We start from the raw sequence: 114,273 nt of genomic DNA, 5'->3' as shown, positions 1-114,273 counted from the left end.
TCTCCCTTTGGGGAGATTTCACCTGGGTTGCGGTTTGCCCCTTCGCATCGAAAAGGCTGGGGGAATAATCCCTCCAACATGGCAAATGTCCCAGGGTCATCCTCAAGGAGCCCTTACGTGTCCTTGCTGTGCTCCCAAAGCCGGCTCCATGGCAGAGTGGCTCCTTGGGAGCCATGTTACCAGAGAATCAGCCTGCCCGTGGAATCAGACTTGGCTAGACTTGTACAGTCCTGGAGCTGCCTTACTCCCGGCTGCTGGTGGGAAGATGAGGAACTTCCATGCAGGCTCACCCACTTCACCACACCTACCCATCCAGTGTCCTCCGGCTCCTACCACGGCGTGGACCCCAGACTTGTGCAGTGAGTCCTGCAGGGTCTGGATGGAGGGAAGGGAAAGTGCCACAGAGGTAGCTGATATCCCGTCTCCTACAGGGCAGAGGGATATTTGTACATGGAGCGTCTCCTTTGCACATGGATCAGAGGGGTTTGATCCAACTCACTGTTAGGGGATATGTTATAGAATGATAGAATATCAGGGTTGGAAGGGACCTCAGGAGGTCATCTAGGCCAACCCCCTGCTCAAAGCAGGACCAATCCCCAATTTTTGCCCCAGATCCCTAAATGGCCCCCTCAAGGATTGAAGTCACAACCCTGGGTTATAGTATAACAATAATAATACACAGCCTGTAATGGAATGTACTTTATAAGGACCCCCCCAGGCTAGCGCTACCCTGTTACAGGATGGAACAATGCCTGTGAAACCAAAGACTATTTCCGGGGGAGGAAATAGTCTTAGGGAGTTTGGGGTGTGGAAAAACCATTGCTGCTAATTCTATTTAGGTCTCAAGGCCCGAGTCCCCAAGCCAGTTTCATGAGCCGGAACCCACCTCAGCCCCAGTGAAGAAGAGTCAAGCAGTTCTGAGGAATGGGGCAGTGGGGAGTAAATCTATTTCATTAAGGAGATTGCGGTGGTGGGGAACGGAGGACATGCCTCACTGCTGTGACTAGGGTAGGACTTGGCGACTCCCACATTTGTTAATCCTGTTTGGTTGGAGAAAGGCCATGTCTATACCTACAGGCATGACAGGGGCACAGCTACCAGCGCCATAGCTAGGCCACTGGAGCCCTGTAGTGTAAATGCAGACTGCAGTGACAGAAAGTGGTTTCCTGTTGATGTAGGTAATCCACCTCCTCGAGCAACGGTCGCTAGGTTGACAGAACCATTCTTCCATCGACCTAGTTGTGTTTGGATCGGCGGTTAGGTTGACATAGCTACAGCACTCAGGAGTGTGGATTTTTCATTCCTTTGAGCACTATAGCTGTGTTTTATGTGTAGATCAGGCTAAATTTTACTGCAGAACTGGATTATATGTGGCCAGATTAAGAAATCCCTTTTGAGTGCATCTGAAATGTTCTTTCTGGCCTGTTTTTGAAAACAAACAAACTGCCTTCCCCGCCAGTCACATATACCCATCCAAGCAAATTAAAATAGAAAAACCTCTGGGAAACCAGAAAACCACTCTACAAAACAAATAAACCCTTTCAGGCTTCCTTGACCCATCACAGAGAGACGTAAAAGGACACAAGCTCAAATTTGTTTTCCTTTGCAAGTCACCCTTTAAGAAACTGTCTACAGAACAGTGAGCAGTTTTCAAACTTGCATATTTGTTCCGGCCGCATTTGACTCAAACTTTGTTGTGCCAGCCCCAGGTGTTCAACAATCATAAGTCAAAATATCACGAGAGTGGCTTAAAAATCATGGGATTTCAAAAGATAATATATTTGAGGTTCTTTTAATTTCTCTTCTGGTTTCTAACCTTTCTACTCCGGTCATGATTTTAGGCTTTTTTCACAACCACAGGGGCTAGGAACTTTTTTTTTTTTTTTTTTTTTAAAGGGAGCTAAGGGCTGGTCTAAAATACAAAGTTAGGTTGGCTCAACTGCATGGTTCAGGGCTGTGAAATATTTAATGTCCTGTGCAATGTAATTAAAGCCAACCTAAGACTTGGTGTAGACACTGCTAGGTTGACGGAAGAATTCTTCTATCAACCTAACTACCACCTTTTGGAGAGGTGGATTCGCTACCTCAGTGGAAGAACCCCTTCTGTAGCTGTAGTGTGTGTCTACACTGCAGCACAGCTGCAGCGTGGACGTTCTGCTGCGGTAGTGTTTCCAGTGTAGACACACCCTGAGATGTTCATGGAATCACTTGCTTCCAGGAGCTGGGGCTTTGAAGAAAGTCACCAAATATCATGAGACCTGGTAATAAAACTGCAAGCGTTGGCAACCACGCAAACTAGACAAAAGGCACTAGTGCTCCTTGGCCAAGATTTTCTGCAAAGTCTTTATGAATATGGTTAACATTATGCACTGTGAGGAGTCCTGCAGTGGGTTTTAACAATATATAACTTTAACAATATAACATATATTTAATATATTAATATATAACTTTAACAATATATAAAGTTAACCATACGCATAAGCATGTCCATAACTCTTTGAAGGATTGGGGCTTGAAAGGCCTAAACTTATTCTCGCTCTTTTTTCTTTAAATCTTAGCCTTTAGGGACAATGAGGGAGATTTGCACAGCTACAGATGGCATTTAGGCAATGAGAGTTGGGTGCCTAACTCCCGTTTGTGCCTGTGAAAGATTCTAGGCCGAATGTTCGAAAGCACCCAAGTCTGTTTGCAAAAGTCACAGATGCGTGTAGGAGCCTAAATCTCATAGAAAGTCAATAACAATCCTCATCCGAGTTCTTAGCCAGCCCTTCTTACCAGAAGAGATTCAAGTGCTTTGCAAAGGAGGTCAGTATCAGTGTCCCCATTTCACAGGTGGAGAAACTGACACACAGAGTGGGGATGTGATTTGAAAAGTCACCCAACAGGGTAGTGATAGAGTTAGGAATAGAACCCAGGTCTCCTGAGCCCTGGTCTACACTAGGACTTTAGGTCGAATTTAGCAGCGTTAAATCGATTTAAACCTGCACCCGTCCACACAATGAAGCCCTTTATTTCGACTTAAAGGGCTCTTAAAATCGATTTCCTTACTCCACCCCTGACAAGTGGATTAGCGCTTAAATCGATGTTGCCGGCTCGAATTTGGGGTACTGTGGACACAATTCGATGGTATTGGCCTCCGGGAGCTATCCCAGAGTGCTCCATTCTGACCGCTCTGGACAGCACTCTCAACTCAGATGCACTGGCCAGGTAGACAGGAAAAGAACCGCGAACTTTTGAATCTCATTTCCTGTTTGGCCAGCGTGGCAAGCTGCAGGTGACCATGCAGAGCTCATCAGCACAGGTGACCATGATGGAGTCCCAGAATCGCAAAAGAGCTCCAGCATGGACCGAACGGGAGGTACGGGATCTGATCGCTGTTTGGGGAGAGGAATCCGTGCTATCAGAACTCCGTTCCAGTTTTCGAAATGCCAAAACCTTTCTGAAAATCTCCCAGGGCATGAAGGACAGAGGCCATAACAGGGACCCGAAGCACTGCCGCGTGAAACTGAAGGAGCTGAGGCAAGCCTACCAGAAAACCAGAGAGGCGAACAGCCGCTCTGGGTCAGAGCCCCAAACATGCCGCTTCTATGATGAGCTGCATGCCATTTTAGGGGGTTCAGCCACCACTACCCCAGCCGTGTTGTTTGACTCCTTCAATGGAGATGGAGGCAATACGGAAGTAGGTTTTGGGGACGAAGAAGATGATGATGATGAGGAGGTTGTAGATAGCTCACAGCAAGCAAGCGGAGAAACCGGTTTTCCCGACAGCCAGGAACTGTTTCTCACCCTAGACCTGGAGCCAGTACCCCCCGAACCCACCCAAGGCTGCCTCCTGGACCCAGCAGGCGGAGAAGGGACCTCTGGTGAGTGTACCTTTTAAAATGCTATACATGGTTTAAAAGCTAGCATGTGAAAGGATTACTTTGCCCTGGCATTTGCGGTTCTCCTAGATGTAGTCCTAAAGCCTTTGCAAAAGGTTTCTGGGGAGGGCAGCCTTATTTCGTCCTTCATGGTAGGACACTTTACCACTCCAGGCCAGTAACATGTACTCGGGAATCACTGTAGAACAAAGCATTGCAGTGTATGTTTGCTGGCATTAACCAAAATCCGTTCTTTATCTCTCTGTGTTATCCTCAGGAGAGTGAGATATAATTTCATGGTCACCTGGTTGAAATAGAGTGCTTTTCTTCAGGGGACACTCAGAGGAGCCCATTCCTGCTGGGCTGTTTGCCTGTGGCTAAACAGAAATGTTCCCCGCTGTTAGCCACAGGGAGGGGAGAAGGTTGAGGGGGTAGTCACGCGGTGGGAGGAGGCAAAATGCGACCTTGTAACGAAAGCACATGTGCTATGTATGTAATGTTAACAGCAAGGTTTACCCTGAAAGACTGTAGCGACTGTTTTATAAAATGTGTCTTTTTAAATACCGCTGTCCCTTTTTTTTTCTCCACCAGCTGCATGTGTTTCAATGATCACAGGATCTTCTCCTTCCCAGAGGCTAGTGAAGCTTAGAAAGAAAAAAAAACGCACTCGCGATGAAATGTTCTCCGAGCTCATGCTGTCCTCCCACACTGACAGAGCACAGACGAATGCGTGGAGGCAAATAATGTCAGAGTGCAGGAAAGCACAAAATGACCGGGAGGAGAGGTGGAGGGCTGAAGAGAGTAAGTGGCGGGCTGAAGACAGGGCTGAAGCTCAAAGGTGGCGGCAGCGTGATGAGAGGAGGCAGGATTCAATGCTGAGGCTGCTGCAGGACCAAACCAGTATGCTCCAGTGTATGGTTGAGCTGCAGCAAAGGCAGCTGGAGCACAGACTGCCACTGCTGCCCCTCTGTAACCAACCGCCCTCCTCCCCAAGTTCCATAGTCTCCACACCCAGACGCCCAAGAACGCGGTGGGGGGGCCTCCGGCCAACCAGCCACTCCACCACAGAGGATTGCCCAAAAAAAAGAAGGCTGTCATTCAATAAATTTTAAAGTTGTAAACTTTTAAAGTGCTGTGCTTAAAGTGCTGTGTGGCATTTTCCTTCCCTCCTCCACCACCCCTCCTGGGATACCTTGGTAGTCATCTCCCTATTTGTGTGATGAATGAATAACGAATGCATGACTGTGAAGCAGCAATGACTTTATTGCCTCTGCAAGCAATGATTAAAGGGAGGAGGGGAGGGTGGTTAGCTTACAGGGAAGTAGAGTGAACCAAGGGGCGGGGGGTTTCATCAAGGAGAAACAAACAGAACTTTCACACCGTAGCCTGGCCAGTCATGAAACTGGTTTTCAAAGCTTCTCTGATGCGTACCGCGCCCTCCTGTGCTCTTCTAACCGCCCTGGTGTCTGGCTGCGCGTAACCAGCAGCTAGGCGATTTGCCTCAACCTCCCACCCCGCCATAAACGTCTCCCCCTTACTCTCACAGATATTGTGGAGCACACAGCAAGCAGTAATAACAGTGGGAATATTGGTTTCGCTGAGGTCTAAGCGAGTCAGTAAACTGCGCCAGCGCGCCTTTAAACGTCCAAATGCACATTCTACCACCATTCTGCACTTGCTCAGCCTGTAGTTGAACAGCTCCTGACCACTGTCCAGGCTGCCTGTGTACGGCTTCATGAGCCATGGCATTAAGGGGTAGGCTGGGTCCCCAAGGATACATATAGGCATTTCAACATCCCCAACAGTTATTTTCTGGTCTGGGAATAAAGTCCCTTCCTGCAGCTTTTGAAACAGACCAGAGTTCCTGAAGATGCGAGCATCATGCACCTTTCCCGACCATCCCACGTTGATGTTGGTGAAACGTCCCTTGTGATCCACCAGAGCTTGCAGCACTATCGAAAAGTACCCCTTGCGGTTTATGTACTCGGCGGCTTGGTGCTCCGGTGCCAAGATAGGGATATGGGTTCCGTCTATAGCCCCACCACAGTTAGGGAATCCCATTGCAGCAAAGCCATCCACTATGACCTGCACATTTCCCAGGGTCACTACCCTTGATATCAGCAGATCTTTGATTGCGTGGGCTACTTGCATCACAGCAGCCCCCACAGTAGATTTGCCCACTCCAAATTGATTCCCAACTGACCGGTAGCTGTCTGGCGTTGCAAGCTTCCACAGGGCTATCGCCACTCGCTTCTCAACTGTGAGGGCTGCTCTCATCTTGGTATTCATGCGCTTCAGGGCAGGGGAAAGCAAGTCACAAAGTTCCATGAAAGTGCCCCTACGCATGCGAAAGTTTCGCAGCCACTGGGAATCGTCCCAGACCTGCAACACTATGCGGTCCCACCAGTCTGTGCTTGTTTCCCAAGCCCAGAATCGGCGTTCCACAGCATGAACCTGCCCCATTAGCACCATGATGCATGCATTGTCAGGGCCCATGCTTTCAGAGAAATCTGTGTCCATGTCCTGATCACTCACGGGACTGCGCTGACGTCGCCTCCTCGCCCGGTATCGCGTTGCCATGTTCTGGTGCTGCATATACTGCTGGATAATGCGTGTGGTGGTTAATGTGCTCCTAATTGCCAAAGTGAGCTGAGCGGCCTCCATGCTTGCCTTGGTATGGCGTCCGCACAGAAAAAAGGCGCGGAACGATTGTCTGCTGTTGGTCTGACGGAGGGAGGGGCGACTGACGACACGGCTTACAGGGTTGGCTTCAGGGAGCTAAAATCAACAAAGGGTGTGCCTGTACATCAAGGAGTATTTCAGGCAGGACTGCACGGAGGGTTCCAATAAGAAATGGTGCACCTAAGTTATCGTTGTTATTGGAACAAGGAGGTTAGCCTGGCCTCTGATTGATACATGGCTAGATTTACCTCGCTGCACCTTCTCTGTGAGTGACTGCAGTGTGATCTAGACAGGGGAGGAGGTAAATGAGTACAAAACAAATCTGGTCTATTTCTTGTTCTGACCCACTCCATCTATCTTTTACATCTTTGGCTGGCAGCAGACGGTGCAGAAGGACTGCATGCCATCCACATCTCATGGCTGCTCGGCAGAAGATGGTACAGTACGACTGCTAGCAGTCCGTATCGCCTGCCCGCTCACCATAAGACAGTTCAATAGGACTGACTGCAGGACTAAAGAGAATGACCTGCTCAAGTCACTCCAAATTTAGTCCCTGCGCCCATGTCTGCCCAGGCGCTCCTGATCGACCTCACAGAGGCGACCAGGAGCACCTCAGACATGACGATGACGGCTACCAGTCGTACTGTACCGTCTGCTGCCACAAGGCAAGGGGTTGCTGCTACTGTGTAGCAATGCCGTACCGCGTCTGCCAGCACCCAGGAGACATAGGGTGACGGTTACCTGAGCGGGCTCCATGCTTGCCATGGTATGGCGTCTGCACAGGTAACTCAGGAAAAAAGGCGCGAAATGATTGTCTGCCCTTGCTTTCACGGGGGGGGGGGGGGAGGGAACGGGGGGCTGACGATATGTACCCAGAACCACCCGCAACAATGTTTTAGCCCCATCAGGCATTGGGATCTCAACCCAGAATTCCAATGGGCAGCGGAGACTGCGGGAACTGTGGGATAGCTACCCACAGTGCAACGCTCCGGAAGTCGACGCTTGCCACGGTACTGTGGAAGCGCTCCGCCGAGTTAATGCACTTAATGCACTTAGAGCATTTTCTGTGGGGACACACACACTCGAATATATAAAACCGATTTCTAAAAAACCGACTTCTATAAATTCGACCTAATTTCGTAGTGTAGACATGAGTCTGACTTCCGTATGCCAGCCATGAGGCAACACAGTTCAGGCTTTGAAAGGCTACATTACATGCAGAGAGGCGTCAAGTGGGTTTTTAAATGTACTCAGGTGCCTAACTCCTGCTTGTCGGGAGCCCCATGTCATCAATAAAGAAATAATCCCCAGTTTTTATATACTTCTTTTCATCAGTAAATCTCAATTGTCTCTGTCCTCCCCCCCGCCAGTGCTTTACAATGGAGGTCAATATCCTTTAGTCCCATTTTACAGATGGGAACACTGACACACAGAGAGGAGAGACTTTCCCAAGGACATGCAGCAGGCTGTACATGGGTGCAAGGGTCTATTCAGGTGGGTCTACTTGCAGGATCTGGGCATTAATGCAGGATTCTGCATTAATGTAACATCTGGATTTCTATTGTTACCCCTTCTGTTTTCACTCGATCAGAACTTTCCAAAAAAGTTGTCTTTGGAGTTGAAACTTTGCTTAGGGTCAGCCCAGAGTTGATTTTTTTTTAAAAGGCAAATTTGAAGAAAATCTTTTCAGCTGGTTTTGAGTTATGGGAGAGTGGGGGGAAATATTTTTTTCATCTTGAAAAAAGAAAGGGAGTCTTCTTTCCCTTACACTGTTCTTTAAACCTGAGTGAGGCCAGGTCTACACTAGGAAATTAGGTTGGGATAATTACGTCACTCAGGGGTGTGAAAAATGCACACCCCTGAGTGACGCAGTTAAACCGATCTAACCCTTGGTGTAGACAGTGCTAGGTCAATGAGTGAATTCTCCCGTCAACCTACTTACCGCCTCTCGGGGAGGTGGAGCACCTACATTGACCGGGAAACCATCCCGTCGGTGTAGGTAGTGTCTTCACGAGAGCAGTACAGCTGTAGCATTTTAACTGTAGAAAAGCCCTAACTCCATCGACTTGAGTGGAGTTACTCCTGATTCAGAGAAGAATCAGGACCTAAAGTCCAGATTCGCAAAGGCATTTAGATGCCTAACTTGACATTGGAAGTTAGGCACCTAAATACATTTGAGGATCAGGGCCTAGGCCTTTTTTGCTCACCAGTTGAATATGACTTGAATGATGGACTATGCAGGGCCAGTTTATACAGAGCATATTAAAAGATGCACCTGGCCAATCATATTCTGTAACATGGATGGATTCCCTCCTGACCCTAGTTGTTAATCAGTTTATGTCCTGAAGCACGAGAATTGATCACCCTGGTCATTTTAACTCTATATGTTTATGGCAGCCAAGTCTCAGCTGGTGTCAGGGATCTGCTCCCTGCAGTTTATTACCCAACCTTGGCAAAAACTCTCTCCAGCAGCCCATTACCCTCGCTGAGCAGTGATCCCTTTCTTCACCAGCCAGTTCACTTTGATGAGGGGGTAAAGTCTAGTCTTTGTTCAAGTCAACAAGCTGTTGTCTTCATAGCCTGGTTGGGAAGATTTATCCTAACACCAGGCAGGCCAGTCCCCCATCCAAACTGCAGCAGGCGTCAGGGTGCTTTATTAAAGGTGTGAGCTCAATACAGACCCGACGTAAAAGGGTGCAGCTCAGCTGAAGTCCCTGCCTGTCCCTCTTCTCCAGCTAGTGCTCCAGCTCAGCTCCATTGATGGCAACACAACATGGGCCCTCTGGCTGCTACCACCATTGAAAGCACTTTGACAATTAGATCTGCTCTGTGGGGAGGGTGAAGAAGCCTGTAGTTACCAGGAAAGGGATCTTCTAGCACAGTGATGGGGCATATACACCCTGCTTAGCGGACGGCAGGGAGGAGGTTAACTCTTTCACTCGCTTTTTCTCCCTGAAGAAGAACCACAGCTGCAGGGAGCCACTCCCCCAGGAAAACCCCTCGGCGCTCAGGGATTGTTGGGGATCCAGGGGGGCAGGGCTAGCCCCAGTTGTGGTGAACGGTCATCCTTCTGGACACTACAAGACGCATGTGTTTGGAGGACTCTGGGCTCGCCCTGCACTAGGGGTACGTCAACACCACAAATTACAGTGCAACTAATGCAGGTAGGCACAGCCATGCCAGCTTGAATTTAGCCAGCGCAGCTACCATTAGCGATGAAGACGTGGTGGCATGGACCCTGGGACAGGCTAGCACAACCCACGTACATCCCCAGTGGGCTGGACAGAGGTAGCCAGAGCCCATACCGGAACCTTGCCGCCTTGTCGTCACTACTATTCTTACCTGCGTACGCTGAATTAAAGCTAGTGCCTCCCTGTGCCGCAATCCCACCTTAATGTGCAGTGTAGACATGCCCTAAGGTGTCAGTTCCTTGTTGGGCTGCTTCAGGAACCTGTCTGAGCATATGAGCTGTGCAAAGCCACTCCTTGGTTGATTTGGTTGAGAGACCTGGGCAAAGGGAAGCCCCTTCCCAAAATTTTCGGTGTAGGTAACTCCCTTAGCTATCTGTGAGCGTTGCCCTGGCTCTGTAAAGCCTGAGACATTTAGGGTGAAAGGGGTGCTCAAAAAACTCATATACTGATATAGATAGATATAGATATAAGATATATTAGGGCTGTCGATTAATTGCAGTTAACTCAAGCGGTTAACTCAAAAAAATTAATTCTGATTAATCACACTTTTAATCACATGGTTAAACAATAGAATACCAATTGAAATTTATTAAATATTTGTGGCTGTTTTTCTACGTTTTCAAATATATTAATTTCAATTACAACACAGAATACAAAGTGTACAGGGCTCACTTTATATTATTATTTTTGATTACAAATATTTGCACTTAAAAATGATGAACAAAAGAAATAGTATTTTTCAATTCACCTCCTACATGTACTGCAGTGCAATCTCTTTATTGAGAAAGTGCAACTTATAAAAGTAAATTTTTTGTTTGTTACATAACTGCACTCAAAACAAAACAATATAAAACTTCAGAGCCTACAAGTCCACTCAGTCCTATGTCTTGTTCAGCCAATCACTCAGACAAACAAGTTTGTTTACATTTACGGGAGATATTGCTGCCCACTTATTATTTACAATGTCACCTGAAAGTGAGAAGAGGCATTCGCATGGCACTGTTGTAGACGGTGTTGCCAAGTATTTACGTGACAGATATGCTAAACATTTGTATGCCCCTTCATGCTTCAGCCACCATTCCAGAGGACATGCTTCCATGCTGATGATGCTCGTTAAAAAAAATGCATTAATTACATTTGTGACTGAACTCCTTGGGGGAGAATTGCATGTCTCGTGCTCTGTTTTACCCATGTTCTGCCATATATTTTGTGTTATAGCAGTCTCGGATAATGACCTATCACACACTGCTCATTTTAAGAACAGTTTCACTGCAGATTTGACAAAACACAAAGAAGATAACAATGTGAGATTTCTGAAGATAGCTACAGCACTCAACCCAAGCTTTAAGAATCTGAAGTGCTTTCCAAAATCTGAGAGGGAGGAGATGTGGAACATGCTTTCAGAAGAGTTAAAAGAGCAACACTCTGATGCGGAAGCTACAGAACCTAAACCACACCAAAAAAAAAAAAAAAATCAACCTTCTGCTAGTGGCATCTGACTTAGATAATGAAAATGAATATGCATCAGTCTGCACCACTTTGGATCATTATCGAAACCCGTCACCAGCATGGACGCATGTCTTCTGGAATGGTGGTTGGAGCATGAAAGGACATATTAATCTTTAGTGCATCTGGCACATAAATATCTTGCGACTCTGGCTACAACAGTGTCATGCGAATGCCTGTTCTTGCAAGTAACATTGTAAACAAGAAGCAGGCAGCATTATCTCCTGCAAATGTAAACAAACTTGTTTGAGCGATTGGCTGAACAAGAAGTAGGACTGAGTGGCCTTGTAGGCTCCAAAGTTTTACATTGTTTTACTTTTGAGTGCAGTTCTTTATTTGTACATAATTCTACATTTGTAATTTCAACTTTCATGATAAAGAGATTGCACTACAGTACTTGTATTAGGGTTAATTGAAAAATACTATTTATTTTGTTTTTTACAGTGCAAATATTCGTAATCAAAAATAATAATATAAAGCGAGCACTGTACACTTTGCATTCCATGTTTTAATTTACATCAATATATTTGAATATGTAGAAAATATCCCAAACTATTTAAATAAATGGTATTCTATTATTGTTTAGCAGTGCGACAACCATTGCCTTATATTATGGAAACACAAAGGGTTTTAAACCTCTCATTAACTCTTCACCATTTACCTTCCCTGTTTGCATCAGACAGATTTTCAGAGGCGCTCAGCTACTATTTACACACCAAAAGAAGTGGCCAGATTTTTCAAACGCAGGTCGGGTCCTGCTGAGTACTTGAGAAGCTGGCTCGAGAGCCTTTCGTGGATGGGAAACTGATGACAGAGTGATCAGTGCCACTCTTCTCTAACCTTTTCATTTTCCACCTCTTATGCGTTAGCATCAGGCTGCAAAGTCTGGCTTGCAAACAGCCTGGAAATATTTCTGTTCCCTTTAGGGCTCATACCCTCTGCCACTTTTGTTCCAGCTGTACATTTGGGGTCTAAATCTAGTTGAGTCCATTTAATGCTAATAGCTTCTGGACTCAGGGCAGGTTTACACATAAAGCGCAGCATCAGCGCAGCTGCTAAGTGAAGACACCCCTACACGACAGGAGTGTTCTCCCGTTGGTGTAGTTAATCCCCCTCCCAGAGGTGGTAGCTAGGTTGGCGGGAGAAGCTCTCCCATTGACCTAGTCCTGTCTACACAGGGGGAGTTAGGTCAGTATAACTGTGAGCCGTGCTGTCTACACAGGGGGAGTTAGGTCAGTATAACTGTGAGCCGTGCAGACCTGGCCTCAGTAAATGACCATGGGAAATTCCAGAGTGAGCTCTCCTCAAATAAAGTCTGCAGCGTTGGTGACTCAGGAAGTGGCAAATCCTGGAACTCAGCACATCGCCTGAATAACTGGGGTCACCGTGGGGAGCACACAGAAGAATCCCCACCAACAGCCCAGGCTGTGGAGCCACTCCGCAGCGGCCCCTGCAGCTTGGGCCTGCAAAGCCAAGGTAGCTGATGTGCCACCTACAGGAATAGTCACTGATCCACCTGCCCTGCACCACTCCTCCCCTTCCACCTGCTGCACAAGGAGTCCACCGTGGAGCTGAGCTCTGTGGCACGCAGGGGTTATGTGCCTTATGTACTTCCAGGCAGCCTGGCTCCGGGCACGGTGGGAATGTGCTTCCAGGGAGAGGGGCCACGGGGACGGGATTTGCCTATAGAAGCCCAATTCTTCAGTCCTCATGCAACCAACACTGCCATTGACTTCAAAACTAGCGGCCTGAGTGTGCACCTAGGATCTTGGATGGGGGCGTACTCAGGCGGCTGGTGCTGCTCTCCCATCAAGGTAGGAATTCTTCGCTTGACCTTGGGCTGTCTACATGGGGGAAGAGGTCAGCTTAACTATGCCATTCAGGGGTGTAGATTTTTCATGCCTCTGAGCAACGTAACCAAAATTTTTAGCATAGCCTAGGCCTACATCTACCCAGGAATTACACCTCCTAGCTGCAGTGTAGACACACCAAGAGGAGAATAAGCTCCCAGACATGCAAAGGGAGTGCATGTAACCAGTGCTGGTGGGGAAGAAAGAAATTTCCAAGAGACTTTCGCACATTGACAACAGCGACAAATATTCACTGAAGACAATTTCCCTGACAGGCCGGTGTGTTAATCTGGCCAATGGTGCCCAACTTAAATTCTGGCAAAATCCAGGGTTTGTGCTAAAAATGCAAACAGTTACCGTAGCAACTGCAACAGCTGATAGCACCTCATGTCACAGGGAGAAAGTACACCCCCAGACAGACTCAGTGGGGCAAAGCAATCCCTGATGTAACGCCCCTGAAGCCACCAGAGTTACACTAGGAGTGAATTTGGCCCTTTCTCACCCATAGACGCTGCCAACCGCTGTCTGTGATCATTCTTAAGTAAGCTGGGGGAGGAGGTGTGAGGAATTCAACAGGAGACTGCTGACTGGCACGGTAGTTATGAAACAAAGTGACTTTGTTGTGCTCTAACTTTTATTATTGTAGTTTATTGAAGTTTGAAAAAAAAGAAATACAGTTCGTATCCCATAATGCTGTTTATCCTGATTGAAAAAAAATAAAAGAGAGGGAATATATCTATCCTCTAAAGAAGGAGAAAGAAAGAGTCGGGCCGCCTGGATTCTCACTGTGTGACCCTGGGCAAGTTACTTAATCGCTCTCTGCCTCAGTTTCCCCATCTGTGAAATTGGGACAAGGCGACTTCCCTAACACACAGGGGCTGGGGGAATCTTCATGAATCAACATGACTGATTTTCCTCTCGGACCAGGTCGACACGGCTGTAACTCCATTGCCTTCAGTGAAGTTACTCCTGACTTATCCCCATGTGAGATATGAATCTGAAGAGGTTTTTGAAGCACTCTGAGATCCTGTGAGGGAAGCTGTTCATGGGGCAGAGTAAAGTTTGAGATGGAGCAGGGTAGATAGCTGATATTTAGGCCATGTCTACATGTCGTATTGTAGACGACACTATCATCAGCCTAGCCATGTCTACACTTGGGGATAGGTTGTCTTAATTTTTCACATCCTTGAGTACCTAACTTTTAAGTACAGACCAGGCCTTAGGGGCCATAAGGATGTATTTTCTGAGTCATACTTTGTTTTTTACATGCATTTTAACAGAAAACAAAACATCCAGAGTAAGCTAATTGCAGAATGGTTAAATACTGAGCAAGGTGCAACTTCTGAAAGGTTCTGGATTAGGAGTGAATTTCTCACCTGGAGGGTGTGAATCCCCAGACCATCCCCTGATACAATTGGGCTTTGTGCAGTGTTGCTGTGGATCTTTTAAAGGGATGCGTCCTGAATGCAAAAAAGTTACCACACAGCCTGAAATCAAGCAGGTGGCTCAGCTCAGTGATGGACTATGCTGCCCCATAGTCACTCAGATACTCCACTCCCCCGTGCAATTTAGGATCCTGATTTGATCCAGCCAGCTTCACTGGTCTGGCCTCGCTCTACCCCTCTTTCAGCTCCTCCTTTCACCTAGCAACCACCTCCTCTCTGTGTCTTCATGCCATTTCACTGTTGTTGTGAGAGCCGTCCCCCCTGCAGCTCCTGCCTCTGTCAGCAGTGAATGCACTTTAAGGGGAGCCTGCCTTTTTAATGTTTCTGCAGTTCATATCAAGTCTGTGGAGGGAACAGAGCCAGGACCCCACCCTGCCAGGAAGCAGGATGAGCTTGCATCCTTCAGGGCCCAGTGCAAGATGCATTTGTTTACACAATCCTCTAATCTATGCTAGTAAGGAATAGATAGGCCAGCACTGGCTCGTCTGGAGAAAAAGCCAGATCACTTAAAGGAGCCGAGTAAAACCATGGCAATATGGAGATCATTAGATGCTACGTTTCATTTTATCGATGCTCAGGTACCACAGCGATGAGCCCAACTAGACAGATATGGGCCACCCATTCCTCCACCTGCAATGAGCTGACCATTCTGTCAAAGCGGGAGGAGTTCTGCAGTGTGGATTTCAAGGAGACATTTTAAAAGCCTCCCTCGCTGCTGGGCACAGGCAGAAATCTCCCCCCCCACGAAGATCTTCGCGAAGGTGACGCCTGCGAGAATCGAAGCGCACGACAGAGCAATATACACAGGCACCCAAGGGCCAGGTTTCAGTGAAGGCTCTAAAAATAATTCTCTTTAGCACCTGATTTATGCAGGGCTGCAGAACAGCCCTGCTCTCCCCTCTTGGCAGGCCAGCAAAACACAGGAGCCAGCTAAAGCAGCACCCCTGGGAGCTCTTGGCTTGCAGTGGAACCTCCCGTGCTGTAGGTGTAGCTGCTGCCTCTTTCTCTTGCAGAAAGTACATGCGCAGCACAGGCTCCCTGCAGAGGTTTTCATCTCCCTTCCCCACCCCCTCCTTCAATATTTAATGCAGGCCTCTGAGGCCCTCCCCCCTGCTCCCCCCCCCCTTGGTATTTTGATTATAAGCACAGAAATAATGGAGCTAATGCAGCAGTAAAGATATAAAAAACAAAACACAGAGGCCAAAAAAACCAAGGGAGGTTAATATCAGCCGGGAACCCAAAGTGCTGAATTATTCCAGCTTCTGTTGAATTGTAAGCATCTGGCAGCAGCTGCATTTTGAAAGCTCTGACAGCAGCACTGTAGGGGGCAATGGTTTCAAGGAGAATAAGGGTTCTAAGACTCAGTCCACAAAATAAAAGCAACCCCGAGCAATCGGCAGTGCTGTCTTTTCACGAACTCTTTAGGTGTACATTTAGGGTGATAAATTAAAGGCTTTTCCTTTGATTTACAGCGGAGGACTGGACCAAGCTGGGGCCCAATCTGGGAAACCTTCCCTCTCGCAGCTGTTTCCTTAGGCTTCAATGGGACACCTCACACAGGATTACTGGCTTGCCTAGGGAATTGCAAGATCAGGCCTGGGTTTCCAGCTGACCAAACGTTAACACAGTGAGCCAAAGGTTAGTGCTTCAAGAAACGGTGGCGCTTTTTTTAAAACACCCTTATTTGCATCTTGCTTTTAAGAACAAGACTAGAGAGCCTGCAATGAGCAAAGCACAGGTGCAAGCCTGTGCTTCTGCAGAGACCCTGTGTCTTAATCAGGGCTCCACATGGACTCTACCCATGCAGAGCTCATTGCAGGATCAGGGCCAAAGCAAGACATAATGTATACAGTCTATAGTCTGGAGCTGTTATGAATCATCTCAGGCTGCACTGCATTTTGCAAATTAATTCAGAGACCCTGATTCTCATCTGCTTTGTGCTGAGGTAACTCAAGTCAATGGTACCATTGTAAAATTGATGAAACTGAGCAGAGAATCCCAGTTTCCTTTAGGGAAAGGAAGGTATTACTACCTACACTTTTAATGAAAGGAAGTGAACTGCCCAAAGAATGCAAAAGCAGATATTTTAATCTGCTTATTCCTTATTATGTTGTTTTATTTAACACATACATTTTAGTTATGTACTTTGTAGGAATCAAGATACATAGACAGCTCTACAACTTTAATGTTTAATGCTTTAATGTGCCTTGTGTGGTCGCGGCTCAGTGCTCTAAAAAACCCACCTCCATGAGGGGCATAGCTCCCAGCGCTGGGAGCTCCCAGCAGTTTACACTGGCGCTTTACAGCACTGCAACTTGCTGCGCTCAAGGGGGTGTTTTTTCACACCTCTGAGCAAGAAACATACAGCGCTGTTAATTGCCAGTGTAGAAGCCGTAGTCATCACTTGTTTTCACCAAAGTTTTCTGGGAATTTCCTTAGAACCCAATTCTCCTTCCAGTTTAAACAAATGGCAAAATTTCCACTGATTTTAACAAGAGCTGTATCTGACCCTTGTTATAATTTATTATACAAGAGTCTGAACAAAAATTAACTGATGTAAACTACTACAGTCCTATCTAATCATCATGGTGAAGTGAGTCATAGAGAGATAACATCATCGGTAATTACTTTTGTTTTCATTATGTGTTTAGAGGATTATATTCATTTGCTTAATTCCATTTAATCATGGTGTGTCAAACAGAACCAACATCCAGGACTAGCTTGTTTTCTTGATAAATGTTTTAAGCAGAATGCACTTTCATTCACTGTGTAGTGGTTTTACTAACATATTTTACATGTATCCTATGAAATGTGGCCCCAGTCCTGGAAAGGGATTTGAGTGGACAGATCCTCATGCCTTGCTGGAATCCCACTGATTTCAATCGAACACCAGGCAGGGCCCTTTGAGGGATCATATATCTGTGACCCATAACTAGAGGGTCAACTGCAGAGGATCTGTGTTCCAGCCTTGCACCTTAGCCCTAGGTTGTGAGTGTGACTCAGATCACAACTCTGCATACCACCCTGCACTAAAAATGAAGTTGATTTCACCCACAGAGTAGGATACTTTAGGGACAAGTATTAAGGGACTCCCAGTTCCCCAAAGAGCTTGCAAATATGAAATGCGTTACTTATGTATATGCATCAAACCCACAATATCTAATACCATCCTTCCTAAATCTTCCCCACGTTTTATTTTTCGTTTACTTTAATTTTAAAAGTGGAGAGCTGGTTATTCCCTGTTGTATTGCTTTGAATCATCAGTGGAATTATATAACTTGTGTTAAAGATTAAACAGCCCAAGTCTCCGCCTATGTAGCGTTTGTAGTAGTTCCAGGGCTTTGCCCTGTGGGATACATGAGTGGACTGGCGACTGGGGCTCCCCCTATGTACAGCCACGTGGTTACAGCATGTCCCTTCTTACAGAGTTAAAGGCCCTTCGGACCATAGAGAGTCCTAAAGGGCATGGGGGAAATAGAGAGGCTCTGACGCATGCGCCTTGGGCAGCCCGCTATCCCCGCCTCTACGCCGGCTCCGGCCTATAAGAGGGCTGGTCGTTGACGTCAGCTTTCTCTTCCGCCCGCTCTGTCCCCGCCAGCGAGACAGGGCCGCAGCCGCCGCCATTACCGGTCCCCTCCTTTCCTCCACTCCCGGAGAATCCGCCGCCATCCGCAACCATGGTGAGCCATCCGCGCCCCGAGGGCGGCTGGGGGGGCGCGGGGGGCCCGGACCCAGGCGGGCCGCTGGTTATGGCCGCCCCCTGGCCGGTATCGATCGACGGGGCGGCCTGGGAAGTGGAGGTGGGGCGGCCTGGGAAGTGGGGGTGGGGCGGCTAGACCCCTAAATACTTCCTCCTCCTCCTCCCCCCCCCCCCAACACTCCTGGGAACTGTGGGGCCCGGAGCCGGGCGGGGGGAGGAGGGTGTCCTTCCCTTTCCTGGGTGTGGCTTGTGCCAACCAGGGCTGTGCTCCCTAATGGGAAGTGGGGCAGTGTGGGGGGGGGGGGGCTGGGATGTCTCTTCTCTAGGGGAGATCTGCCCCGGGCCTCTGTTGGAGTGGCCTATGGGGGGACCCCCCGTTCAAGGAGGCCCCTTCCCCAGGGGAGTTCTGGTTGCCTCTCGCCGTGGGGCAGTTGCTCGGTGGGGTCTGCTAGCCTCCCCCTTGGGGGGGGGGGGGGAAGATCAGAGACCTTCCCCCTCTGCAGCGTATGGCTGCGCCATTGGGGAGGGGGTAAGAGGCTCTGTGGCCTGCTAACTCTCCCCAGCCTCCGTGCTGTGCTGAGCGGTGGTGGTAGGCGTGAGCGGGTCCGAGTCTGCAGCGGTAGGCCCAGCGAGGCTGGTCGGCCTCCGCCCTAGAGAGACCGGCTCACCCGAGCCCGGCTCTCCTGTCAGAGGGGTTGGTTTGGTGGAGCCCTGAAGCTGCCGTGCGGCTAGGAGTGATGTGGCGGGGTGGGGGAAGGCAAGTGCCAGGATGATGTTTCTGGTCTCTCCTCTCTGGCCAAAGGGAGGTACTGCAGCCTGGTGGGAGGGGGGGGGCGGAATGTTTCCTGCAGAGAGGTAGTAGCGATTTTATGTAACTCTGCAGTCTGGAGTAAAATCCTAGCTTGGATGCTTGGGTGGCGAAAGAGTGAGCTGATGCGGAAGGTTCTCTCTGAGTGGTATAGGAACAGGAGTGACGGTGATCTTAAGACTGGGATACACGGGAACTTATTGACCCTAAGAGCCTATTAGGCTTCCAGGGATATTGTCTCCCCCGAGGCAATTAGTAAAAGCCACTGGTTGGGACATTCAGCTAGATGAGAGCACACTGGAAAACTCTGCTTTCTCTGAGTTGCCCTGTAATGTCTGCCGAGCGATCTATTTCAGCGTGGCACTGCTATGTTTGGATTCCTGGAAGAACTTGCTCCTGATCATATAACCTTCTCTTCAAGGTGAACTTCACAGTAGACCAGATTCGGGCCATTATGGACAAAAAGGCCAATATCCGAAACATGTCTGTGATTGCCCATGTAGACCATGGCAAATCCACCTTGACTGACTCCCTGGTGTGCAAAGCTGGTATCATTGCTTCTGCCCGTGCTGGTGAGACCCGTTTCACCGACACGAGAAAAGATGAGCAGGAAAGGTGCATCACTATCAAGTCAACGTAAGTTCCTTTCCTTCGAGCATCCTGGTGTTCAGCTGCTTCTCTTCCTTGAGACATGGTCTGATTACAGGACTGGGACCCAAGAACTCCTGGGTTCTAGTTCTGTTTCTGATACTAAGCTGGGGGGGAAGAAGAAGAAACTGCTTAATGAAGTGCTTTGGTTGCCACCAGAGGTTTACTTCCCTGCAACCTAGGGCATTGTTTAAATGTGGTAGGAGTACTGAATGTTGGCTTGTACATGGTGCATCAATTAGTACCTCTGTCTTGGTAGTCAAAACAGTAAATTAAAACTTCTAGGTTAAAACGTTCCCTGTTAACATAGTTAGATGGAGTACTAACTGGAATCCCTGGAGTGGTTGGTTGTTGCATTTCTTTAGCCAGCAACTTAATGGTCTCCAACTTTTATCTGGAGTATGCCGAAGAGCTGCCTGAGCTAAATGTGCTACAAATGCATTGACAAAAATAGAATGCCTTAAAGATGAGCATTCTCATGTAGCACTTCTCTTATGTATCTTTATTTTTCAGAGCTATCTCTCTGTTCTACGAGCTGTCTGAAAATGACTTGGCCTTTATCAAGCAGAGCAAGGATGGTTCTGGTTTCCTGATCAACTTGATTGACTCTCCTGGACACGTAGACTTCTCTTCTGAAGTCACAGCTGCTCTCCGTGTCACTGATGGTGCCCTGGTTGTCGTGGACTGTGTCTCTGGTGAGAACTGGTAGCCACATGTAGATGCATGTTGTATAGAAACAGCAGGCTAGTCCTGCAGTAGTAATCGCCACGGTTCTGCCCCCTCCAGGTGTGTGTGTGCAGACGGAAACTGTGCTGCGACAGGCCATTGCTGAGAGGATCAAGCCTGTCCTGATGATGAACAAGATGGACCGAGCTCTGCTGGAGCTTCAGTTGGAGCCCGAGGAGCTGTACCAGACCTTCCAGCGTATTGTGGAGAACGTCAACGTCATCATTTCCACCTATGGGGAAGGAGAGAGTGGCCCCATGGGAAACATCATGGTAAGGAGAAGAACCAAGGGAATGTGTTCCAAGTGAACAGCTGCCCAAAGCTTTCCCTCGGGTGTTTTGAAAGGCGTCCTTTTCCTTTGAAGCAAGGAGCAGTTGTCTTGTGTTCCTCTGGCGGTTACTTCCATTGTAAACGGGCATTGTTGACCCAGAAGAATGTTTACTATAATACAGTATGGGTCGTTGGCTTGAAATACAATTGACTTATGATAGTCATGCTTCGGTTTGGATGCACTGAATTACAGGTTTAATCGTACTGCTATCTGACCTACTTAGTGTCAAACCACCCCTCAAATTCCTGGTCAAATTGAAACCCTCACCAGCTACCCTCTTCCACTTGATCAGGTCTTGTATCTCACGCTTCTTCTACCTATGCTGGTATAGGTAGACTCTCCACTTTAGAGTAGAACGTTCTTCTAGGCACTCTGGTTCCTCAACTATGCCTTGGAGGGTGATACCATGGATCCATAAACAATTATAGGAATTGCGTCACCTTTGAATGGACTAGTATGCATTCATGTAGCAAATTTTTTATCAATTTGCTAGGAGCCCCTTCCAATCTGGGTCTCAAGTATTCTTCTCAGCAGTCAGTCATGAGGCCTTGCAACCAGTTAATAGCCAGTAGCTTTTGTTTGGCCAAGTCTACCTCTTGCACCCAAAGCACTTCACCTTCCCTTTGCTTAATGAAACCATACTCGGAAGTGTGTAGTGGAGCTGGGTTGCCTGCTATTCATCCACTGGGAAGGTACCCTAATCAAATCACTCAGCATAGGCATACGTCTAGTCATGCAACATCTCTGGATCACTAATCAGTGCAGGTAGCTGGTGAAGGCCTGAAGACATTCAGTTAACTAGTGTTTTTTGCTATCCGATTCTCAGTACTAAAGCTGAAATTGAGGTGGTGATTAGCAACTGTTGCAGCACTATGGAAGGCAGGATTTGCTTATCAGTGGAGCTGCTACAGTTGGGGGGGGGGGGGGGGGGGGGGGAGGGCGTCAATACAAACTTCACCTGAGCGCCACTCGTCTGACCTCTTTCAGATTGATCCTGTGCTAGGTACTGTTGGCTTTGGTTCTGGCTTGCACGGCTGGGCTTTCACTCTGAAACAGTTTGCTGAGATGTACGTTGCGAAGTTTGCCGCAAAGGGTGATGGGCAACTGAGTGCTGCTGAGCGTGCCAAGAAGGTAGAGGACATGATGAAGAAGCTGTGGGGAGACAGGTAAGTGACTGGAGCTCCTGGCTCTAGTGCTGCTGATTTGAGCCTGGTCTTGCCCTATCGAGTATTACCTGGGCTACACCTTGAAACTGCTCCCTGGAGCAGTGACCTCCATAACGAGAGTTGGCAGAGCACAGAGGTGGTCTCTAAACTCAGATCAGGCAGTGGTAGGGAGTACCTGTATAACACAGCTGTAGATCTCCAGAAAGGGGGAAGACTTGAACTCTCCTGGGCTGGGAGTGAGGAAGCAAAAGTATGGTAGCACCCAAAGGAAGGAATCCTAATTAGGGTAGATGGCTTAGTGACGACTGCTTTGCAAATCGTTCATGGGAGGGACTTTAATCTAGATACAAGCAGACAAATATTAGGGGATAGGAACAGGAATACACCATACAGGCAGATGTATCTCCATTTTGCTTTGGAAGCAAGTGACTGAAAGTGCATCAAATCTCAGGAAGTAGAGGTAAGCTCATCTCAAAACAGGTCTTTGACTTGATAAATCCTTCCCTCCATACTGAAAGGCCAGCAGAATAAGCAGTCTTAATTAAACAAGATGGAGAAACTGCACCACAGTGCCCTCTGATTTGATTTTTCTAGATATTTTGATCCTGCTTCTGGCAAGTTCAGCAAATCTGCTACCAACCCTGATGGAAAGAAACTGCCCAGGACTTTCTGCCAGCTGATCCTAGACCCCATCTTCAAGGTAACTACCATGGTACTCGGTCTCCTCTTAACTGGCAGTGGTCTGTGCATGATGATGGCAAAATTTCTTCACTTTGACCTGACTTTTGTTTGAAGAAATTTTAAATATCTGACAAGCACAGCTGACCTGTGCAGTAAGGGAAGTTGGGAGAGTTAGTGGTCTCTAGACAAGAAGCTGTTTATAAACCTTCATGTATCTGATCAGCTGACCTACTAATTGGCAGATACAAGGGTTGCTGTTAATAAGACAGTTCAACTGCCATTTACTGGCTCTCCCTGGAGAATGAGCATGAGCTGCTTTCTCTGTGAACTGGGTCGCTTGATGCTTTCTCCCCTAACTTGGAACTCTTGCTCTAGGTCTTTGATGCAATCATGAACTTCAAGAAAGAGGAGACTGCTAAACTGATTGAGAAACTAGATATCAAACTTGACAGTGAGGATAAAGACAAGGAGGGCAAACCCCTACTGAAGGTAAGAACTGACCGGGCATTGCCTTGGGAAGACCCTTGCAGTTAGCTTTGCCTGTATCAGAGTAGGTTGCTAAGCTACTCTTTCAACACTGGCCTGTTGAGAGATCACCTGTCTGCACAACTTGGATGATAAACTAACGAGTGGGGGCAGTAGTATGAGCACAGATGGGTTTGCCTGAGTCTCATGCCTCCAATCTGCTTTTTCAGGCTGTGATGAGGCGCTGGCTGCCTGCTGGAGAAGCTCTGCTGCAGATGATCACCATCCACCTGCCTTCCCCTGTCACAGCTCAGAAATACCGCTGTGAGCTGCTGTACGAGGGCCCCCCTGATGACGAAGCTGCCATGGGTATGAAGCACTTGTAGTGTGCAGGAGCATAACTGCATTAAGGCTGTAAAATGCCCAGAGCTGCTTGTTTGCTTTTCAACAAGTATACAGCTGGGCTGAAGTTCTTGTAATTACCGCACCTGCAGCCTTTCTAATGTGGATCAGACAAGCTTATTAGTGAGCAGCTTTCCTGTGGATAGCTGGGCTAGCCAAGTACCTGGATAGTAGCCAGAGTGTATACTAAAGGCTCAGTCTATATTAATTACAGTGATCTCTTGGCACATGGCTTTTCCTTGCCAGTTGGGCTAGCCAACTACCTGGATGGTAGCCAGCAGGCCAGTGTCAAACTGCTGCATTCTGTCTTAGAGTTGATTACTTTGCTCCAAAATGAAGAGCTCTGGTAGTGGAAGAAAGGACCACAGGTCAGCATTGATGGCGGCTTCTTTCCCAGGTATTAAGAACTGTGACCCCAAAGGGCCCCTGATGATGTACATCTCTAAGATGGTGCCAACCTCAGACAAAGGGCGTTTCTATGCTTTCGGACGTGTCTTTTCTGGTCTCGTCTCTACTGGCTTGAAAGTCAGAATCATGGGACCAAACTACACTCCTGGCAAGAAGGAAGATCTCTACCTGAAACCAATCCAAAGGTCAGTAAAGGCAGGGCTGATTTGGATTGATCCCATGTTGAGATTTAATGCCTCATATATTTTTTTACGATGCAGGTTCCATATTTACTTCTACAGTCCCAGCACTTGGAGTGACAGTTTTAGTAGCTTCCTGATGTTTGTTTGTCTTGCTTGTCTAGTCAGTCCAGAGACCATGCCTCTAGCTTTCCTATGCAAACTTGTCACTTCTAGGCTGCGATCCACTCTCCCTTTCCCACCACAGAAATCCTTTCTAAGGAACCATCCAGATTGACTCAAGTTTTTCTTAACCCAGGACCATTCTTATGATGGGCCGCTACGTTGAACCCATTGAGGATGTGCCTTGTGGTAATATCGTTGGGCTGGTCGGTGTTGACCAGTACCTGGTCAAGACCGGAACGATCACCACCTTTGAGCATGCTCACAACATGAGAGTGATGAAGTTCAGCGTTAGCCCTGTGGTGCGTGTGGCTGTTGAAGCAAAGAACCCAGCTGACCTGCCCAAGCTAGTAGAAGGACTGAAGCGTTTGGCCAAGTCTGACCCTATGGTGCAGGTAAGGGACCTGTGAGGCAACTCTTCAATAGCAGTTGCCTGGGGATCTAGGATATCTGTCAGAGTATTGTCCACAAATTGCACATGTAATGATGCAGCCCAGTACCATAGAGGAACCATGTGTTCTCGTCTCCCCGAGCTGCAATGACTGGGATATAGATCCCTGTCTCCCCGAGCTGCAATGACAGGGATAGAGATCCATTTATTTTTGGTCAAGGTCCAGACTCTAGAGCAGGGGTGGGCAAATTTTTGGGCCCAAGGGCCACATCTGGGAATAGAAATTGGATGGCAGGCCATGAATGCTGCCAAAATTGGGGTGGGTGGGGCTGGGGATGAGGAGTTTAGGGTGCAGGAGGATGCTCTGGGCTGGGACCGAGGGGTTCAGATGGTGGGAGGGGGATCAGTGTTGGGGCACAGGGGGAGGCTCATGCACAGGCTCTGAGCAGTGCTTACCTGAAGCAGCTCCTGGAAGCAGCAGCATCTTCCTTCTCTGGCTCCTACGCAGCCAGGCTGCCCTGTCCACAGGCACTGTCCTTGCAGCTCCCATTGGCTGGGAACCACAGCCAATGGGAGCTGCGGGGGCAGTGCTTAGGGCAGTGTGCACACCCCTGGCTGTCCCCATGTGTAGGAGGGGTGGGTCATGCCACTGCTTCCAGGAGCCACATGGATCAGCCCCCAACCTGGCCGCAGCACAAGAGCAGTGCAAGCCGCAAACCCCGCTCCCCAGTGGGAGCTTGAGAGCCAGATCTGGCCTGTGGGCTGTAGTCCCCCAGTGCCCCCCCGAGAGAATAAAAAAATAACAAATTTGCAGTACATTCAAAAGTACCCATCCGTTGGATTTGGCCCATGGTCTGCCTATTGACTGCCCCTGGGTTGGGATCAACTGCAAGCTGTATGTGTAAAGATCCAACATCTCAAGTGACCTTTCACAATATAGACCAGTACACACTGATGCTTTAATGGAGTCCTAGTAAGGAGTCTTTTCTCTCTCTCCTCCTCGTCCCTCCCCCCACCCCCCCATTGCATGACTGGTCTCTCTTTCAGTGCATCATTGAAGAGTCTGGAGAGCACATTATTGCTGGTGCAGGAGAGCTGCATTTGGAGATCTGCCTGAAGGATCTGGAAGAGGACCATGCATGTATTCCAATTAAGGTAAATCTGTCACATCTTCCCTCTTAAACTAAGCTCAGAAGAACTCAACTGAAGGCTGAGTGGGTGAAATGGCTGCAGATCTAGTCAGTCTGTGAACTCCTGGATTACTGGGAACAGATACAACTACTGAAGCTGTTTTCATAGTGGGAAAACACATAGTAGCTCTGTAGGTAGCAGATCATGAGGCTGCAGCAAGGTGTGGAATACTCCATCTCCAGCACATGGACTGACCATAGCTGAGAGTCGGGAGTTTCTAACCCAGCTGAGCCACTGACTTCTCCTAATTCTACTTTCATTAGGTGTATATACAAGTCGATAAAATGGGGATGGATGCCTAAAATGTTGTGTACGGAGTAAGTCTCCTACAAAGGGTAGCTGATGTCTAGTGCAGCAAACACTTCAGAGTAGTAACAGTTGTCTTGTGTTTCTGGCATATTAATGCTGATTGTATCCAGCACAGATTAGCAGGACATTCAGTCTTACACTTCAAAGGCCTCTTATGTGGTTTGTGGGTGTAAAATAGGCTTCATAGCTCAGGTCAGTGACAGTATTACTTTACCCTTTCCAAATCCTCTGGAAGTAACTGGTGACTGGTTGTCTGCAGAAATCTGACCCTGTCGTGTCTTATCGTGAGACAGTCAGTGAGGAATCCGACGTGCTGTGCCTTTCCAAGTCCCCCAACAAGCACAATAGGCTGTACATGAAGGCCCGACCTTTCCCAGATGGATTGGCTGAGGATATCGACAAAGGCGACGTCTCTTCCCGTCAGGAGCTGAAGCAGCGTGCACGCTACCTAGCTGAGAAGTACGAGTGGGATGTCACTGAGGCCCGTAAAATCTGGTGCTTTGGTCCAGATGGCACTGGCCCCAACATCCTGACAGATATCACCAAGGGAGTGCAGTACCTGAATGAAATCAAGGACAGTGTTGTGGCTGGCTTCCAGTGGGCTACTAAGGAGGTAGGTGACAACACATTCCTGTTCCTTCCTGCCTCCCCTTCTTTCTCTCCTCCCCCCCCCACCCCCATCCTAGGTGGAACACCAGTAGGGCAGTTGCCTGTGGGAGGACTGCAATATGGTGCACTAGCATTGACTGGCGTATCTTGATGCAGCTGCTAAAATTGCCTTTCATTTATCCCATAAAATAGAGGAGACTCTCTCCATTTAACAAGGGTTCTGATATGCCAGGCCACCAGTAACTCTTGGGAGTATCTTGCTTTGGCATCTGGATGTACAGAATGTTCCATAGGCAAATGTCTGCACAGTATGAGACACTGACTCTGAGCCAGGGGTGGTGGCATCTGTTTCTAGCTCATTGCTGTTAATACAGTTGTCACCTAGCATGCCCCTGCTAGAGAACAGTTTGCAAAGCTCTGCAGGACTTGGTTGGCACTGCCCTGTGTTTGGGACCTGTCGCCAACAAAAGGTGGCACCTAGTGAGGGGCCTGTGGAATCTCTCCGCTGGTGGCTGATATCTGGGTTTTGCCCTTTCAGGGAGCTCTGTGTGAGGAGAACATGCGTGGAGTCCGCTTTGATGTGCATGACGTGACCCTGCACGCTGATGCCATTCACCGTGGCGGTGGGCAGATCATCCCCACTGCCAGGAGGTGCCTGTATGCCTGTGTGCTCACTGCTCAGCCACGACTTATGGAGCCCATCTACCTTGTAGAGATCCAGGTACTTACACTCTGCTTAGCTTCGGATCTAACATTTGCAGTTCTTCAAGCTGCAAACAATTCTACAATTAAAGGACTGACTTTTTAAGCTTAAGATGGAAAGCAATGCCTGTAATACAAACTTTCTGTGTACCAGTGTCCAGAACAAGTAGTTGGCGGTATCTATGGTGTCCTGAACAGGAAGCGTGGCCATGTCTTTGAGGAGTCCCAGGTGGCAGGCACTCCCATGTTTGTTGTTAAGGCCTACCTGCCCGTCAACGAGTCTTTTGGTAAGTGACCTTCACATTGTTCTTGCTCCATCTGATTCCTTCTACAAGCCTAAGCTCTTCTGTTAGAGCTCCATGGAGCTTGCACTGACCTTTAGAATGTTTAGAGATAGGTCCTCCCAGCTGATTACTTCCTTCACAGGGTCATGGTGCATGGTCCTAGTAGTTACATTCTTCCCTTAACCTCTTCTTCTTTTGATCCTGAACTCTCTCTCCTCCCTCAAGTGATTGGAACACAACAGGGGTTTCTTGGGACTTAAGAGAAATTAGAGCGCATGGTATTTAAGTATTTTGGTTTTGCTCTTGGTGACTGTTCCTATCTCAGAACCTCATACTCAGATGTGTGCTTCTCTCAACTCTTATCCCAATGGACTTTTTCCTCCATAGGTTTTACAGCTGACTTGAGATCCAACACAGGTGGCCAGGCTTTTCCCCAGTGTGTGTTCGACCACTGGCAGATCCTGCCTGGGGACCCCTTTGACAACACTAGCCGTCCTTGCCAGGTTGTTGCTGAGACCCGCAAACGCAAAGGGCTGAAGGAAGGCATCCCGGCACTAGACAACTTCCTGGACAAATTGTAAAAGCTACCCCCAACACCAGTTTAAAATCACTTGTCGTTGGACTCTGAATAAACTAACTAGCATAACATCAAATGCAGCAGGCAACTGTAGACTGCAGTGACCATCTCTTTGCATTATACTTAATCAGTTTCATAGCAATTTTGAGACTTTCAGAAAAACCACATTGATATTCAGCCTTATAGGTTTCTGTGTTGCACATGACTCATTGGGGCCCTACTTGGTGCCATTGTAACTTAAAAACATTTCCACTTGATGCAACTCAAGTTGCCTGGTTCCATATTTATTTGACACATGGGGAAAGATGCTTTCCTCTCTGCAGGGATTGGGCAAAAGGGGCATGGTGGGGGTAAGAGGGCACCTGACTCTTCAAAGGGGGAAAACATAATACCCAACAGCTTGCAAACCAAGCAAAACAGTGTGGTAAGAAGAGGGTTTGCTTGAGTTAATGGCCTCTAGTGTGCGCTTTTTTTTTGTCTAGGGGAGGGGGATGTGTAAGGGGACGTCTAGTTGGGCAGAAACTCAAAGGCAGGAAGATCTTGTGCAGTGTGATTGTCATCATGAACATCAACAAATGTATTAGTGCCACTGGAATAATAAATTTGATATGGTGATGAGTATTCAGCTGGATTCTTGTTCAGTTTCACTTCATTCCAGGCATAGTCCAGCAGAAAGGAAACCTTCTAGCTCAGGGGCTGAATCTAGCTCCCCTTCATTAATGATTCAGAGCTGCTGGCCTGGAGTGTCTTAAGGCAAATAGCATCATCCTGTGCCTGGGGGAGAGATGTCCCCAATCATAACTGCTTGTACAGAATGGGCCATGGAAAAAGACTGGCACTGGTAGAGAAATCTGCATAATTATTGCATGACAGGTCTGCTTGGGCCTTATGGTTATCAGGCCTCTCCATCAGGAAAGTACTTGAAGACTGGACAAATCTGTAGTTACAGGACTAGAACAAATGTTAATCTTTTAACTTCAAGTACAAGAATGCACAGTTCAGCGGCTCACTTAGAAAAGCTAATCAAACCTGGGCCTGTAATTCATGGTTAGCAAGAACTCTGTACGGCAAAGGTGGCGTGGATCCAGTAATGTAGCACTGTGTGGTCCAACCTGAACGGTTTGTTTCTGCCATGGTTGTCAAGATGGCTGCTAGCCTTGTATAGCTATTTAATCCTGACGTACAAGGTTTAGGACTCTTCTGTACAAAAAGCTGCACCAGTTTAAAATTGAAATGGCTGCAGCTTTCCTTGTAGCCAAGTCCTTAGTTAAGTGTGCAGAACTGTCTGCTGTGTGTGTGGGGTGTAGTTGTAGCCACATTGGTCTCAGGATCTTAAAGACAGTGAATAACATGTCTTTTATTAGACCACCTTCTGATGATAAGCTTTTGAGCCACACCGAGCTCTTCTGGGAAACATACTCCCACTGGTGCAGCAAAATGCAAGGTGGAACAGATAGATTAGCCTAAAGCACCCAGAAGGGACCATTCAAGATGATGTGGCCTTTAAACATTCTGAAAAATCTTTTCTGAACCCACCACTTCTGGCCTTCAGATATCCCCCCCCCCCCCTTCAAACTTATCCAAAGCAAGCTCCCCACTGACCGGGACACAAAGTAGCACCAGACCCTGCCAGAAGTACAGATGCAAAATCTGCAGACATCTGCACTGCTACAATGTTCAACAAAGCTTTCAAGGTTTCACTGCATCCAATGAAGTGAGCTGTAGCTCACGAAAGCTTATGCTCAGATAAATTGGTTAGTCTCTAAGGTGCCACAAGTACTCCTTTTCTTTTTGCAAATACAGACTAACATGGCTGTTACTCTGAAACCTTTCAAGGTCAATGGATCCTACACATGCCTATCACAATAGGTGGTATACCTCATTCAGTGTGCCAAATACCTCAATAATGCTAGGTGGCTGAACCCAGACAATCACTATGCTCTTGAATGAACTCCCATAGGAAAACAAGACAAAAACACCTCATCACCTTATGGTTAAGGATATGATTCTGTGACAGAGTTGGTGACTTTTTGGGACCTCTGTGTCATCTTTTTGGGCAGGGCTGGAGCAGCAGTCAGCCACAGAGCAGGGGCCAAGCTCGGCGGTGCTAAAGAACTCACTGGCAGCCAGCCTTGAGTCCACTGGAGCAGTGGCTCCTGGTCTGCCAGAGCAGTGGCTGGGGTTAGCGCAGGAGTAGTCAGCCCCTTGTGCAGGAGCAGTGATGGGGATGGAGCATCTGCAAGCCCAGCAGTGCTCTGTCCATCCCCCCTGCTGGGTATTTTTAGTCAAAGTCAGGGACAGGTCATAGGCTTCCATGTTTATAGCCCATGACCTGTCACCGACTTTTACTAAAAATAGCCATGACTGAATCCTAACCTTACGTATGGGTGAACGCTTTTCCCTACAAAGCAATCTCTGACCTTTCAGTCCTCATCCATCTAGAAGCCTGCACAATCCTTTCAAAAGACAAGCCTGGGAGCTTAAATTCGTTCCTTTGCTAGACTAAAAATCATGCACTGACCAGACACTGGCTTTATTGCTTATTACAACAATCTGTGTAACCCACAACTCCCATTTTTTTGTCCTATGACTGCAGTGATGTTAACAGGCCACTCTGCCTTGAATGGAAGATCTTTTCCAGACCTGAAAAAGAGCTTTGAAAACTTGTCTCTCTTTTACTAACAGCTGGTCCAATATTACCTCACCTGCCTTGCCTATGTCATCCCTACTGATGCAGCTCCTACTGCTAGCTGTAGGTGGTGTACTGAACTCACATGGTGCTTACCAGCTTCTCCCTGGGCTTATCTTCACTGTGCTGTTAGCGTGAACTAAACTACAATGAGAGTTTTGTCTGTAGCATGATGGCCCTCCATGCTCACCTCTAGTGCAAACTAAGGATGCCTTAAGCTCCAGCTAACTGGCCCATCAGCGCGGCTTAAGTTCAACAGCTGCTGGTGGTCCACCTCGTTCCATGGTGTGGGTGCAGTAGCTTGAGTTACAACTTCTACCCATCCAATCGGTGTTTTGCAGTCTGCCCACCCCCCCCCTCCCCCACCACTCAAGTGATGCCACGGGTGGAGTGAAGCCAAGTCCCACATCCAAAGGCAAAGGAGCAGCTCTTACTCTTAAGTTTGATTGTTCATAGCATGTCTACATTGCAATAAAACAGAGCTGGCCTGTGTCCGCTGACTTGGGCTGGGGCGCGTAAGACTGCAGTGTAGATGTTTGGGCTCCCTGCTCTGCTCCTGAGAGCTGTTAGCCAGCTGCCTCTTAGCACAACTCTACAAGAAAGGAGGAGGGCAGTCACCTTCAAGAAAACGGCTTCAGTGCTGTTAAATAAAATGGGATTTGGCTCAGAAATGTCAGGAGGTATCAGGTTTTTTTGGCATTTGAGAAACACGGTCTGTTCAAACATTGCTCTGTCAGCCCAGCACAGAGAGGTGTTTGAAGAAAGAGCAGCCACAGCTCTGTCTGCTGCATTGTGCACAAAGCACCGTGCAAGGGTGAGTGGTCTTTTCTGCCCACCTTGGGAGCATAATATTAAATGTGGGGAATGAAGAGTCCAGGGGCCCTCATGTTGAGCCCAAAGACTCTCAATAAATTGACACACCTGCAGCAAAGGACACTTGCCAGCACAACACCATTGGAAAGGACTTGGAAATCTATGGATGAAAAGCACCAAAAAGGTAAAAGTGTTAAAATTACATGTATCTTTCAAGATGGTCCCTGCCCCAAACAGCTTCCAAGCCAGTGCAGCCACCTCTTCCATGGAGGATAGGACATAAAAGGTTACACCAAAATGTGGGAGGGGGAGATTGAAGGACCCATACAGTAAGTGCCATGGGTTCACCCAAGCAGTGCAGACAGGGCCTCTGTTCTTAAATTGTATAGTTATAAATAATGGTTTTAAAATCCACACCGCTGTGACTGACAACCGACATGTCGCTGGCTCCGCCGCCCTGGAACATTGTGGGTGTGGAAAGGCAGGGAGAGACTACTCCGATCTCCCGGCTCGGCAGCTGTTAGACACGGATACACAGCACGCATTGAACTGTGCCTAAAACGCCCAGTGGAGGCTGGGAGTCCAGCCCCACTGCAGCCTGGCGCATGGAGGAGCGTGTCTGTTTGCAAGGGTTAAAACAGACAGAAGCAAGTCCACCTCCTGCGTGTTTTCTGCAGCTGGGTCCCCTGCAGAAGGGGGGTGGAGGGGAGCCCACCTCCGCTCCCCTGGAGAAGAGGGGTGTGTGGTATAGGGGTGGGGTGGAGCCCACCTCCCCTCCCCTGGAGAAGGGGGGTGTGGTACCGGGGGGGAATCTCTCTAGGGCTGGGCCACGTCAGCACATGACGAGGGACAAGGAAGGAAGGGATGTGAGCAGCAGTAGAACTGGGGTGGGGTGAGCAGGGCAGAGGAAACTCTGGAGATGGGGCAGGAGCCGGGCCACAGGGGGCACTAGGAACCCTGGGGACAGGGCGTGGTAGAGTGGGGGGGCATAGGGGAGTCCTGCTGCCTGGCGGGGTGGGGCAGGGATAGGACGGGGGTCCATAGGGGAGCTCTCCGCCCGGGGGGAGGGGCCATGGGGGAGCCCCACCGCCTGTGGGATGGGGCAGGGATAGGACGGGGGTCCATAGGGGAGCTCTCCGCCCGGGGGGAGGGGCCATGGGGGAGCCCCACCGCCTGTGGGATGGGGCAGGGATAGGACGGGGGTCCATACATAGGGGAGCTCTCCGCCCGGAGGGAGGGGTGGGCGGGGCCAGGGGGCGCTCGCCGCCCGGAGGGGGCGGGGCCGGGGGAGCCCCGCCTCCCGGGAATCCCGGCGTGGCTCCGAGCTGCAGCCCCCGCCCCCGCCCCGGGCCAGGCTTTACCCGGTGATGCGCTGCCGGCTCGGCCAATGGCGCGCATGGGGCCGGGCTGGCTGCGGTGACGTAGGCGCCGCGGCTCAGCCAATGGTGGGCGCGGGGCGAGGGGAAGGAGCCCGGAGCGTCGGAATGCGGCGGCCGCGGGCCCAGGTGCGGGGTCCGGAGCGGGGCCGGGGCTCGGCCGGCTGCGGCCGCTGGGGAGTGGGGGCCCTGTGGGGTGCGGCGGGGCTCGGGGCGGCTCTGTGGGGACGGGGAGTGAGGCGGGGGGCTGTGTGGGGGCGGGCCGTAGGGAGTGGGGCAGGGCGGGGGCTGTGTGGGGGCGGGCCATGGGGGGCAGTGTGTGAGGGGGGCAGGGGGATGTGTGGGGGCGGGCCATGGGGGGCAGTGTGTGAAGGGGGCAGGGGGATGCGTGGGGGTGGGCCATGGGGGGCAGTGTGTGAAGGGGGCAGGGGGATGTGTGGGGGCGGGCCATGTGGGGGCGGGGGCAGTGTGTGAGTGGGGCAGGGGGATGCGTGGGGGCGGGCCATGTGGGGGCAGTGTGTGAGGGGGCAGGGCGGGGGCTGTGTGGGGGCGGGCCATGGGGGGCAGTGTGTGAGTGGGGCAGAGGGATGCGTGGGGGCGGGCCATGGGGGGCAGTGTGTGAAGGAGGCAGGGGGATGTGTGGGGGCGGGCCATGTGGGGGCAGTGTGTGGGGGGGCAGGGGGATGCGTGGGGGCGGGCCATGTGGGGGCAGTGTGTGAGGGGGGCAGGGGGATGTGTGGGGGATAGGGGGCAGGGCAGGGGGCTGTGTGGGGGCGGGCCATGGGGGGGCTATTTGTGGGTTGGGAGTGGGGCAGGGGATTGTGGGGGGGATAGGGGGCAAGGTGGAGGGCTGTGGGTGGGCTAGGGGGCTGTGTTGGGGTGGGCCATAGCGAGTGGGGCAGGGGGTTGTGTGGGGGCGGGCCATAGGGAGTGGGGGCTCTGTGTAGGTAGGGAGTGTGGCAGGGGGCTGTGTGGGAGTTAGGGGTCAAGGTAGGGGACTGTGTTGGGCTGAGGAGTAGAGCGGGGGTTAGGGGTGGAGGGGTTGTGTGGCGCTCCAGGCAGATGTAACTTGGGGACATTCATAGGTGCTGGAATTAGGGCTACTGCCGCACCTCCTGGCCTGAAGTGGTTGCCATCACATATAGGGTTTACAGTTTGGTTCGATGGCTCTCAGCACCCCCAGTATACACATTGTTCCTGCACCCATGGGGACAGTGATTCTTGTATTGTTGTTGGAGTGTGGTGAGAGGGTGAGGCTTGCGTGTGTGTGTGTGTGTGTGTGTGTGGGGGGGGGATTAAAGAGAAGGCTGAAGTTCCTTTGTGTAGATCTCTCTCTCCTCCAGTGCACCCCAGTGGGCAGAGTGGAGACATCGTAACAAGCTTAGCTTTGCTTCCTCCTCTTTCAGATTTTATAAAATCAATGTGCTGATTGAGCCACTCGTGGCCTCCATCCAGGGCCTGGCGACTTATTTATGGGTCTTCCCCAGTGCTGTCATGGGGCTGAGTAGGGGAGGGTGATCCTTCCTCTCCCTTAGCAGAGGGTGTTGGGGAAGGTGAACCAAAATGTGGGAAGGGGGGTGGCTGAGGGACAAAGAATGATGGTTTCGGGGTCATAGCAGTGGACTAGGACTCACGAGATGTGGGTTTAATTCCTGGCTGTGCCACAGACTCCCTCTGTGATTATGGGCCAGTCCTTGGGCAGGGACAGTCTCTTGCTATGTGTCTCTACAGCACCCAGCACCATGGGGCTCTGCTAGTAGCTTCTAGGGTCTACTTAATAATCTGCTAGACTGAAATATCTTCCCACGAGCTGTGTGGGGACACTGAATCATAACCCTGGAGAGCAGACTGCAGGGATCAGTCCTGCCTTGGCTGGGTGCGAATGAACGAGAAATAGACGCAACATAAGTGCAGGGCTCATTCATCTCTTGTATCCAGTTTAGAGCAGGTGCCGCTGTGTCATGCAGAGGTTCTGTTGCTCATTCCACAGCGCTGGGATGTCTTTGGCTGACTGGGGCATAACAATTCTCTCCCGTTTCCCTTGTCTCCTTCCAGAGTTGAACCGTGCTGTCTGCACGTGGAGCAGGGGAAACTTTGGCTCTCCGAAGTGTGGGCCAGGCTCCTTTTGGTCTGGCAGCCATGTCCACCTTCAGGCAGGAGAATGTGGAGGACCATTATGAGATGGGAGAAGAGCTGGGCAGGTGAGTGTGCTAACTAGGGGGCCTGCTCTGCTGTGGGTGGTGCCGTCTCCTAGCCATAAAGCCAAGAGCCTGACCATTTCTAGTCATTAAATAAACCCATAGCGTTTCTTTTGCTACCTTAGTCAAATTCCATTTCTGGTCATGACACCCTGTTTCCATGTTCCCGCTCTGTATGTTCAGTCAGGTGTGGGATTCTCTACGGCTTGCTGTTTCAAAGTGTTGGGCAGTTCTGCTGTTCAGCTGCTGTGTCTTTCTCCAGAGCCAGCTCTAGTTCAGTGGTAGGTTAAGAAATCTGTTTATATCCCTTATCCACCTCCCGGCGTGGGTCGCATGAGGGTTAATGAATATTTAAAACTTGAGCTGGTTGGGGATTTGTTTTTACACCGCTTTTTTTTTTTTGGCGGGATAAAGTTCATTCATTGAAACAAACTTTTTATGGGAATGGGCCAGTTTCGATTCTGCTTCAGTTGGGGAAAGTTTCTCACGTTCAGGGTGGAGTTTCAACAGAGCTCCAGCCAGCCCGTTGGGGGTGGGAGTGGGGGGGAGGACTCAATCTCTCCTGCTGGAGTCGTTCCATTTGTGTAAATAATTAAATATTCATTAGGCCAATGAGAGAGACCATACGGTGACAGGCCCTCCTAGAAGGGCCAAGCATTTTTATTCACAATTCACTCCTTTTTTTAGTGGTGCTATGGCTCTTTTTTTCCCCATAAGCTCACCTCATGTCCCTGTTTGGCTGGCTCTGCCCTGCCTCGAACAGATGACTGTGGGTTGCTTAGCATTCTTCGTTGGTGTCTCAGTCGCTCTGCATGTTTGGGGCACGTTTCTGGTATGAATCATCTTTGCCTTTCGGCAGAAGCTAGGCCGTCTTTAGAACACGGGAAGAGGAGGCTATTGTGTTGCGTACAAACTGGGCTTATTCATGCTGGATGCAAAACCTTTGTGGATCTTAGCTGGGTTCCATGCCTTAGCATAAAAATAAACTCTCCCCAAGCTTTTGGGGTTGATGATTGAGCTGCTGTTTGTTACAGCAGTGCCCAAAGCTCCCACTCGGTGGAGGCCTTTGCTCCAGGTGCTATATAAACCCATAGGAAGATGCGGCTCCTGTTCCAAAGGGCTTATGGCCTAGCACAGTGATATTCAGACAGACTCGTGAGCCGCCAGTGGCTCTTTAACATGTCTCCCGCGGCTCTTTGCAACACACGATATTAAAACACTGTGTGATTGAATTATTAACCAATCAGGGTGCCTTTACTATGTTGTTAACCAGTTGTAGTTGGTAAGATGATAATACTTGGTCAGTCATTTTGCTGTGAGAATAATCTATACAAATAGGAAACGAAACAATGAATTCACCCGCCTGTGGCTCTTTTGGGTAATGCTGATGGCTAATTTGACTCCTGAACCACTGAGGTCTGAGTGCCGCTGGAGTTTGACTCTGTAGGGGAACGCTTGCTTGTAAACATTACAATAAAAATGGAAAAATCCTTTGGTGGGAACATTTCTGATGATCTTAGGCTTCTTAGAAAACCTTTCCCCACCAAATTAATCTTCTGAATCAAACTGAAGTTGGTGGTGTCCCTTGAAGAAGTCTGCATTCCAAGTCTGAACTGTAGAAGCAGAGTTAAAGTGGTTCGGGTGTAGCAAGCCCAGAAAAATTCTGATCCGTGTGTGTGTGAATGGCGTTTAAGTTTGGCATTAGACTTCGGCATCTAAACCTAGCTGGTGATTGCCATGGTGTCTCTGGTTTAAATAACGTGCAACGTTAGATGTTCTTTGGACTGCCTTCGGCGTCCTCCGCTGCTAGCTAAGTGGTGTTGTGTTTGGGAATATCACTCGGGAGTTCCTTAGGGACAGTATTTTCCTTTTGAGGGCTGTAACCGCACAGGTGGCCCTGTTGGTGTTTAAATAAGAATGACGCTTGTTAGAACCCTGCACAGGCTCAAAGCGTTTTCCAAGCAATCCTCCCTCCGCTCCTGGAAGGTGGACAGGCAGGGAGTGTTACCCGGGCAGGGGTATTGGCGTGGGGCTTTGTGGGTTTGGCCCATGCTGCAGTGCATAGGTACATCCTTCTGTTTACCTTGAGATGGTAATTGGTCTTCTCCATTGCCGGGCATAAGAGCTGGCAACTCTTCAGGTGAGCTCTTCGAGAGGCTTTTAAGGTTACATTCCTGGGCCTGTTGACCTTTAGTTGAATTCTCTTTTCAAGTCTGTTGGACCAGCCTGCTGGTGCTGTAGTTCTGCTTTCTTGAGCAGCAGACAAAGGTTTGTTTCATGGGTTCCTCTAATCTCTGGGCTCCCCAGCCCCTTGGGAAGGAGTTTTGTGTCACCAACCTGTCCAGCTGAGCAAGGAGCAGCATGAATTCCTCTTGTTCCCTCTTGTTCAGGCAGCTAGAAGGTTGACCACTGTGGCAGTGAAGAGAGATGGGTGCTGGGGGGGGCGGGGAACAAGATTTTTAAAGGAGGCAAGTGGTTCCCCCTTCCTCTGTGCTTTGGGTTTGACTAATGTGTTTATAAAGGGGTGAGCATCTTAAAAAGGGTGTGCCTCGTGCTCCCTGGAGAAGGAATCCAGGGAATCACTAGGTCTTTACTGCTCTGGCTGTCTCTCTCCTTTGGTGTGTGAATATTTCATCACTTCTCTGTCCCAACAGGGAGAGTTAAGGGCAAGGTGACCTCCTTATTTCTGCATTTCCTAGAAGACGTTGGTTTGTTAGACATTTCATGCTTCGTAACCCCGCTTCTTCCTCCCCTGCGCAGCACTCTCTCCTCCAGCCAGACTGCTGGATTTTGCTGGTGGGAGTCCGGGAAGCCTTTAGCATTTGATCAGCTCTGACTGTTTCCTGTCCGAGTGCAGCCTTTTATGGAAAGTTCAGGCCCAGCAGCTGCCAACCAATGAAGCGAGCCTTGATGTCACTGTTTAAAAATGTAAATAACCCCATTGGAGGCGGAAATGCTGGCAGTGTAATGAGGAGGAGGACGATGCAGGGTAGGGTGACCAGATGTCCCTATTTTATCGGGACTGTCTCTCTTTTATAAGCGCCTATTACTCCCCACCGCCAGTCCCGATTTTTCACACTTGGTATCTGGTCACCCTAACGCAGGGGCAGTTAATTTTGATCCTCCCAGGAAGAAGAAGAAATGCACCTAAATCTGGGCATGTAACTTTCAGAGGTTTAGTGGGTAGATCAAGGGACTGGGTGGGGTCAGGATTCCCTGGGTTCTGTTTTTTGACTCTGTCGCTGACCCCCTGTGTGTCAGTAACATCCCCTCTCAGAGTCTCGCTTTTCCTGCTTGTAAAATGGGGGTGTCACTGATGTAGACCATGGCGGGGAGCATGTGTTATAAATTAGTATTCACAAAGCACTTGCAAATCTAAAGAGCGCTGTAAGCGCCGAGCATTACAGCCTGGGTCAGTTGCACAGGCACCCTTCTCCCCAAATGCTCCTCACGATGAAATTGACATCTCGGGGTGCTCTGGAATGGTGGTTGGAACTCTTGAGCTGCCAGTTTCGTAAATCTGAAGGCCGGAAGGGACCATTGTGATCATCAGACCACGGGAACTCTGCCTGATTCCAGCACTGAACCGCAAGTTACAGGGCTATGTTTCAGCAGGATATTGTACAAATGCCGAAGCAGCATAATCACATTGTTACCATGATACGCTTCCTGATACCTGGGTAGATTAATACGTTTCAAGGAAGGGTCAGAGATTTGTATGAATCAGAATAGCATCTGCAGTGACGTACTTAGGATAAAACCAGTATGGGCCATCAATCCTCACGCTCTAGGATGTTAACTGAATGCTAGCTGCAGCCAGGAGGGAAGTTCGTTCCTTCCTTCCTTCATCCTACCCAGCACAGCAGCACATAGTGGCGGTATCGGTTTATTCCAATCCTGCATCTGATGCATCACATATTGACAACCAGAGGGGATGAGCTGAGCTATTGATCTGTCCTGGCTCGGCAGCAATTCGGTCTGTTTGTACTCCACAGGCGGCTGAAGTGTGCTCTCCAAGAAAGGGGCTTTTATTCTGCCTTGGTGCTCAGCTTTGTCCATGATGCCACCATCCCTGAGCTGGCCAAGTGGTGCATGGAGAAGGCAGACGCTTAGACCTGGAGTCGAGTGGAAGGGCTTTACCTGCTGCCCATGGAAGCACTGTGGCCCCAGCGGGTTTGTCAGGAGTTGTACCCTTCTCAGTGAGGAAATGCACCAATGGGAGATCTCTTTAGAACACAGCAGACTGTAGCTGCCCCACTGCAGTCACCGATTCCTCGAGGCAGGTGCCAGGGAGGAGACGTCTTATTAACTGCTGCGTCCCCTCTCCCCATGCAGTGGCCAGTTCGCCATTGTGCGGAAGTGCCGGGAGAAGAAAAGCGGCCTGGAGTATGCAGCCAAGTTCATCAAGAAGCGGCGCCTGTCGTCCAGCCGGCGGGGCGTGAGCCGGGAGGAGATCGAGAGGGAGGTGGACATCCTGCGGGAGATCCAGCACCCCAACATCATCACGCTCCACGACATCTTCGAGAACAAGACAGACGTGGTGCTGATCCTGGAGCTGGTCTCGGGGGGCGAGCTCTTTGACTTCCTGGCTGAGAAGGAGTCTCTGACGGAGGAAGAGGCCACCCAGTTCCTCAAACAGATCCTGGATGGGGTCCACTACTTGCATTCCAAGCGCATAGCGCACTTCGACCTGAAGGTAAGTTTCGGCCTATGAAGCCCAGGGCCCTTGCCTGCTAGATGCAGAGGAGTCAGTGTGGACGGACTTGTTGGCTGTGAGGCCGGCTCCATCTTGTGCGTTGATATCATTAGATTTTTTTTCCTCAGCTAAATGAGAACAAAGCCGGTCGGCTCCAAGGGCTGCTGCGGGAAATCATTCATGGTCCAGTAGTTGGCGCTCTTTTTTCTTGGGTGTGGTGTGGTGCCGCGGGGGATGGGAAATGAGGTGTGCTTTTCGAGGTGAGGCATAGACCAAGCAATCAGGACTTGCTTTTGTCTACACTTCCCAAGCCCTCTGAACCCAAACACATGGGCTGAAGTCTGCTCTCGTTTGCACTGGTGCCAAATCGTTTACTCTGGTGGAGTACTCTGGGTGTTTGCTGGCGTGTCCGTGATCAGACTCTGGCCTGTTGCTTTGGAGTCAAACCGAAGCGTGTAAGCACAGGTGCAAAACACTGAACCCAGATCGGATACCCTGTGCTTCACCTGGGCAGGTGAAGCTGGGACAGGCAGTGAAGGGCTCTTGAGAGACAGTAAACAAACCACAGTAGCAAAATGCACGCAGTGCTTGTGTAAAGTCACTGAGCATTGAGTCCAGGGTCTTAGCTGCAGCTGAGGCTTATCTGTGGCATTCTGAGTGGAGGTTTGAAATAACCATGTAGAACTGGTTCCACACCAGCCACACTTGCTTCGTGTGCTGCTTAGTCTCTACTTCCTGCTGCGTGCATTTTTAACTCCCCTCGGCAGCTGCCGGAGAGCAAGCTGCCTTTCAGATCCCAGGCAGAGTCTGCTGGGCTGGCAGCTTGGAAAGCCGTATTCTGAGCGGAGACGGCTGAAGCCTGATCTATGCTAAAAAATTAATTTGACCTAAGCTAGGTTGGTGGTTTGTGTCCATGCAATGCCCCCTCTGTTGGCTGTCGCACCCTCACCAGGAGCACTTTCACTGATTTAACTGGGTAGGGGGAACTGACAGCTGGGGCCCCCAGCCCTGGCACCACCATAAGCTGCCTTACGTTGACCTAACTCTGTAGTATAGAGCTAGACCAAGCCTGAGGGGGGGAAAGGGGTTAGGGAATCACAGGATGTCTCTTTCCAGTATAGAGTTGCACTCAAAGGTACGGGGATCTTAGTGAGCGTTGCTGGAAGCCAATATGAAAAAGCCCTGCTGCTTTTGCTTCTCTCCAGCCTGAGAACATCATGCTGCTGGACAAGAACGTGCCAAACCCCCGCATCAAACTCATCGACTTCGGCATTGCTCACAAAATCGAAGCAGGGAACGAGTTCAAAAACATCTTTGGGACCCCGGAGTTCGTAGGTAAGAGGGGAAGTGGGACAGTGGTGGCTCGCGGGGTTCCGGAGGCTTGTTTGAATCTGGGAAAGATGCCCTGTGACTTCGCAGTGAAGGAGAGCCAGGGTGGCTGGTTGGGAGTTGTATTCCTGCATGCTGCCCATGTGTATCAGAGCCCACAACGGCCTCCCTTCGCTCTATCAGCTGTGTAGCCAGGACCGCCCTGAGTCTGAGGAAGCTGCCAGTGCAGCCCTGGACTGGGTGAAATTTGGGTACCCTTACTACAGCTCTTTTCGCCTGGGGACGTCAAAGTATCACCAAAGCTCTGGCTACGTCCAGTTGGGTGAGGGTTTGAGTCGTTGCACGAGATGGCTGAAGCTGCTTGCAATGGATTTTCCCTGCAGCATAACTTTGTCTGTCTCTCTCCTTCTAAAGCCCCTGAAATCGTGAACTACGAGCCCTTGGGGCTGGAGGCTGACATGTGGTGAGTATGCCATGACGCTCCATCATAACCACAGACCCGTTGTAGAACATCTGATGTGGGTGACTTCGGCCCAGTTCTTAGTGAGCAGGTGTTTGTACCCTCTCTGTGGTAGACACCAGCTGGCAGCTTCCTTACAGAGGCCAAGAATTAAATGCACCTGGAGACTGAACCGTCGTCTTGTTGCTGGAGGGAAGTCCCTCTAAGCCGTGCTTGAGGGGTGCTCAATGTGGGCAATGTGAGGGAAGCGGCTCATACCAGCTGATATGTTAGCTAGCGGGCCATGTGCTATCTTGGCCCATAGACTAGCTTGTAGTGCTAATATGTACGTGGCACATTCTTGTAGGTAAATGGGTTGCTTCAGTCTGTGGGGCTGTCAGCCTGGCACTGGCAATCAGTCTGGGAGGAGGGGATTCTGCATTTGTGGGGCTTGTTTCTGTCCCTTGGTTGTCTTGCGTATCCAGGCAGTGTTCTGGCTGGGGTCTGCTGACCCCGTTGCTGTCTGCTCAGTGTCCCCATCTAATTCCCTGCTTTTATATATTTTTGTCCCTCACTCCTGTTCCTGTGCTTCATCTATTGTCCCAGGTCGATACCTGGTTCTGTGGTACCTCTCTCTCTCTGAAGAGGACAGTCCCTTAATTCCTGGTGGGCCCCACCAATCCGTCTTTCAGACAGACTAGTCTCTTTGAATGCTGCTAAATCTAGCTCTGGGGTGGGGGTGGGTGGGTGTTGGGCTTGTGGGCCAGGGCTCGGGATAGGCCTGTAATCACTGAAGGCTGAGTGGGATTTGGGTGGCTTGCGCATCCTGGATGTTTCTAATGAAGTAACCCAATCCCGGATTCCCTGACCTGAGCTTTGATCTTTAACTTGGGACGCTAACAGGGAACCTTGTCCTAGACCTAGAAAACGTCTGTGCTAAGGGAAAGGTGAAATCTTGGGGAAAGCTGACTGCAGGATGGACCGATCTGTCACTAACCTGTGCCCTCTGTTGGAAAACCTAAAAGACTTGAGGCTGGAGTGAGGAAAGACCTGACTAAAAACTGATCTACAATGCAGTGATCTTATATCCTCTCTCTCTCTCCCCCCTAGGAGCATCGGGGTCATCACATACATTCTGTGAGTATAAAGACAATTCTTCTCTCTGGGTAAGAATATGCTCTTCTGTGCCTGAGGAGACTATGTTGTCAAGGGCTGGGATTCAGGACTCCTGGGTCCTACACCCAGCTCTGCCACTGAGTCACTGCCTGACCTGGGGTGAGACCATCAGTGTGTCGTCCCCCCCCCCACCCCCCAAATGCAACCAAGGTCAGAGGAACCAAAGTAATGTTAGTTCCTCCTGGGGGCTGCATGATTCCTGCAGAGCTGGAGTTTGGGAGCGAGCGGCAGGGCTTGGTGCTTTTGGCACAGAGCGGGGTCTGATCTCTCCCTGCAGTCTAAGTGGCGCCTCTCCGTTCCTGGGCGAAACGAAGCAGGAGACCCTGACGAACATCTCCGCTGTGAACTATGACTTCGACGAGGAGTATTTCAGCAACACCAGCGAGCTGGCCAAGGACTTCATCCGGCGCCTGCTTGTCAAGGATCCCAAGTACGAGACCAGTCGGTTGAAACTGGGGAGCGAGCGTGGGGATGGTCTGCTGTGTGCCCAGTACTGCCCCCTGCCAGCAGCCTCTAAAAGCCCCAGCCTCCCTCTTGCTGCCATTGTGCAGTGGATGAGCTTGGCTAACCTGCTGTTTGTTGTCACCCCAGAGCACACTCCGTGTAAGCGGAATGGCAGGCGACTGCCCCTGTCTTAGGCCATAAATCAGCTAGAAGTGCTGTTTTCTCATGTCCATAGCCTCCGACAGCTGCTTATTAGCTGCCATCAACAGGTCCAGGTTTGCACAATATCCTCAAAGCCAAAATACCTGCTGCTCCAGGTGTGCAGGTTTAATGGGAGCTGTTGGACTGGCTCTCGTCTCTCCAGGACGATAGTCTGTTACCAGACTGCTGTTGCAGCGCATCTGACAGCCAGGTCCCCTCTAAAAGGGATCCCTCACTTAGCAGAGAAGCTAGTTCGCCTTGGGCAGCGGTTGGGTCCACAGGGCAGGAAGGCAAATAATTACAGTACAGCCTGTGTTTGGGAAGCTGCTGCTGCTGATTTGACAGCTGGCACTTGGTGGGATTAAAGCAGAGACTGAGAATAACTGGCCCAGCTCTCTCTGCGTGTGGGTTTCATCTGAAAACTAGTGACCAGAGTGGGCCAAAAGCTCGGTCCAGCTGCTGTAGCCTCTAACAACCAGACCTAATGTCGTTGCAGGAAGCGGATGACAATTGCCCAGAGCTTGGAGCATCCCTGGATTAAGGTAAAAATCCATAAATTCTTGTGGCCTGGCTCCGTTTGCCAAAGGTACCGAACAGCTCAACTCCTATGGATGGGAACGGCGCGCACTCAGCCTCCTCTGGAGAATCTGGCCATTCATCGTGTTGTCTTTAAATTACACTTGGCCTCACCCTTTAAGCAAGAGGCTTTTGCTTCTCATTTGCTCCACCAGCCTGGAGAGATCTAGCAGCTGTGCTGACTTGGTCTAGAGGGAGCTGATTCCTGGCCAATCTTGAAGCAGGGGTGGGGGCAAAACAATGTGGAATTCTCTACAGGCAGGGAAGTGGGGGACCGGAGGCCATGTCTCCATCAATATTGGCTTGCACCATGGAGGTAGGGGAACGGCACTGTGTGTGGGCTGGCTGTGAACCATGCTGTGAAGGATATGGTGTGAATGCAACTGCAGGGCTTGCTGTTAGGCTGTTTAAATGCACAGCCTGGAGGTGAAAGGGGAGAGTCATTGATGCTGGATGGTACCCGAGAGCTGAGTTTTCCCTTCTCCTTGCAGGTGATCAAGAGGAGGAACGTCCGCAACGAAGACAACGGCAAGAAGCCGGAGAGGCGGCGTCTCAAGACCACTCGGCTCAAGGAGTACACCATCAAGTCCCATTCCAGCATGCCCCCCAACAACACCTACATCAACTTTGAGCGCTTCTCCAAGGTCCTGGAGGAGGTGGCTGCGGCTGAGGAGAGCCTCCGGGAGATGGAGAGGAACAAGAAGTCCTTCCGGGAGGACATCGAAGCCTTGCGCTCCATCTACGAGGAGAAGGAGTCCTGGTACAAGGAGGAGAATGAGAGCATCAGCCAGGACCTGCGCCAGATCCGGCAGGAGCTGCAGAAGACAGAGGCCCTGAAAAAGCAGACCCAGGAGGAGACCAAGAGCACCCTCCTGGTGGCCAATGGGCTTAAACGGCGCTACCGGAAGCTGGAGAACCGCTATGAAGCTCTGGCCAAGCAGGTGGCCTCAGAGATGAAGTTTGTGCAGGAGCTGGTGTGGTCAATGGAGCAGGAGAAGCTGCAGGTTGGAGAGGGGGACTGCAGCATCCGCTAGCCTTCATCCTCTGAGCTTGTGGGGCTGGGGAGGAGGACACGGTGGTGGGGAGAATACCTTTGCCACGGCCTGTATAGGGGAGACACCCAATCTGTGCCCACTTGAGCTTCATCTATTCACCAGGAGCCCGAGAGACTCTACCTTAATGGCATAAAACCAGCGTAGATTGCTGCAGCGTGTAGTATCTAAGTATGACAGCCTAGAAACTACAACTCCCATCATGCAATGCTTTTGATCCAAACTGTAGTCTGCTGAGCCCACTGCATGCTGGGATCTGTAGCCTTCCCCTAATTGCCTCACTATATTGAAGTAGAAGGCTGCACTATTTATGGGCTGGTCTCTGGCCAGCCCCCTGTTTTGAGGGTATATTGGCAATGGCAGCTCTTAATCACTTGCGAGTGGGTCCAGTCCTTGTCCAAGGACTTGGGCTGTTTCTTACTCTGAAATTAACGAAATCCCTTGCTGAGCTTTCTTAATGTTCCATCTCTCTTCCCCCCTCGTACTCTGACCACCAGCAGTGAAGCTGTGACTTGTCTTCTAACTCCCTGCAGCCATGGCTGTGATGATCCTGACCTGGGTACTGCAGTTGCTTGGACTTCTAGAGCATCCCGACAGCGGGAGCTGCTCTTGCAAGTTCATAAGACTCTTGCCTTTCTGGGGAGAGAGATCAGCAGGTGTTCCCAGATAAACTAGTTCCGTGGGGCACAGCTGAATGGCTCAGGGAGGGGCCTCTGATCTGTGCATTGTACAGACTCTTGATGTCTCCTGACGCGTTTGGAGAGGGAAGAGCCAAACCCTTTGGAAAAAGGGGCCTCTAACTGGCCAGTCCATAACCCGGCTGTCGAGTTCTCCTGACCTGAGCAACTCACCTTAGCCGACCTCCTCAGCCGGCTTGCACAGTGGCGGCCTGTCGGTACTCTTGCCAGTAGAATCTCTCTCGCTGATTTGCAGTCTCCTCAAGAGCTGTTGTTTCAGCAGCGTGACCTTCTTTCCTTCTCGGGAACTGCCTTTGTCCCTCAGTGACCCAAGTTGGGGGAGGGCTTTAATTTCTTTTTAAACTCTCCAAGCCACTCTGCTGTTGGAAATACATTTTCTTACCATTCTGGGCGGAGAACTGATCACCCTGCGATAATCCTAACCATTGAGACTAGAGCTGCCTCCCATCCAGCAGTTACTAGTTATCTGTTGGCCTGTGGGGCTTGGGCTTGCTTTAGGGCTTCTGGGCACCATTCCCAGCTGCACAGGATGCTCTGGAAGGTCTCTGTAATGCTAGGGCCTCCTCTCAATGATCCTTGCCCTTTCCCAGGGTTTAATTTGCACCTCCCTCAATCTTGGCTGCGGAAGAGACCGGCTGAGCTCTCCTGAGCCAGTGCTGGGTTGGAGAATTGAATCCTTTTGTCCTAATGAGGGCAGGGTTTGGCCTTCTCCTGCCATGCTTCTTCCCTGCTGGCCTACATATCAAAGACCCAGCTTTATCCAAGGCAGGAGAGCACCGGGAGTCTAGGATCCCGAACCCAGGCAGGCGTCTTCCCAAGATACACTGGGGACGCTGTGGCTCTGATGGCGGCAGGGGCTGCCATGAACATACCTGCCCACGTCAACTCCCCGTGCCTGGTGCCTGCATCTCCTTTTCTGCACCTCCTGGCCTGGATGTTTCTCTGGAGCCCTCTTGGCTGGGGCTGTTCCTGCTGCTTCTCGGAGCCTTTTTCATCTGTGAATTGCTCGTCGTCTCCCGCTCCCGAAGCAGCTGGATACCTCCCAGCTTCAGTCTCTGCCTGTCACGTGGCTTCTGTTTTCCCTCCCCTTGGACCTTGGTGCCGCTCGGCCCTGAGACCTTGTAGGGGTTTGTGCAGCCTTTTTTTATCAACCTCTTTCTTCTTTGTACAGTAGGAATACCAGCATCGTGGAAGCTAGAGATGGGAAAGATCAACTAGCAGGCACATGGAGTTGGCTAATGCAATGCAGGTCCTTCCTTGCTGTCCCCTTTGCTGTCTCTTCTGCCTCTTCCCTGATTCTCTTCCAGGCTGCCTGGCATTGTGCCCAGTACTCCAGACCGGATTTGCTGGCCACAGCAGGGTCATAAGGGTTTCTCCTGCTCCTTGTTCTGCATGTTCCTAACCGCTATTTGTCACTGGCCAGATCTTCAGTTTCTCTCCTGCCCTAGTGGCCTGATTCAGTGTTTGGCCCTCTAGGGCCTAATTCCCTTGGACTTTTCTCCCCAGTCCTCTCCTTATGTTAGTCACGTGCAGAAGCCACTTCTCAATGCTTGTCCCTCTTCTCCCCTACCCCCGCCCCGCCTTTGGGCGTTGACTGGCCTCTGTGCACTTCCCATTTCCCTGCATGTTGCCAGCATGTGCCAGATCAGAGCCCGCCATCTGTGGTACTTGATTTGTCACTTCCGTGTAGTTATTCCCCTACCGCCTTCCACCCAGGGACCTCGGAGTGCTTTGCAGACACCACCTGAACCTCCGTTGACCCTGTGGTCAGAATCCGCCTACGTTTTTAGAGGTGAACTGAATTGCACGGTCCAGTCACTGACCCGTGGGAACAGAACCCAGGAGTCCTGCCTTCCATCCCCACCTCGACCCACTAGCCAATCCTCTTGCTTGCGAGCTAAACCACATTTCTACCTCCACCACCCATATCCATTTACGGCTGCTCTATGGCCTGTTACCCAGTCAACTTTTGTATTTCGTCGTTGATAAAACATTCACTGCCTTAATGCTGCCCCCTTGCTACATTGTACTGACAGCTGCTTTGATAGTTCAAGGCAACTGTTCGAGTCTGTAGTGTACCTTGAATTTCAGTTTCCCTAACTTTGACCCTTATAGCCACATGCTGTCTTCAACCCCAGGTCCAATCAGTTTCCTTTCTTGGCTTCCCTCCCATCTGTCCTAGCCTGGGATTTGCTCTATACAACCATCCAGTGCAAGAAAGAGTCTGCATACAGATCGGCAGTGGTGGGGGAAGAAACAGTCTCTCAAGCTGGAAAACAATAATCAGGATGCAAACATGGCATGTGCTGCTCGTTTGGCCTCTTCTGGTCTGTGGACTCTAATGTCAGGAGTGGAAGAATGCGAAGAATGCCCTGGATTTTCCTGGCTTTTGTGCTAACTCTTCCTCATTGATCCCTCCAGGGAGGTAGCAGCGAGGAATTTGTTGCTTTACAGTTCAATGCTTCCACATTGAAAAGCCAAGCTGGCTAGTGACTGTGTGGCTTGAGAATCCCTTTTCAGCTGGTCTCTCTCAACCCCTTCTTTCTTCCGTGTGTCTCTGCTTAACGGAGGAGACAATCTGTGACCAAGGACTTTGAATCTCACAGGGGCCCAATCCTTGCAGTTGCCAGATACACTCCAGTCCTGTGGATTTCACTAGGAATAAAGGATTGCTTGTCACTTCCCAGGATCGGGCCCCATGTCTGCAGGGAGTATAACTGCTACTCTGCGCTCATGTCACTTGTTGCCAGGCTACGTAACCAGAGAGGGAGTAGGACCCCGGCAGTCGGGGTTCAAGGATGTATCCTGGGTGTGGTCAGATAGGACAGCAGCTACGCCTAGAAATCTCTCCAACGTTCTCTTTACCCAGCTAATGGATTTGGGCTCCATACTGTAAACTGAAAGAACAAGGAAATGCCTAGCGGAGAATATTGCTATGGTCTCTTCCTGTGCAAGAGGCGATGTTTGCCCTTCTCCCGTTCCGACTGTATTACCCTTTTCTCCTGTGCCATAGCTCCAAAGGTCATGGATTCGAAAGGCAGCCCCATGCCTGCGTAAGCTGCAGCATTGAGGGCTGTCATGTACCTCTTGAACTCTGAGCTGTCGGGCCCCCGGGGCCACTCGGAGATTAAACAGACCCGTGCGTTTGTGCCAATCCCAGTCGAAAGCACCAGTGCACATGCCGTAACCCAGCACCTAACTTCCGTAATGAAGTGGACGCCGTCCAGAGGGTGCTTTCAAGCGAACTTGTTCTAGGAGCATGGAAATGTCTGTGTAAAATGAGGGAGGGACCGGTACTGGGACCTGGACAGGTTGATCTCTAGGTCTGGTTGGATACACAGTGGATCAGAGAAACGAGATGCTCAACAAAGAGATGTTGGTTGCCAAGCCGGTACCAGATCTGCAGAAAACGTGTTTTCCTGGCTTCTTCCTTGGCTGTGATGTGTGATCTCCAAGTGTCCTTTCCGTACCAATCTGCTGGGCGTTCCAAGGGGCTGTAGAAGGGAACCTCGCAGCCACTCCTGTATGTTCCTGGTTTTTGAATACCTTTACCTCCAGGTGCCGGTGCGGGATTAAATAGATGAGGGGAGGCAGGTGTGAACTACCAGGTGAGATGTGAGGTTTGTCCACGGTCTGGTCTCGAGCTGCTTGGATTAGTTGGGAGCCTTCTGGTGTGCTCGAGTGTGTTGCACTTTGGCAATCCTTTGCTGTCCTTGAGCAAGGATCAGCTTCACTTCCCATCCAGGGAAAGTCCTTAGCCAGTCCCCGAAGCTGTAAGCAGATGTCAACACAACACAGGGCCTTGAGGAGGGAGACAAGCATGGGCTGGCTCTTGGGGAATCCCGCCGCTTGTCATGAACATGGCAGTGGGGGTGGATAGAAACTCCTTCTGTGTGAGAGCCACTAGCCCCTGGCACCCCTGGCCCACTCTCAGAGCAAATCTCCACTTGGCGTAGGGTCCCCAACGGAAAGGCTAAGAGAGGTCTCTGGGGACCAGCGGCTCTGCCTTTGCTCGGGGCCTGGGGTTGGTTGGTTTGTATCGGAGCCTAGGGTTGAAAGGCAGATGGTGCCTCTAGCTCCTTGCCTGAAGCATGTGTTGGAAGGCGGGCTGTAGTACAGCTCCGCAGCAACAACCAGCAGCCAATCAGCGTTCAGCTTTGCCTGAAAGGAGTCAGGGGTTGGCCAATCACTGACTCTCATTGTTATGAATGTAGACAGGGTCTGAGCCCTCTTTCGTGGTTCGCCCACCTGGCTGTCTGGGCTCATGGGCCGCGTGTTCTGTGCCATGTCCTAGTGCCGGTGTGGCAGGGAGATGAATTAACCTTGGTGTAGGTCCGTTTTTATTAGGAACGAGTGAACCCATGCACTCCTCTGCTCTGTGACGCGCACAGGCCAGTACCGATAGGTTATACGAGCCTGTCTTTATTTGAAAGGAATAAAGATTTCTGTAGCAACGGGCTGCGGCATTGGCTTTTGTTCTGACGTGGGTGGGAGGGGACAAGGTAGCCTCAGCAGGGTGAGCTTATATTGGTAAACTCGCTATGTGCCTCTCGCCTCCAAGGTGCTGGTTCGAATCCAGCCAGAGGAGAGGGTTAGCGAAGCTGCTTAACGGTAGATCACCATTAGGGTGCCCTGCATAGAGTCCACGTCATCATGTCCATGTGATTGCAAACCCTACCCTGCTTCCCCCTCGCCATGCCCCACAGGGGCCAGGCACTGTCCTGTGGCTAAACACTGGCCTTTCTTCTCCAGGGCTAGGAGGCCAGCTATCTTTTCCGTGCGCTAAATTCATACCACTTGAAATGCCTCAGCTGGATTCCCTGTGGCAGGAGCTCTCTGCCCTTCAATGCAATTCCCTGGGCAGGCTCTGTACTTTGCCGGTTGAGTTAAAGGCGTCAGTGTCCTCCTCCCTGCCCCTGATCTAACAGGAAAACAAACTTACCCCAGCTAGGCCAGTGTAATGCCCTAAGCACGTGTGCCCCTGTGCCTGCAGGGGCTGCCCATGTAGGATGGCGACCAACTCATTCCCATGCAGCTTCAGGGGCAGAAAACTCTGCCCTTGGTGCCGAAACTCCTGATCTCTCCCCCTGTGCAGCAGCTTCTGCAGCCATTGCTTTTGGCAGCCCCGAAGCAGGGAGCAGGCAGCCTGCAGGACCCCCAGCAGCGGAAAACTTTCCTCTGCCGCATGAGCGACGCTCAGGTGGGAGTGCTAAGAGGGGAAACACCCCTTCGTACCTACCTGTGCCTGGGATCGATTTCCCCCCCCCCCCACCATGCTGCCCCTAGATCATCACCATTTATACCCAGGGCCTGTATTAACCTGCTCTGCCTTTGCTTCCTCTGTTGCAAGGAGGCAGCCAGGGTGCTGCCGAAGTCCCACCTCCCAGAGCCGTTTGAAAAAGGGGGTGGGGGAGTTGCTTACTCCACACTCCTCTACCCTGGGCCTGCGGGTGGGTCCTGAGAGCAGCGGGGCCTGTCGAGGTGTTAGATGAGTATGAGATGGGGGCCGGGCCCTAGGCCAGGGGAGAGCTTGATGAGGCTGTTACCAAGCAGCTCCGAGGTCTGTCTTGTGACGAGCTGCTTAAATCCCCTAAGAGCTGGCCGTGTGGAGCAAGCTGGGGGCGTGCAGTGTGTAACAGAGGCCGGCTGCCACTAGAGGGCACTGGTCTCCCTTTCTTAAAGACAAGGCCCCAGGCTTTGCCTCCAGGCTGCTGCCCTGGTTTTCGGTCTTACCCTGGTACCTGCCTGCCCTGGTGCTGGGGTGAGACCTGTGGCTGCGTGGCTTGGCCTCACCTGCTGCAAGTGGGGAGGGCTGCGTCCTGGGCCCCTTCCCTAAGGGCTGCAGTAGCATAGGCCAGAGCGGGGGTGGGGGACGAGGAGGGTAATATCCTGCCTTGAAGTACATGGGAGGCAGGCGTGACTCATTCCAGTTGTCTCCTGCCCAGGGATGGAAAAACCTCTATCTTCCCTATCACAGCACCTCTTCCTGCTTCCCCTCGCTAACTGGCCAGGCCCTCCAGCTGAGTAACCCCGGTTGGGCGTCTGAATCTGACCAGTGTGTTCCTTCCCTGGTTGGGATGTGCAGATGGGCTGTTGCTGGTGCCCAGTGCCCCAGACTTAAACAAGCCACTCCTTTTGTTTGCCCCCTGCCGGGGTGTGGGTTGCAGGGGCTGATTTGCATTGCCTGTGCCTGAAGAATTTGGCCCCAGATCCGCAAAGGAGTTTGGTTTCGGGGACCTTGTTCGATCCAATTTTGGTAGAGATGGGCTTGATTCTGCTGTCTCGGACAGTGGTGTCAATCAGGAGTAACTCCATGGAAGGGACACAGGTTGCAAACCAGCATAAGCAGCTGGGGAATCAGGTTGGGTGAGTCTAATCCCAAATTAATCTGTGACTGTTTGAATTTTCTAGCTGGATGTTCTAACTTGATGCTTCATTCCGCAGGCCCCCATGCTGTTCAGTGGGGCCAAGATTTAGCTCATCACGAGGCTCAAAGGCTGTTTTATTCAGGGCTGAGTTTTCATTCTCCATATCTTCCCTTTCCTCCTGCAGGCCAGCAGCTCACTCTGGGCTGGAATCTAATAGCAGGTGTTTCGTTGCTACGGGGCAGCATCGGCAAGGGTCCTTTTGGCATAAGGCAGCTGAGAGGTTCAGCAAGTTCCAGTCTCTTGCCACTTTCCGAACTACCTGCCGGCCTGCCAGGTGCTGCCCTTTGGAAATAGCCAGAGAAAGATCAGCTGACAGACTTTTGACTTTGGCCCTTTCAGAATTCAGCCACTAGGTAGCAGCGGAGAAATCGGCAAGGATTTCAGCATTTCCCATAATTATCCACTGCAATTTTCCTTGTGTTACGATTTTTATTAATTTTTTTTGACTGGGAGATGCAATGCCCAGACCGGCTAGAACTAAACTGGTTGGAGGTACTCATAACTACCAAGGCATCTGCACCAACACCCTGATCTATCTATGATCCTTACACAGCCCTGCTACCCTAGTATCTGTATTTATCCCCATCTCCCTGCTGTGGGGTAGGACTGTGCCCCAGTTTCCCTCTCTACAGAGACACTAAGACTTTGTTGTGAAGCCCAAGACTATAACAGGGTTCAAAATGAACTAGATACGTTCATGGAGGATAGGTCCATCAATGGCTATTAGCCAGGATGGGCAGGGATGGTGGCCCTAGCCTTTGTTTCCAGGAGCTGGGAATGGGCAACAGGAAATGGATCACTTGATGATTCCCTGTTCTGTTCATTCCGTCTGGGGCACCTGGCATTGGCCACTGTCAGAAGACAGGACACTGGGCTAGATGGACCATGGGTCTTACCCATGATGGTTGTTCTTGTGTCTACACTGCAATCAAGGGGGGGTGATTACAGCAGGTAGATCAAAGCTAGTTTGAGGAGTGGCTGCTGGAGTATGGAACCAGGGTCCTGAACAGACAGGGCTAGCCCGTGTGGCTGCAGCCTCACGGCGGTTGTTACTCAAGCTAGCTGTGATCTAGCTAGAGCGGGTATGTTCACACGGGCTGTGCTCGCATCTAATTGTAGAATAGATGTACCCCAGAAGTCTTTGGCAGAGCAGGGAAATTAACCCAGGTCTCCCAAATTCAAAGTTAGCACACTAACCCCTTGCCCATCAATCGTGTGTGTGTGTTACTTGGAACCCAGTAGATTTCATGAGCAAACGCATCTGGATCCTGCTGTGGGTCGAGTGGATTTTATAAAGTGCCCCTCAAATTGCCCAGTTGTTTTCTTTTTGAGGGCTGCTCTCCTACTCTCATGAAATGTTTGCCCTTTGATGGATGCTAGTTTCATCTCTCCAGAGTTTAAAAGAAAACACAAAGCCCTGGTTCCATGGAGAAGGAAAACACAGAAACTTCCCTATTAGTTCTTGGTTTTAAAACCACAGGGCGGGATTTGCTCTCCGAGCCACAGGGGTCAAGTCCCTCGGGGTGCTGCACTGGTGCTGGGCTCTGCCCTGGTAGGTCCAAGTGCCTGAACGGGAACTTATTTTTCTTTTACAAAACCTAAATTTGGGATTTAAATGGGACCCAACCACTTAATTCTAATGACTCCCCCAATTAAAGCATTTGTGAAGATTGCAGAAGTTTGCAGCTGCCCCTCCAAAATGATTAGTTACGTTGCAGTAGCACTGGGAGGGCCCAGCTGAGATTGGCGCTGTATCGACCCCTCCCCCCCCAATGAGATTCCAATCGAAATACCCACAGGGTGGGAGTGGAAACAGGAACAGCGGGGGCAAGTGACCGGCCTATGGTCACAGACCAGCTTGGTGGCAGAGCCAGGAAGAGAATCCAGGGATGCTGATTCTTGGTACAGTGCCCGGTACACTGCTAGGCCACGCTGCCTAAAGATTTCAGGAGTGACATCTGCTGCACGTGCAAGGAGCTGTCCCATGCCAGCTCTGTTGTAGGATCCCGAGGCAGCTGGGTCAGGAGGGCTGAGTCATTCTGGCCCACGGCTGGTTGGGGAAGGTGCAATATCTCCCAGGTCCTGACTTTCCTAGCTGGGGAAGCTGTCCCTTCTTCAGGAGGAAGGAGCATCTGACTCCTCTCCATCTGCATAAATCAGCACTTTGGCCAGGCTGGGCAGACTGAGCCATTCCCTGTCTTTGCCTTGCCTGGAAATCTCATGGGACGTTGCCCTTTCCTCAAGTCACGCCCAACACATGCCACAAACCCACTCCCACACCAGCTGAACAAATCAAATGGCTGCCTTGTCTGCCTGCACCCCCTGACTGCCCCTGGAGCCTGCCTTCACTTTCTAGCCACATGCTGCTCTGCTCTATAGCTGGGGTAGGGGTAAAAGGCTCAACCCGAACATCAGCCAGCAGGCAGTGAGTACCTGGCTTTGATCTCCCCCTGGGGAGAGGGCAGGGCTGTGTCTACACGTAGCCTGGCAGAGCGGCACTACCCACACCGACGGGAGGGGTTCTCCCATCACTGGAGTTAATCCACCTCCTCAGGCTGTGGTAGCGAGGTGGCTGGGAGTGTAGCACTGTCTACACCAGGTCAGCTTAACTACGCCACTCAGGTGTATGGAGCTCGGTTGACTATGCTCTTTGGTGTAGACTCAGCCTAGGACCAGGGCTGGTCTGGAGGGACAACTCCGGGGGCTCCTGCCGGGTAGGCAGAGAGGAGCCAGCGGTCCCCAGGCGTTCGCTAGAGAGCTGAGTTGCAGCCATTTTCTGTGCCTCTCCCATTCTCTCCTGGCACTCTTGGGCTCAGGAATAAGAGGTGGGGAAAGACTTTTCAAACCGGCCCGGGTGGCCCATTGCGCCAGTGTTCGTGGCCCCTGCAGCAAGAGGTAAGAGAGAGAGGCAGGGCACTGGTGCAAAGTGAGCAGATGGTTAGTTCCTCCGTCCTGCGGTCACCAGTCCCCCTCGGCCTGTCTTCTGTGGCAGATCCAGACGGGTGACGTGGGTGCACCCCCGGCTGGGCCAAAGGCGCGGCCTCCATTGGTACTGCCCAGCCGCAAGCTCTCCAGCAGGCCGAGGCTGGTTTGCCTCCGTTTCCTTCTTCCTCTCTGCAAATCCAACTGATCTCCAGGAGGTCGCATAGACCAGCCATCTGCCCCACTGGGCATTTCCTGCCCTCGCGGGGGCAAATGCCTCTAGGCTGTGTCGCTGCCGAGGTAGGGCTGGATTTGCAGAGCGCGCTGTGCTGGCCTCGCGGGGCATAAACGAGAAAACTCCCCCCGATTACACCGGTGGAGTGTTTGGACGTCCTGCCCTCTTCTTCGTGCCAAAGCCCCCTGGTGTCCTCCAGACGTGCCCTGGTGCCCTGGAGCCTGCTGGAGCTGGCTTCCGCCGTTGCTAATTGCCAGCGGTTCAGGCGCCGGACGCTCTGCAGGGGCTTTCAGAGACTTCCTCCACAAAGGGTCAAACTGCCATTGACCTGCCTGGGAGCCGGAGCCGGCCTTTTACTTCCGCTCCGTAAAATCCGAGGTGTGCGTGTGTGTCCCCACCCTGCTGGCCCCGGACCCCATCCCATAAACGGTACTCGCCCCATCCTCCGCCGCGTTTCCTTGGAGATGCCCATGAAACGAGGGATGTACTCTTCCCTGGTGGCTTTGGAATGGGGCTGGACCAGTGGCATAGGGTCTTCCACAGGTTCCATCGGGCAGCTGCTTGGTACCCGCTGCTGCTCTGTCCCTCCTGTTAGGGGATGGAGGGGGCAGGCAACTGCGTGGCCATTGGTAAAAAGGCTAGTGTCTGAAAGGGATTTAAATGAGTGTGTGAGAGACAGACAGTGGAGGAGGTAACTAGTGGGAAAGGAGAACCTCTGGACTATTTATTACTAGACTCTTGCTGACTGGGCTTTCAGGATTGGGTGTCAGGACTCCTGGGCCCATTTCCACTCTGCCACAGGTGCATGAGCCAAAGCCCACTAAAGTCTGTTGACATCAGTGGGTTTTGCATCAAACCCAGGTTGCCCTTGGGCAAGTCACTTTTCCACCCCGGGCCTCGTTCCCCACGGCCCTGCTCCTGGTGTAGTTATTTCCACTAGCACAAAGCAAACGCTCCCCCTGCTGATGCTGGCCGTAGCATTTCACCCCTCCCCGCCCGCTCTGCACTGCTGTACATAATGATGCTAGGTGCCCAGCAAGGGAGAACTAGGCCAGCCGGTTCCCAGTCTGTGAAATGGGACCGCCATGCCCAGGGCTGTTGTGAGGTCTGTGAGTTAACAGAGCTAAGGATTGTTAACTCCCTGGTCGTCAGGATAGCGTGACAACTCTTGATCTTCATGAGCAAAGGGATCTTGTTACAGGGGATCCTGTCTGTAGGGAATCTCCTTCCTAATCATCATCATCTGAGGCTGACTTGAACCAACCCCCTGGTCTGAATAGACCCAAGCTTTCGGGGATGGAGGTAGGTCAGAATTTGGATCTAGGTCTGAATTTTCCACCTGGCCTCCATCTCTTTGCTGTGCCCCTAACTAAACTCCTGGGTCCAAATGCTCTCCAAGCCTTTGTGGGTCCAGGTACATTCTTCATAATAACTAGAACATATGGGGCTGGGCAGGGAGCCAGGCGATTCACACACCTAAGGGGGTGGCAAGGGAGGGTTGTCACCTCTCAGGCACATCTTACTTGTGCTCTGTCCTATTCTAGTTAGATTCTTACACTGGGGCCATCACCCGGGTATCCGAGCCCCCCGGATCCTGGGAACATATTGTGATGGGAGGGGCTGGGAAAGGAGCATGGCAGGGAAGCACGTAGCTCTTTCACTGGCTAGGTCGGGCAGAGCTGAGCTGAATAAGATCGGCCACCTCTGACGCTGTGCCAGCCTCTGAAAGCTTTAACCAAAGTTGGGTAGAAAGAAGAATGCAACTCCCTACTGCTATTAATAGCAGGTTCCTTCCCCTCCCCCCCCGCCTGCCCTCCCTCGCCCTCGCCCCACAGCGTGACCTGCTTCAGCTAGGGGATGAAAAGCACCTCCATCAGCAGAGTGCTGGGGCTTCAGAGTCTGAATCTCCGCAGGCCTGAGTGCCCCAACCCCCAAAGTTGCTGGGGGGCGGAGGGGAGGAAATAACCCCCTAAGACCATCCTCAGGCCAAGGGGTCTGATGCTGATGCTCTAGCTGCTTTGACCTGAACCCTGGGGATGTCCGAGGCAAAACGGCCCAGGCAGGGTCTGGGGTGAGCTCGTGTGTTATAGTCCTGGATCTCGTGTGTGTTTGTTTTGCCCCTCGTGATTTGATTGAACCCACGTTGCGGTGCCTATAGGACCCGCTTCCATCTGACCGCGCGTGACCGAGGTACAGCTGGGAGCCTTGACTCAGCAACGGCCTTGTAAGTGTCGATCGTGGGATTGAGTGAGAGCGATGCTGTCACGTCTCCTATGAAGAATTAGCTCGGATAGGAGGGTGGGTTTGTGTTTAAATGAGTGTGGACGGCCTGAAAGCAGCGAGTTCACGCTCTAGGGCAGCTGTGCAGTAAAGCCATTAATTACCCCCGTATAAAGGGACAAGCCGGGTGAGGTAACCTCTTTTACTGGACAACGTCTGTTGGTGAGAGAGCCACCACAGAGCTCCTCTTCAGGGCTGGGAAAAGGACTCCGAAGTTGTGTCTACACTGTGAGTAAAAACCGGACTTGGCTCGTGGGGCTGTGTATTTGTAGTGTAGATATTTGGGCTTGGGCTGAAGGACCTGCAAGGTGGGAGGGTCCCAGAGCTCGGGCTCCAGCCCCAGGCTGGAAGCCTACACAGCGATGAAACAGCCCCACAGTGCGAGCCCCAGTCAGCTGGCACTGGTCAGTCATAGGTTAAATTCATTCATCAGGGTAAATTTGTAGACCCTATTGTTACAAGGGGCTCTATGCTTGGTGCGAGGAGGGAGATGTTACCAGATCCCGTTCTGCTGGAGGTCTTTGGAGAACCACATTTTAACCACTATTTGGGGCATTTTGGGTGACATCTTGTTAAGGATTTAATGATCTCTTTTAGATTTCTAATAATTTTGTATGGCTAGAAGCTGGGACTGGACCCCAGGGGATGGATCGCTCAATGATTTCTTGTTCTGTTCATTCCCTCTGAAGCATCTGGCACTGCCCACTGGAAGACAGGATACTGGGTTAAATGGACCATTGGTCTGACCCAGTTTGTCTGTCCTAATGGTATAATGCTTCGTGGCTTGGCCTCCAGGTCCGGCCAGGTCACTATAGTTTCCCCTTCCAGCAGAGGGCATGCATGCATCAAAGTCTCTCGGGACCTACTGCAGGCCAGTAACCAATGTGGGAGGGTGTACCACCCCACAGAGAGAGAACTTTTAGACACCTGAGCCCCAAAGATTCCAGCACTCAAGAGCCCCTGGCCCCTCCCTTCGTTTGTTTATATAGAAACCAGTTATTTAGCAACAACTTATTCCCACTCTTTTCACTTTCCTGCCTTTTGCCCAGAATAGGGGAACAAGAAACTGTCACAACATGGAGGTCTCCTTGTTCTTATCCAGACCAAGATGGCCACATAATAAACCATGTCCTAAAATCCAACTGGGCGTGTGCCTTCCTCAAGAATTTGGCAGGGCTGTAATTAACTCTGCAGCTTGGAGAAGAGGGAAGAGAAGGATTCTTGCTGGGCTTTTACACAGCACTAATTATTGTAGCATCTGGTTGCGTAGTATTTTGTGTACTGCGTCTTCTAGAGAATCACCGGGCAATACAAACACACTCAGAATCTGAGCCACTGAGAACAGGAAGTCTGCCCATCCCAATGATATACGTCTATGGACGGTCGCAAACAACATGCGCAGGTTGAGTGGTTTGCACATGTCACCCATAGGCCTAGATCAGTGTTTCCCAACGTACTCCCATCACTTTAAGCACAGCACAACATTTGCAGTGGGGAGTCAAGGGGGCAGATCCTCCGCTTGGGTGAATCGTCATAGCCCCATTTCAGTGGAGTAGGAGCTATGACCTGCTGAGGATCTCCCCCAAAATTGGATCTAGGGTCATGTAGCTTTTCCCACGCTCACTGCACTTGTCCTCTGCCCTGCACCCCTGGGCTGGGAAGCTGCGCCAGAGATAAAAATACCAATGTAGTGCATTAGTTTCGTGTAATCTGGTGTTTGCATAGTCGTATTTCAAACATAACACATGTAAAGTTTTAATTAAAACGTCACTAATGACATTTCTCAATGTATCATTATTTGCTGGATCATCTGAAACTTCCTTTTTCTTCCCTGTGTGTAAATTGTCTATTTACTGACACTTTATTCCTACAAATATCTCCCACCAACCCTCCTCACACAGATAAGGAATATGTTACCTCTCCTTATGTTACTTGCGTATTAAGAATGTTTACAAATAGTTAAGGGGGTTCAAATATTTTGATAGTTAAAATTTTGGAACTGGTTTGAATTGTATGTGAAAGCAGATCATTTTATATAGAACGTGGTGCTTTTTCCAAGGAACTAAAAAGGAAAATAACCCAACAATGAATTTTGTAACAACAACGTGTTAGCTTGTTCTCCTCCTTTGGATCCCTTCTCAAAGCTCTCTTCTGTAGTCAGTGTTCTTTCATGAATCTCCACTCTCATGCTTCCCAGGGCCCCTGACTTCTCTTGCCTATAGTAGGACTAAAAGTCAAATACACAAAATGTCGCAAATACCCCAAGAAGCTAACGAGCACAGCCCAAAGTTCCGGTATGTGACGCACCGAAAAAAAACATATAACACTCCGTTGAAGGCTTTCCCTCTCTCCATTTGCATTGTCACTTCATTAATCTCCCCTAGTGTTGAAATTTTCTTTACTCATGGTATTAACGGTGTATAATTGTAAGCTCTTTGGGGCAGGGAATCTTGTCTTGTGCATGGGGTGTTAGGCTGAAAACATCTATCATGACATATATCTGATAATAATGTACATCATCAAACATGTTGCTTCATTCCTGGGCTACCTTAATTTTAAAATAAACAATATTGACATAAAACAGGTGGGGTGAAGGTGAATTTTCAGTGGTGGTGGTTGGGGTGGAACTTAGCTCTTTTCTTGTGGGAATTTGGGTAGAAAGGGTTTCAAAACTCCTCGAAGATTATGGGAAATGTTGAAGTGTCACTTTAAGGCTTGAGAATGAAATGATTTCTATAGTAGTTGGTATATGTTTTGGGGGGCAAAGCTTTGTTTTTATCATGCTTTATGAATTTTCGGATGGTCTGGCGTGATATTTTTCTTGCTTAAAGTTATAGATGTCTGTGGACTTGCTTCCCTTTTAATGAAACTAAACTGAGCAAGATTTGCCACACAGTGTAGTTTTGGGTTAAAATGGCAGATTTGGATTTGAGCTATAATAGGACGTGCCATTCTTCTACGTCTCATTAATGCCTCCACCAGAGAAGCCTGTTTTAAATGTCCAACTACATGCTCTCTCTAAACAGGCAGAAGGCAAAACCACAATAAGTGACTTTTGATTGAGAAGGAAAGGAGGGACTCAAACCTTTCATCTACCCCATGTGGGCCGGTTCATAGACCTTAGCGACAGACACAATCTTTTAGGTAGGATTGGCAGAACTTGATTTTTATTTTGTTGTAATTTTGATGGATAATATGTTTATTTTTAAGCATTTTTCCCTCCAATTTTTATCAATTTAAATGTTCATGGTTACATGAAATTGGGAGTAAGGGGGAGTCAACATCACATGTCCAAATATACTAAGTAAATGTCCTTAGCATTTTTCTTATCTTGCCTGTCTCTACATTTCAATCCTCATCAATGGAAATATTTTTCGCTGGTTTGTGTGTATACGGTGAAATGGACGTTTTCCAACATTTACCCATAAAAATCTAATCTGTCTAAGATTACTTTTAAGTCATCTAGTCTATCCCAGAGCCTGGCAGGATTGTTTCCTACAGTGCTTTGGCAAGTGCTGATTATGGCAGAGCTTAGTAGTATAAGGGGCTTACCATCAATCAAACGTTGGCCCCGTCCCTGACCTGTCAGATCCCACCCACCTGTCACCCTAAGACCCACCCCCCATGGGGTATTACTTCTAGGGTCAAGATGGACACATGACCGGAAGGAGCTTACTGACTTGGACTTAATTTCCTTTTGTGGCCTTCTCATTAAGATTTAGTCTTTTACTGTCCCTGAGGCCACATCTACGTTAGGGGCAGTACGACAGGGCGGAAGTTATGCTGCCATAGCATAGACGCTTCACACAGCACTGGACGGGGTTGTTCTGTTGATGCAGGTCATCCATCTTCCCAAATGATGGTAGCTAGGTTGATGGAAGAATCCTTCCATCAACCTCCAACCATGTCTACACCGCGGTGAAGCGCTGCGACGACTCACCGGCATGGTGCCTCCTGCTGGTCATCTTGGGAATTAGCTCTTCCAGCCCGGAGCGGCCTCTGCAGGCCAGTGTCTTGCTGTCCCCGTGTCCCTTCTGGACCCCGGTGTCCTTTTTCCCTTGGGGTTCCCCAGCAGAACCCCCTCACTCTGAGTCTCCCCTCCCAGGGGAACCCCCAACCCTCTAAACCCACCTTGCCTCAGTGGCTACTGCCAGTCATCATCTAGCCCCCGCTCGCTGGGGCAGGCTGCAGTCTGTAAGGGCCAATCATCACTGGCAAGGGGTTAGGATCTGCTGCCTTTGCCTATCCCCGGGCTGCCCCTCTGCAGCCCCGGTAGCTTTTGGGACTTTAACAAGGCCTGCAGCCTGGGGGTTTACCAGACTGGAGCGCCCCAGCTCCCTTTGCCCTTCTCCAGCACTTCTCCGTTTCAGGTACCTTGCTCCCAGGCAGCAGCCCTTCCCACTCCAGGGCTGGAGTGAGACTCCTTCAGTTTCTGGACCCCAGCCCTCTTATCAGGGCCAGCTGGGCCCTGACTGGGACGTGGCCCCCACTGTGGCTGCTTCCCCCCATCAGCCTAGCTGTTCCCAGCCACAGCCCTCTCCAGGGCTGCTTTTAACCCCGTCAGAGCCGGAGTGGGGAGACCACCCCGCTACACGTGGGTTAGCTCAGATTAACTACGGCACTCAAGGGTATGAATTTTTCACACCCCAGAGTGTCATAGCTATGTTGACCTATGTGTAGACCCTGCCGGTGCGTGTTATCTTTTTATGTAGGAAGGGAGTGATGGCCGGCAAATGTGCACCTAAGGAAAATATTAGCAAAGTCATCTGTTTCACAATCCCAGTATTGTGTTTCCCAGTATTTCCCAGGTTAAGTGAAATGAGCAACCTAATTCCCCCCTAAACCCCAGTACAATTCAATATCCCCACAGGGTTTCTGAGCTTTCCAGTGAATCTCCTCTTCTATGCGCCAGTTTTCAGACTACGTTTTTTGTCCCAGAGATGGTCATTTTTTTAGTTCTGGTGCAGAGAATACTGGCAGTGCTTAATAAATACTAAACAAGAATATAAACTCGCTAAAGCAGTCTGCTGCATAGAAGAAATCAGTGTCGTTTATGGAAAAATACAGCAAAGATTGCGCAAACCGTGTGTGTTTTTCCGAGAAAGGACATTTTGCCTTCTGATTGCAACACTTTGTTTCTTCAGTAGAGTAGCAGTTAATCCTGTTTCAGCTGCACTGTGTAGTCATAATGTGGGGGAGCTTTCGAACTTTATCTGTTGTGCTGGTCACATTCCTTGCTGTCAGGATGTGTGATTTGCATACTTACCCAGGATTCCTGGCCTCCTTTTTTGTCACCACTGACCCAAATTCTTCTGCTGGCAAAACAGTGAGGTTAGTAACAATCTGGTGAAGAGCCACTTGAAATGTTTTAGAAGTGATTCAGATCCTAGTAACATGTGACCCTGCCCCTGAGGCAGTGGTTTTGTCTCAGACAGCATGTTACACACATTACTTCAATCAGCATACCATGGTTACATCTCTGGAAATAGACAAAACAAGAAGTTTGTACACTATTACTTCCAACTCCAACTTGCCTTCAGCTTTAAAACACCACTCTCTAAGCGCAGTATTTCATCTGCTCGTACCAGCTCTCTGGAGAGAAATATAATTTAAAATCAGAGATGGGATCAGACAAATTATCAGAAGAATGTTAGTTGTTATATAGAGCGGTTACAGTGATAGACGCTCTGTAAATCAATATTAAAAAAAAAATGGATCCCATTCTGCTCAAATTCTGCTCTCCATTTCTGCTCCCGTGTAACCCAAATGTAGCCATAGTAGGTTGTACCCACATTAAATGCTATGGATTTCATGGTAAGTTTTTCACAACATACATCCAACAATGTTTGGTTTACGACGACATTAATTTACATTTTATGTTCATGCAAATATCTAATTTAAAAATGTTTTTAGCATTCAAATTAGGATCCTGACATCTTAGATATATATGCTGGTTTATAACAGACTCTCTTGTGACTGAATGGTGAAGCATTTATGTCAATTAGGCTGCAAATGAAATATACAAAGAACAGGTCTTCTCAAATTTTAGTTTTCGTGGCAGAGTATGGTTCTTCACAGAGTAGGTGACGCGAAGCTAATGGGACAGTGTTTCCATGAGCCGCTTCTGAAGCAAAGTGTTATTGATATAGTAAAGGAAAGTTACTATATTTTTAGTGAGAGCATTTTGAGAGATTCACCTTGCAGTCTCAGCATTAGAAATCTGGCACCTTGTGACTTGTTTTATAGGAGAAAATGGTCCTTAATCCAAAGAAACTGAGATTCTTCTCCGGGTTTTACATTTAAGGCCACATTGTCATCAAAACATGTAACAGTGAAATTAGATGCACTCAAAATGTAGGAGAGGCATTTTCCTTTAAGGGTCATTCTGATTTTAATTAAATATCCACAGATTTGTATGGCAGAATACAAAGCAAAAAATAATAATAATACATAGTTAACAATCGTCTAGGTCTTCTAGCATAAACCACCTAAATTCAAACACTTTAGAAAAATGACAGTTCACACATTTTTACACATAGGTATGGGCGGGAGGGCGCACTGCAAAGGAAGAAAACTGAGATTGATTATAACCCCCTCTTATGGTGGCTTCAAAATTCACTTTCACAGTAGCATGCTATATTTTTGATTGCCAGTTAGTATGGAAATACAAAAGAAAACGTGTGTCTGCATTTTTAAAGCAATCTTGCCTGTTTATTTCTCCTGCTGTCAAGCCCATATCAGTTTAAAGCAACCATTCTTGTATTAACTCTGTTCTTTTTCCCTAGCCGGGACGGTGAAATAGACGAGTGTTGCTTTTAAGAATGTTGAACACTTAGGAATATTGTTTTTCTCTACCAACATGTAGACACATCTGTAAGCAAAGAGTCTTTGGAAAAAGTAGATGGAAAAATTGCCATGAGGTATGCTCTAAACGGATGCTCAGATTTACACAGGACTGTAGAGAAGAAATTGAATTCGTTTTCTAACCTGATTAGATCCCAGACTCTGTCCATTTCGGGTCCTGTGTCTTGTGGACCAAAACAAAAACTATTGGATAGTCCTGAATTTGGAGACATTCAAACAATGCCAGGACACAGTAGGTTGATTGCATAACCCTGTTGATGACTGCTGCTTAACCCTGGAAAAAATATCTGCAGTTTAGAAGGACTGATCATGTCTACCTCATTCTACTGATTTTGTTGGGATGTCAGTAAAATACAGCAGAACAACAAGTAGATTGGAGAGAAATCACTGAAGCTGTTAAACGAACAAACAAAAAAGTTTCCTTCACTATGGCCCATATCCAAAGTTTACTGAAGTCAAAGGAAAGAGCCCCATTGACTTTAATAGACTTTGGAGCAGGCTCTTAGGGAGTATGCATGATACATTAAAAATTGAATTAGGATGTTTTAGACTCTGCCCTTTAACTATCTCGATATAAAGACCAGAATCTGATTATTTTAGTTTATGGTTTTCCATGACATGGATGGTAGAATTCAACCACTAGTAGCTGTGAGCGCAATACCTTCTTGTTGTTCTTGGAGCTGGTGCCACAGATGTAAGATACCCTTTCCCTCCGTCAAAAATGGTGCTCTGGATGGACTCAATATTGGAACTAATGCACACAAGTCCAGGAGTTGCCTCACCCAGGAAAATGTGTTTGATAACACCTGTTACTTGGTATCATACAGAGCATTCGTAAGTCAAAACAGCTACTCTTCAGAGGTTCTTTACAAGGCAGGAATAAGACCAGGTCTACACTAGACGTGTTTCTGGTATAGTAATCATGCAATTTTTACATTTTTAGACCCGCAAAAGCCCTAAAGTAGATGCAGTTAAACCGCCAGTTGCTGCTTCTGCTGGTCTAGCTGATTTTGTTTGGGGACCTGATTGAAAAACTGCAGGAACACGAGAGTTTTTTGCTAGTGTAACTATACCCGTGTAGCTATTCCATTAAACCCTTTCTAGTATAGACAAGGCACTAAAGTCCTCACTGTCAGGTCTCTTTCAGTCAATGGCAAGGAAATCTCTTGCCCTACCTCCAGCACTCTTTTCAGTTGGTATTCTATATAGCAGCATCACATCCAGGTGTAACCGTTTTGAATGGCAGATCCATTTTGCCTCGGTAAGTAATATTGTTATCAACATCGATAGATTTCTCCAGCAGAGAGTAATAGTGAAGATGCACGGAAATAAATACACCAAAGGCTTCTAAGGACATCGTTAACATCAAGAGTGGAGCTTGAGTAATGCCACCAGACTTCTGACATGGCATTACGTGATGCCACGTGACAATTTGTAACTTACAGCAGATACCTGCACATCTTAGTTCTGCTGTGAGGCCCAGGTATGTTAAATGCCTTCAACTACCGAAGAAGTAGAGCTGTCCAGTATGATGGCACTTCGTGAAGTGTTATTACTAAAGCATGTTTTGTTGTAGTTTTTAAACAACTGGTTGAGGACTCCAGGCCTATGCGGTTATACCAGATCCCTGCGCTCTCTGAAACTTTGTCTGCCATTCCGATTCTCTCTTTTGGCGGGCCAAATCCAACCCTCCTTGAAATTCACTGAGTCTTTCTATTGTCTTCATTGAGAGTCGAATCCAGCCCATTATGCTCTTTTTAAAACAAATGCAGCCATTTTGTGTGGAGTATTTTTACAGTCTAGGGATCTTATATTATATTGATGTATGAAAACATTTTAAAATCGCACAAGGCAGTCAATACCAGTCTTAGATATGTGGCTGCATATCTTGGTAAAGGGATACTGCCAACTTGAGTGGCACGTTTCCATCTCAGACTTTTGTAGCTACTAGGGTTACAAGTAATACCTAAAATCGGGACAGCTGAAAGAAGTGATTGACACTTTTTTGTCTCTTTTTTCAAATTTACTTTGTGCATTTGACAGCACTGTGTGTATCGTCTGTTTCACTTTTTCTCCTGTACAGTCAGTTTCTTTCATATTGAAAAGATCCTTATATAGACATCAGCTGGGAAGCAGGAAAATCTCTCGACACATTTTAAAACAAGATCTAGGATATCCTGTTTAAAGAGCGCTCTACCAGAAAGTGTATTTTTTAAAAAAAAATTAGCTCATTTTACGAAAGTCAAGTTGACGTTCTCCATTTCAATGAATTACCTTCCCTCTCTGTGCAAATGAAATAGATGATGTACATTTTAATATCCTGAAACCTCAACCCCAGTCTGGAGGACCTACCTCATAAGGTGCTAATACTTCAATCTCCAGGTCCATCCTTTCTGTGGTTTCTCTGCTAATGCTGCAAATGATGGTGTTTCAAAAAGGTCACCTATTGTGGTTACTATTCACGATCAACATTTTAGTTCTCAAGGTCCCAAGATTGAAGATAAATCTGTGGGTGTTTTTCCCCCAAGCAGAAGGTGTGCCAGAACAGTGTTAGTCCACTGACTGGGATGTTGTGAACATTTCTGCTGAAGTGTTGGAGTTACTACAGATGTGGTGGAGGTTTCTAGGGTTGGATTTCAAACATGTCTTTAATTTTCTACCCAACTGCCCATGGTATGACTTTACAACTCCCTTCCATCCTTCAATATCATACAGTTTATTGCATTCTTGACTTCCACTGAAATGCAGGAAAGTGTTCTCAGAATGAAAATAAAAGTCTAGGCCCTTGAATTTCTGATGGGAATGGGGAATTCACATGTTCTGTACTACAGCAAGACCTGTAACGATTTATTCTGAGTCTGTTCCAAAGTTCTTTGATGTCAGGGGGAGTTTTTCTCTGCACCCCAATGGGTTTTGGATCAGTCTGTTTGTGAGAGTGTACACTGCTTTGTGGACCAGCTTAACCCTCCCATATTCTGATGACTGCTTCTTGCCTTGAAACCAAGTGACTGCCGAGTTTTTGGAATTGTTAGAGCAAAATGTTCTTTTTTTTTGTCTTATTTAGTGTAAAACTCAAATTCCAAAAACCCTGAAGTGCTGCTTTCTTTTGCTTGTAGCACAGAAATCTGACCTCCATGCCAGCAATTGGCTAAGAGTGAAATTTCCAGGAAGCCAGGTGGCTTCATGAATGCTCGGCAAATGAATTGTTACTTCTTTTTAACATGCCTGCACGAGAAAGCATCAAGATCTTCTTCTTCTGTGGTTCATGATATCAGTGCAGTTCTCCTCTCCTTCCATGCATACGTCTGCTCAGTAAATAAATCCATGACTGAAGAGTCATGCATCCCACTGAAAACCTTCTGCCCACAATATAGGAGAAACATGCAGAACATGAGAAGATAAGAACATTGGCAAGTATATGGTTAGCTAGCATACTCTCTGCTCCTCTGCCATTGTTAATGATAGGAAAGTATAAAAAGCAACGCTCTGCATTTTACAGAAAGCTGATTCCTCTGTTCAGAAAATCTTGCTTTGCCAGTATTGCCCTCCTGTGGGGTTTTACAGCAGAGTGAAGTGGCATTAATTTCAAATGGTAATGAATAGCTGGACTGTTGGGGCTCTGTACATAAGATCCACCTGGGACACCAGTTATAAAATGTCTCGACCACTGAGATTCTCAGATAATTCTTCAGCTTCAGAACTCATCCATAAGGGGTTTTACCTTGTGCACGTGTGACATTGTTTGCATAGGCTGACCCTGGGCTAAGACAGGGGTTTACAAATTAGGTTGCCCGATTTATGCTTGTTCAAATTCTTCTCTCCTCTGCTCAGAAATCTTCATGAGCCCCCAAACCACGTGTTAAAGTCCCGATACCATGTCTGCATTGTTTTTGAGCTGAGCGCCTGCATGTCCATACAATTCCCCGTCTTCGTATTTGCAAGATTTTCCAACCTAGGTTTGTGCTGGTCACGCTGCAATCCGCCCTTTGCTCAGACAAGACTCTCACCACCCAGGAAGAGAATGTAGGAACATTTAGCAGCTTGTTTTTGCAATAGGAGGTATAAAGAGTGGATGACTGTCCAGTGTCATCATCTATGTAAAGAAGAGGTGTGAAAAACTTCCCAGTCCATAAGGTTCCTTCATAAGAATAGGTCTTTCTTTGTGCCATGATGTGAGAAGGTGCGTATAGAAGGATTCTGGCTAAGGTGGCATCCGAGGTAGAGGAGCCTTCTTTCAGAGTATAGTCTTTTATCTGCGGGAGCCTTATGAAGAGGGACAGGACAAATTAAACATCATCACACTCACTCATAGATAAGTTTCACCATGAGTTAGCTAGAGAGCTGGACCAGCAAGGATATCCCGAGGTGCGGGAGCCAGGGATGGGGGAAATGTGTCGGCCAAAGGCTTGGTGGATACGTAACATCTACTGGAAGAAACATACCCCGTATCTGTAAGGGAGGAAAACTTGCTCTTCCCAGTTCCTGCGTTAGCGAACATAGGCCCACGGCCATCGGAATCGCTACCTGGAGGAAACTGACGAACAATTGAAAGCAAAATTGCACAGTGCTGGCCAGCAGCAAGTTAGGGAAGGGGTTTATACATTAAAAAAAATAGACCTCTTCTTTGAGCTGGTGGCTGTAATGGACTACGGGGTGATGTTTACGTGCTAAGAGGAAATATTGTATATGTTTGCACTGCTTATCTCTCGCCACAAACCATCCTGTCCTAGAAAGTGCTATTATTGGATTATTCTTTCTTTAAATAAAATGTTTCCAGAAGCTTTAAAGGACTTTGCATCTCTGAGACGGGGGAGGCAGGTTCCTTGATCTTACAGGAGTTGGAATGAGAAGATGACAAGATCTTGTACCAGGAAGGGCATTTACAGTGGGTGACTGCCAGGTTGCATCATTCTCCGGTTCCATTCATTCCTCGTTATTTCTATTCATGACATGCTAGGAGGAGAGAGAAAGACAGGGACATTTTTAGAGGGAAAATTGTAATAAATCTTATGCCTTGAAAGCCAAATAGCTAAGCATCCCAAAGAATATGGATACATGTGAGTTTAATCCTCCATAAAATTCTGCAAGCCAAACACGTCAGGCCATCTCATCACGGTATTCCTTTTCCAAAACTCCTATTCACTTCAATGGGCATTTTGCCTGAATAAGGACTGAGGGTCCAAAACTGCAAAGTTTTATTTGCTCAAAGTTGTGCTTATTCATGCATGTAGTCCATTGATGTCAAAGGGTGGCATGGTCACATTTAACGTGGCCCTTAAGAATGCTAGGTATTTCCTATGCTGTGATCTATACGTTCCCTTATGCGCTGTAAATTACAGCTATTCCACTTTTTAAACATTATGCGTGTTGTCCAGTAGACTTTTAGGGGTTGATGTTTGTTTCCTTTGACCGGTTGTATTATCCTTGATGTTAATGAGCATTTCTAACTGGTTACCAGCAGGACAGTGGGGTGGGAGGAGGTATTGTTTCATGATCTCTGTGTGTATATAAAGTCTGCTGCAGTTTCCACGGTATACATCTGATGAAGTGAGCTGTAGCTCACGAAAGCTCATGCTCAAATAAATTGGTTAGTCTCTAAGGTGCTACAAGTACTCCTTTTCTTTTAACTGGTTACAGTAATTTTTGGGGGACAGTCCTTAAACATAATCAATGCAGGCCGCTACTCGGGGCCAAACACTGACTGGCCCAGCCTCGCTCTCTGGTAGCAGGGCAGGAGAGGATAAAAAGTTCCCTGGCTCACCACTCTTCGCATCTCATAATACATACTTTTCTGCAGCGAAAGCTCATTCAAAGCCCAGTGTTTCCACCCAGCAGCTCAAGGACTCGCTAATGCTAGCCCAACCCTTCCTAATGGGCCACACGTTTCTCTGCTGTTAAACTCCATCAACGAGATGCATGTGTCTCCAGCAGGTGTTTCTGTGCTTGAGGATGGTGGGAGCATTAAGGAACGCCAGCCAGGGCGCGTCTACACTAGGGGTTAGGTCAGCTTAACTTCATCGTGCAGGGGTGTGGATCTCTCAGACCCCTGGGCGACATAGCTGAGTCAACGTTTGAGCGTAGACCTGGCCCCACTCGGTGAACATCGGCTTAATTTTAAATTCCGAATTAGAAGTAGGTTTCATTCCAACCTGGTTTCCTGATCCTCCCTCGGCAGCGCAGGCCTGCTTGGGAGACAAACATCGCAGTGAATAAGCAAATCTGCACGACACGCCCGTCATCCTCAACTAACAGCCCTAGAGTCTCGTGTGGTTTTTTGGAGGGACGCAGGCAGCTCCAGTGGACTCTCCCAGGTTTGATCTTACCCTGGGGAGGGCATAGTAGCAAGACCCACCTTCCCCTTCAGGAGTAGAAAGGAGAGACTCTGGTAAATAGAGTCAGAGCCAAAGCAGTCACACAATCAGGTCTTGACACTGCAGGCTGACATTTGTCATTGCTTTGCATTCACATGTGATGATGCTGGAGGGTCATATTCTGCTCCGAGCTGCACCCAGGCATTCAAAGGAGTTGCCCAGCTTTCCCTGGCAGCAGAATTTGGCCCTTTCCTTTGCAGCGGTGCAACATAAAGACAAACATCGCTACAGAATGTCAGGAGACCACTCCGTGTGACGTTGTGGTTCTCTGGCTCCAGTCCCTGACCACAGGGTGTTTCCAGCTCTGTGAAGTCGAAGAGCACTGCCAGGAATCTATTCAGACAGATGAAAACCAATAATGGCGAAAGATCAAGCTGATCCATGTATTCTTTATACTGCCACAGTACAGAAAATATTTCAGTCTCTAGAACAGGAGTTGGGCTCATCAGAGTTGGGACCTGGGGGGAGGTGACACAGCAAGGCATGGTGCTAGGCTTCGAGAATTCGCTAACTTGGGCAATTCCAAAATGCCCGGGAATCACGCAGCTGTGTTTTGAGGTCATTCCCCAAAGGGCCATCTGATAGTTTCAGAGGGTGGCGTTTCAGAGAGCTACCCGTCAGCTGCACCACTCTGCAAATTCCTGTTTCCAGGAGATTGTTGCCACGTTTATGTCTATAAAGATTTTGACCTACACATGTGGGTGGGGTTTTTCCTGGTGTAAATGGGAGGGAGAGACTGGCAAAGGCAAAGTCCCAGGCTGACATAAGGAATTAAATCTTACCCAAAACGGGGGCTGAACGGCTGTGGGGCAATAAAGCTTTGTAAAGTTCTCTTCCCTTTATTCATTGCCTTTGGGCTAAGAGCAAGGTAGAATCAATTTCCTATCCCCGCTCAGGGCTTGCCAGGGCATGGACCCTGCTTCCTTTCGCTTAGCACTGCAGGTTCAATATCAGAATGATCTCTGGCTTTAAACAAAACCCTGGACCTCACGTTCATTTCTCTGCGGGGACAGGATGGATTCCAAAAGTCCCTCGTTTCCTTTCTCACTAAATCTTGGATTGCCAGGTGTCCGGGTTTCAACCGGACGGTCCAATCGAAAGGGAACCTGTGCAGTGTCTGGTCAGATGTACTGACCAGACACCAAAAGTCTGGTTACCATGGGGGAAGGAGGCATTGGGGTCATTAACCCATGCCAGCCCCTGCTCAGCCAGGACCGCCTCCTACCTGCATCTCGTGGGCAGGCAGGATCTGTGTCAGGGACTGCAGCTCCCGACCCAGCCCCAGAGCAGAGGGAGGCCAGCTGGTGAGGGGAGGGAGGTGGAGAGGATCAAGTGATGAGGAAGGGGGAGAGGGGAGAGCAGTGAGTGACAGGGGAGGGGTGGAGAGGAGTGAGTAGGGGCGGGGCCTCGGGGGAAGAGGTGGAGCAGGGGGTGGGGCCTCAGGGCAATAGGCGAGGCAGGGGGTGGGGCAAGGCAGAGGGTCCGGCGTTCCTGCTTTAGGGTCCGGTTTTCAGAAATTAAAGAAAGTTGGCAACCCTACATCTCTTGGTTCCCGAGAACAACACGCTCTGCCCCTGGCTTCACATCCTTGGATATGCGAGTCCCCGGGTGAGTCCTGGGATTATCTAGGGCAGAGCTCCCTGGCTGCAGTGACTCAGGAGAGATCTGCATTTTAACATGCTGTCTTTTCACTGTGGTCCCTGAACACACAGTTGAGCAATCACGAGCACTGGGGCATGGGGTTTGATGGCAGCAATTGACTTTGTGAGCTGCTACACAATAGGATTGTTGGTTATACTAAGACCAGACTGGTCTTTAATAGGGTTAGAACCTTCTTGACGCATGCACCCGCTAAGTGACATGGCCAAGTGTGTGCCCTTCCTTTTCTTTCTGAAGATCTTGCTGATTTGCTCGCTAGATTTTCCCCGGTAGCTTTTATCACGATATTTTCAACCACTTCTGGCAACATTACACCAGGTTTTCAATGGAACAGAACTGATAACGATGAACCAGGCAGGTGCTGAGGTGCAGCGTCATGGCATGCAGCTCACCGACAAGTGCAGGGTATTTACCTGTCTTTCTCTGCCATTTCTTGTTTCTCCTCTGCCCTGTAATGATAAAATGTATTTGAGTGAGTCATCTTTTCTCCCGTGACTAGCCCTTTGAGACTGCTGGCTGCTCTAATTTTACGTTTGTGGCTGTTTTTGGGCTTTAGAGGATCTTGCGGGTTTTTTTTTTGGGTTTGATCATCTCAAGCAATTTAAAGGAATACCGCACTAATTACTTCTAATAACTTGGGGCTAGAGTCTGGCAACCTTACTTCTGTGGAGTAGCCTCTTCCTCCATGGGTGAAACCGTGACCCGAATGGGAGTTTTGCTATTGATGTCAGTGGGACCAGGATTTCATCCCAAAAACCAGTGCAGAGAAATGCAGGCCTGGCAGAATCTGACCTTTAGGCTTGGGTTACACACAGGTTTTGCACTGATATAACTCTTTCGATTAGGGGGTGATTTTTTTTTAAACCAAAATAGTTACATTTGTAGAGTGGATGCAGTTATACTGGTTATAAAGGCGCTTTGTACCGGTCTAGCTTATTCCCCTTTCTGTACAGGAATAAGCTAGACTGGTATAAGCCCCTTTCATACCAGTCTAACTGTATCCACACTAGAGGGGGGTTGTACTGATTTGAACTTTAGCAGTACAGGGAAAGTGATACGATTTTGGGGGGCAGGCAAGCCCTGAGAGAGGTAAATAGGCTTTTATTTAAGTATGCAGTCACATGCATTTTCAAACATCGATCAGTTTTTCAATAGCTCCTTAACTGTGAAGGGTCCATGGAACTGCATGGCTTTAAAGGGCTGGAGGGCTGTGAGTGGCCCCTCCTAAAAGTGAGGGGGGGCCGACTGACACCAGAACCGTGGTCCTGCCCCCTGGGCCATCCCTTCTTCCTGAGGCCCCGCCCCTTCTCCCCAAGCAGCAGGGTGTGGCCAACAGGGAGAGAGCCATCCAATGTATCAAGATCATTTTGAATTCTAATCCTGTCCCCCAAAGTGCTTGCAACCCCTCCCTGTTTGGTATCATCCCAAATTTTAAAAATGGACTCTGTGCGATAATCCAAATCATTTATGAAGATATTGAATAGAGCTGGACCCAGTACAGATCCATGCGGGACCCCACTTGATATGCCCTTCCAGCTAGACTGTGAACCATTGATAACTTCTCTCTGAGTACAGGTTTCCAATCAGTTGTGCATCAACCTTCTAGTAGGTTTGTCTAGGTTATATTTCTCTCGTTTGTTTATGAGAGGGTCATGTATCAAAAGCCTGACTAAAGTTGGGATATATCACATCTCCTGCTTCCTCCATCCACAAATGTTCTGATTCAGAGAAACATTTCTGCAATAAATAAATATATCTGCTGAAAGCAAACACGAAAGGGGGCCAGAGACAACCGAAGCGTGTGCTTAACTTTAAGCACACCTGTAAGTCCATTCCTGTTCCACAAAGCACATGCTCAAGTGCCATCAAAATCAACGGGACTTCATCATGTGCTTCGCATTAAGCATGTGATCAAGAGCTGTCCCGAACAGGGATGGAGTTACTTGCTTTGCTGAACTGGGGACTAACACAGGCCCCACTTTGCAGACACTCATATAACTTTGTGTACATGAATAATACCACTGAACTCACTGGACAACTCACATGGATAAAGTTACTTGGGCGCACCAAGTGGATGTACTTGCGTGCCAAAGTTTTCTTGTGTGTAAGAGTTTGCAAGTCGGGGGCATAGTTCTGACTTGGGTTGTGCTTTTGATCCGGAATGGTCACCGTGGCTCGGGCCCATGGCAAGAGCTCCTCCTCCCAGGTTGTTAACATTTGATTTGTTCTGTCTGTGGTAGTGAGTCCCACGTAGGTTCCCCGGCATGACGAGGCATTTTGTTTTAATAAACCTCACTGGATGCATGCTAACTCAGCTAGCTTTGCTTCCTTCCCGTACCCCCCTCTGCTTTTAGTATAGGGTACTGTAATGATAATGTATGCTCTTATCATTAGTTGTGGCAATATATCCTAATTCAGTATTATTTTTTTATCGGATGGGATGGCTTAACACATGGAAATAAAACAAACTAGGCTATAATGGGTCCAATTCTCATTTATAGTAAGGCCCTTTTACACCTCTCTAGCCTTAAAGAGCGCATAAATTACCTTTCCTGCCACTTTACACCACCGTGGTGAGGTGAAACAGCCTTAAAGAGGCTTTAGGGCTTGTCTGGACAGGAAGTGGTTCCTGATTAACTCCACGTGTGGCATTCCAGAATAAGAGCATCCACACACAGAATTAGTCAGGGACAGTTAAGCAGGAACAACTCCTTGTGTAGACAAGCCCTTTCCCAGATGAGAATCGGGCTCAAGAGTTCTCCTGCAGGTTTATTCTGGGGGACTGTTTCTGTGCAGAGTTGGGGGACAGGTTCTTCCTATGGATGGAAGGTGGGGGTTGAATTTACCACAGAGGGCATCTTCACTAGTGAAAGTGGTACGTTGTTAACTCAAGTTAGCTAAACAAAGGTAAAATCCTAGTGGGGACTCGGCAGTTGGCAGGTTTCACACAAGTTATCAGGTTGAGTTAAAACCTATGGGAAAGTCTGGGGTTTAAGCAGCTACTCCCTTTGCATCTTGTGTCTGTTCTGAATGAATATCAGTAAAAGTCAAATACAGACCAAATGGGTTGCCTGGATTATGAGGAACACAGAATTTACTGGCTGTAACTCCCACAGGAGAAAGCTTTAGGACAATATGAGCCCCATTCCCCCCAAAAGGTGATTTTTACCTTTCTTTCCTGGCTTTGGTTCTCTCCTCCTCGTACCTGCAATGAACAAGATAGATTTCCTTAAATGTCACCGCCAGGAAAACACAGCATTCACTCTGAAGCCGAAAGAGCCTGGGGCAAGCAATGGCTCCAGAATACAAAGAGTTAATGTGTTCTCTCTCTTGCATTTTCTGCGGTAGGAATGGGGAAGCTTGAGGCACAGAGAGGGTAGGACTTGCCCAAAACCAAGCAATGAGTCTGTGGCAGAGCTGGGACTAGACGACAGCCAGGCCTCCTGAATGCCAAGCCGTGATCACAGGACCATCCTTCCTCTCTGAAGCACCGGAAAGAGGTGCACATGGTGAGGAGCTAATGGACTGTGGCCTCCAGAGTTGCCAAGTTTTCAAGTGAGAGGTCCCTGTGATACTTACTGTAGGAGGCAGTCAGGAATCTGGACGTGCTCCATGGGGATAGTCTGCTCCAGTTCTTCCAGACTGTGAACGTACTGGATCTTATTGATAAACTTCACACTGACAGAGGAAGAGAACATGCACCCTTTAAGAGCTTATTCTGACTTCCCCCTTCATAGAACGGTGACTATCTGGGACATACATCCAGATCCTATCGAAATCTGTGGGCGTTTTGCTGTTGATTTAAATTCAACTGGGATATGACCCAAAACGAAGGCTTCTCTTTAGCCAGAGGCTACAAACACTTCAGACACCTAGAGTGGGGTTCTCCTGCTCCCAACTTCATTCCACCCTTTTGACAGTAACTTTTGCTGAGAGAGGATGGCTTGGGGGTGAGCTGTGAGTGCCAATCCTATGAGTTTTTACACCAGTCTATGCAGTGACCTGTACCGGGAGAGGCTGGGGCTAAGGCATCTGGGACTTCTCAAAGAACCACTAACTTCTGTGGGGAGAGAATTTGGTCTAGAGTCCTCCTTGCTAGAGCACCCACCCAACCCAAGTCAGGAGCTGGCCAATTGTTCCTTTAGTTGTTATAAGAACTTGATAAAAATAAAAACAAACAAACAAAAAAACCCCTTCCAGCAGCATTGGGACACCTTTCCTCACTCCCAGTGAGTAAATTTCCTGCCACAAAAATCCAACCTCCCTTTCTGGCTGCCTCAGTAGGGTAACAGGAATACAGGGCTTGCCAGGCTCAATCAGAGAGAAGGTCCAGCAAGCTCAGTATCCTCTCTCTGACTGTGGCCAGTCCCAGGTGATTCAGAGGAAGGGGTGACGTAGGTGGGATAATCCCCCTCGTGTTGTGTAGCCCTCACCCTGCTCTCTAACATGTAGAGATTGACACGAGGTTTAATAGCTTTTCCAAAACACACTGGGATGCGGGAGAGTTCTTTGTTCACCTGATGAAGGGTCTGGATATAGCCAGTACTGTCCGGATGAACCACGAAGGGTGCACGATTATCAAAGCTTTCAGGTTTTTCCGTAGCCTGCGGAAAGGCCAGAGGTGAGAGGTTAGATGCAAAGGGCTTGCTTCCAAACTCCTGGAGGGCCCCGTGGGACTCCGTGGATTTCAGAGATTTACTCTGGTTGTCGGGGCAGAATTGGGCCCACAGGATCACATAAGTTAGAGAAGCAGAAGACCTGCTAGGGCATAGTCCAATAGCCTTTAGCTATTGTAGGAATGTTCCTACAGTATATTCTTCAGTACCTCACCCAGGCCTTGTTTTACACACTCTGATGATAACAGGGCTTCCACCATGTCCGTTGGAAGAGGAAAGAGAAAATCTGTTCTAGTCCTAAAGCAGCAAGAGGCTAGTCACACAAAGGGTCTTCGGCAGGCAGTGCTCAGTGTCCTCTAACGTTTAGGTGCCTTGAAAATCGCTGGGATTCACAGAGCCTGAGTTCGGGGCCTGGGCTCCCTATACAATGAATGGGGAGAGACAGGCGCCTCAGAATGGGAATCACAAAAGCCAGTGTCTAGGTGGCCCCTTGCCCAAGCTAGCTAGAGGGAGGTGCCCTGTCCTGCCCCTCTCATGGAGATAGGTGCCTCCTTCTGCCAGGGATTCTCAGCAACAAGCCAGTGGGATGGGGTGGGGTGGGGGGGCTCCCTTATAACCTTGAACCCCGTGGTTAGCATACTCAGCTGGGATGTGGGAGACCCTGGTTCAAGTGCCCCTTCACTGGAGGAGGAGAAGGGATCTGCCACCTCTCTGGTGAGCATAGGCGAAATTTAACTTCTATATTTGTGGGGGCGGCTCCAGTCAGGCCAACAGGGCCACGCGTGGAAGGGTGGGGGACTCACAAATTCCGTGCCTGCCCCGAAGGGCGCCATTTCAGATTTGGTGGTGGTGGTGGGGGACACAACTTTAACCGTGATTCCAGGGGCTACTTAGGCAGCTGAAAACTCTAGTGGTTTTGCAGATAATAACTTAGAAATCTCTGACAGGAGCCCAGTATCGAATTCCTATCTCAAGAAAGAAAATTAAATAAATATTAGACTCGCTCAGCTCTAATACTAACATGTTCTGACCTCTTGTGGCAAGTCACTTATGGGACACTGGTTAGTTTTAAAATGGTAATGTCTATTCTTTCTCAGATACTCTTACTAAAGTCAGAAGGGAACATCGTGGTTATCTAGTCTGACCTCCTGCACCTCGCAGGCCACAGAACTTCCTCCACCCACTCCTGTAATAGCCCCCTAGTCTCTGGCTGAGTTACTGAAGTCCTCAAATCGTGGTGTAAAGACTTCAAGGTACAGAGACTCCACCACACCACAGAAACACTAACCCAGGAACCAATCCCTGTCAGAAACCCCATTGCCAGCTCTGTCCCCATATCTACTCTAGCGACACCATCAGAGGACCCAGCCACATCAGCCACACCATCAGGCATAGGCGCCAACTTCTACTCGCCCTGGTGGGTGCTTGACCCTGCCTCTGCCTCCGGCCCCGCCCCGACTCCACCCCTTCCCCACCTCCAGCCCCCCACCATTCCTACCCCTTCCCCAAAGTCCCTGCCCCAGCCCCGCCTCTTCCCCGCCTCCTCCTCAGAGCGCGCCACGTTCCTGCTCCTTCCCCCTCCCTCCTGGAGCTGGTTTTGCCAAGCGCTGGGAGATCGGATGAGGAGCCGGGACATGGCGAACTCAGGCAGGGAGGCAGAGGAGGTGAGGTGGGGTGGGGAGGGGAGCTTGGCTGCCAGTGGGTGCAGAGCACCTACTAGGTTTCCCTGTGGGTGCTCCAGCCCCGGAGCACCCATGGAGTTGGCGTCTATGCCACCAGGGGCTCATTCACGTGCATATCTACCAATGTGATATCTGCCAGCATGTGCCAGCAATGCCCCTCTGCCATGTACATTGGCCAAACTGGACAGTCTCTATGTAAAAGAATAAATGGACACAAATCAGACATCAGGAATGATAACATACAAAAGCCAGTAGGAGAACACTCCAATCTCCCTGGACATTCAATGACAGATTTAAAAGTAGCCATCCTGCAACAAAAAAACCTTCAGAAACAGACTTCAAAGAGAAACTTCAGAGCTACAAGAAAAGGAGTACTTGTGGCACCTTAGAGACTAACCAATTTATTTGAGCATGAGCTTTCGTGAGCTTGCAGATGATACTAAACTGGGAGGAGTGGTAGATACGCTGGAGGGGAGGGATAGGATACAGAGGGACCTAGACAGATTAGAGGATTGGGCCAAAAGAAATCTGATGAGGTTCAATAAGGATAAGTGCAGGGTCCTGCACTTAGGACGGAAGAACCCAATGCACAGCTACAGACTAGGGACCGAATGGCTAGGCAGCAGTTCTGCGGAAAAGGACCTAGGGGTGACAGTGGACGAGAAGCTGGATATGAGTCAGCAGTGTGCCCTTGTTGCCAAGAAGGCCAATGGCATTTTGGGATGCATAAGTAGGGGCATAGCGAGCAGATCGAGGGACGTGATCATTCCCCTCTATTCGACATTGGTGAGGCCTCATCTGGAGTACTGTGTCCAGTTTTGGGCCCCACACTTCAAGAAGGATGTGGATAAATTGGAGAGAGTCCAGCGAAGGGCAACAAAAATGATTAGGGGTCTGGAACACATGAGTTATGAGGAGAGGCTGAGGGAGCTGGGATTGTTTAGCCTGCAGAAGAGAAGAATGAGGGGGGATTTGATAGCTGCTTTCAACTACCTGAAAGGGGGTTCCAAAGAGGATGGCTCTAGACTGTTCTCAATGGTATCAGATGACAGAACGAGGAGTAATGGTCTCAAGCTGCAGTGGGGGAGGTTTAGATTGGATATTAGGAAAAACTTTTTCACTAAGAGGGTGGTGAAACACTGGAATGCGTTACCTAGGGAGGTGGTAGAATCTCCTTCCTTAGAGGTTTTTAAGGTCAGGCTTGACAAAGCCCTGGCTGGGATGATTTAACTGGGAATTGGTCCTGCTTCGAGCAGGGGGTTGGACTAGATGACCTTCTGGGGTCCCTTCCAACCCTTATATTCTATGATTCTATGATTCTATACTCCTTTTCTTTTTGCGAATACAGACTAACACGGCTGTTCCTCTGAAACCTGTCATTATTCAGAGCTACAATTCATTTGCAAACTTAACACCATTAATTTGGGCTTGAACAGGGGCTGGGAGTGGCTGGCTCACAACAAAAGCAATTTTCCTTCTCTTGGTATGGACACCTCCTCATTAGTTATTGGGAGTGGACCACATCCACCCTGGCTGAATTGGCCCTGTCAACACTGGTTCTCCTCTTGTAACGTGACTCCCTTCTCTTCATGTACCAGTATATTTAGCCTGTGTCTGTAATTTTCATGCCATGCATCTGAAGAAGTGGGTTTTTTACCCGCAAAAGGTTATGCCCCAATAAATCTGTTAGTCTTTAAGGTGCCACCGAACTCCTTGTTGTTTTTGTGGATATAGACTAACACGGCTGCCCCTCGGATGCATTTCCTTTGTCTACAAAATCAGTTCTCCTCTCAAAGAAAGATATTAGTGACTTTGTTAAAAAGAAAAGGAGTACTTGTGGCACCTTAGAGACTAACCAATTTATTTGAGCATAAGCTTTCGTGAGCTACAGCTCACTTGCTGTAGCTCATGAAAGCTTATGCTCAAATAAATTGGTTAGTCTCTAAGGTGCCACAAGTACTCCTTTTCTTTTTGCGAATACAGAAACACGGCTGTTACTCTGAAACCTAGTAACTTTGTTATCATTGAATACAAGAATTGAAACTATTGTAGAAAATTCTACAATTACTTTCTATCCTTTAGGCTACTTGCAGTTCGCCAAGCTAGGAGCAGATCATTTAACTTTAGGAAACACCCTAACAGCCCTTTCTTATCTTAATTACCTGCTAATCACTCTGTTTATAAACACAATTCTGACGGGCTGCCTCAAGAGTGCAAACAGGGAGCAGCACCTCTAGGACAGTGGGGTGGGAGGAGGTATTGTTTCATATTCTCTGTGTGTATATAAAGTCTGCTGCAGTTTCCACGGTAAACATCTGATGAAGTGAGCTGTAGCTCACGAAAGCTCATGCTCAAATAAATTGGTTAGTCTCTAAGGTGCCACAAGTACTCCTTTTCTTTCTCCCATCTCTGAAGAACTCATTGCATCCCATACTCAGACTGCCTGCCCCTAAGGCTTGCAGTTTGAGGGGGGAAACACCCTTCCTTGCCCTCCCCTCCACCTGTGCAGGTGAGCACCCTAACCGCTGGCCTATGGGATACTCTGCTGTGGGGAATCCCTCCTATTGAAGTTGTTCTACTCTGACTAAATTAAAAAACGACATGGGTGCAGGGGGCCTGGATCTTCTACCCCCCAGGGGAGCGTGCTAACCACCAGGCTACAGAGTCATTCTCATGCCTGCTTGTTCTCTCTGGCTCAATGATTCTTCCATTATTTAGACACCAGGGACACCCGAAAATGGAGACACCCCAACTGATCAGCTGTCTGCAGCATCCCCAAACCTGAACTCAACAGAGCTATGCCGATCTACACCAGCCAGGGATCTGGCTTCTGCAATATAGATTAAAATAGTGTGACTAAGAAATTCTCTTTTTACTTACTTCTTCCAAGGAGACACCCATTATTAGTATCCCCTTTGTGCTAGGTGCTGTGCAAACACAGAACACAAAGAGAGTCCCCGCCCCAGAGTTTACAATCTAAGTATGAGACAACAGACACCAGGGGAAGAGAAATGGGGGAGTCTGAGGAAACAATACTTTTTATAGTACAGAGCGTTAGTAAAATACTCTTTAGTTCCTTTGCATCAAATTGACTTTGACCGAGGTGTGTCTCTCTGTTACTACAGGTATACATGCTTGTATTTAATACTCCTGTGAAATATAACCAATAGAAGGGACGAAATAGCATCAAAGTCTAATGTGAAAATGATCCTCATTTTCTTGTTTATGGACCCCCCGGTCTGTATATGCTGCACCTTTGTCTTGGGTTGTGAAGTGTGAACCCGGTAATCAGGAATGAACAACCCAGTGAGTGTAAGGAGGAAGCAGGCCCGACAGTTCCTCCCGCTGGTGCCCATTTAGTGCTGCAGGCTGGCTTTCCCAGTGCATCACTTTGCAAGAGTCCCTGCTGCCGCATGGGAGATGTGGAATGATACCAGGTGAGAAACAATTCTGCTGACTTTGTCCCCTTTTTGCTAGGAGGGATGGAGTCATGCCCCCAGGACCTGTAGTGTTCAAGTCCCACCCCCTATAGGTGGGGAAGGGACCTCAGGAGGTCATCTAGTCCAACCCCCTGCACAATGCAGGACCAATCCCCAATTTTTGCCCCAGATCCCTAAATGGCCCTCTCAAGGATTGAACTCACAACCCTGGGTTTAGCAGGCCAATGCTCAAACCACTGAGCTATCCCTCCCCCGTCCTCTGTATGCATCCAGTCCTAACATACCTTACGTGGGTGCATAGGAGCCAAAATCAGCTTTACAGCTGTGGGACTGAGTTACATTTACACTAAGGCTCCTTTGCATTGTTTTGGTGGTGCCTTAAGCTGGGTGTATAGTGCAGTGGATGATCAGGGAAATAACCTGCCCATAGAGGGCATTCCTCACCTTCTGTCTATCATCTGGTAGCATTTCTTCAGCCAGCCCAGGCCTGGCATCCTCCGACGTGGTGTAGCTCCATTCAGGTACACGATCATGTAGTCCTCGGCCACCAGCAGCTCCAAGCTACTGATCACGTACCTATCAGGTGGAAATCCAAAGCCGCCATGGAGTGGGATTGCAGGGATTGAAGCTTCAATACATACTGTGGGGTTTCTGTATTTATTTGTGTACACCCTCTCTCCCAGCCCCACCATGCTGATCATTCTCCAATCTATTCTGACTCTGTATTGTGACTCAGGTCACTGTATTTGGCCACAAGAAGGTTCAAAGGAACATTGCAACTGAAAATCTGACCTGTCTGTCTTTGTGGGTTGTGGGATTTGGAGAAGATGTTTCAAATCCACCGTGGGGCACCTTTGCAGGAGCCATGAAGGGGTGTGTTTAGGTGGGGCCTACAGATCAAGTACAGTGGTCCATACATTTATGTCCATAAGTTCCTTTGCACAGCAATAGCCTCAGATGGATAATTCCTACTCTGGGCAGGCATTTATTGCTGGCCAGCATATGGGCGCACATCAATGCTATATGTGAAGCTGCTTTGAGGTATCGGTGTTGGGTCAGAATTTGGATCATTGGGCAGGGAGGAGGACACTGTGGACAACAGGTCATCCAGCAGTATTCAGCAGATACACAGCAGCACCCTGTACAGCTGGCATGGATTCCACCTTGCCTAGTCTCCCAGATGAGGTGCTCCATGTAAAGTCCCAGTGAGTGGCACAGATACTGAGGTTACCTGGGGACCCGGGACACTTCTTGCCTCCCCTCCATCATGCAACTTGGCGTTGTCACTTACAAGAAGAGGTTCTCCATGATGTAATGGTAATCAGCTAGATTACTGTCTGGGAGATAGCAGGCAGCAAAGACAATGATAGCATTGAGACCTTCTCCGTAGTACCCTAATAGAGAAAGAGATGGACAGCATGGCCACTTGAGTGAGACAGAGGCAGGAGGTCAAAACGGAAAACAACTAAGTGCTTCTGCAGCCAGGCCTGTGCTTATGCTGTGTTGTGGGACACGGCCCCGTCCACAGAGAGGTGTCCTGACCCCGCGCAGAACTCCCACTGACTTCCATGCAAGAGGAACTATGCAGGATCACAGCCCGGGAGAGATGCAATGCGATGTTTGCTTTGTTGTATTACTTTATGAAGCTCCTATTGCTGGAGCAGCTCAGGGCTTACTTGAAAATCACTATGGCTTGCAGTGTGCCACAAAGTTGTGCCCATGAGGATTTTGGCAAATTCCCAAGGAAGTTGGATTCCAGAGGTAGAGGCTGTCGACTGAGAGAGCCCAACTTATGATCCAGTCCTGGAAACTTTTACCCAGGGGACGAACAACAACGGCTTCCCATTTGATCTTAACATGCTCTGTTAGGCCCCTTATTCAGAATGGTCAGCTCATTATTCAGTCGTTGGATATAAACCAGTCTTTGTATTCGGGGAAAATATAGTCTGCTGTCAAGGCACAGGAGTAGGAGCGCTATTCCTGGCTGTACCATTGACTCATTGCCAGCCACGAATTTTCAGAAGTGACCACTATGTCTGGTGCCTTAGTGCCTACATGTCCAACCTGAGACACCAGGGCCTGGTTTTCAGAGCTGCTTAGCTCCTGCAGCTCCAGTTGACTTCCGTGTTAGTTGGGGGTGTCCCGCACCTCTGAGGGGGACCAGACCCTATTGCTGCCATCAGCTCCTGTATGCTTTCTATTATGTAGCTAGGTTTTTTAGGGTGATATACAGAGCTGGGTAGAAAATGGTTTCCCCATCCCTGGAAGATTTTTGATATTTTATCCTGTCCTGAGACGAAAAGTCAAAATATTTAAATTTTTTGCAAATGAAAAATCTACAAGACATCCAGTTTAGGTCCATCAAAACATTCGGTTTCAACCTTTTAAAAATTTGTTTTACATTGAACTACGAATTAACTTAAATTTTGAAACAAAAAAGTCGTTTTGGACCAAACGAGGGGAACTTTTCACTTTGCAAAAGTCAAAACAGGATGGTTTGACAATTTCAAAACTTTTTTCCCCAAACATTTTTCCAAACAGGCCGTGCATTGAAACTGGCCCTGTCCTGCAAAGTGTCGTCAGAAAAAAGTTTAGTCGAAATAATCCCAACCGGCTTTAGTGATGTGAATGGTGCCATGCTGAGTGGGATAGCTGCCTCGTACGATATGGGGAACTGGCTCTCCTTACTGATGGGCAAGACAACCAGTTGCTCATGGGTGGTGGGTATCAAAGGCCGGGGGAGGCTGAGCCTCCCCAAACAGCCTTGCGTGGCCCTGCCCATGCTCCATCCCTGGCCACACCACATGCCCGCCCGGTACTCTGGGGCTGGGAGCACTGGGGGCCGCACTGCCTGCTTGGTGCTGGGGGGGCTCTGGGCTCTGGCGGGGGAAAGGAGGGAAGAGGGGCAGGGCCTTGGCCACAAGGGGAGACTCGGGCCGGAGCTAGCCTCCCTGAGCCTGTGGTTCACCCGCCGCCCATGCAGTTGCTACATCTCTTCCAGCCCCACCATCCCAAGAAGCAACTATAAGAAAGGCCGGCAGGCCAGTGCATTTCTGAGACACCATGGTCTTCCTAAACCTCACCTCCATGTGTCACCACCTTCATGTAGGGTTTGATCATCTGCAGATCAATGCGGTGTTCCTGCTCCCCAATGATAACTGTCCTCCATAGTCTCCCATTGGTAGCGCTGCTGTCTTCTACCACCCCATCCCCAAAGAGGTCTGCGCTGTTCCCGGGCATGTTCTTGGCTGTGGCCACAGGTGTATCATCTGGAAGAGGGAAAGCGAGAACTCTGGTGAGCTTCTCCTTGAGACTGGATAGAGGTCTAAGGTGCTTATCTAGGCGTCTACACTGAAAATGTACATTGGCATAGCTATGTCTCTCCGGGTGTGAAAAATCCCCCCTTCCCCATAGCAACACAGTTCAGATGACCTAACCCATGGTGCAGACAGTGCTAGGTCGACGGAAGACTGTAGTGAGTGTCTACACTGAAGCGTTACAGTGGTGCAGGTGTAGCTATGCTGCTGTAGCGTTTTAAGTGTAGACACACCCTGAGATCCAGATTCAGAATGCATGCATTAAGAATACAAACTGGAGTCTCAGTCTGCTCTCCATGCAGGGCAATAAGAGACCGCAACAACCACAGACTGAGAACCTGTCACCTCAGGGTGGGATGCAGAGATAAAATTTCTCTCACCATTAATGACTGTCCATTGAAGCAGCTAATCCTGGAACCCATAATGGGAGAGGCAATTCTTGCTTTAGTCCTAAGTGGTGAACAGGATCTGGTCCAAGAGGTGAATATAGCTGAACCACTCAGTAATAGAGTCGATTATGTAATGAAATTAAAAACCCTTGTAGGGGGGAAAAGACCAAAGAAACCCACCACAGAAGCTTTTAACTTCAAAACAGGGAACTACACAAAAATGAGAAGGCTAGTTTAATGGAAATTAAAAGGAACAGCCACAAGAATGAAATGCCTGCAAGCTGCATGGAAATTTTTAAAAAGCACCATAACAGAGGCTCAAACTATATGTCTGCCCCAAAATTAAAAAAAAACATAAAGCAGCAAAAGGACCAAAAAGTGACACCATGGCTAAACAACACAGTAGAAGAGGCAGTTAGAGAAAAAAAGAGATCTTTTTAAAAATTGGAAGTCAAATTCTACTGAGGAAAATAGAAAGAAACCTAATCTCTGGCAAGTCAAGTGCAAAAGTTAATAAGGCAGGCCAAAAAAGAATTTGAAGAACAACAGGCAAAAGATACAGAAACTAAAAGCAAAAAAAAATTTGTTAAGTACATCAGAAGCAGGAAGCCTGTCAAACAAGCAGTGGGACCGCTGGACAATCGAGGTGCTAAAGGAGCACTCAGGGAAGACAAGACCATTGCAGAGAAGCTAAATGAATTCTTTGCATCAGTCTTCACTACAGAGAATGCGAGGGAGATTCCCAAACCTGAGCTATTCTTTTTAGGTGACAAATCTGAGGAACTGTCCCAGATTGAGGTGTCATGAGAGGAGGTTTTGGAACAAATTGATTAATTAAACAGTAATAAGTGACCAGGACCAGATGAGATTCACCCAAGAGTTCTGAAGGAACTCAAATATGAAATACAGAGCTACGAACCGTGGTATGTAACCTATCGCTTAAATCAGCCTCTGTACCAGATGACTGGCTGATAGCTAATGTAAGCCAACTTTTAAAAAAGGCCCCAGAGGCGATCCTGGCAATTACAGGTGGGTAAGCCTAACTTCAGTAACAGACAAATTGGTTCCAACTATAGTAAAGAACAAAATTGTCAAACACTGTGATGGGGCACCTGCCCCACACTGGCCGGTAAGGGGTTAACTGAGCCCTAGGAAGGCTGTGCAGAAAGCAGCCAATAGGAGAGGGGCTGCAAGGAGCAGCCAATCAGGCCCATATAAGAAGAGTTGCAGGTCAGAGCAAATTCAGTTGCTCCCTGGAGCTCCAGGAGGGAGGACTGGCTGCCTTGCAGGAGGAGGAAAGCAAGCACCTCGGACAGAGCAGTGCAGGGCGGGATCAGGGGAGTGAGGGCGAGCTCCTAGCTGACTGATAAAACTGGCATGCTGAGGCCCTGAGACAAGAGAGGAGAAGGTGCTGGGGTTGTGGGGAAGCGGCCCAGGGAAGTAGACTGAGAGGTTGGAGGGGATGCAGCGCATGGCTGCTGCCTACAGGGTCCCTGGGCTGGGACCCGGAGTAGCGGGCAGGCCTGGGTCCCCCCTCACCTCCACTCACCACTGAGGAAACGCCTGGACGATTGGACTGTGGTACCTCCCCCACCAGGAGCGGGACGGTGGGGGGGGAGCACAGAGTATGGCACAGCTGGAGGGCTGTGTCCTGAAGAGGACGCCATGGTCCTTGGAACGAGATGGGTCCAGGAGCAGAAGTGACAGAGGCAAGACATCACCAGAAGAAAGCGCACCGCCTTGCCGAGCTAATCCTAGAGACAGCCAGCAGGGGGCGCTAGCGAGGTGAGTGAAGCCCATCACAGACACATAGATGAACATGATTTGTTGGGGGAAGAGGCAACATGGTTTTTGTAAAGGGAAATCGTGCCTCACCAATCTACTAGAATTCTTTGAGGGGGGTCAATGAACGCGTGGACCAGGCTGATCCAGTGGATACGGTGTATTTGGACTTCCAGAAAGCCTTTGACAAGGTCCCTCACCAACAGCTCTTAAGCAAAGTAAGCTGTCATGGGATAAGAGGGAAGGTCCTCTCATGGATCAGTAACTGGTTAAAAGATAGGAAACAAAGGGTAGGAATAAATGGTCAGTTTTCACAATAGAGAGAAGTAAACAGTGGGGTCCCAAAGGACCTGTATTGGGACCAATGTTGTTCATCTTATTAATAAATGATCTGGAAAAAGGGGCAAACAGTGAGGTGGCAAAGTTTTCAGACTATACAAAACTACTCAAGATAGTTAAGTCCAAAGCTAACTATGAAGAGTTACAAAAGGATCTCACAAAACTGGGTGACTGGCAGGTGAAATTCAGTGTTGACAATTACAAAGTAATGCATATCAGAAAACATAGTCCCAACTTTACATACAAAATGATGTGGTCTAAACTAGTTGTTTCCACTCGAGAAAGAGATCTTGGAGTCATTGTGGATAGTTCTCTGAAAACATCCCCTCAATGTGCAGCAGCAGTCAAAAAATCTAACACAATGTTAGGAACCATGAGGAAAGGGCTAGATAAGAAGATGTAAAATATCATAATGCCACTATATAAATCCATGGTACGCCCACACCTTGAATACCAAGTGCAGTTCTGGTCACCTCATCTCTAAAAAGATATATTAGAATTGGAAAAAGTCCAGAGAAGGGCAACAAAAATGATTAAGGTTATGGAACAGCTTCCATATGAGGAGAGACTAAAAAGAATGGGACCGTTCAGTTTTGAAGAGAGACAGCTAAGAGGGGCATATGAGAGAAGTCTATAAAATCACGACTGGTGTGGAGAAAGTGAATAAGGAAGCGTTATTTACTCCTTCAAGTACTAGGGGTCACCCAATAACATTAATAGGCAGCTGGTTTAAAATAAACCTAAGGAAGTACTACTTCAAACAATGCTCAGTCAACTTGTGGAACTTGTTGCCTGGGGATGTTGTGAAGGCCAAAAGTATAACTGGGTTCAAAAAAGAATTAGATAAGTTCATGGAGGATAGCCATTGATGGACTTATTAGCCAAGATGGTCAGGGATGTTCTGTGTGTCCCTAAACGCCCCAACTGCCGGAAGTTGGGAATGGATGACAGGGGATGGGTCACTCGATAATTGCCCTGTTCTGCTCATTGCCTCTGAATGAACTGGCGCCAGTCACTGTCAGAAGACAGGATACTGGGTTCCATGGACGGTCGGTCTGACCCAGTGTGGTCTTTCTGATGTTCCTGTTCTTACATTTGGAGGGGCACTCGAGGGAGGCAGAATGTAATGATCTGTGTTGGAATCTGGCCTGAGGTCAGTGCCCTGGCTCTTGCGAGAAGTGACACAGACTCTTTATTGAGCTCAAGTAGTCAGTTCCTCGGTATTGCACCTCACCTGAGAGATGGAGCCTCTGCTGTGGAACAGCATGCTGGGGGATTAGCACAGGACTGACTCGGGGGGAGAGAACTTCTGAATCACCACCCCCCACCCCTCCCTGGAGCTGTGGGGGCAGATCTTCGCAGGGGACTGGACAAGATGACCTCCTGAGGTCCCTTCCAGTCCTAAGATTCTATGATTCTGATTCTATGATCTTCAGCTGGTCTCAATTCTCATCGTTCCATTGACTTCACCATTGCTACAACAATTAACAACAGCTGAGCCTGTGTCATACCGTCAGCTGTGAACGTCCTGAGGACAAACGGTACACGACGGAGCTATGTGTCACAGCTGGGGAACACCAAAGCAGAGTCAAAAGAAAAAGGGTTAAAGTTAATCCAAGACAAGCACCAAGTCCTAGAGAAATCCACCCCATGTTGGTCTTTTTTACCTTCCCATTCCAGTTCATTCCCATTGCCCAGGAATTCCAGGGAGTCCGTCTCATCCGGGGTTTCGATGTCATCTACATTAATGTCCAGGTCGTCGGGCGTGTCCAGGAAGTCATCGGACAGCATGGAACCCTCACTTTGGTCCAGGGAAATGTTGATTTCAGGGGCTATGAGCGTCTTGCGCTTCCGATGAGCCCCGTTAAAGTTCAAAGTGTTAGGGGGAGCTGCAAGGAAAGAGGAAAGTAAGCGGCAGCTTGTCCTGATCATCCACCCTTGCACCAAGACTTTGCCCTGCCAGATCCTTGCATCTGTGCAGCAGCCTTACACCCCTGTGCAGTGAGTTGTTTTATCGCCATTTTAAAGGGGGGTTAAACTGAGGCACAGAAATGTTAAGCACCTGTCCAGGCCAAGAGAGTGAGTCAATGGCAAGAGTCAGGAGTGGCAGGCAGGTGTCCTGACTCTCAGCTCTCTGTTCTAATGAGGTCCCTGCACATTACAAAATACAGCCCCACTTTTGAAGTGCTCACAAAGTCATTCCTTGCTGAGCTGGGCAAATTACTGAGACTGAACTTTCTCTGGGTCCAGAGTCTCTGTTCAGTTAATAACACTTAGCATTAATATAGTGCTAACTAAGTGATCTTCACAAGCCCCCACGAGACAGGTCAGAATCATTATTGCCATCTTACGGATGGGAAAACTGAGGCACCGAGGCCCTGTCTACACCAAGCAGGAAACTGTGTGGCTGAAAAATATAAATAACCATAAGAATAGACCAATTTGGGGCCTAATGATGCTCGAACCTGTATTTGAGCCTAGTTAAGAGCCTGATAATTGTTTTCATGGTTTGGTCTCTGGAACCCTTGCTATGGCTGATTGGTGATGGTGGTTTGCTGACATCACAGAGGAGGCAGCATGGTACAGTGAATTAAATATATGGCTGCGATGAAGGAATTCCTGAGTTCTCATTCTGGCTCTGCCACTGACTTCCAGGTAGGGCCTTAGCTCAGTCACTTGTTCTCTCAAGTCCTGTCTATGATGCTAAACATGCTTCTCTTATCTTAGGGGACGTCTACTATCCATAGCCAACCACAACGAAAGCTGCAGAGCTCAAAGCACAGGGGGGTGAACAGAACGACTTTTACTTAAAGGATAAACTAACCGGATAAAATAAAGCGAGGGAACAAAGAGGTCTGGGGCCACTAATGCAACTGTCTTTGTGCAGCGCCTAGCATGATGTATAGCACCCAGTCCTGGCCCAGGACTGGGGCTCCTAGCTGCCACAGCAATAGATATTAATAAGGATTGATCCTTAGGGTTCCTCTCCTCTCCCTATTAAACAAGTGCTAAATAATATTCTGGCTCTGTTCGTGGCGCGTATGTAGCTGTTGTATCTGCTCTATTCTGTCGGCGTCCAGGTGCATGGCAAAGCTCAATCAAATAACTGCAATGAGCGTTCCGGTCTGAACTCTGTTCTGAGCAAAGTGGATTATGGCAGCAATTGCTCAGCTTATCAATGAGCATCTGGCTTTTCAAACTCTTCCTACTGCTTTGCAGCAACTCACCGAGGCTGTGGGCACAGCTGTGTCCCCGGCCGGCTGCCAGATGGATGGAAGCCATGGGGCATCCCATTCAAGGAAGTTGAGAGGGGTGGGACATAATTCGGAGGGGCTGAGCACCCACAACTCCAGTAGGAGTCCATGGGAGTGCTCAGCACTGTGACAATGCCTGTTTCCCCCACTTGTTGTGAATCTGTAACACACTCAAATGGTTCTTAGTTTTGATCCACACGCAAGATTTTTTGCTGAGACTTGAAGGAAATTTGTTCTCTCTCTTCTCTAACCATGGCCTGCTGCCCACTGGGCTCAGCAAAATACCCTCTTCGAAGCCCAACAAGGCAAGGCTGATACTTACAGGATGTGTTCTCATCTGCGGGTCTGCCCAGGGAGTCCATTCCTGTCTCTTCTGGGAGGGGTCTGCAAACCAGCCAAAGCAAAGGGTCCAGGAGGCAAAGAGAGCATAATTAGCAGGAGATGCCACTATTAAAGTCCGTTCATCCCAGCTCCTTGTGCTTTGTAACGACTATCTATAAGTATATTAGGCCCATAGTATTTATCAAGTTCAAGGTACAACATCATTTAAAAATCCATCAGGAAGAAGTCCCCCACCCTAATACCAAATAGGACAGGACCAGTTATCTTCAAGTCAATGCCTCCTCCTACCCAGCTCCCCAGCAAAAGAGATCAATTCCCAATGAATGCAAAGGAGTAGAGGGGAAAATGGGTCATAGGTGCAAAAAGCTCTGAAGCGAGCCAAAAATGGACAAGAAAAGACCAGCCAAAGAAGATAGGACCTGCCATGTATCCAAAATAAGTAGCCAGAGAAGGATCCCAGGGAAGAGAGTCTCAATGCAAAGAGCTCTGGATTGAGAAAGACCTTGCCCAAGACTGGTTCAATGTAAATCTAGGGATGGAGAACAATAGATCTACCTTGGCCAACCCTAACTGCTGGGCTGGGATGTAGGGTCAGAAGAGGCCTTCAGCTCAGAGTATGAGGAGCTTTAGAAGCTAATACTTGATACTGAGCTACGAAGCTATGGCTCAGTTGGCTTTACGTCCCTGACCTTATACGCATGGCAGACGGTGCCACCCACAATGGAGTGAGAGATCGATAGCAGGTCTTTCCATTGTTGATGCACTGGAGAGCACTGGGGAAAATGTGCAAGTTCTACACCTTTGAGCCACATACATTTCAACCAGACACAATAGTTGAGTTGGGTCCATCCCATCTGGAATAGACTGGGAACAACCTAATCAACTGCCATTTATTTTTATAGCATTTTGCATCCCAAGGTGCTTTAGGAGCTATCTATATGAACACACACACACATCGCATCCCCACTGAAATGCAGCCACTTCTGGGGTGCGAGGCAGCAGCCAGACACCCAGCTGCCACCCAGCAAGGAGAGTGGACATTTTAGCCAACGGACTAGAGCAAACTCTCTTTCACCCCCCAAAAGTGCCAAGAGACATCCTCACTCTGCCTTATTAAACTGCATGAAACCCACGTTCATGTCCTGTGAAGGATGAAGGGTTGCGTCAAACCTACAGGGATTTGAGTTCGTGGCACTGGGGAATCTATAGATTCTAAGTTTGATGTTTCAGATACTAAATTACTGCCCCCAGCAGTGTGTGAATTAACCCTGCGATACACGTGAGGAACCTAGTACCTAGTAGGAAGCCGTCATTCATCATCTGCATAGAATCATTGAATATCAGGGTTGGAAGGGACCTCAGGAGGTCATCTAGTCCAACCCCCTGCTCAAAGCAGGACCAATCCCCAACGAAATAGTGTCTGTCCATGTCATATCTATTAATGGAGGAGGCTCCTTCAGGAACTAAGGTCTGGGGAACGCTTAGCTTCTGCAGAAGGAGTCTCTGAAATATTTGATGGCTGCTGTGTTAACCCTCCACTGAAAGCTCCCCTTTGCCAACCTTAAAGATGGGATGTTGACGGACAGGAGATTCTAGCAGAGCTGCTGAACCTGGAAGACCTGTTCACTCCTCTGCTTGGTGGATTCTTGTAGGGAGGTATTGTTTAGTCATTCTCACTCTTGCACAGTGCCTTACACCCTTGTTTCCTTGCCCACCCAGATGAGGCTCCTCCCCGAATCTAATAATAATAACAAAGTATTCACATAAGAGACCCAGTCATGGGCCAGGGCCCCATTGTGCTAGGCAAACACAGAACAAAGAGATGGTCCCTGCCCCAAGGAGCTTCCAATCGAAGTGTAAGACAAGACACAGCAGATGGGGACAGTCCGATGGAGGCGCACGAGGAAACAATGAGACCAGCATGATAGGTTGTGGTCTTAGCACAGCAGCAGCCGGGCTGTTGTCAAGTTTTACGCATTGCGATGTTCTCCTGGGTTTTCATTTAAAGTTCCTGGTTTGGATTTAACCCTTCCCTGGCTGCATTTGCAGCCCAGACAGCACGGCCTTGTGTGGGCCCCTTGACAGCCGGACGGGGAAATGGACTAAAGATGATGCCACGCAGAAGCCTGGGAGCTCAGCCACTCAGAGCAGGTGGATTTGGCTGCTGCATTCACTGAGCCACAGCCCCCGCCCCGGCCTTCCCTGAAGGGGCCCCCAAACAGCGAGTGTCCTGCCAAGAAGGGAGCCTTAGAGTGCAAAGTGAACAGACACTCTGGGCACGTCAGCACCCACCCTGGGCCGGTTATTTGCGGCCTGACTTTATACTTCTGCCCAAGGAAGATGGGGGGGAAAAATTTGGCCCATGACATCACTTTGCAATTTTTCTACCCACAACGCTGCGAGCTACACCACAGCCCTAACCTGAACCATACCCCGGCAACTGCCTTTCACTCATTCTCTTCAAGGCCCGGGGTGGTGGGTAGAGTCCCCCTTTGGGCAGGCTAGCCCTGGCTCCGTCCCTTCTGCCTGCCCCCCCTCGCAGCCAGAGCCCCATCCCCCCTGTGCCCGGAGGAGCCCTGAATCCCTCGGCCGGAGGAGCCCCGGTCTGGCCGAAGCCCCGAGCCGGACCCCGCACCTGCCCAGAAGAGTCCCGGGCCCGCTGCAGCCACGCCGGGTCGCCCCTCCCCAGACCCCAAGCCGCCCGGGGGAAAGCATCTCTGGTCTGGAAGAAGCTTTTGCTATGCCCCATGCAGGTTCTGGGGCGACTGAGGAGGCGGTATTTGCGACTCCGTCCAGAGAGGAACCCAGGAAGCTGAATAGCACATACCACCTCCTCAGCCGCCCTGGAACCTGCCTGGGGCATAATAAATCAAAAACTTCCCCCCCCAAAACCCCACAACCGGGGGTAGCACCAGGGGAAGCACAGACCCCCCGGCTTATTATACCCGCCCCCCCTGTCAAGGCACCTTGCAGAGACTAACTAATGAACCCGTCCTGTATGATTGTGGCCTTTATCTGGGTGGGGAACCTGATGCCAAGAGATTAGGTGACTGGGGCCAAGGGAGTCAGTGGCCTTAAAGACACGTTTCAGAGTAACAGCCGTGTTAGTCTGTATTCGCAAAAAGAAAAGGAGTACTTGTGACACCTTAGAGACTAACCAATTTATTTGAGCATAAGCTTTCGTGAGCTACAGCTCACTTCGTCGGATGCATACTGTGGAAAGGGTAGAAGATCTTTTTATACACACAAAGCATGAAAAAATACCTCCCCCCACCCCACTCTCCTGCTGGTAATAGCGTATCTAAAGTGATCACTCTCCTTACAATGTGTATGATAATCAAGGTGGGCCATTTCCAGCACAAATCCAGGGTTTAACAAGAACGTCTGGGGGGGGGCAGGAAAAAACAAGGGGAAATAGGTTACCTTGCACAATGACTTAGCCACTCCCAGTCTCTATTCAAGCCTAAGTTAATTGTATCCAATTTGCAAATGAATTCCAATTCAACAGTTTCTCGCTGGAGTCTGGATTTGAAGTTTTTTTGTTGTAATATCGCAACTTTCATGTCTGTAATTGCGTGACCAGAGAGATTGAAGTGTTCTCTGACTGGTTGCAAGGTAACCTATTTCCCCTTGTTTCTTCCTACCCCGCCCCCACTCAGACGTTCTTGTTAAACCCTGGATTTGTGCTGGAAATGGCCCACCTTGATTATCATACACATTGTAAGGAGAGTGATCACTTTAGATAAGCTATTACCAGCAGGAGAGTGGGGTGGGGGGAGGTATTTTTTCATGCTTTGTGTGTATAAAAAGATCTTCTACACTTTCCACAGTATGCATCCGATGAAGTGAGCTGTAGCTCACGAAAGCTTATGCTCAAATAAATTGGTTAGTCTCTAAGGTGCCACAAGTCCTCCTTTTCTTTCAGTGGCCTTAAAACTCAGGAGAACTCGGCACCTCCATGCTATGCTCTGGCTCAAGACTCCCCCATTTCTATCCTGGCCCTTCCTTGTGCAGAAACTGATGAGCCCCCTCCTCCTCCCACAAAAGGTGCAGTGGTTTGTAATACAGGCAAATAGGACCCAGGCACGCCGTATCATTTCCCTACCCAGGAATTTACAGCCATGTCTCGGGGAGCACTGAGCAATACAGCAGCCCCGGGTCACAGCTCCAGAGGCAGATTCTGACTTTCAGCTTGCAACGTAAACCTCCCTTTTCTGCAAGATGGTCGCCGCTAGCAGGAGGTTCAGCCATGCCAACGTAACAGAAAGCTTTGCTTTTAGATGCCAGGGCCAGAGTCTGCACTCAGTCACACTGGTGCGAGTCCTGCATCATTTCAAGGAAGCCAGTGGATCTACCCGGGTGTAAATGAGATCAGAATCTGGCCCACGTGTTGCATATGTTAAGCAGCACGTCTCGCCACGTCCCCTTGTAGTCTGCCCGGCTGAGCTACGCAGGCTCTCGCGGGCGCATGAATGATGTATGGTGTTCTGAAGCGCAGCACACTGGGCAAAACACCAGGCTGTGTTCCTTCTGCCTGGCGCCTAATAACCCGAACTAGAATTTGTGTTCCACTGTCCAGTGCCTGCGAGGGGCTGTGGGGTGAAGATTTGCGAGTTCAGGGACAGAGCCCCACAGAACAGGCCAGTCTCAGAGCAACCCATATGCTTGTTTTACCTGGTACGTTCAAGCAAGGGGGATAGACTGCCCTATAGAACTACAGAGACTGCCTTTTAAACTGACACACCACCACAGCCATCAAATTAAACTGTATAAACATTCAGATGAAGGGATCATCCCCTTGGAGCCAGGTTGTTGTATATTAACGAGTGTACGAGTTCTGATTAAAGGCACACTGGCCCTGTTTCTAAGGTCCAGCCCAGAGCCCAGCAGACAGCCGTACCCTAAACTGGTAAGAAATAAGAATATTCCTAGATCAGTGCAAAAGATCCACCGGACACACACACACACGTATGCGTGTGGATGGACACACACACACACACACACTTTCTGTCTGTCTGTCTGTCTTTCTCTCTCTCTCTTTCCCTGGTTGGTTCTGTGACTGTGATCTGACCCTCTGATGCTTGACGGTTGGGTGATGCACTGTCAAAAAAAAAAAAAAAAGAAAAAGCCATCTGGCTTGGGCGTATCAAAATACCTGCTGCTGTGAGGCTCAGGGGTTTATGAAGCTGATGGGGGATTTCAGATCCTTTTAATTTAGCAATAGAATCTGTCTAAAAGTCAGAGGTATGGGGTCTTCCTTACCTTTCCAAAGGATGCTTAGACTGCTGTCTCCCACTTCCTAGGGTAAGTCTGCCCTTGGGTTTTCCTTCCCACACAGCTAGCTGAAGAATCTTTCCCCTTTTCCAGAGTTTCCTGAATAAAGCAGCTTTTCTAAGGGTCATAGGCCACCATTTTGCTCTGTACTGATCAGCTGATGGCCAATTTCACCATATAAGGCACCTGCTCCCCTGTGCCCCTGCTGTGGATTAGATGGATGCTAGTGACACAGTGAGCATGCTCCTGCATCCACCCTCTAGCATCACTACAGCATCACTGCAGTCACACAAACAGCTGAGACATACTGTAGCCAGGAGATTAAACCTTCAGGGAGCAGTCTTTCCTTGCTGGTGCCACTTAGGTCATTCTCAGCCTGGGTGACAGAGCTCAGCCCAGTTGTGTAGCAGTGGACACCACCCCTTTGCTACCAGGGAACAGGAAATTCACCCCAAGAACCGGCTGGCTACGGGGAACGTTCACATTCCGCCCTTTGTCAGGCGCTGAATTCACTTCGCCCAGCGGGGATCTTTGTAGGGACCGCCTGCACCTTTGTAGCCAGAGGGGCTAATGGCCGCTAAGCAAATACAGTTGCTCAGCACATCATCCGGGCTCCAAGGCAAGCCGGAAGGGACAGTCTCTGTGATTGGAGTGTGAAAATATCTTTAACTCAATTCTCCAACGCCAGCTAAATTCTGCCAGTCCAGCAGGGGCTCATGTGTCAGCTGACAGGCTTGGTTAGGTTTTATTTACATTAAAGGTTAACCTCTTTCCCTGTTTAATCCCTATGCAGTAGGCGGGAGTGTGGTCTGGCAGCTCGGCCAGGGGGCCTGGTATTCCAGACACCGGGGCTCAGTTCACAACGCCGCCCCTGATTTGCTGCGTGGCCTTGGGTATGTCACCTAAGCTCTTTGTGCTTCGGTTTTCCTATTCTGCAAAATGGGAACAAAGGCTATCGACCCACCTTGAGATCGAGGGGTGAAACCTAAGAGAAGTGCTACGTTACTATGACAAGAGAGCGGATTTGCCACAGCTGGAAAAAATGGAGCTTTGTGGCTCCTGCATCCTCATAGCAGTGTGACCTAGTGGCTAGTGCACTGGCCCGGGACTCAGGAGACGTGGGCCTGTTGGCCATTGTGTTTGTACAGCACCAAACACAATGCAGGGGGAGGGGGTTCTGAGCTCAGTTGGGATCCTAGTTCCTCTAAATGCTTCTGTAATAGAAATAACGACAACATTTGGGGGAGTTACGACTGCCGTCCGGTCTTGCAGCAGATCTCCGGTTCAGGGCTAACTTGCTTTCTCAAGAGCTCTTTGCTAGCTTGGGGCCCCTTGCCCCTCCCTGAAATAAGCGAGGGCTGTTCCCATCTTCTAGCAACACAAAGGCCTGGCTGAGTCTCATTCTTGTGCATGGGGAGGACGACGAGTGAACAAAAACGAGCGGGGTACCGTGGGCTGCAGACAGAGGTGCTTAGATTAGCCCTGCAGCTGGGATTTGCATGAACAGAACTAAGCTAATCATCTAACAAGGAGGACAGGAGACCTCTGACTACAGTGGTTGGCCTTGCCAGGGTACTGCACTTAACAGGCCGAATTACACAGCGGGCCCACTGTCCTATGAACAGAGGGTGGCTGAAGCCCTGGCAGTAGCAATTCCGCTGCAGCTGGGAAGAGAGGATCGCTACTTGAAAGGCATCCCCACAGCATTCAGGCCGCGCCGCTCCACCCCATTCATCAGCGCCAGCTGCATGGTGTGTCCCGAGTGATACGCATGGGTGTAGCCAGGTGCTGGGTTCAAGCCGAAGACTGGAGCTGGGAGAGATGGGTTCTGTGCTAGGGGCCAGAGGCAAAAATTCGGATTGGATACGAGCAGATGCAACTCCGTCTTTCTCTACATGGCTGTCTGACAGCCCCGGTGGGGGATCAGTTGGGACCTGATTCTACAACTCATTATAGCATCGCGTAGCAGTTACTCACACAAATAGTCCCATTGACTTCAATCGCCTCATTGGGGCTGCTCGCTTGAGTAAGTACGTGCAGAATTGCTTTCTTTGAGGAGATACTCCCGGCACGTTAGACAAGAGAAGGAGGCATGTCCAGCTTGCTAACAATCACATGACCACTATGCCCCTCACCCTGGTATCTGAGTGCCCAAGAGGTGTGAGTGTGTTGCAAGATTCTTGCCACGCAAACATTTTGAAAAGGGCTGTGAGCCATCCTTGCAAAATCGCTGCTCTCTGAATGATGGTTTGCCTGAGCTTTGCAAGAACCTGCTTGTCAGACCCAGGTGTCCTATTGCTCTCTAGTATAATTCTCCCTGGCCTCTAGCTGCAGCTCTGCCAGAACAGACCTGGGGAAGTCCTCGTCTTGCCACTCCTCCTTCACCTCCACATTCTCCATCCGCAGCGTGGCTTCGGTGGTGCCCATCGCGCTTGGGGAGAGACTCTGGCCGCACTGGGTTTCACCTGCCGAGGGGCTCGGTCTGGAATAGGAGACACAGCAGCATGGGCAACAAGCTGAATGCTGAGCGTAAAGCTACACCCTTCAGGAACTGCAGCCCACCCTCAGCCCCCTCATAGTTCAGGAGCGTGGGAGTCCAGGGTTTTGATTCTGGTCTGTTCCAACATCAGAAGCCATTTGGAAAATTGAGCTCCAGACGTGGGTCGGGGTGGGGGAATGTTCAGATCTGACGTGACTACATAGACTTTCTACAGAAAACACAATGGCTTTATAAAAGCATGAGCCAAGTTGCAGTGGGGGAGGTTTAGATTGGATATTAGGAAAAACTTTTTCACTAGGAGGGTGGTGAAACACTGGAATGCGTTACCTAGGGAGGTGGTAGAATCTCCTTCCTTGGAGGTTTTTAAGGTCAGGCTTGACAAAGCCCTGGCTGGGATGATTTAACTGGGAATTGGTCCTGCTTCGAGCAGGGGGTTGGACTAGATGACCTTCTGGGGTCCCTTCCAACCCTGATATTCTATGATTCTATGAGCCAGCGAGCCCCGGGGCATGGTATTTTGGGGCTACTGACCCCCCTGATAAAAACAAATCAGCTGGTCCTGGAGCATAGGCTCTGTATAAAACGCAACCACAGCAAACTACTTATCGATCACCCTTTGAGATGCTAGTTCTGAGCAGAGCCATTGAAGGGATCCGCAGGGACCCAACACGCTCCGTTCTGTGGGGTATAGGCTCACCTTTCCGATTTTATTCTGCCGTACTGCTAATATTGACGTTAACAGCACGATCGCCAATGGAAATGCAATACAGGTTTAAAGGACAACAATACAAGATCGGTTTCAGGTTGTGTGCCAGTGACACCTGTTTCCATTTGGCTGTCTCCTGTGGATGTGAATCTCTTCTGTTGCACAGAGCAATTTCTGGGTGATGTTCTGTGTTTGCAACCCAACTAAGCCCCCAGCACTGAGAGAGGAAGAGAGGGGTCTAGGAGGAAGGCCTCCTGTGAGGAAGACGCTGGCTCTTCTTCACTCAGGAGATACACCTGGTAGCCTTGTGGCATTCATCACTTGTCCTGGGTCCCATTTTTATAAAAACGTATGTCAAACCATACAGGGACATGTCTGCGTAGGGGCCTTGGCTCTGTGCCCGCTTCCATGTGGTTTATACTGATGTAACTCCGTTCCCTTCCGTGCAGTCACTCCTGAGCCACGCTAGTTCAAGGGAAGGCAGAATCAGGACCCCCGGGCCTAGTTCTCATTTACATTCAGGCCTCTGGCAGTGTGAAGGGGTCTCAGAGTGACTGTAGCTCACTCGTGCTTTGTGACCCCTTTACACTGCCGGTCCATGAGAATCGTGCCCATCCTATCTCGGGTCTGACCCTATATTCCTGGCCCACTTAAAGCTCGAAATGAAGTCAGTAGGAATTCAGAGTGTGCAAGGATTCAGGATCAGGACTGCATGTTGTCAGATCCTTTAGCAAGGCCCCATATACTCCTCTCTTGACCGGATTCCATTCCCATTGATCTCAATAGCAGCTGAAGTTAAAGGGAGCAGGATCAAGCCCACTGCCGGAGCTGAATAACTGACATGACACACCTGCACATAAGCACGGTCAGCATGAAAGGTACATGAATGTTCAGGCTCAATCCAAAGGATCCAATATACATGAGGTGTCTGCGTATTTAAGGGTTGGCCAAATAGGAACATATTTTTAATACAACCGGCCAGATCCCAGTCTCAGTTACATCAGCGTCAAGCCTGAGTGACCCCACTAAAGCCAGTGTTGCTCCTCTGGCCCACTCGATGCTGTCTGTGAGCCAGTGCGGTTCTGGTGTCCTTTCTAAAGGGGGCCTCCATGATGATGGATGAGCGGGAATGCAGTTCTGTCTGCCTGCTGCTTTAAGGGGGTGAAGCTCTATGGATCACCAAGGAAATCCGGTATTCGGATTTACTGTGGGCATTGTCAGAGGTGGGAGCCAGCCCCGGAGGAGGCTGGCGGAGAGCTGTGTGGCGAAGGGTTACTGCCTTCTCCCCACCCTCCCTCCCTCTGTGCAGTGCTTCCTGCATTACATATTTGTCTTTATCCTGGTGCATTGCCGGATGCGCTGCTTGGGAAAGGAGCGTATTTGTGCTAACGGATGATTTCCTAGCATGTAGGAACCAGCCATGCCCCAGCGCCCATGCAGATCCCGGAGCGCTAATCCCCCTTCCCCAACCCCTTCAAAGCAGGATGGAGGAAAAAAACACCCCAGGAGCTGGACCTGGGGTCTCCATCATCAACCCTTTCCCCAGCAGAAGGGAAGCACGGAGGGCATCTTGTACTTACCCTCTGAGGGTCTCTTCTTGCTACTGAGGAACAAAGAAGCTCTCTCCTGTATTCCAGTTGGGCATTCCTCCTTCGGTAGCAGGGGGCTCCTTAGGACGTCCAGGATTGGAATAAAAATACCGCTGGGAAAGGCTGTCGCAGCTGGGGAACAAGGAGCTGCATCAGTGCTGGCCTTCAGTGCAGGAGCTGGCCTTTTGCTTTGGAAATGGATGGCAGTTATTTGTATTCTCTTAACACGGCCACAGCCACCGCTGCTTGCTCTGCCTGGGGGCTGCCTCGGAGGTATTTGATTATTTGCAGCTCACAGCTGGCTAAGCCCCAGCTCCCTTAAGACAGCTAATTGCACTGCTTTTGTGTGCTGGGAAGGAAGGGGAGGGGTGTGGAGAGCTAGCAGCATAAAGCACCCCCCTTTTCAGTGCCGCGGCTCCTCTGATTGGATAGAGGACAGCAAATGTCTCCACAGCCTCTCCCTTGGCATCCTAAGCACCCCCAGCCCCTGGCAGGATCCGGCCCAGGAAGAGAGGGGCGGGGGAAAAGCTGTTTAAAGTAGAGCATCATTGGCTAAGGAAAGGCAAAGGCGGAGTGGTCCAAAGCAGGTTCTCTGTCCCCAGTCTCACAGTGCGCCCTCTTCCCCTCAGCATCTCTCTGCACGTGGAACAGAGGGGCTCTTCTTGCTGCTGGGAGCTGGAGTGGGGGTGGCTAGGAGGGCCACTGGGGTAGTGCGGACCTCCAGAGGGCTTTGAGGGAGCTGAAAAGAATCGGCTCTAAGGAACGGGGAGGATGGAACACAGGTCTGTGCAGATGCAGCCCAGAGCAGATGGCAAGTGGAAATGGCACCAGCTGAAGATTTAGGCTGGGGGTGGGGGGTGGGGGTTAACAAAGGGGTCTAGGGTATCCAAACCCCACTGTCAATGGGAAGCAGGTGCCCGATTCCCTTAGGCGCCTATGAAAATCCCTGCTTCTGTTTCAGCCAGCTTTTTGGAAACTTTCCTTGGGCTTCCAGGAAAATGCTGTTTTGAATGCCAGGTGTTACTGCTGAGGTGCACATGTCCGTTGATTAATTAATTATTATTGATGATTTGTATCACCGTAGGGCCTAGGAGCCCCAGACACGCAGCAGGGCCCCCTGCGCGTGGGGTTGTAAAGGCACAGGACAAGAAGGTGGTCCCTGCCCCACAGCTAACGGACTGGCTCCCAGCTGCCTGCATCCAGCACATCAAGTCAAGCTATAGTCTCTGAGATCATGCGTCCTGCCCCTATTCCTTACTGAATCCTCTAGCTAGATGCTATACTATGCTGATGGAACTACTGAGCAAATCTGGTCCTCCAGCCCCATCCTTGCACATGCATACAAGGTCCGAGGAGCAGCCGAATGGTCAGGGTTCCACTAGGAGGGGTCGTTGGGGTGGCATGCCAAAGACGGGTTGGGCAGGGTTCCGCATTTCTTAGCCATACCCATGTCCCTCCATCTCTTTGCGCTGGTTTGGCACCAACCCCATCATGCACAGCCCTGAAGTCCACGCTGGTCCTGCTGGATCCCAGCTACCCTTCTGCTGATGGTTGCATTTCACCTGCTGATGGGAGAGTTGCCAGGACGAGTTGGAGGCTTTGGGGCAGGAATCTTGCCAGCGATCATGACTGAAAGGCTTTTCAGGAGGAGCGTGTCTTGAAGAGCGAAGTGAGGGAGGAGCAGGAGGGAGTGGCTGGTCACTTGCGAAGTAGGAGTCCATCTGATGTGTCTTTGCTCTTTACACAACATTAAGCATAAACCTTAACTACGGCAGAGCTGGGTTCCAACTACAAACACTAACTGCAGTATATACAAACATACAAACCCCCGTTACACATACGCACCCTTGCCCTGTAAGGTTTTGGTGGCTTCTGCAGGAGAAGACCAGGAAGCTCACACACTATTTAAAGGCAAACTACCCAATTCCTAGGCACTACACTTTCCCAAGACCAATATGGGACAATGAGACGAAGGGTCACTTTAGAACATGACAGCTCAGATATTGCTGATCAAAGTGGTGTGGGAATATCCAGCCGAGAGGAACATTTCAGTGTTTTCTTCTATTTTGTTTTTGCACAAGAAACATTTTCCTCTTTTGCAGCAATCGACACCTCATGCAAAGCTTATGAATGCCACCTACTGGCTCTTGCTCACTTAACTCTTGGCTCTGTTCTGCTTCTTAGGATCATAGAATATCAGGGTTGGTAGGGACCTCAGGAGGTCATCTAGTCCAACCCCCTGCTCAAAGCAGGACCAATCCCCAATATTTGCCCCAGATCCCTAAATGGCCCCCTCAAGGATTAAACTCACAACCCTGGGTTTAGCAGGCCAATGCTCAAACCACTGAGCTATCTCAGTCTGGTCATTTGCTAAAAATATGTGATCCTGGATTTAATCACTCCCACCTTGTTTGCTGTGCCAAAATATTTTAAATCCCTTCTTTGCTGAGACGACGGATTCATTCTCTTTTCATGTTGTTGTGCGTTAAAAAATATTGATCAATTTTCTTTTCAGCATTTTCATTTCACCTGGTCGTTATTTCAGACCCTGATTCTGCAGATGCTTATGCAAGTGCTTACCTTTAACTCCCATGACTAGCCCCATGGACCTTCATGAGATGACTCCTGTGAGTAGTGTTCCATACATGCACCTGTGTTTGCAGGATCAGGGCGTTAGCATAGCTGAGAATTGGCGAATAGGGGTTTGTTAATTTCCATCTCACTGTCTCAAGTACTTATCCCGCCTCCATCACCATAGTATCTGAGCATCTCACACTCTTTAGTCTCATGACACCCCGGGAGGTAGTGCAGCACTATTCTTCTCCTTACACAGAAGCACTGATTTTATATTGGTAAAATGATGTCAATTAAGGCTGTGATTTTTTTCCTGATATACCACTACAACCGCTAATGTGGACGCAGTTATACTGGTATAAAAGGGCCTTATACAGATATAGCTTGTTCCGCTTCCTTTGGAGGAATAAGTTATACGGGTGTGTAGCGGGATGGTCACCCGCTCCTGCCTTAAAAGGCTTAAGACCGCTCGGGGAGAGGGCTGTGGCAGGGAAGGAAAAGCGGGGCTGATTGGGAGAAGCAGCCTCAGCTGGGGGCCATGCCCCAGTCAGGCCGCACTTGGCTTCATCAGGGCCCAGCTGGCCCTTATAAGAGGGCAGTGGGCTAGGAGCAGATAGTATCTTCTCTAGCTGTCAAGGGAGATATATCAGGGGACCTGGGGTGAAGCAGGGCTAGGGAAGGCTAGAGGAGCTGGGAGGCTCCAGACTGGAAAAGCCCCAGGCTGTAGGCCTGGCAGATGGTCTAAGGCAGGGTACTGGGGTTGCAGGGGGCAGCCCAAGGGTAAGCGAAGGCAGCAGGTCTAAACCCCCTTGCCTATGATGACTGGCTTATACAGTCTGCAGTCGGCCCCAGTGAAAGGGGGCTAGATGGTGACTGGCAGTAGCCCACAGGCTGAGGCAAGGTGGGGATGGGAGTTCCCTGGGGAGGGGAGACCCAGATCTGTGGGGTATTGCTTGGAGGGGTGGCACCCCAGGTAAAGAGGGCACCAGGGTCCAGGAGGGACACGGGGGCCAGTGAGACACCAGCAGAGCGTGCTCCGGAGCTAGTAAAAAGAGCTCATTCCTGGATGACCAGCAGGAGGTGCCGCTGGGTGAGTCTGAGCCCCATTACATGGTGTGACAGTGTGAACTGTCATATGGGGAGAGAAACCCCCCCCCCCGACCCTCCAAGCAGCTGACTGCCATTAACCAGTCCTCTCAGAGGCTGCTGGGAGTGGGAGGAGCCTGGGTTCTATATAAGCCAGACCTTGATCATTCCAGCTTGGGAGGAGGGAGTGATACTAAGAAGGCTGGAGGCCAACAGCTCCAGAAAGGGGCAGGAGGCCAGGCAATTACCTGTGGGGAAATGTACTGGATCTGGGGAAAGTTGGGCATAGCCTCTCTGGGAAGTTTTGGACTTGCCTGAGAAGTAAGAGAACTTATGTGGAAATGGGACTAAAGGCTTTGGGTGTAGATGCTGATTGATTGATTGTAAGGGTGGCCTCAGGGGGCCCTGCAAATGGTCCCCTGCCTCGATTTACCTCTCCTGGGCACTTGCCAGGGCTGATCACCTGCATGCCTTCTCTATCATGGGCCTACCTCAGTTTTCTCTTTTGTTCTGGAGTCCCCAGTATCTCCAGCAAGTTTCCAAGCATAACTAGCTCTTTGTGGGGTTATCCTATAAGTCCGCCCACAACTGTAGTCCTGATCTCCCCAGCACAGTCCAACTTGTACAGTCATTCTTTCAAGGCCTAACACCAAGTAAGGCTCCAGCATCTCTCCCTATGCCTCTGGCTCTCAGGTACGGCTCTGGTGCCTTCTTCCAGCTGGGGGTACTTCTCTACCCTGTTTCCTTTGCAGGTGTGCCTCTAGCACTCACCCCTCCATCATTCCCTAGACTTCAGCCCTCTCTGGCATTGGCTTTCTGGCCCAGAGAGCCAGCAGGCATCTGTCTCTGCAGCTGCCAGCCGTCAGCCCTCTCTGGCCTGGGGAAGTCTGTGGGTGACCCTGACCCCGACTGCCTGCCGCTTTCACGAGACTGATGTGGGTCCACTACTCGCTGGAGATCTGACCGCTTCCTCCTCCGAGGGCATCCCCTCCCTGATGCTCTCAGCCCAGCTCTTCTGAGCTCTCTCTGCTCTTGGGACTCTGGACTGTCTCCCTGTCTGAATTCTAGGACTGTCTCCCCTCTGCAGCCCTGGTGCCTGCTTTTAAGCCCAGGTGGAGTGAGCTGGTGAGTCCCAGGCACTCTGGCCTTGCCCCTTCAAAAGGGCCAGTCTCACCCGTGACACTGATACATCCCTCTTGTAAGTACTCCCACTTTCTCACCGGCTTCCGTATTTCTTCTGAGGTGGTCAGCTCAGCTTGGTGAAACTCGGTGTGGTGGGATCTAGGGCTTAGCCACAGGGCCAAGATATCTAATTAGCGATCGTCTGCCAAACTCCCTGGGGCTGGTGAGAATCCACCAGTTCACAACTGGTGTAAGCACCTTTATACCAGTATAACTGTGTCCACACTGGGGGATTGTACTGCTTTAGCTATACTAGTAGAGTTAAAACTGTATAACTCTTGTGTGTAGGCAGGCCTATGTGATGTGCCCAAGGTCACACAGTTATGCCAGGGGTTCCCCAGCACTGAGCCTGGAGCCTCAGAAACCTGGGAGTGCTGGTGATTAACTGGGGCTCCACTCCTGGGTCTGCAGCAGGGAGCCTCGAAGCCTTGAACGCTGGCTTAAACTGGGGCTCTCTTGGCTTCCAAGCACCCTGCCATTCACAGCCTAGCTTGTTTTGGACACATTGCTGGTTCTGAAGCAAATTTTGGGGGGGATTTTCTGCTTTGCAGAAAACTTTGAAAGAGCAAAATTTCCCACAAAATGGAAATCCCAGGAAATCTTGCATTTCAGAGCTCTGCACACATCCCACACCCCATTTTGGTCACCAAAGAAAAAGCCTGGTTCAGGTGCTAGCCTGAGACTTGGAAGAACATTCCCTAGGTACCATTTCCTGCTCTGCCACAGACTTCCTGTATGATCCTGGGCAAGTCACTTAGCCTACCTGTGCCTTGGTAAAATGGAACTATTAGTGCTTCCCTGCTTCGAAGGGATGTTGTGGAGCATGTTGCGATCTGCTGGTAAAAAGCACTATATAGGATAACAATACTTATAGGAATTATTATTATTTAGGAGCCTAAATAGCATCTTTCTGGGACACAAAGCTCACTGATAGTAGGAGCGCTGGGAGCAAGTTGCTCTGCAATCAGGCAAGATCGTGCGTGAACCAGGCAGAGGAAGAGAGAGACAGTTATATTGGAAATATGGTCAGATGGACTGGTCTCTAAAGGAGCGTGGAAGTTTTACTACTGTCATGGCTGTGGAAGATGGTGGTCAGCAACCTCTGTATTGGGTTTGTCACTGGAAGAAGCAAAACCTTTTTAAAAAAAAAATCTGGTCCCTAGTCTCTGCCTCAGTTTCCCCTCTGTGGCACTGCCCATCTCACAGGGAGTTTGTGAAGGTAAGGGCCTTAAAGATTGTGAGGTGCTCAGATACCCTGGTAACGGAGTGTATAGATTTTTCTTTTTGCACAAACAGCTAAAACTGATCTCTCTAATGGGTTCTCTCCATGTCTGATTAAGGGCTAGTTTATTTAGTCTCCATCAATTGCTTTTGAAAGATTAGAATTTCTGTTCTGTATGAGCGGTTGAATATTCTGAGGAGCAATACTGAATACTCAGTATTCTCAATGACTCTCTTAAAGATGTTGCCTCTGTTCTGTCCTGGACAGAGATGCAACTTTTAGTCTTTATGGTGGAGATATAACAAATGGCTTTTATTGAATTTTTGCATGTTTTAAAGCAATTCCCTTTGTCCTGGACTCAGTGGCGGACTCACAATATGATTCTGAAATGCTGACAAATCCATGGAGTCTCTCAAGGTTTTGCACTTAGCCAACAGAGGTCAGTGTGCCCTAATTCAAATCAATTTTGGAAAAGGACTCATTTTAAAACGCCCCCCATCCCTCCCGCTTCTTGGCCAAAATTGCTTATCCATGAATCTGCCTGAAGGGGTCATGCTGCACCAGGAGATCATAGCTGTCAACGTTTCAAACATGATCCCTCAGCTGATTCTCTAAGGATTTGTCTACACTGTAATAAAACACCTGTCAGCTGGTTCAAGCTTCAGCTGCAGGGCTAGACAATTGCAGTGTAGATGTCAGGGGGGCCTGGGCTCTGAGTCCCAGGAGCTGGGGAGGATCCCAGAGCCTGGGCTCCAACCTGAGCTCCAACATCTACATGGCAATTTTATAGTCAGCTGACGTGGACCAGCTGTGGGTGTGTAGCTGTAGTGTAGACATACCCTTTATGGCCTGGCCCACTGGGTGGTGAGTCCTGGTGACTTTCAGGTTATTTTAAATGGCTCTTCTAACAATTTGGGGGCGGGGGGCAAACAAATGGGGCTTGGAGCAGCATCCTGAAGTTTGGGGCAGGTGGACAGTTCTGAATGTAAGGGGTGCATGTCTATCCTCCATGCCCAAACAGCTCCCCTTCCTAGTGGCCTTTGTTGTGAAGGTGGCCCAGCAACCGAATGCTGCTGGTAGAAGATGAATTTGTTGCAGCTCCAAATTCCCCTCATGAAGCTACTTGTATGTAAATTGTGACTGTTGTGTGGTGGTGAATCTGGGAAGATTTGGTCCATGTTTAGCTATTATTATTCCCCCCCCCCCCCCCGACATACCCTTGTTTAGGAAGCTGGCTTGGGGGCACTGTTCCCTCTAAGGTGTGCATGCGCACACAGATCCTAAACCCTGCGCACACAGCAAAACACTGCACGCACAAAAATTTGCACAAAGCACAACAATTTGCACAGAAGAAATTTTTTGTGCACACAGCCTGTCAAAAATTAGAGGGAACATTACTTGGGGATATTGTTTTCTGTACCGAGATTGTGTATGATGCATAAGGAGCAGGGTGAAATACCCTCGTAAAAAATCAAATGTTCACAGGAAAATTTGGGGAACTTCCCTCCCCCCTGAAAAAGCCTCAAACATTTTTCAAAATTTCCCACAAAAAATACTAGGCTTCCCCCCCCCCCCACCAGCTCAACAGGGGCCTTTGGTCTGATTAGCACAGAGCAGGAAATGAGGAGAGGAAGACAAGCGTGCCAAAAAATCATGACCCAAGAAGGTGCACTCTGGTCATGTTTTCAAGCCCTTCTCTGTGGCTACGAGGGATAGAACCTTCATTCAAAATGCAAGCTGAGATCCTTGCATATTCACATGACTCCAGGAGCTGGGGCGTTAAAACACCAGCTATCATGAGACTCATGGTAAACATCACAGCGATTGGCAACTCTGTGAACCCTACCATGCATTCCAAAATAGGATGTTCTGTTTTTAACCTGGTAGGCAAAAACCATAACAGGAACCTAATAGATCCCCTGCCCCCTTGGGATATTATCACAAGTCTTATGAGTTAGCAACACTGCAATGACTCCCTGTAGCCTGACTGATGGCTTGATGAAAGCGGCTGCAGAATCTTTCCATCACTTCCCTGTTGTCTGTCCCTGCATTGCTGCACCGAGTGTGGCAGCTGCTAGAAAAGGGGAAATGGGAGAATTTCCCTGAGTAGAACTAGCTGGGAACTTTTCAATACGAGTTTTTCTTTGTCGGGAGCTGCAGGCGTATTGAAACCAAAGCTGCGTGAGGGCTGGAGGAGAAGAGCTGGTTTTTACAAGTTATTTGATATGAAAACAAATATTCGAAATAGCCCATCTTTTGACATTTTTAAAACAAAAAATTCCAGTCTTCTGGTTTGAAATGGCTTTTTTTTTGCCTTGTAATTTAAGATAATTATAGTTTAAAAATCTTTTTTTTAAAAAGATCAAGATCAAAATGAAACACATTGGAATTATCCAAATGGAATGTTTCAATTGACCTCAACTGAAATCTTTTTTTTCGATTCCTTCTCCCCCCGCCCCATCCCAGGGTTTGATAGAGATTTGTCTTCATCCAAAAAAAAAAAATATATCTCAAATTTACGTGGGCTGGGAGAACCACTTCTCTCCGAGTTCTCAGACCAGGGACCGGAGCGGATCCCCCGTACACAGCAGCCTTTTCGGAAGGGATGGGCCCAAACCGAATGCTGCTGGTAGAAGATGAATTTGTTGCAGCTCCGAATTCCCCTCATGAAGCTACTTGTATGTAAATTGTGACTGTTGTGTGGTGGTGAATCTGGGAAGATTTGGTCCATGTTTAGCTATTATTATTCTCCCCCCCCCCCCCCCCCCGACATACCCTTGTTTAGGAAGCTGGCTTGGGCGCACTGTTCCCTCTAAGGTGTGCATGCGCACACAGATCCTAAACCCTGCGCACACAGCAAAACACTGCACGCACAAAAATTTGCACAAAGCACAACAATTTGCACAGAAGAAATTTTTTGTGCACACAGCCTGTCAAAAATTAGAGGGAACATTACTTGGGGATATTGTTTTCTGTACCGAGATTGTGTATGATGCATAAGGAGCAGGGTGAAATACCCTCGTAAAAAATCAGGCCAAGCACATTTTACCCAAGAGCAAAGGGGGGGCGAGCGTGCGTGGCTGGGGGAACAGGAGTTTGTTCACAGATCCCCAGCAATGTGCAGCCATGACCAGACATAAACTCGAGGGGGACAAACAGTGTGGCTCAGTGTTATAATGCAATGTTACTGGACGCGAACAGTTGTTGTCGCTGACTAATAAGGGGCTGATAGGAGATCGATGCTGGCAAGGTTACATCTGGGATGTGTTATGATGATAGATGTCAATAAACAAACAGGGGTGGTGCTGCTGGGCATGTAATTAATATATGCCTGCCTCCATGCATCCCCATTTGCCCTTGGCAGCTCTTGAAACCACAGAATAAACATGTGGGAAGCTCTGTACCCATCTCGAGACAGAGCCTTCCCCTTCATCTTGGGAGGTTTCTTTCCTGCGGGGTTGGGTGAGGTTTTTAAGTGGACAGCGGTGCTGTTTCCAGCCCGGGGGGTGGGAACTGAAAGCCGTTACCAGCTGCAGCCTGCTTGGGCGCCGCTGTGAAAGGCGGTGGTGGGATCTCAGGGGTCTTTATCCTAGAAAGTGGCCCGGTTCCCTATTTCTGGGAGCCTCGGGCTCTCACAGCTGCCAAGGCACAGGGGTGATCATTTGTTAATAGAGGCTGGGATCTTCAAAGGCACCTGAGTCAGCCTGGGGTGGGTGCTGACTGTGGGTAGGGGAAGGGCCACTTTACACTCTGTTCCTTCGTTCTTGACATGCTGCCACCCACCCTCAGCTGGCCCGTGAGTAGGCATCTGGGAGCCCTATCCACTTCTTTTCCCTCCCTGTCTCTGCACCTCTATCCTCCTTACACCCTCACGGGATGGCCCCCCTCCCAGGGACTGAGCTGGGGAACTCCAGCGCTAAATGCACGAGCGACTGGAGCTAATGAGCAAAGGTCTCCCTGGCTGGGGACTGTACAAATCTTCGTGCATCGGCACAGAGTGGGAGCTGTAATGTCTGGGTTACACCAATACCTGCATCAGCCAGCTGGGTGAAGAAGTGGGGGGGGGGGGGTGCGCACGTGTGCCTGTGTGGAGGAGTTCTTTCCAGAGCATTTCCTGTAGCCTCAGGTTTCCTGATTAGAAACAACAAGCAATCAGGAGCAGGCTGGGTCTGCCCTGGGCCGAAGTCGCTCCAAGTCTAATCAACGGCACAACCGTGAGGCCCCAGGGAAAGAGCTGGAGAGAGTTGTCGGGTCGGCCAGAGCTGCTTCTGAGGAATGCATGGCCTGGACCCAGTAGCTTTCTGATGGGCCCCCTCACCTCTCATGGATATTAAAAACCTCTCCACCGAGGCTTTAGGGCGATAAACGCAGCGGAACCACACGGAATGCGTGTGGGATGAGGGAGCGAGCTGTGAGGCCGGGGGACACCACAGCCCTGACTCCGTCTCTCTCTCCCTCGTGAAAAGCCTATGGCTTCTCAACACCCGCAGCGTGCCCCCCACAACCCGGCCCTCGTGATCCCAGGCCATGATTCTCAGAAGCCTCCCACTCAACAGCTTCTTGGGAAGGCCGAGGAGTGGAAAGTTGGAGAGAGTCGCACGAGATATTTATACTGTAGCATAAACAGAGGCCCGAGGGAGAGGCTGGTGTTTTTTTCCTGAAATCCTGATGGTTCTTTTAAAGGCCGATGAACCTAGCAAATGGGGCCTTTCCACAGTACAGGGACTCCCTTCTGTTGTAAAACTGAGTTTCAAACTGGAAATGAATTGCTCAGCGCTCTGACTGGAGACAGCCCTGGGGGATTGATGTGCAGGAACCTTCCCAAGGGGTCTCAGACGTGTGTCTCCCCAGGGGAATTTGAATGGGCTTCCCCATAGGGGGGAGCTGGAGGAAGGCAGCCCATGGCACGCAATGCAGCCCCTTGCAGAGCGGCCTCGCAGCCTTGTCCTAGGCCAAGGCACGAGAGAATTATTGTGGAGCTGTTCTTTGGCCTGTGCTATGCTCTAGGTCCCTTCGGGCCTTGGCATCTGAGGTGAATCTTTAGTGTAGATGCACCCAAAATGTGCTGATCCTGAATTCCTCCTGGTGCTGAGGTGCAGCTGGGCCCCCCAAACGATTCCCCGAAGACCTTGCACTGTGCCTGTTGCCACGTGGACCATTTTACAGCAAGAGGCTGAGGATTTTTGATGGAGGCATCGCTCCAGTTTGATGCCCAGGTGATGGGTCAAGAGTTTCATCTTAACAATCGCTGCAGGTGGAGAAATCTCGGTGTGAGACCCCCAATCTACTGGAGCTGGGTGAGTGCATCTGGGGGGAGGGTCTGGCCCAGGAAAACCATTTAGACCAGAAAAATTGGAGCTCTGCATGGAGTGGGTAGGCCAGGCTGGGTTGATCACTAAAGGAAACTGGTTCCAAATGGTTCATGGGCCAATCCTGCCCCCACAGAAGCCCACGGCCTACCTCCCACACCAGGTGCAGGATCAGGACTCTGCCAAGACTAGCTCAGCAGAAACCCGGAGTCTGTCTCTGGCTTTAGCTCTAATTCCTTTCCCTGCTCTGACTCCTACGAGGCATCCTGAGGGAGCCCCCAGTCTCCAGGACCAAGATGCTGATGAATCCAGTGTAAACACTCATTGCGCAGCATCTGCCTTCCACAGACAATAGTGTGTCCAGCTAGAATGCCCAGAGCTGGGGCCGGGGGGAACAAACAAGCAACAGGATGAAACCCCACCGCTAGGGCCCCATTGCCCACAGTCCTCCCCCCTGGGCCCTACTTACCCACTGTCCTGCCCTCTGAGTCCCAGTTCCCTGTTGCCCTGCACTTTGTATTGTCAATTGCCCCAGTGCAGACAGGGTTTAAAGTGCTACCAGAGCCCAAAGGCCATGATTTATGCCTCTTTTTCACTTATTGTGCATGGATGTAAATGACGACACAGGGCAATAGGGAGCCAGGTGCCCCCATCAAAGGGGCTCTGTGTCCCTCCCCATCTGAGCCGTTACATGAGTAAGCCCTGGTGGGTTCAGAAATTCCAGGGGAGGAGGTTGCGCGGAGAAGGATTTTCCCCTGATAAGATTCGGATCCTTCCGCTCGGCACATGGCAAAGGAGCAAAGGCATCTGGGAGAGATTACAGCCCTGGCCTGGTTTCTGTTGTTTATACCAAGCTAAATGGCTCATGACCCTGCATGGCCCAACCTGTGTCACATGGCTGGTTATGTCTCATAAACAACTGGACTAGCCCCAGCCGCTCCCTCCGGTCAG

The 114,273-nt window shown here is 49.4% G+C and overlaps 3 protein-coding genes, 1 long non-coding RNA gene and 1 other non-coding gene across 10 annotated transcripts; 4 read left to right on the top strand and 1 right to left on the bottom strand.

Annotated features, from left to right (window-relative positions):
• The first annotated feature begins 18,064 nt into the window (after positions 1-18,064).
• On the top strand, positions 18,065-28,894 carry EEF2 (eukaryotic translation elongation factor 2). Its single transcript, XM_048831195.2, has 15 exons — positions 18,065-18,214; positions 19,464-19,678; positions 20,204-20,385; positions 20,477-20,688; positions 21,735-21,913; positions 22,508-22,613; positions 22,970-23,083; positions 23,290-23,428; positions 23,859-24,054; positions 24,347-24,605; positions 25,649-25,756; positions 26,361-26,714; positions 27,249-27,431; positions 27,567-27,699; positions 28,084-28,894. The coding sequence occupies exons 1-15, from the start codon at positions 18,212-18,214 to the stop codon at positions 28,275-28,277; spliced, it is 2,577 nt and encodes an 858-aa protein (XP_048687152.1). The 5' UTR covers positions 18,065-18,211; the 3' UTR covers positions 28,278-28,894.
• LOC125627359 (small nucleolar RNA SNORD37) lies at positions 22,661-22,727 on the top strand. The gene has a single exon (XR_007353991.1). It is a non-coding gene; the product is annotated as a small nucleolar RNA SNORD37 (small nucleolar RNA).
• A 4,291-nt stretch (positions 28,895-33,185) lies between the features above and the next one.
• On the top strand, positions 33,186-50,414 carry DAPK3 (death associated protein kinase 3). Of its 2 annotated transcripts, none has more exons than XM_048831196.2 (9): positions 33,186-33,280; positions 35,207-35,352; positions 39,685-40,045; positions 41,251-41,380; positions 41,789-41,837; positions 42,924-42,950; positions 43,267-43,419; positions 44,131-44,176; positions 44,702-50,414. In XM_048831196.2, the coding sequence occupies exons 2-9, from the start codon at positions 35,291-35,293 to the stop codon at positions 45,242-45,244; spliced, it is 1,371 nt and encodes a 456-aa protein (XP_048687153.1). In that variant the 5' UTR covers positions 33,186-33,280; positions 35,207-35,290; the 3' UTR covers positions 45,245-50,414. The 2 variants fall into 2 exon arrangements, with proteins under 2 accessions (XP_048687153.1, XP_048687154.1); XM_048831197.2 differs by lacking the exon at positions 33,186-33,280 and adding an exon at positions 34,198-34,401.
• A 1,400-nt stretch (positions 50,415-51,814) lies between these two features.
• Positions 51,815-59,604, top strand: LOC142070127 (uncharacterized). The gene is made up of 2 exons (XR_012666096.1): positions 51,815-58,053; positions 58,880-59,604. It is a non-coding gene; the product is annotated as an uncharacterized LOC142070127 (long non-coding RNA).
• A 4,587-nt stretch (positions 59,605-64,191) lies between these two features.
• Positions 64,192-102,317, bottom strand: ATCAY (ATCAY kinesin light chain interacting caytaxin). Of its 5 annotated transcripts, none has more exons than XM_048831200.2 (13): positions 101,941-102,317; positions 99,505-99,636; positions 91,861-91,922; positions 89,952-90,173; positions 85,541-85,726; positions 83,749-83,851; positions 82,902-83,033; positions 77,237-77,323; positions 76,299-76,397; positions 75,889-75,924; positions 73,133-73,168; positions 70,839-70,874; positions 64,192-69,642 (listed from the first exon to the last, which is right to left on the bottom strand). In XM_048831200.2, the coding sequence occupies exons 2-13, from the start codon at positions 99,579-99,581 to the stop codon at positions 69,633-69,635; spliced, it is 1,086 nt and encodes a 361-aa protein (XP_048687157.1). In that variant the 5' UTR covers positions 99,582-99,636; positions 101,941-102,317; the 3' UTR covers positions 64,192-69,632. The 5 variants fall into 5 exon arrangements, with proteins under 5 accessions (XP_048687157.1, XP_048687158.1, XP_048687159.1 ...); XM_048831201.2 differs by having other exon boundaries at positions 70,839-70,871; XM_048831202.2 differs by lacking the exon at positions 70,839-70,874.
• Positions 102,318-114,273: the final 11,956 nt, after the last annotated feature.

The sequence above is a fragment of the Caretta caretta genome, chromosome 25 (assembly GCF_965140235.1).
Source record: "Caretta caretta isolate rCarCar2 chromosome 25, rCarCar1.hap1, whole genome shotgun sequence".
Classification (NCBI taxonomy): Eukaryota; Metazoa; Chordata; order Testudines; family Cheloniidae; genus Caretta; species Caretta caretta.
This window is presented reverse-complemented; position numbering and strand designations above follow the sequence as displayed.

Excerpts from the sequence above, each read along its gene's own strand:
- ATCAY (XM_048831200.2), bottom strand. The coding sequence starts at position 99,581 with ATGGGCACCACCGAAGCCACGCTGCGGATGGAGAATGTGGAGGTGAAG. Across the intron at positions 83,852-85,540 it reads GAAGGTGGTGACACATGGAG|GGTACTACGGAGAAGGTCTC; the intron begins GTGAGGTTTAGG and ends TTTCTCTATTAG. Across the intron at positions 83,034-83,748 it reads ATCATGGAGAACCTCTTCTT|GTACGTGATCAGTAGCTTGG; the intron begins GTAAGTGACAAC and ends TCCACCTGATAG.
- EEF2 (XM_048831195.2), top strand. Across the intron at positions 20,689-21,734 it reads GCCCCATGGGAAACATCATG|ATTGATCCTGTGCTAGGTAC; the intron begins GTAAGGAGAAGA and ends GACCTCTTTCAG. Across the intron at positions 24,606-25,648 it reads AGTCTGACCCTATGGTGCAG|TGCATCATTGAAGAGTCTGG; the intron begins GTAAGGGACCTG and ends TCTCTCTTTCAG.
- DAPK3 (XM_048831196.2), top strand. The coding sequence starts at position 35,291 with ATGTCCACCTTCAGGCAGGAGAATGTGGAGGACCATTATGAGATGGGA. Across the intron at positions 41,838-42,923 it reads GGGCTGGAGGCTGACATGTG|GAGCATCGGGGTCATCACAT; the intron begins GTGAGTATGCCA and ends TCTCCCCCCTAG. Across the intron at positions 44,177-44,701 it reads TGGAGCATCCCTGGATTAAG|GTGATCAAGAGGAGGAACGT; the intron begins GTAAAAATCCAT and ends TTCTCCTTGCAG.